Raw genomic sequence first — 101,087 nt, forward strand, 5'->3', positions numbered from 1 at the left:
TCACGATAACAATGTTGAAATAGTTGGAAAAAAACAGCAGAAACGGAGAAAAACAGTTTACAAGAATAAAGTCAAAAAATTAAGAGAAAAAAAGTAACAAATTGAAGTGAATAAACTAAATAATCAAATAATATGATGAGGAAAAATATCATTTTAGAAATGTCATTTTAGAAGCATAGAGTTATAAAAAAAACATATGCAAGTAAATTGTATTTTAAAAGTCATAATGTGATGACAAGCAAACAAAACGTAATAAAGTTGTCATTTTTGGAAAATGCGGAGGGTAATATTTTAGGAATAAAGTCCTAATATTCCAAAAAGAAAAGGTACTAAGATAATTTAAGAAGACAGTTGAAACATTTGGAAAATTAAAAAAAACAACAACACCAAAAATGGAAAAAAGAGCAAAGAGCGACGCTGATACTATTAATAGGCTTCTTCAACCATATCACAAAGCAGTTTTTTTCTTGAAATATATACAACTTCTTAGCATATCTTTACAAAATATCAAAGTGGCCTTTTTATCCATTCATTTTTCACTATGTGGCCATCGCTGGAAAAGGTTTGGACTAGTCAGTAGCTGCTGTTGTTGTTTCACGCTGATTAGTGATAATGAGGAAGTTAATGCAACGACACACGTTGACGTAAACGGAGAGATTTTTCATAGAATTCGTGCTTTTCTGTCTCAGATTTTATGCCGCCAAAAACGGTTGACAATGTACAGTATGTAATAATAACACGGTGGTAGCGGGTTCCATTGTATATAGTACCAGTCCACAGTTTGGACGCTTTGTGAGAAGGTGTCTCCATAATTGTGTCCGACAGTGTATGATGTGTTGAAGTTTGTGTGGGATTTTCGTAGGGCTAGTCAGGATTTTCATAGTTGAATCTGGTTATTAGATTTTCCACAACTTGTCGAGCCTTGTTTTTTGTAACAATAGAACTTTATTCTTGTAATCGTACCGGTATGCCTTTTTTCATAATTGTGTGAATGCCCTCAGGGCATTATTCTTGGAATTTGACAGCAGGGGAATGGGAGGGCTCAAAACAATACACAATATTGTCCAGTTATATTTCATGATGGTGTCCCACAGGGCTCTATCCTGCAACCATTATGTATTATATGTTCTTCATGCGCTTCAATTGACCACAGGATGCGAACTAGTCTGTTAAGACTTAATTGCCAGTCACATAAACGCACTAATTGTGGAGATGAAAGATAAGATCTGTCTGTCTGGCACCTGTCCACAACTATTAAGGGATTATTATTTTGACTGATAATTGCATAGTGTCATAAACAGTAGCGTCTTCTTCAAGAGTCCACACGGAACAGTCAGCTTTAAATGCTACAGAGCAGAATTAGGACTTGAATAAAGCTGAAATATCTGGAGAATCAAGTCACAAAATTTCAAGAAGAATATTGTATTATTAGGAGAATAAAGTTGGAATAATTCTTTCAACTTTCTTTCCTGTGGTATTTCAACTTTGATCGTAACTAGGGGTGTCACGAGACACCCAATTTACTCAATGCACGAGATTGAGATTGAGTCCACGAGAACGAGACGAGACTTCAACATTAATTTGAAGAAAAGCACAATGAAGAAATATGACTGGACAAACAGACTTTTTTATTTAACGGAGTCACAAAACAATGCAGGTGCCCTTAGAAATGTTTATTGTCCCACAAATTGACGCTCAAAGCTATTGTCAGCACTTTTTGAGACCAAATAAACCACAGTTATGATAATATACTGTATAATAATAAGAATAAACAATAATAGTATTAATAATACAACTCACTGTCTACTTGTCTTTGTCTACTTACGGGAGGGCTGTCCAGCTGTCCTTTGATATTTAATAATTTTAAAAACATTATATGCAAAAAACAACACGTACATGTACATACATTATACACAGATATACAATTAAAGATAAATCTTTGTGTTTTTATTAGTATCAACATTCTAGCTTTTTCTAACTACATTATGCCTTTTTGCTCTATTTTTCCTCTTTTGCTATGTTTTTGTTTATTTTATTTCTGTAACGAGCCACGCTCCGAATATGGCCCCTGCGCCATACTTTGCACACCCATGCGTGTCTTGCCAGGAAGGGGTGGTGCAGCGAGCCAACGGAGGATTGTGTCCAAACTCTTGGCTCTGTTGGTCAGGAGCTGGGTTGCATTGTGGAGGGATTTTTACAGCTTTCAGATGTGCATTGCACGGCGTTACAGAGATGGAGCTCACTCCCCCTCGTCTGCTTGGCGGATTTATTTAATTGCCGAATAAATGCATGATGCAAGAAGCACTCATGTGCAGCCCTACTCGCTAAATATAGCGACAGCGTTGCTACATTGCCAACACGGATCTCTTCTATGTATGAGGTGTGTTACGAAACAAAACCAGTGATCGCTAGTACCTGAAAGTTGGTGCTGAGCCAAAGACATCTACGTGGGCTACCCTGTTCTCGTGATACAGCTTTTCTCCAAATGAGAAATCTCATCAAGTTTTAATCTCGCAAGATCTCGTGTGAAGAGACCCCTAATCGTAACAATGCAACATTTTATTGTAAGATCACGAATTTATTCTGGCACAGTTTTCAGCACAATTCCTGTAAAATACAACTTTTTTTTTTTTTAACAAGACCATTTTTTTTCTTGTAATATTTCCACAAAATTCTCTCACCTGTCATCTTTTTGCTTGTAATTTTGCTATTTTATGGTCTTGTCATTGCGGGCCTAATACTCCTTTGGAGAATAAAAAATTCATGTCCACATGATCACCCGTACTCATCATGAAAGAAAACTCTTAAATCTCTTGAGTGTTTTCCCAAATTGAGCTGAATGACGCACGCATTGAACAGTCAAAGGCTGGACAAGGACACGGGTCCATGTTGAGGACCTTCTGGTCAAACTGTATGCAGGCGTTTCATCATCGTGTGCTGAGAGCACACTGTGTGACATGAGGTGAATTTGTTAAATAAATCTGTGTACCAGATAACCACGTGATGACCAGTCGAGTCAGTTATATAATGATCAAAGTGACAGCATTCACTGCACTGGTGAAGCACTTATTTTCAGGATGATTTATTTTTTTCATAGCAAATCTTACTCTGCAACAAAAACTTATCACCTGGCAATGATAAGACTTCCAGAATGGTGGTTTGTCATCTTTTTTTTTATTACATGACAACTTTTATCTACAGCTGATTGGAAATGTTGCTGCCAAAATGTAACAACCACAGTCATTAAAAGCGACTGAACGGTGTTGATAAACGCATGCGGATATAATATAACTTGCTGATATGATAAGATGCCTGCTGATGATAGCAGATGAGAAACTGCAACTGCACACGTGATCAATGTGCCATCCTTTTTAGAAATACACAGAAAGGTATCACTACAACCATTGGTTTCCACTTAAATATTCAGTGTACAACGCCTTCTGTTTCGCATTCAATTATGGCGTCCTTCAGGGGTCAATCTCGGGTCCATTAGTTGTTGTATGTTGACAAAGCCATGTCAACACTAAATGGCATTTATTTTTGTGACTTTTTGGTATCTTTAATTATAATGCAGTGGAAAAGCCAAAATTTCAAGTAGAACTAAAATTTCCTGGAAAAATTTCAACAAATAAGTAGGGGTGTCTTAAAATAGTCGACTAGTTGATTCAATTCGGAGGAATCTGATCAATCCTGCCATCTTGTGATCAAGATTGTACCGTTCTGACTACATGCTGATGAGCACACATTTTTCCAAAGAATGTCTTTGTGTTATAAATAGCCTATTTTGATTCATAAACAGCCTAACTTGTGTTAATAAAGAATTGGAAATGACGTGTGTGTTTAACAGAAGACCCATACTTACCACGCATGAATAAAGTGGGAAAGTGGCTTCAAGTGGCACAGAGGAGCTGAAGTGAGCGCAGACCTATTGGCTCATAATGGCTACTAAAAATCATCCAAAGTGTGGAAGTATTTTGAAAAGGTTAAAAAATGACTCCAGAAAGTGAAATGCAACCTTTTGTATCCCCGCAGTGAATTTTAAATGCAAGAAATGAGGCTGCTAAGTGAGAGTTTTGGCTCGTTGTTTTTCAAGCCATGTTGTTCCTATTCTACGTGCATGTTTCTGATGTGTGTTTCAGCAACTGTGTTGCGGTTTTGTTCATCTTGCTTTCTGTGTCACTTACGCAACATTTCCAGTCGTAGATAAAAGTTGTCATAAATTAAAAGGTACTATTGTTGCACACCTTCCGTGCTCATTTGTTTATATGAGTGTTTTAACCTGTTTCTTTGAGATGGAAGAAGTTGCAAATGAGATCTGTTTATTTGTCGGGATCGTTATTAGCTCTCTTTAAAAAAAAAAATTATATAAGAAACTCCTTAGTCAAAGACAGCTCTACAAATGTGTTTTGCTTTTTCTTTGAATTTTTTTTCCGTAAAGGATGGCGTAATGGCAGAGAGGAAATGCGTGATAACAACAGGGAGGTAAATTGAACCTAATAAAAAGGGTCTGGCTGCTCAGTACAATGTGAGCAATACACTTCATTAATAAATATCGATTACATACCGACAAAACAACCACAAAGCGCAAGATGGATGTGATCTCAGGTGTCCTCACAGAATTAGTGTCACTTGATTTTAGTTTTAGTATCCAGTCTTAACTTCTCTTTACACTTTTATTGTAATTGTGGCTGTCCAAATGAGAGATTAGCATAAGAAACCAAGCTGACTCACCGATTTGTTCCATAATTATGTTAAAAGTTCACTTTCCAGTGTACATTCATTCTGTTCTTTTATTAGCAGCCATATTGTACTGAGCAGCCTGGACAGAGATGCTTTCAGGCGTTGCAGTAACTTCCAATTCCAATTCTGTGCTCAATAGCTCTGGTATTTATTTTTTTTAGTTTTACTGTGTCTTTTAGCCTTGGAAAAAAAAAACAACAACAAACAAATGTACCATGCAGAGTTTGACAATAATAATACCTGTTCATGGCTCAGATATTTTTAAATAGGCGTACCAGAACGTACAACTCCTTTTGTTTTGTTTCAGTACGCCATTTTTGGCTTTCTCAGTGTTTTGAGGCCATAATGCGACTATCAGTGTGAGTCCCAGCAGCAGAGATCATAAACCAGGTGTACCGTTTTCTTATAAAGACTAAAAGTGCCAAGTAGAAAGCGTTTGGCACTGTTCTCGCTCATGATAACGTTCAGCCCGTCGTCTGACACTCAGACAAGGGTCTGCTGGTAATTGTACTGGTCTCCGTACATTGATAGCGAAACAGTCATTCGCGGAGACGTGACATTATGTTGCGCTGTCACACCACATTGGGATGAAATGCTCACTTTGCCTTTTTACTTCGTATACTTACACCTTTTAGTCATTAAATTCAAGATTTAAACAACAGTATGTGGAAATTTTTAACTATCTGCCAGGACAGGACTCTACTTATATTGAGTTAGCATCGGCGCGTGTACAAAGTTGGCCTCTACGCATTAAAATGATCAATGTTTATTTCAGGACATCATTTTAAAACACATACAGTATATACTAGGGGTGTTCCCATCGATTGGCCACCGATCAGTATCGGCAAATCCCGCTTGTAAACGCCGATCAGATCCGCCCTGATTGCAGCAGCCAGCCTATAGCGACCCCTCCCCGCCCACTTTCCCTTTACAAAACAAGCATGTCTGCCGTGTGGGACTTCCTGTCGTCGTGAGAGTGATGCAAGTCCGTGGTCACCAACCTTTTGGAGCCCAAGATCTCTGGTCTCGGCCGTGAACCTGCGCAAGGGGGTCATCAAGCTGCTCTTGCATCCAAAGTCTCCTTAAAGAAGGCGTCTGACCCTCTAAGTTTCACCAATGATTTTGAGAAAGTAAGCGAAATATGTTTTTGTCTAAATTCATGATTCCACTTTCTTATAATATACCCCAGGAGTCACCTATATGGTGCCCGCGGGCACCAAGGAGCCCTCCCACGACGACATGAGGCGCCTGCAAGCCTGCTTCCCATTCAGGTTTTCAGTTAATAATGTGAGAACACTAGAAAGAAAAGAAATGCATTCTGAAATACAAAATGTGAGTTGTGCATACCAGCATTTTGTTAATGTTCTGGTAAAACAAACATATTCACTTTGTGTTTTCTTTAAAAATTTACACTTAAACGTCATCGGTAGCGGTATCGGACGATTTCACCCATGGGTGATCGGTAACGGTAGTGGCAGAATAAAAACCTGATCGGAGCATCCCTAGTATATACTAAATGTTCTTCAGCTTGCGACCAAGGTTTTATGGGCATGCCCATCATACTTCACCACTATAGGGGGCGCCCATGAGCAAAGGCCATACATACATTTAAGGCAATACATGTTGCATTAGAAAATTATTAAAAAAAAACAACAACAAAAAAAAAAAACAGTAATTGCTTTGAAATCCTTCCGACAAATAGCGCTACACTATCCGCTCAAAAGTGTTGGGACACCTGTCCATTACAGGCTAAGGTAGCGAAAACAGTCTTTTCCAAACAAGTGTCTTGGTAAGCAAAAATTACAAAAATAGATTTGAGTTCTTCGATAATGTGATCAAAACATTTAGCTCGGACAACCATGATTCTCAAGGAATGAAGAAGAGCTACAAAAGGGTCTTCTGTCTCATAAATATTCCCCGTCCGAGCACCCTTGCAGCGCTGCCAGAGACCTGATCTCCTCCAGAATGTCCCTACCAGCACTTGCCTTCCCCTCCAAACCCTCTGACTCAGACCGTGGTATGACCACCATCCTACGTGAACCTGCCGACTGTGCCTTGTTGCTTACAATGTCTCTCATGATGTCGCCTGCACTCCATCGGCCATGGGAGGCGCTGCTATGGGACGCGTTACTACGATGGGAACCGCTGTGGCTGCTGTTCAGGCGACTTCCTGGAGTTTTCTGGCTAGCAAAGCTGCGTTCGGAACCAGAGTCGAGGCTGGTTTCGGGTTTAGTGAACCGATCTGGCTCCTGTTCTCCCACGGCAGTAAACTGCACCTGCGCTCCAGCAGTCCGTTGGAAAGGCACGTCAAGCGGCCCATCTCGATGCACGGACTCTCTGACTGAGGATGCAGATTTAGGAGTGGTGATGTCTGCCTTGGTGGTCTAAACAGTGGAGGGAAGTACATTCAGACAAATTGTTTTGCAAATAAATGTTTTATGCTGGCTAAATGCAGCTGCAGTCAATCATGATCACCAACGAGAAGTTAATAGGCATTCTAAAACCTTTAGCGCCACTGTATAGCCTATACATACTGCTTACCAGGGACTGGTGTGACTCAATTGATTAGCTTCCACTGAAACTTTAATGTACACGTGGACTAAACCGAAAGGAAAACCGTACTTTTTTGGAATTTTTCCCATCATCCACAATCCTTATGTAAGACATGAACACACGTCTCTCTTTTCTGTGAATTCTAAAGCTATAAAAACAGAAAAAAGAGGGAGGTAATTAATGCACGTAATGGGACACACCTATTCCGCCTACAAAGCTCACTACTAAAATACCTTTTGTACCCCAAAAAACCTCAAACAATGTTTTAAGGTTTTATATACAGTACATGCTGTGATCATGTAGTAACAGGCACATTCATGAAAGCATGTCATACTTACAGTATTTTGCCGTATTTTCGTATTTTAAGCCATTACCGGAATTTCCTGCCTGGTCACACTGATTGATAGACACAAACACCTACACTTAGCTTTAACTAATTCAAAAACAAAAACAAGCAGCAGCTGCAGCGGCTCCAATTCAGTAGTGGTCTAAGGCATTGTGAGCACGGCGCTGACGCACTGCGAGCGAGTGTGCTGTGCAGCCAGTCTGACACCCTCAACTTCAACTCAGACAGGCGAGAGCTACAGATTCTTTGAAATAAACAAGTTACAAGTGCTGACAGCTGCTAGCAAGCCAAGCTAACTGCGGTTCACAGCAGTTGCCTAGCAACAATGCCAAACAGAAAGCAAAATGACACTAGTCCTGGAGAAACGGGGCTGACGGATAAAGTGGATTTGATATTGGAGGACGTCTTGAAGAATGTAAATCTGGGTTCAACATCATGTTTACTTCTAGATGACAAACATTCAAATTTATTTCAAGCCTCGAGGGAGGGAGATGGCAGCGCTACAGTCCAAATGTGTAGCACAAATAAGGCTAGACCTGAGAGCCCTGCTATCACAGATTGGAAATGTACAATCGCTGAACAACAGCCTCAAGAAGAGCTTCTTGGAGCTTCCTGATGAAGTAATAAACTCTAAGGAGGAAAATAGAGCACTGTGCAAGGATACCAAGGCTCAATGAGATGATATCAAGGTACCACAAGATGATAACGCTGCCATGCGCGCTGCTTTTGAGGAGGTTAAAAACCCCACGGAGGAAAATAGAGCACTACGCGATGATATGAAGGTGATACAATATGATATAAAAGTACTACTTGACAATAATGCTGCCTTGTGCACCACTCCTCAGTGCTTGTTGTCAAAGATAAACGATTTGGATAAATATTAAAGATCACATCACCATGACAACACGGAAAATGGAGGATACGACCCACAAAGAAAGAACCATGAAGTTGGAAGGATTACATTCAATAACAGTTGACACTTGACATCACGACCACGTTGCAAAGGCCTGCTCAACAAGAAGTACTGGTATAAGGAACCCATGTATCTACAGTTCGTTCAATGGCATTCACAATACAACACGAAAGACGGAAGGACAGGAAGACCAGGAATTGGAAACCTTTAGCTATCCAGACCACATTGACAACGATTGGACTGGAGAATAGTATCGATAGAATGGTATCGATCTGGACGACAACAACAAGGGAACATTTATTTGTTCTTGTTTACAAACAACTGCTTTTATTGTATGCACGAATAATGTAAATAGTGAATTAGTGCATGTTGAAGACAGGAAGTGAACAAATGTATTAGCAATTTATGCAAAATGGAGAGGGGGTAGGATTAAATACGCTATGTGCTTCTTCCTACTCCTTATCAGACGTGTGGAATTTTGAATTGTAACATGAAGCATTTTAATGTAAACGGTATGCATGTCGGAAACTAAACCATAACCTGTTTTTATATCTTTAGAACGCACAGAAAAGAACGAGACGTGAGTTCATGTCTCAAATATGGATTCCAAAAAAAGTGCAGTTTTCCAGGTAGGTGTATGTTTTAATAAAACAACCCAAAACAATGGAAATGCTTACCAAAACAGAACGATGCCCACTGGATACTGCTCTATCTGGGTGAGTCACGGGTCCCAGCGTGGATGAGAGCTGTGGCCTCCCCAACGGCGGGAAATCTGATGTGTCAATATCAGCCATTGCCGCTAGCTGACCAAAGCTAAGACAAAACAGAGCTAGTATAAGGAAAAGGCAAAGTCACTTGCATATACTATTAACGAAAAGAACAAGGAATGAGCATAAAAATCAATTCACAGGAATGAATCGATTGAGTCAAATTAATTGATAATGAATCGTGTTTGAAGCAATTGCAGCAAAATGGTGCACAACTTGGTTGCAACCAACAGAGGCTCTGTTGATTCAGTCTCTTGCATATCAGTGGTATGGGTACCGCTTGCGGTCCACCGGCTCCATCTTGTGGTACTCAGGAATACCATTCATTAGAAACAATTCTACTAATACAAACATATTCAACAAAGAGTCGCTGAAATTGAATTCAGATTCCTTTGCTGAAATATTACACCGTCAAACCTTGGTTTTCATACGCCCCAGTTTTCATATGAATCAGTTTTTGTTTAAACATTTTGCCTTGGTTTTCATACACTGTCTCAGGTTTCACACAATATTGCACGTAGAAAACTAGTCTGTGTGACCTGTACTATATCGTTCCGCGCGACTGTCCAAACAAAGCACCCTATACATTGCTGACTCACTGTCCGTGCATTTTTTATTGAGCGTAACTGCTAAATAAGCCACCATGGGGCCAAAGAAAGTTGCGAGTGCCATCAATTTAATGAGAAACATTATTGAACTCGCCAGGATATAGCTATTCTCTCGAAAATGTATTTTTCGTTCATATTTTTGCATGTCTTGAACTGATTCATTGGAGTCATGTCATTTCCTATGGAAACAATGTCCTCGGTTTTCGTACAATTCATGAGCAAAACAGAAGTTCCACTGTATATGTTTAACTTACCACATACAGTTGTCCCTCGCCTCAGTGCGGTTCAAATTTCACGGCGTCACTATATTGCGTTTAAAAAAAAAAAAGAAGCAATAAATCATGCTATTTCGTGGTTGAATACAATCTATTAGTTAATAAAATATGCATATTTAAGCAAATATTACGCATTTTTTTGCCTAAATTAAGCATTTTCATGCAAACAAATGGCTAAATGAACTAAAATACAAATATAAGGCATTAAGAAAATGCATTCAAATTGTGACTGTAGTACACTACACTGGTCACTAGGTGTCAGTAATATTACTTAAATGTTTGGTGAGTCAAACACCAGACTTTATGACCTGTACAACAGGCTGTTATTGCTGGTTTGAATGATCTCACAACAGGCACAATAATAACAATAATAAGTGCCCAAAGTCATCTGGGATAGGCCCCAACATACCCCCGCGACCCTAGTGAGGACAAGCGGCATAGAAAATGAATGAATAACCGCAATTATAATATTAATCATAATAACACGGCTACTGTGTGGCCGTAAACCAACCTAAAACTCAACTCTGAATCCTCGACATTGCTTACGGTCATCCACACATCCAGAATACATTTACGCCGATATACATGAGCGCTGCTTTTATTTTGTCTTAAATGGCATATTTCCTCTTGATTACATCTACTATATTGGGTAAAACGAGTGTAAAGGCGACTAAATGGGTGTTATTTCATGTCTAGAGAGCTGTAACTATGTAAAAAAAAAAAAAAAAAAACCTATACAGAAGTTCGTAAACAGAATTTCTGTGCTCCACCTCCAAAAATATTCAATTTATAGAGAAGCAATCCTACTTCGCAAAAATGCACTTATCATGGTCGAGTCTGGAACCAATTAACTGAGATAAACGAGGGATGACAGTACATCACAAGCCTCATCAGCGAGTATAAGCCACATATTTTAACCTACACTCATGGCAAGCGGCGACAGCACAAATGGTGGCACATGCAAAGCAAAATAGTTTTGAAGCGGTACTTGATGTGAAAGGTTTGATCACCATTTGTGTCGTAGCTTGCTGTCTAAAGGATGCATGGCATCAACTATGGGAAGATGAGCTTAGGGAACACTAGGCAATGAAAAAAATAATAAAACCTGTCATAATGATTTCAAATGAATTGATCAACAGTCCAAAAGGGCAAAAGGAAGACCAAGCAGGATGCGCGTGAGAGAATTCTTCCTTCAAAGTTTGAAAACAGATACAAAAAAAACAAATACACAGTTAGTACAGAAACAGGTCTGTCTGTTAAGTCTAATTCAGTTACAAAAAACAAACGGCTAAAGTTAAGCACCAGTGAAGAGTAACTTCTTGTAAAACAAGAGTGTTTGCTTCACAAGATGTCAATGTTGCTGAAGTATGAGTTATGATATATTCCAACATAATTCAAACAAACATGAGTAGATAAGGAGGGATTTACGAAAACCTAAAAAAAGCCCAATTAATCCGTTATTTGGTTGCAATTAAAAATTTTTTAAAAAAGTAAAATATTGTACTGTCAAAATGAATGTCATTTATGCAGGATGCCCTGCACAGGAAACAAGCAGCCTTTATATTTGCCTTTGCCACTGCCATGTACTGTAATTCAGTGGGGATCACAGGACTATACACTGTGTCACCAGAAAAAAAAATGAAAGGAGGGTTGGTTATTATCATTGTGTCAAAACAAAATTCAAGCAACTAAAATGTACCTCTATAGAAAATTGAGCACAAACTAAGAATATTTATCAAGTTCAGATAAGGCCTGCTTTCATGAATTGCAGCATCAGAACGAAAGAAATCTCATGAGTGTAGTTCTACTTTCCTTATGTCTATATCAGCTGTGGCAGTAAAACAAAGGGCCCGACATACCTAGCAGCATGACCGCATCACTGCCCAGAATGTGAAGTTTATGCAAGAAGGGAAATGAATGCGTAGCTTAGCCCACCCAGAAGAGCTTGCACTGGTTTCATTTTGAGACAAGTGATGGCTGCTGGGAATGAAGTGCAGTTATTTTAAATCATGTGACCTGTGCGCTTATGATGCAGGTGGATTTGCCACTGGTCCTTGTCTGTATCATTGTTTTCTTAAGACCAGTTAAACACATTTACAAAAACATGCTTCTACATCAGGGGTGGGCAAACCTTTTGACTGGCGGGCCGCAGTGAGTTAGTAAAGTTGGCCGGGGGGGGGCAGACTATATACGGTACTTGATACACGCACACTACGGTAGTTTAAGCATATAATTCTAACAGTCCACCTGGAATTGTTGGTTTTATTTTATCTGTAAAAGTGTCATACAATCTGTTATATGTGCTTGTGTCCCTTTTTTCCAGGAGCACTTTAAACATCAGACCACATCAAATAATGAAATTGAACTTTCCAGGTTTTTTATTTTACTGAATAAGACACCTGGAATGTAATGAATAAAGGATGTGTGATATACAATATGAACTATTGACTATTAAAGAGTATGTGAACGTCCCTCTTTTTTTACTTCCCAGACAGTGCAGTGGGTAGGTTCAAGTCGTGTGTCACACCTTTGTTGACTTGTGCTTGTTTGGCACCATGGGTGAGGTATTTGTATGGATGATTGCATGTGAAAATCTACTTAAACTAACATCAAGAGGTTGTCTCAGACTGACTTGAGTCTGACTACTTGCAAGTCATGTTGCCAGCTTGTATGTTAAAAGTTTAAATGCAACTGGCGGGCCGGATGTGGCCACACTCGATCTATTCATCCATCCACACATCTGAACAGATCAGATGGCATCATCGAATGACCAGGGTCAAAGGCCTGTGGGAGAAACAAACATGGCCAAAAGAGTCCAAAGCAGTGCAACAAAGCAAAAAGAGTTATGCTGCATATGTTTGTGCTGCATCCTTGGGGTCACAAGTTTCACAGCAAGTAGCTGACAAGAGCTTAACTAAATCTGTGGGAAGTGAAATTATGTTGTTGGTTTTTTTAATGCTACCCACCCGGCATCCTTAACGAGATCCAGGAAAGCGTGGAACTTGGTGAAGGAACGCTCGATGCTCTCAAGTACGTCTTCGTTTTCAAGAGTGCTGCGATCTGAGCCCGTGGCTGAGAGCGCCTCTGTCAGGGAGCGGTTGTTGTCGCGAAGACGAGCGTTCTCCAGCTCAAACTGAATGAGAATATGTCATGACAGTTAGTGCCTCGTTTAATTTTGTTAAAGGGCTAAAAAAAAAAAAAAAATTTATGCTTAAAGACAAAGCTTTGTGTATCAACACTTACGTTACATTAAGCATGTTGCCTTATTTTTCCCGTTTCTGCTATTCAAAAAAAGAAAATATATATATATATATATATATATATATATATATATATATATATCTACAGTGTGCCACAAGCTAATAAAAAACATGCCATGGACCGCAAATGGATCCTTTGCCACACTTTGGACAACCTTGCTTTTTTGGTTTTCGTCAGGGTTGACAGTGGCAAGGGCCCCAATTAAAAAAAAAAAAAAAAAGTAAAAAAAAATAGATTTGTAAATAACTGTCGAATTTGATGTAAATGCATATCAATTTTGGAAATATGGGCTATAAATTTAAGCAAAAAATAATATCCAGTTAGAAATCCAAAACTTTTTGCATGTTTATGCTGTTTGTTGTGAGCAGTGACTCGTCCCACTTTGTTGGACGGTCCTTGAACGCACCACTGCGCATGTGCTAACTTTGCCCCACTCTGCACAGATAGACTACTATAGTTTATTTTTACCGCTTTCTTTCATTTCATATTTGGTCTCAAATGCTGATACTATGGGGGAATGCATAAAGGTAAAGTTTGATGACATTAGTGAGAGCTAATGTGCATATTTGTTCTGTGCACTTCAAGTTAAGTCATGCTAGCACACTGCCTGGTACCACACACACACATCAAACAGTGACATTATAATCTTCTCTCTAAAAAACAAACTCCAGGCTCATACTGGTGGATGGTGGGTCTGTATTCATTTTGGTCCTGTCTTAGTTTTACACAATACATAAATACGGTCAATTAGATTGCTATAATGTACGATACCCCCACCGCCACGCCCCGGTTCGCCGGAGATTTGTTGGGAACACGAGCTGGTGTGTGGGTCCGAAAAGGTTGGGGACCACTGGACATGACATCAACTCTGTGAGTAACCACAACTCTCGTCGACTATTTAGGTTGTGAACGATGGTAATTAAAGAGAGAAGGGGAGTGTTTTTTTATGTAAATATTGAACTAAAATCATTCTGAGGTCCCTCTGAACCAGTCGTACACACAGAGTAGCGAAGTAGAAGTCAAAATTATTAAATGGAATATTTTCATAGTTACAGGATAGAAAACCTGTTTACAACTTTCTAAATACGGGTATTAACATTATTAGAGCCCATTATTAACACCCCAATAGTCACTTTAACACTCCTATTATCCTTTGTTTATACCACTTTGCGCAGACTACGGATGTGTCGCATGTGTCGAGTTCAAAGAGTGAAACTGCTGTTTCGCCTGTCTGTGAGGCGCCAAAGTGTGTTTAGGGAAGCGAGTCAGGCTGTTGTCATCGGGGTGCACCGTCTCGGCAATAAGAACAAATCTTTTAAATCACAATTCTTCCATTGAATCCTGTGTGACGTGGAGACTGAAATAAAAGAAAGATTTTCGCCGTGTGAGACCATTTGGATATTATATCGGCAAATAAGCCATTTAATTTGATTTTCCTATTTCATCCCTTTCCTCTGAAACAGTTCATCTCCTCTTGAGCTGACAGAATTCATCTGCATGTCAGTGACTCTTAGTTGAAAATATTTGTTTTATTTTCTGCAGGTTAAATGTCCTAATTGTTTTACTGAATTGTCCTACTAAAGAAAACCACCTTATCAATACACATAGATACAGTACATAAACATTTTACTACTTCCTCAGCAGTAGTTGATGAAATGAATTTAATACTTTCATTCAATTTACAGTGTTGATTTACTTTTGGTTTTACTTTTACTTTACTTTCCACGTTATGACACACGTTCACGTTCACTATTTACTGACTGTATGTTTTAAAGATATAATATGGATTTTAAACTTCGATAAAGATATAAAATAATGCAATCATTTCAATATTATTGTATACAGTAGGTCCTTATCAATATGTCAGTTGAATCTCTCGCCTAAGGGTGAACTGGGACAAAAATCGTTTTCTGCATGTTATGTTTCAAACATGGTGTCCAGTGTAAGGATCGGATTTGCACATTCTGCCTTCTAGGGGAGGAATACGTACCACTATACTATTAGAGAACAGCAGCAGAAACGGACAGACATTCTCCTTCAGGATTTTTTGGAAGACAGCAGAATTCATGGCTCCATTTATTACAGCAAGTCTTCTAGATCCTGAAGCAGCAAAACAGCCCCAAACCACACTACCACCACCACATTTTACTGTTGGTATGATGTTCTTTTTCTGAAATATGTTACTTTTACACCAGATGTAATGGGACACACACCTTCCAAAAGGTTCAACTTTTGTCTCGTCGATGTTTTCTGGAAAAATTGAGACGAGTCTTAATGTTCTTTTTGTTCAGCAGTGGTTTTCGTCTTGGAACTCTGCCATACAGGCCGTTTTTGCCCAGTGTCTTTCTCATGGTGGAGTCATGAACACTGACCTTCACTGAAGCAAGTGGGGCCTGCAGTTCTTTGGATGTTGTTGTGGGGTCTTTTGTGACCTCTTGGATGAGCCGTCGCTGTGGTCTTGGGGTCATTTTGGTTGGCCGGCCACTCCTGGCAAGGTTCACTACGGTTTCATGTTCGACATTTTCTAAAGGTTTAGAAATGGCTTTATAAAAAAAATTTCCGGGGCGGTGGCGGGTGGTGCAACAGAGGGAGTGATCACTTTTTCACACAGGGCCATGTAGGTTTGGATTTTTTTTCTCCCTTCAAAATAAAAACTTTCATTTAAAAACTGCATAGTGTTCAGTTGTGTTGTCATTGACTAATATTTATCATTTGTTTGATGATCTGAAACATTTAAGAATGACAAACGTGCAAAAACAAATATAAATAAAAAATAAATCAGGAAGGGGGGTAAACACTTTTTCACACCACTGTATACAGTTATAGAATATGCATAATTTTATGCATCAGAAAAAAATGCAAGGAAGGTTGGTTATCACTGCGTCAGACAAAACAAAGCCAGGAAGGAATACAGTTCAGATAAGCCCTTTCAAGAGGGTTCAGTATCAAAACAAAACTGAAATCTGTAGCTTCTGTTTTTACTTTCGTTATGTATATAATAGCTACATCAACAGTAGGGTTGAGAGGATACACACAGGAAATAATGCTCTACAAGCACACCAATTACAGGACTTAGCGGCTTGGCAGGTTAGATTTTTTTCGGTGGTGCACATCATGCTAAGCGAGCGAGGTTGCAGTGGGAGTGGGAGTGAGTGTATGCTGTTGCCTCGACACAGGAGCATTATCCGGGCTTCATAGACTGAACTTCAAACTGAAGCCAGGGAAATGCAACACCTGGGGTGCAGCGAAGCATAGAGGCATGTTCAAGAGTCAAAATGCGTTCAGAGTACAAAAAATGTGTAAATGTTGACAGGTCTGCAAGAGCAACTATGTCCATATTAAATGGTATACTGTATTCCTAAATATATGACATGCAAAAATCATTACATTAATCTCCTGAAATAATGCTGAGAATAATTAGTTACCGTTACTCAGGATGTACTATGTATTGTTTTTCAAGACCAATACAAGTAACTTTTTATACCTGTTTTAATTTAGATGTAACTGAAGTTTGTGCACACCTGGGGGTAAAAACGGCTGGAACAGAATTGGATTTGACAAATTGCACCTGTAGATTTGTCCTTATCAAAGATCATGATATCACTCCTAGTAACAACACATAAAAAAAATAGCAATACACTCTGTGGCCCAGAGTGGTTTGTTGATTTGCTATTTATCGTGCACCTCTATTAGTTACGTAGTATGCTGAATCATTGTACCATTATCTAGGAAAAAAAAAAAAAGTAAAATACGGCATATGTAATTTTTTAAAAACAGTATACTGTAATTGTATTATCAAATATAATTATTTTAAGCTTCGGTACTGCAGTGTATTTCTCTCCCTAATCTAAACTAACTGATTATCAACGAGCAAGCATTTACAGTAAATAATAACATTACCTCCCTGAGACAAGATTCAGCTTTGAGTCTGGCCCTGCGCTCCTCTCCCAACCTCAAGCGACATTCCTGTAGCGCCATCTGCAGGACATGCACGACATAAAACATATTAGAAGAAAAAGTTTGTGTGTGGCACAGTCAGCCTCCCCTCAGAAAATATAGTACGGTTGGGGCCTCCTTTACAACCCGACAAAATGATTTTTGTAGGAACTGAAAATCAATCCATTCTGCATTTAAACAGAGGGGATGGAGAGGGGGGGAAGGTTTTTTTCTTTATTGTTCTCAAGCTGTTGCGCCTCTCCTGAAGTCTCACACTATGAAAACACCTGAAGTAAAGTAAAATTGAAGTTAGGGCTGACCTGCATACGTTCCAGTTGCCGTGCAAGGGTTCCACCCTGGAGGTTACGATGAGATGGCCTCTGGTCCCCCTGCACCTCTTCCTCATAGTCATCCTCCTCCTCCTCCTCTGAATTAGACTCAAACGTAACCCTCACGGTGGACCCAGTCTTATGGGATCAGGAGAATTCAAGTGGTTGTGGCCTTTTTTTGTTTTGTGGTCAAAATGACATAGAAATCTACTGAAAACTCCTTACTTGGCCTCGATGCTGCTGATTCTCGATGACAGTATCTCCAGGAGGAAAACCTCTGCAACATAAAAAGCAACAACTTGTGAGTTTTGGTAGATCAATTAGAGCAAACCACACTCCTTACCTCTGGCGTCCAGCACGTGCAGCGGAATGATGAGGTACATGTCTGCCGCTTGAGGTAGACTTTTGATGCTGAGCAATGATTGAGCCCATATCTCCAAAAAAGGTCCTTTTCTGAGGAGCTGCAACACAAACAGCAATATATACTGTAAAAAGACATCTTTCTAGGAGCAATGCTGTATTGGGACCAGTGAACAACTAAGATGTCACACAAAAGTACTGTGTTGACCCAAATATAAGACTGGTTCCTTGTAAAAACTCTATGAAAGATTAGTCGCCGCTTGCTCCATCATGGTTGTTTAATGTTTTTTTTTAAATTAAGTAATTAATAAATGACCACTGTTTTGTGATTGACTTTGGCCTATTATTAGTCCCAAAAAAATATTATGTATTATTGGCCGAAATTAAGCATTTTCAAGAATAGAAATGTTCTAAATGAACTAAAATACAAACACAGTTGAAGGCAATGCAAGATGTTGAAGAAGTGTACACACTGGCCACTAGGTGTCACATACAAACACACACCAGACTTCACCGCCAACAACTGGCTTATGCCGTAATTTCTGGTGTATAAGATCTTACTTTTTTCTTAAACTTTGAACCCTGCGGCTAATACAGCGGTGCGGCTAATTTATGGCCATGTTCTAATCTCGTGACATCTCCTTTACTTCAGAACTACTACTACTTGTTTAAATACCGTGCCGCTCGCCAGTCAGTGAGGAAACGGTAGTGCTTTCTTTGGCAGTAGCCAATCACGAGCCACAAGGGAACTCACGACAAGCTTGTCAAACCGTCGGAAATCGCAGGAGGTCATTACTCAATATAACAGTCTGACCCGTGGTGACATCTTACAAATGATTCTAAAATTATCATCTTGCTAAGATGACACAGACACTGAACATAAGCAAGTTTCAGGAAAATATCAGTTCCTGACTAAAAACAGGAGAAAACCAGCTTTTTGTGAAAAAAATACATTTCAAGCATAACTTCCACTTTGGCACAAATATCTAAACAACTATACCACAGTATATAAATAACACAAAAAAGGGTTGTTTTACATCAAAATAACAATTGATTTACAAATATAACACCATGAACTATTTACAATTTTCACAGTTGCAACTGAACTGTGTGTGTGTGCCTGCCTTAAAATTTCCCTAGAATGCGTAACCTTCTGCACAGTAAATTGGCATTAGTTACAAGTGTGGACCGTACTAATTTGCACCTGTTCTCTCCGTGGATGTTCGGGACAGCACTCGTCTCTTAGAAGCAGAAGCTTTCAGCGGCTCTTTGGTGACAGGCGTGATCCAGCAGTACTGCACACAAATATGCCATGTATGTATTTGGACATGTTATTTTGTAATCTTTGAATAATGTGTGACAAGCCAAAGTCACTCACCTGTCGTGCCTGTGCGTCAGCTTTCATTAGTACTTTCTCTATTACAGTTTTAATTAGGGCGTTGTCTGAAAAGGTGGGAGAAAAAAAAAACAATTGGAAGTGTTTGAAATGGTTCATCGCCATAGTGTAGTGCTTGCTCTTTCCAAATAGTAACTAAACTACATTTAAGTCAAAATACACAGTTTCACATGCATTCCCGTATAAAAGGGGATGAAAGACACAATAACAGTGCTATAGTGGCTATTGTAGCTTTGGGAGACGTTGCAATGTACAGTATATAAATAATGTAATGTATGCTTGTAGGGTATAGTTAGCACAAATGGGGCAATGGTGTGGCTGCTTCCTACCAACTAAGGGGTTATTACGGATGTCCAGTACACAAAGAGCAGCATTTGTTTTCAAGGCTTCCAGCAGATGGCAAGCTCCTCGATTGGAAATGCCGCATTTCTGCAGGTCCACAGCTGTTCATCACACCCCAAAAGAGAAAGACGTTGAGGGAAAACACAACTGACCTTTCTTTGCCATCATCACACTTCCGCTTCCTAACCTTTGAGCCAGAGGTCTTCAGCCAGTTCACGTGCAAGACGAGCAGCACCCTGGTCCCCAATTAGCGTGTTACAGTTCAGGGTGAGACGACGGAGACCTCCCATCCCCTCAAATTTTGGCTTCTGATACCTCAAGGACTGCTCCCAAGCTGAGCCATGTCTCTGCATTCCCTGATGCTGGAAGCAAGAAAATACAACTGGGTTTATTTATGTTGCCATGTACAGTTGCATGCTTGCCAGGGATACGAATTCAACAATATGCTATGCTGTGCTATGTTCTGTTATGTGCAGGTCTACACCACTGAAAACTACATCGCCAATAATAAACTCTTACATTAAGACATAAATGAAACTTATAGATTTTGTGACTCTCTGTATGTAAAACTCTTAAGAAACAAGCGAACAAGTCATTGTGACATTGCAAGCAAAAGTCAAAATATCACAAGATCTAACATTTGAGGAATAAAGCCATAATATTGCAACAAAAACTTGTAATTTTAGGAGAATAATAAAATAGGTTAGTGTGCCGTGACATTATTCTCATGTAAAATATATGCCTTGGCACAATAAATGTTGGGAAACAGAGCATTAAAGAATGCAGGTGTACCTAATGAAGTGTCTCATGAGTGTGTGTGTAAATGTTACATGCCACTAGATGGTGACAAAGTATTATTATACTAGAGTACAGCACAGCATTATTAGATTAAAAAGAGCACACCAATCACCTGGATGATGTTGGCCAAATGCTCAGCTCCTCTCCATGTGATATTGCATGCTGTAAAATCAATTTCTCTGATTCTTGTACAGTATTTCACACTTTGGCAAATGACTGGAAGATATAAACAAACACTGTATTATGTTACTGAAACAAAGTTTTAGGTACATTTAGATAACTTACCCTCCAAGCCCTCATCAGCGATTGGACAGTTTGCCAGAGAAATGGCTTCCAGGGAAGAACTTTTTGCCAAGCCCTGAAGTGGAACGTCCCTTTTTTTGTGTCAAACTAACTGTAGCAGTCGTATGCAATTAAATATATAATTCAAGGTGAATTTCTTTACCTTTGTCAAGTTGATAAGGTCTCTCTCCCTCAATGGAAGTCCATTAAGTGTTAAAGTCTTCAGACAGTGGGAGACGGACAGACACTCTTTCAAAGCCTTAGACAACCTGAATGTCATGTCCCTAGAGCGAATCGATGGGATCTTCTTCCTGAACACTGGCTTGTAGTACCTTCTGTCTGTGTGACATGATATGACTGATATTTAGATGCAAAGCCGTGCAAAGGTGGTAAACTGGTCATCGGTTCTTTCAATCTTACCTACATCCCCACAGCCATGACTTGTCTGGTACGTGCTACTTATTGCAATGTGGTGAAGGTGCTTATTGATGGAGATGGCATCAAGGATAGGTGCCCAATCTGCTAGTTTGACCCTGTCTCCATTAAACTCCAGTATGCCTTTGTCCAGGTGCATTTTGACTGCAGTGAGGGGGACAGATTCCTGTCGGGCGCAGACAAAAGTGTAGTATTCCTTGAAGTCATGGGCACCCTGCTTCCTGATCTGGACACTCTCCTGGACCATTGCTGAATGAGGAAGAGCGTTCATAAAAACAGAGCTGTATACATGTAGAACACTTACACAAACACAAGTGATTGCTCCTGGCCAGTTCCATACATTAACCACCACCTTTTTAAAAAAACAAAAAAAAAACTCAATTGAAAGACACAATCAAACCCTATGGCAAGCTTGTTCAAATTAATTAAAAAGAAAATAAATGTAATGACTTTGACTTTCCCAGAATTGTAAATGCTATTTTAAATGCAGAAGCAGAAATGACATACCACAGTGTATATTAACATATATATATTTTTGAAATAGGACAGTTTAATAATTTTAATCTGACACTGTAGAAAAATACATGAAAATTAATGTGGCTGCCATCGATTCATCTCTGGACCTAATAAGGCTGATAATGATAATAATAATAATAATAATAATAGTAAGGACAATCACATTTGATATGTATATTTCCGGTTTAAGTAGTCTCTAAGACTGTGTGGTTCAAAGTGAACAAATATTAATATTTAATTATTACAAATACTAATATATATAATGCATTTATATAAAATATTGACATATATAATATTTACTTACAGCAGTTTTTCGGTAGCTGGCGTTTGTGGTCGTTCGGGTCAAATCGTGTTTGAGTGAATTTTTAAAAGATAAGCACTTATTATTATTATTATTATTATATAGTTGCGAGTATATTTTCATAAATATTTCCCACACTTTACCATACTTCTCAAAGTGCCAATCTACTAGTTGCAAATGTACGCAAAATGTGTCAGTTCAGCCTGGCACGTTAGCCTCCTAGCAACCGTCGTTACAAATGCAGCGTAGTTAGCAAAGTTCTGCCAACAATGAACAGCAATGTCTCATCGCTACATGCGATAAATTGATGATGGTGATATTTGACAAGACTAAATCATGTTTGACATACCTGACGCCTCTGCGAAGATTTTTATCGCCGTGGAAAAGATGTTTGGGTATCCTTAAATCAGTTTCAAAAAGGTTTGGTTATTGTGCACTTCAAGAGTGACGCCAAGGCAAGCTTTCTTCTTCGTATCAGTGAAGTGCATGCACTTTAGCGCCCTCTATCGTACAGGCGTTTTACTACGCGGTTTTATGTTGGGAAATGCTCTCTTTTGTTTTTTCTCCAACTATAGTCATGCAGAACGTGATATGTACATATGCAGTAGTATGTACAAAATTTAAAAAATACAACGTTATAGCCCAGTGTACGTCAATTGATACACACAGGAGATCGCATTATATTCTAAAATATCTTTGTGGCAGAAATTATACTTTGACTTAAGCAACTGCGATCAAAAGTACAGTACGAGGTAAACCCCAAAATGACAAGTACTGTACATAAGTAAACAAAAAAATAGTGTCGTCAACATGGAACAGATGTCCTTTTTTACCGTGTTTGAAGGCACCAAGACAACACCCTATATTGCGGTCTTCGTGCGGGCTTTGTCGAATCCCATTGGTCCTTCTAAGTGTCAATCAAAAAATACTTGCTTCCAGTAATCCCAACCCACGCCTGTGTTATCCATTGGGAATGGGTTTGCTCACTTCAGACAGAACGACTCTATAACGTGTCACGTCATTAGAAATCACCCGTCCAGTCGTTTTTACTCTCTGGACTACGTGTTACACCAGGAAAAACGACATCATAAAGGATTTGTGTCTGAAGGTAATTTGAATGTCACTGATGAGCTCTTATTAACCGTTAAACGATCGTGTAGGGTGTCAGCATGTGTGGTGGCTAACTGTGTGTGTGTTTTTTTTAACATTAATGGCCTTTCTGTGTTTGCTGAATTAACATCTTGGTTTTATATTACATTCAATACATTTTGATGATGTGCATCCACAAATGATACGACCCAAACGCCATCACATTGAATGTGGGATGTCACGACGACATCTTTGCGGCTGCTGCTGCTCCTGGTCGCTTGCTAATGCTAATTCCAATGCTAATGCTAATGAAGAGAAGCGTTGTTGCTGTCGTGATACAATGCGGACTACCTGTTTATGACTTGTTGTGGAGAAGAACAACCTATTTTAACATATGTACTGACAGATAATCACACATATATTAAAAACACACCTGCCTTTATTTCATTATTATACATTTTTCCATATATGGTGATGTAAATACATAATCGTGGTTATTATTAATATTACTTGTAACATCAGTGTTTTATAAAACTTGTTTAATGTTATTGATGTTTTCATCCACCCCATTTTGCGCAGTTTTATATTTTATTAAATTACTAATTGAGTCTGTCGTGTTTATGCAACCTGGAGCCGACAGTGGCCGACAGGGGCAAACGCCCAGCAACGATTAAACGCTCCAAACAGCAATGCGCCCAAACCACAAACATACAAACACCATTAAAAAAATGCAACCGAAAAATGCTACAGTCACATAAACGCTGCAAGATCAAAAACAAATGCAGGACTTATTTTCCGGAAAATGTGAAAGTGTGTTGAGCTACACTGCTACATAAACGTAGGAATAAACAAAGATAGAGCCTTCTGCTGAAAAAGACACCTCCTTTTAAATAAATGTGTAGTACTTTACATAAGACACACATTATTTGCATATTTCCTTTTGTGTTCACATGGAAACAAGAAGGGAAATAAAGTTACTGTAATTTGCAGACTATAGAGTGCACCGGTATATTAGCCGCACCCACTAAATTTAAAGGAAAAAGAAATGTTTACATATATAGGCCGCACTTGTCTGTAAGCCGCAGGTGTCCACGTCGTAACATGGGATGTTTAGTCCACAGAAAGATATTACAGGGAAATATTTTTTTTTTTAACTTTTGATTAAATAAATGATTTTTTCCATACAGTGCGCGTAGTAATACGGCGACTTAAACAGCAGCCTACCAGAAAAGTCATTCATCGTCCTCATCCTCCTCCTGTGAACTAAAACCACTAAAGTCTTCCTCTTCTTCACAGTTGAACAGCCTCATAATTTCTTCGTCACACGCTTTGTCGGTCTGTTTCCCTTTCGTTGTCACTCTTGGCATCTTTCGTCTTGAGTTGTCCTCTTCGTCACGCAGTAGTCCAGCTTTTCAAAACCCGTTGGTGATAGTGTAGCGTCTGAGGTGTAGGCCATCTAAAGCCTCTTGTGAGCACAGCATATCACAACAACAGTCGCCTTTATATTACGATGTCATTCATGCGCCCCACTTTCCAGGCGCGACCAGTCAATCTGCGCTAAAGCAAAGTGACGGTTGGTGGTCGGAGCAGTCCAAACAGAAGCTGTAGTAATTCTACACTTGATCCAACTTACATAAGATTTGTCAGATGAAAACAAGATCGCTGCATAAGACTTCAAAACGTGATATTAGCATCCACTTCACTACTTCCTGAAGCAGTAGTCTGAGTATCATGAGAACTGTAGTTTTAGCCATAAATCAGCCACATCACTATACACGTTGCCGGGTTCAAAGCGTGTGACAAAAGTAGCGGCTCTTACACCAGAAATTACAGTAATTCATTTTAGGGCTGCAGCTAACGATTACTTGTATTATCTTAGTCGATTAATCTGAAGCTTGTTCTTTTGGTTAATCGAGTAATCGGTTAGGCCCTTGACGGACCAATTCAATATGAACCAAACACAAACAGTGGTTTGGTCCACAACAAAAATGTCTAACTGTTCCCACAAAGTCAAAGCTGATGTGTGTGAATATCTTGTTTTGCCTAAAATACAAAGATAATAGGTCTGCTTTTACAGATGCCTAAAGAAATTAAAACAAATTGAGAAGCGGAAATAAAAGGATATTTATATTTAGATTAATTGCATACCAAAATAGTTGTCGCTTAATTGGTTGTCGCAATTTTAATTGTTGCAGTTGTAATTTATTTGTGTAGGCTGGATGTTTAATGCAACAGTCTCTCCTGTAATTATTCTAGCAGTATGACTTTAGGTCCTTTCGCTCTTATATATGTTTGCACTGAATCAGCCACCAGTAGGTTAACTTATACTGCGCTCTACAGTGTCTCAGTAATGGAAACTTCAAATTTAATGACCATTGCACACTGGAGCTCCCGTTACACCAGCCAGTGTTTCATGACGTCGCACTAGTGTACCAGTATACTACGGACTAGTATACTTCTGAAGGGTGAGAAGGGTGTTTGTTGCTTAAGTCATTAGGACATGAATCTTTTACTCGCTTCCTGTTGCCTCTGTTTCTACGGTTAATGCATAAAGGACGACAGAGCATGGGAAGGAAGGAAGGATTGTTTTGAGTCCAATAGCTTCTCACTCTGGACTGAATGTCCTTTCTCTAGTGAGGTCAGAGTACTGGCATTTTTTACACACACACTCATCTGTTGACGCCTTTTTTTTTTCTGCCTAAAGCATCCGGTTGCCCTCTAGTTCCTATTCAAAGGTCAGGATCAGGATTGTGGCTCATGTTTCAGAATGTCAACATGTATTCACACAAGTAAATATTTTGGACTCCATTGTGTCCCAATTTTTTTATGCTAATGTCGAATCCCTACGAATGTTGTAGAATTCGCAGTTCAGTCATTATTTTTCTGAACATGTTGTACCAAACTCTGGAGTTTGAGCCACCATCACGCGTACCTCAGGTCTCAGTTTAGTCAGTGTTTTTTTTTGTTTTCTTTGGTGAGACATATTCCAAAATAAGGAGCAGCCTCAATAAGGGCTATTCAAGGTGCTGCCTGCCTTGGTTAGGTACGACATGGGGTGCGCTAACCCTTGAAAACTGTATATTCTCAAAACCTTAACTTCGATTTGTGAGAAATATAGGGATTTATTTGTTCGGTCTGTTGTTCTAACCCACTATTGTTAACATCGGATAGCCAGTGGCGGTGTTCTTATATTTTTTGGTTGAAAAAGTGTAGCTTGGAGCTGACGAGGGACAGCACCTTTTGGTAATGGTAATGGTTTAATTTGTCTTGAACATGCACACAAATGACAGTGGAGCTCATCACATAACACAATTCACAATTCTGCACGTCCAAGAAGGCATAGGAAGAAGCAAAGCTTATTTAATCTTACCCCCCCATCAGTTTCACATCAGTTGCAATACATTTGTTCAATGTACAACCGACTTTAGCATGGTAAGAAATTGATAATAGCTGATGAAATATTTGACAGAGACTCAGTTTGATGGTCAGCGAGTACAGACAATGTACCCACCGAAAATGAAGTTTGTAGTCAGTGCAAGACTGTTTAGACATAGCATTGTACTGTACGTACACAGTGGTTCAGGTGTCTTCTTCCTTGTGCTTTATAAACATCAACTGCTTATATTGTCTCTTCAAATCGCTCATTTTAGTGCACATGTGACGCTGCAGGTTTTCTCTCCAACCAGTTTCTCCAGCAGGTGATTTAATTGATGAGCTCCTTCCCTCAAACAGAAGGTGTTGATCATTAAAATCACCTGCCTTAGTGACTGGCTGGAAAGAAAACCTGCAGCGTCTTGGCCCTCCATGGCACAAGTTTGACACCCCTGTTTTAGTGCATTGTTTGAGTTCCTGACTTAATCCCTTCCACAACTTAATTCCACACACATAAATGCTGAAGGTTTTTAGTGTAGGCCGTGCATATAAGTGTTTTAGGTTTAATTTGTCCCTAGGGTCATATTTGTCCTCTTTTATTAAGATTTTTTTTTACGTTTTTGGGTAACAGTAGTTTGCTTTATGCATCATTTGAGCTGTTTGATAGTTTACCAGATCAGCAAATTTTAATAAGTGTGTGTGTGTGTGTGTGTGTGTGTGTGTATAGTGTAGGAGTCCGTGTACCTCACTTGGAGAATCAATGAAGTAGCTTATTTTGGGTTGTCTTAGATTTTAGTACCTTTTACTTAAGATGAGTGAGGAAAAAATATCTTGTCAGTCAAAAGTAAATATTTTTGACCTCCATTTCAGGTATTTAATATTGTTTTTGTAGTGTAGAAGCTGGGTTGTTATGACTATTTTTTTCTCCTATTTTAGAAGAGGAGACTGGATAAACACGGCCTTGACAGAAATTGGTGTTTTGAGAAATGATTGCATCACGGTACGGTCAGTCCTGCACTTTAAACATTTCAACAGACTTTTTCCGCGGCCGTGAATGTTCAAAGGCAATACTGCAAAGTCTGGGATGGTGAGGCGAGGAAGAAAAAAACTCTTGTCTAAAATGGTAATGCTGCTGGCATACAGATGAAGCTCAGACTTGGTTTTTAAGTGCCGACCACGTTCTTGTTGTTTGTCTCGTCTGTGGTTGCATTTATCGCTTCTGCCCTGCAGACCAGTATTGATTTGCGTGCCGAGTATTTGGAGCTATCAGTTTCTCGGTTGCATTTCCCAGAATCTGCTCATTGTCCAGCTTCCAATCACCGGACTTCTAAGTTGTAGGGTGTGCTGGAGGCTGGAGGGTGTCTTCTGCTTCAGGAGCGTTTAATGTGGACACTCACCTTTCGTGCAGCGAGCACATCTTGGTGCTGACATGCATGTGGAACATCCAGTCCAGACAGCTGTATTTATGTAGAGCTATGGCTTTGAATTTCATCTAGAGGTGCTGCTTTTTTCCTAAGCCAAACACACTGGGAGTCTTTTCAAAGTGAATACATCATAATGTTAAGTCTACAAACGGTAAAAAAATAAAATAAAAATAAAAAAAACTACCAGGTGTGTGTTGCAATAATGAATCAGCTAGTACCTACAAGTTATTTTGTCAGGGGACTTTTGTAGTACGGTACTTGTCCAAGCTTGTCCAATTGGAAACAGCAGCACCTGTGTGACAGTTTGACGCAGCAAATCCGAGAATTAGCTCCACAAACATACAAGTTCATCGAGTTCAAGCCTTAATTTACTGTCAGCATAGTTGCCGGTGCTTCTTGTCATCCATGTTTATTTTAGGGTCAACTGGATGTTTTATGGTTATGCTTCCTTTTCCAGTGTGGGTATTTTGTTTTAATGCGCCCTTTTTTTAAGCTGCAGTTTTCTTCAACTTGTTCAACGTTTGTTCATCTTGCTTTATAGCAGTGGATCTCAACTGGGGCCGCACGGTTAACATGTTGGCCACACAGTCAGGAGATCGGGAAGATCTGGGTTCGAATCTCTGTGTGGAGTTTGCATGTTCTCCCCATGCTGGTTTTCCCCGGGTACTCCGGTTTCCTCCCACATTCCAAAAAGGTTAATTGGAGACTCTAAATTGACCATAGTTATGAATGTACTGTATGGTATGATGATCTATACGACCAGTCCAGGGTTTACTCCGCCCCTCGCCTGAAGTCAGCTGGGATAGGCTCCAGTATACCCGTGAGTGAGGATAAGGTGGATCTCAACTGGTGGGTCGCGGATCCATTCTGAGTGGCTCGCAGACAGCAGGTCAAAAATTACATTAAAATATGTAACATACAACTGATGTCTGACTTATTTTGTTTTGAAGTAAATTTCAGCAATATTGCTACGTGTTCATTGCACAGTTATATATACAATATCTGATTTTGTGGTCTTTTTGATATTTAATTTTCATTTATGCATTGTTTGTATGCATGCAGTTATCAAGTTTCCTCATTTCATTGGTTAAAACCTTTTTCTAAAATGCACTTTGGATGTAATTATGTATATTCATGTTTCAGCAGATGAGGTGATTTTAAGAAAAATATTTCTGCTTGATTTGACTTAAATAAAAGTATAAAACATATAAATAAAATTAGGGATGCGCTGATCGATCGGCCACCTATGAATATCGGGCGATTTTTGTAAAAAACGTGATCAGAATGATAAAAACCTTTCAAAGCCGATCACAAAAAACGGCATGCGGCAGCAAACCCTACATGTGTGCTGTGTCACGTAAGGTTGCCAACACCCGTTTTGACCCGACATACACAAGAATCAAAACTCGTCCGGTTTCAGTTTGCCAGCTTCGCCGATCGATGCCAGAGAAAATGTACAGTTAATCCATGTGATCCGTATCGGACGATCTCACTCATGGACGATCGGCATCAACAGCATAAAACCCTGATCGGCGCATCCCTAAATAAAATAATTAAATAAATGAAGGAATAAATAAATATAGAAATGACATAAATAAGAGTGTAAAAATCAAAGAAGTTAATACAAAAATGTCTTAAAAGTATAAAAACTAAATAAAAATGACAAAAGTGTAAAAAATAATACAAATAAATAAAAATGACGTAAATAAAAGTGGGTTGCGACTTAATGTCCCAGGTTGAGACCATTTGAGAACCCCTGCTGTACAGTAAATGGAGTCAAATGGAAAGGTGCATTGTGGCCTTTTTTGAAACTACGGATTGTCTAGCACTGCAATATAAATGCGTGTTTTTATTTTTTATTTGGGTTCTTCGAAGCATGCTCAATGTGTGGGAAGCACCTGGTGGTAGTTTCTCAAGCGTCCCGCTTGTTTCAAACAAAAACTAGAAGCAGACTCCACTGGCTAAAATGCCCTCCTAGCTACACTTCAGCTTGTATTTGTGTTTTCCATGCTCTCACAGGGTGGTCTGCCATCAGCATGGTGCTGCTGTAGTGGAGAGGAACGCCACCACCAGTCACTCACCATGCTTCAGTTACACGCCAGCTGCAGGCCTGTCTGGCTCATCTGTGGTCTCCTTGGCCTTTCAGTGGTACACACTCATGCCCAAAATGGTAGGAGTATCTATAGCACTTTCCATACTCTTTTTAATACACGCTATGCACAGTGCGTTATAGGATAAATGAATGATGGAAATGATGGAGAATTCATTAATGTCTCTCATTAATGCTTGTTTCTCCTCAGTCCTGACTGTACCTCAGCAAGTGAGCTTGTCACCTAACATGAAAATGCAGCAAATAGCCATATCCTGGCTGGGAGGTGGAGCCACAATGTTTGATGTCATGATCCTCAGGACAGAACTTAATCAAACTGTCTTCTATGTAAGTGATAATTGTTACCTACATACAAAATTATTTTTCTTTGGGACATCCTTTCATCCTTTTTTATATTTTTTAGCCCTTTATGATTTGTATGACATACAATTCTCAGATTGTATTCCAGAATTTCAGAGTTACGAAATGTTCTTATTAGAAACATTGAAATGCCGTATTGACCCAAATATGAGACGGTATTTCTACCTTCAAAAAAGTTTTAAAAAAAAAAGAGAGAGAGAGAGAGAGAGAGATTTGTGTCTAGAGATTTATATTTGCAAAACAAGAGCTTTTCTTCCTGTCACTTACACACACCGTGACCTGGCGAGATGTAATCTCCACACAGAAACTCGCTGGGAAAAGCGTCTTAAAGGTTTTTAGCAACAACAAAGGAGTAATTAGGATGCTAAATTTTAAGATGTTACTTCGCTGATATTGAAAACATGCTTTAAAAATGTTAATGTTGTCTTTGCATGTCATTACAAATGCTAGAATATTGGAGAATGGGCTAGAAATTATGTGAAAATATTTATTTTTAATTGCTTTTACAAAAATAGCCATCCGACTTAACATTTTAAAGTCAGGCGAAGAAAATAAAGTCAAACGTGCCGACTGCCAAACTACATGTCTAAAATTTCTTTGGCTATAATGTATATTCCTTTTGCAGTTTTTCCAGCAGAATGCTCTTTTTTAATACTATATTACCTATGTTTTGGGGCAAGAAGAACTTCTACACTATCAATAATATCACATAAAAGATAGAAACAGAGAGCAAGAGTATTGAAGAAATTAATAAAGGTAATGTCCTTGAAATGCCTTTTTTTAAAAGGTGCAATTTAGAGGGATCAATGAATTGCAAAGAACAGCAGGCTCATCAGGCTCATCTCCTGTGTTTTAGGACACACTTCCTGTGACTGTAAATCAGGCAACAGGTCGGTACGAGTGGAATTGGACCTCCACAGAACCTCTACAATGTACCTCATTGTCCATCCGAATCCGCTCAAGAGAGGGGCAGGCGATGAGCGAATGGAGTGAGACGCAGATCCACCAAGGTCAAACTGCTGCTTTAATGTTATGTCTCCTCTGTGCTTGAATAAACAAAACATCTCTATTTATATGTCTCTTCCCTTAAATCATCCTCTTCCTCCTATTGTTTCTCTTTTTAGGAAATGATCTGCCCACCAATGTGAAGTTCCAGCTGTACCCTCAGGACAGAGTTGTGACTGCAGGGGGCAGCACCACCTTCTGTTGCATTGTGGCGGAGGGGCGGCTTTTTGGTTCCATACGTTACGGCAACACGATAATGAATGCCACGCGGCTCAGTAGGCGGAGTTATGGCTTCACAGCGGACGACCAGGTGCCAACTAACAGAACAGGGACCAATGTCATTTGCCAGGACAGCCTCGACAAGACCAAGCTGTCTGGAACCGTGGTCTTTGTTGGATGTAAGATAACAGTTCAGACTTGTTAATTTGTTATGGGAGCCTTTCTCAATTTAAACATTTATTAAAAATGTACTAAAATGTTACTTTTTACCAGCAAGATGCTTGAAGACGAGATCATAGGGCAATACTAGACAATACAAATGAGACTTGGATATACTTTAGAGTAGTCAATGTACAACTTGTAGAGAAGTATATATTTACTAACCACCGAAAATGTCCAAATTATGTGCCAAGTGTCAATATTAAGTGTGAGCACCATTGTTATCTAACAGCGCGTTAAACCTCCTGGGTGTGGAATTCACCAGAGCTGTACATGTCACCGGAATCCTCTTTCACTCCTCCATAATGACATCACTGGTGGATGTTAGACTACCTTGCGCTCCTCCACCATCTACTTGAAAATGCACAATAGGTGCTAAATTGGGTTGGGGTATGGAGAAATACCTAGGAGGTGTGTTTGAGCTTGTTACCACTTTGGAAAGCTGCCATGTGGCTCATTTTCCCAGGAAAGGGATCACGCTCTGTTTCACAATGTCACAATACATGCTAGAATTTGGTGTTTTCCCCCTCAATCAACCGCAAGTGCAGGCAGCACTCATACAGCCCCAGATCAAGATGCTGCCACAACCAAGCACCAGGCAAGACACAATGATCTTGCTACTTGTGTTGCCAGCTATTGAGACAATAAGGGCTGTGTGTTGACTCATTTTTAGTGGATAATAAACACAACTCTAAACAACACTCCATAGTCAGGGCTCTAGACTAACTTTTTTTTCTAGGAGCACAGTAGCCCCTAACTTAAAATTTTAGGAGTTCAAGTAGAAACCTTAGGGGCGCACACCGAAACCGACTTGCAAAGTAAATATTCACATTTCCTCTCATTTTCAATCTATTACTGACAAATACTCAAACAATAAATGACAACTGTCTTCTCTATCCGCCCTGTTTCTTTCCTTAGCTTCTGTAGGGCCCCAGGTGTGGCATCATATACATCAGAACTCCAGTAACACCCTTCTTCTTTGGTGTTGCCTTCTTTCCTCCTCCTTAGGAGTTACTGTGGGTTGGCAAACTAGCTCATTTGCGCGTTTACTCAGCTACTGGTCAACTACTGGGCTGAACTGCGGAGCACAAGTTTGTCAACAACAAAAATCTTCAATAATAATGAAATAAAATCGGGAAATTAACTGGTTGGGTTGCCGACTTCTGGAAAAATAACTAAGGGACACCTTATTACACCCCTGTTTTTTTTGGGGTGGGGGTTGCCTTCTATTGTGTGAAACAAATGTACTATTTGACAAAACCTGAATTTAATTTGATACCTGTTTTAGAGTAATACAAATGCATGGGAAGTTCATGATTTAATAATATATTTTTAATTTAAAATAATGCAATTAACAGAATAAAATAACAATTTAATATCTTTCTTATAAAAATCTGTCCTGCTTAACAGTATAAATTGAGCGTCCAGGTTTATGAGCACTATGAAAACTACTTTGACAAAAAGAAAGGAGAGGTGAGCTACAGTATTTGTGTTTTATGTGACTGCTTTATGTACAAAGTACTCCACTCCACTCAAACAGTGTGCTCATTGTATTTATGCTATTTTGTGCTCATTTGTCATTAGACACAGGCATCATGTCTGAACTGAGCAGTTATAATAAATACTAAGAGTTGAAGCAAATATTCTAAGGCAGGGGTGTCAAACTCGTGCCATGGAGGGCCGAGACGCTGCAGGTTTTCTTACCAGCCAGTTACTAAAGCAGGTGATTTTAATGATCGGCACCTTCAATTTGAGGGAAGGAGCTCATCAATTAAATCACCTGCTGGAGAAACTGGTTGGAGATAAAACCTTTAGTGTCTCGGCCCTCCATGGCACGAGTTTGCCACCCCTGTTCTATGGTGAGGTACTCATCTGATCAGACGGTGAGCTACTGGTAGTTCACAAGCTACCTGTTACCTGTTCTCGTGATAGCGTCACTATTTTAAAGCTGGACACACTACATGTTTATGTTGAACAACCTAGACACACAACTAGTGTATTGAAGACAAGACATAATTATTATAATAGTGACGAGAGCAAGGTTTTCAATTGACACTTTAATAAGTTAGCATATGCCCCATGAACGTGACAGCCATCGTAGTTTCCCTGTGCAGCAAAAACAAACTCACAACGAACTGCATTTCTTGTTTGTTTTAAACAAAATGTCGCTGTGGTTAAAAAAAAAAAAAAAAAAAAAGTTGCATTTGCACCAGATATTAGGCGGATGGCTGTAGCTAGCTAGCTGCCACCAGAGAGACAGTGGAGCCAGGCAAAATGTGTAAACAAAGATGGTGGAACAGTCAAACTTTGATACGAGTCAAACGTGAGCGATCACACGCTGGCATTGATAGGCTTAGACTGTGACAAACTGTCAATTGGCTCCACATTTCACAGGCTATTTTTAATTCTCACTGTAATAAGGGACGTCCTTTGTCAACACGATACAGAATGCGTACTTTTATCTGGTCACACATGCGCGAGTAGATAAAAAATTCACTCAATGTCTCACAATGTCGCATTGTCTCATATTTTAGTCGCAGTTTGGAGCAGTGGCGGAGCCAGAAATTTTTCATTGGGGTGGCCAAGGTGAGACCATTACTCACATAGGGGTGGCAATAAGTTGACACCTGAAATTGTGTACATGGCCAGTGGGGTGGCCGGAGAGTGACAAGGGGTGGTCACGGCCACCACTGGCCACCCCGTAGCTCCGCCACTGCTTTTAGAGCAATTAATAGCCGCGCAGTGTGCCGAGGATATGTTTTCAATGCATAGTTTCTGGATTCTGCTCCCGATCATGGCGGCCAAACCCCCGCAGTGCATAATACGGGAGTGGATGCCGATCGGCACTCCTGTTTTAACACTAGACTCCTTGGTTTACATTCCCACTCATGCTGCTACAGAGAGCTTCCAATATTAACAGGTGTATGTACTGAATCACGCTTCAGAATTCAAAGTCAACATACTGAGAACTTGACCGGAACCGACCAAAGTAATCATGGTAATGGTTGAAGTTTATTTGAACATGCATACAAGTTACAACGGAATACATCACATACTTCATAATCATGGAAAACTTACCTACCACTTGCAGTTCATGCAAGACGAGGTTTTATTAGCAGCTCCTCCACACGGAATGTTGTGTGCTGCAGTGAAATGCATCCAAGCAGAAATGGCGGTTAAGCCAAACTAATGTTCTGCACCACAGCGCCGCGTTTGTTAAAATTGTCCCCCAGCCCTGGGGGTGGCCGGAGAGTGACTAAGGGTGGTCATGACCGTAGCTCTGCCACTGGTTTGGAGTCCTGATAGTATTGCCCCTTGAGAAGAAATGTGAGGGATTTTCTCACTATTGTGACATACTGTAGATTAATATCTAACATATACAATTGTCCTGGTTGCAAATTAGTTTGTCGGTTGTTTCAGCGCATATCTATGTCATTTATTTAATTTATAGTCATTTCTTTCCACTATTCCTTCCCCAGATCCTCCTCTGCTCAGTGATTTTTTGTGTGAGACTCATGATTTGACGTCCGCCGTGTGCCAGTGGAAGGAAGTGCGAGACACCCGATTGTACAGAAAGCGGGGAACAATCTTCTCACTAAACAACAGGTACTTCAATGCAGTCGTGCACACCAACGTCATATCTGTTCATTTAGAGGGAGAAGAGCCAGCCAGCTCTTGTCTAATATGAGGACTTTTTACTTGAAGGAAATGTGCGGAGGCCACCGTGCAAGAATGGTTCAGGATGTGTAGTGTGGCACAATGGGAGGGTAACTGGACGCTGGAAGCTGTGAATCCTTTGGGCGTCTATCGCATGTCGGACTCTGCTGAAATCTGGCACAGAGGTTGGCTGCTCAGCTCACCTTTTCATGCTCAAGGAACACATGTATAAGACTGCTTTAAATATTTATTTTCTTTTGTTTTCGTCGTAGTGCGGCCAGTCGCACCTACAAAGCTGATGGCTGTTATCAGTGCATGGAATGCTAGTGTGCTGTGGAAGTGGGAATATGAAAGCTATACTTCCCTGGCTCTCGTCTGCCAGGTAGAGCTCAGTTCTCAAAGCAATAAAACAAAGGTGAGTTACTTTCTCCTTTTATGTTCACCATCTGTTATCTGTGTTTCTCTTCATGTTCATCAAGTTTAACATGTTATAGTCATTAAAAATGTTTTTTTGGGGGGGGGTGGTTGTGTCCAGCGCACCTTCACAGGCGTTGGTCTGAGCACGGTGCTTCTTCTGGACCTGTATCCTGATGAGGATTACAGTGTTAAAGTACGCTGTGGTGCCCAGAAGAATTTCTGGAAGTGGGGAAACTGGAGTCAAGCCATTTCTTTCAAAACAAATATTGATGGTAAGGATGCCTTATGAGGTGCCTGTCCCTTTTCACATGCCGTCTTGCATCTGCACTATTTTGTAGTCGTTTAAATCACATGTGCACAGCAAGATGCCAGCTGGTTTGGGACATGTTTTCAAAACCTATTTAAATCCCCAGAAACTTAGGTACATTTTTTTCTCATTAAAATATAACTTCACTTACCACTGTATGCATTCCCTGGGTAGATTATATTGCAACAATTTTTGACAAGTTTTGACTTTTTTTTTTTTTTTTTTTTTTTTTTTTTTTTTTTTGCATCATAGTTCCAGATGCTCCAAATGTGTGGATACATATCAACAATGACAACACTGGACAGATTCTTTGGATGGTATGTTTGAAATGTTTATTATTATTTGTTTGAATAACATGCAATTCAGCTATGTTTCAGCACACGTTAGATTTTCTGATACATTTTCCCAAATCATATGACTTGTAAATAATATATGCTTATGAATAATGTTAAATAATAATAATAATAATAATACACATATATCCACTATAAGTAAATTTGATTCAGCATTCACATAAATATGGAATAATTTTTCATACGATATAATAATGTACTGGAAATATGAAATTGGAATTTATCCATGTTGTATTCTATTTTTGTTCACGGAACATATTTTGTTTCTTTTTCCATGTAATTGTACAGCATGTACTGTCGGTCACACATGCTTTGAAAAACCCCAATTTATACCCCATGAAACTGGAAATTAACTTAAAACTCTCTTCTTCTTGGCCACTTTCAGCCTCTGACAGCAAGAGAAAGCCACGGTCAGATCACATCTTACGAGGTGACGCTTTGGAGCCCTGAGCAGAACCTGCAGCACACAGAAACCCTTTCTCCCGACACTTTCGAGCTCCCGATCAACCTCACCCAAATAGCTGCCTTCAGCAATGGCAACGAGGTCATGGCAACTGTCCTCGCCAAGAACGCCGCAGGGGCGTCTCCACCTATAAGTGTCATTTTTCCTCTACATGTCGCAGGTACAGTATGTGGTAATCTCTGTCCTATGTTGTGACCACTGATTGTATTGGTCTCATACCATTTCCATATTTTTTTTTCAGATAAGAGTAATATTACTGTGTCGAGGGTCGTTTATATGGACAGAGGTTTCCCTCTGGTCTGGCAGGATGATGCCAACTCCAGCTGTGGTTATGTAGTAGAGTGGCATGACGCCCTCTGCCAGCAGGACTGCCCTGTGGAGTGGCTCAAGCTGGCCATGGGAAAAACAAACGTCTCCATTGAGTCAGGTACTTAGCGTCCAGTGTTTCCCTTAGGACAGCACTTTATTTGTGGCAGTGGTGGCTTTAAGTAATCGTTGAATTTGCATAATTGGCCATGATGCATTTGCATATAGTCAGTCAAAAACATGAAAAGCAAAACAAATATGTTTCCAACTACTAATGAACTTTCTTCTGTTGCTTCTTTTTGTTGTTCATTTATCATCACAAATAAAACTCAGCCGTTTGTGAGTGCTTTTAGATGGGGTAGGGGCCCTTCAGCTGTTTGTTCACAAGAGCGAGTCATGCTTTCATGTCAGTCTCCAAAAGACTCACTTTTTTTCCCCCCCAAAAAAAGGTATCCAGAAGGGGCTGATGACTCGCTAAATGTAGCAATAAAGTCACTATGTTGGTGGGAAGACAAATATAGTATTTAATATTTTTGCTACTGATGCTGTTGTATTTCAATAAAAATCAAAGCTAATGTCTCGTTTTCAGCCAACTTCCAGCCGGGTGTGAGGTACAACATCTCCCTGTTTACATGCACATTAGAGCTGCTGCAGCGTTGGCAGGGCTACATGCAAGAGCTGGGTAAGTGTAACAGGTTGACACAGAGACATTTATCATGAACTTGCTTTGACTTTCAAAATACTCCCTTCCATACCCCAGCTCCATCCAGGTCTGTCCCTCAGCTACAAATTAGTCAACAGGACTCTGACGTTATCTTAACATGGGGAGCCATCCCGGAGGTCAGCAGGCGAGGCGACATCCTGGGCTACAATGTTTACATGAGCAATGACTCCCACCTTGTGAAACTAGGTCAATATTGCCCTCTGCTTACAGTCAAAATTAGAGTGCTGGAAAAATGTGTGTGTGATGTTCACATTTTCTTACCCATGCTGTCCATCCGTGCGCAGCCAATCTGTTGGGACAAGGAAGCAGGGAGTACATAGTTAAGGCTCTCTCGGAGGGTTCCTATAAATTCACGATCAAAGCCTACACCTCAGCAGGCGAGGACACGGGTGCCACCATCTCCATCACAGTGGAGCCCCTCGGTATGTGCATTGTTAAATATGATTGCGTAGTTATTCATCCTTATGTCTGTACTGATGTCATATATTTTCTCTTCCATCAAGCTGATTGGCTCATCCTGGAAATGCTGGCCTCTCTGGGATGTACAGCTTTATTGCTCGCCATTGTCACCTTCCTTTGCTATAAGAAACGTAAATGGTTAGTGATCATTTCATTGTTTATAGTTACTTATTTGATGACATGCTCTACAATGATATTATATACATGTGATATTTTCCTGTACATTTTGTTCTCTTCAGGGTAAAGACTGCATTCTATCCGGACATCCCTCAGCCTAAACTGAACGATGACTGGACCAGAACACGGGTATGTGTCCGTTTGATATGTCTGACTGCCACATTAGGTACATCAGTACAATCTAAATACATAGAATATAGTACAGTTTCGATTTTTACTAGTGTGGCTGTAGTTTGAAGTGGCGTAAAACTGCACTGCATCATACTGACAATGTCTAACATTTTACCCCCCCTTCTATTGCTAAATAGGGTATGCAGCACAGCTAAATAAAATAATTAGCAAATCAAAGCCCATCCTTTCTTTTTTAAGGCAGAAATACAACTCTTGTGATCTCATTACATTTTGCAGGAGACATATTATGGTAAACTGACTTTTTATGCACATATTTAGCTCTCTGGAGTGCCTGCCCAATGTACAAGTATGAAATTACACCTTCAAGTAATTTTTAGGTTTGCTGCATATTGTCAGAAAACAAGGTTTTGGTCCTGTTATGACATGACAATAGGGCTAATTTACCAAAATGGGCTGTTTAGAGGGGGTTTCAAGCGTGTAATTGTTGATCCTTGGGGTATCTGGACCGTAGCACAGACATGTTAACACATCTCTGATGTCTTATGTTTGACTGTTGCTCATTTAAGTGTTTGCTCACTGTCCATGACCTGACAGGGACCACTGGATGTGACGCTATCCCCCCACAATATGGTCCATGTTGTGGAAAAGCCACAATTTGACTCAATAAAAGAGGTGCTGGTGGGCATTCCCGAAGAGGACGAGGAGGAAGAGGAGCAGATAATACGAGACGAGCCGGTCGACACAGATGAGCCCACCTCATTACACTACTACAACCAAATGATCGATGAGCGTCCCATAAGGCCACGCTTCCCGGACTCCTCTGATTCTTCTGGGTCTTCACTGGACTCGGGACACACTGATGTGACTTATACAGGGATCCAAACTTCAGCGTCATCTTTGGTCTTCCAGACGAGTCAACAGGGCCCCTCCGAGGGCCACCAGGCCAACATGGCTATAAGCGGAGGTGGCTACCGCCCTCAGACGCGATCTACAGCACCTAGCGACGATGCACTTCTGCCGCAATCTTCCCAAGAGCCCCAAGCTGCCTGTTCTGGAGGCTACAAACCCCAGACCTCCTGGCATTTGGACTCGCCTGAGGACTCTGGTGAACGGGACGGCCTGGCACCCCACTTAGGGTCACCCACCTCTGTGGCTTCCACCCAGTTCCTCCTCCCCGACAGCGAGTCCGAGGAGCACCGCGAGGAGAAACGTCAGCACTCATCATCCGCGGCAAGCTGGTTCACCAACCTACTGGCTTCCACAAAACCATGATATCCTGTCATTAGAAGCTGCCCAGCCAACGGGTAGACTTAACACTTATACATTCTTTTCCAGTGACATGCAGCAAACAAGCCTCATAGGCCAAAACCTAATTCCCCATTGGATGTAGCAGTCTGCACATTGACCACAGGTGAAAAATATGAACACATACTTCATTTCCTCATATAGTGGCACTCAACCACAGAGCGTACCAGGCATCTTTTAAGGGTAAGACATTGTTACACATTTTTCCCACAAAAATAATGATACTTCATCAAAATAACACGTATTAGAATATAATATACACAACATAATGTAATATTTATAATATACACCATTATTATACTAGTATATTGTATTTAGGCTTTCTTATAGTTGTTCTGAACACTTGTTGCTATTTAAACTTCACTGTATACTTCAGCTTTACAGATGCCATATCTGCTGTGCAGGCAGTGAGTGTTATAATGGTATCAGGCACAGTGTAGGTAATTACTGCAACTTAGTGATACTTTTTTTGGATGGTAGAAAAGGACATGCCTGTTTGGGTTAAGGTGTTAATTTGGCTTGGCGATTAACTGTAGCACAGCATCTATTAGAGCAGAGGCCACTATTTGGGGAAATTTGGTACATTTATTGGCTTTCTTCATGTCTCCGGGGGCATTTAGCACAGGCGTAAAGTGGTGTTTCAGTGATGCAGCTTTTAGTTTGTGTTTAATTTTGTGTTACTCATTGTGATGTGAATTTAAATACACTACAAAATGAAACTGAAAGTAGGACCGTTTCAAACCAAACATTTCCAGAGAAGAAACCCTACAAAGGAAGTGTTTTTTTATGTTTAACACGAGTGTAGGGTGTCTGTTACGTTGTCTTTGATTGGCCCTCTCATAAGATTTTGTCAGCTTGATGAGCTATTGTGATCCAGTTGAAACATGCACTTTGTAAGGAGTCATTATTTTACATACAGTCAAGACGTGATTTATTTTATGCTCTGGAATTGTCTGGATGATGATGACACTGATGATATAAGCTAGAACATGAATCCATGTACTGAACAAATGCTATCATGTTAATTTCAAATGTTTACATTTTTTTCTGTCCTCTTTAAATCTGTACTTTTTGTGTAAATATTTCACAGGCCAGTCTTTTTTTTTTTTTTTTTTTTTTTTCTTGTCACATGTACGTATAATGTTACCTGCTCATCCATGCAAGTATTGAAAGGAACCTTTTGGGAGTTTATGGTGGCATTTAAGTGTAATGCTTCCAGTCACCTTTCGCACACTGTCCAGCTCCTGAGTGTTGTGCATTATGGGGAAAAGACTGGCTCACAGAGAACAGAACAGCAATGTGTGGAAGATATAGTCCCTACTCTACCAATAATGGAATGTTTTTCTTTGGATAAAACATTTGCTTTTTTTGGCATTTCCATATTGCCCCTCATAATACGGCTGAACCAATACCTTTCCAGTCCTCGTGGCAACTTGTCACTTCAGACCTCTGTTTCTCAGTGCCTCCAGCCGACAAGCTTTAAGTACAACTACTGTGACTACATTAACGTGGATGGAACTGGATGATTTTGCTGGTCGACTTCTCAGACGGTCCTTTTTTGACTACTGAGAAAAATGTAATACCCTTCTCCTTTAAGTGATGCTGTTCTTGTTTTACAAGAAATATTCATTGACCGGATTTAATGTGGATTGTCAAGTTACTGTCCAAGCCAATATGAGATCATATGAAATAGAGCAGGGGTTTTCAAAGTGTGACCACCGCCGTGGTGGTGGTGCAGCACCTTGAGAAGAATCAGGAAAAATATATTTTTCCAACCTGCTAAGCTAAATTCAGTTATGGTTAAAGGCAAAATTAAATGATGTTTAGTTCCTACATTGAGCGAGTAAACAGAGTCTGGGTTGAGAAGAAAAGACCACAAAATATGCTCCAGAAAATCAGTTTTTCATCAAGTGCGGCAGGCTCCAACTGTATTATTTTCTCTAAAGGGAAGGCCACACTTTGAAAACCGCTGAAATAGAGGATGTAGTTTTAAGAATTTAAACATGGCTGGACATTGTTTTCCCTTTTTAAAGTCATGCTGAGTGTGTTGCTAGCTTTTATGATGGTTTGTGTCAACAGTCTCTCTATGGTTTATACTAAACTTTGCTGACACAGGAAACTATATTGTTTAACCAATACTTACTGGTGACAAGCCAGCTTCCCGAAGAATGTATCCAAATGTTTGATTATAGCAGATATTGTGATCCTGTCTTCCAATAGTGGTTTAATCAGCCCGCTATCACAGCATTGTGACATTCATGTGTCAATGTATGCTTGCTGCCTTACACCAACCCACACTCACCGATTTGTAAAAGCATGCTGCAAAATCCTTATCCTTATGCCTTTTGACTTTCTGAAGCTTTAAAACTAACACTAACTAATGCTGTGCATGACTATATGACAAAACATGAACTTATAAATGTTTTAAATGCTTATGATGTTGCAGTGAGCATTCATTCTTGTATGATGGTCATCATTCCTGAAGAGGATGAGTAGGAGACAGGAAATGGGTGTTTCTTCTGAACCAATGCTTAATGTTAACGCTAACGACAAACTGAAATGTTACTGATGTAAACAATAAAAACTAATTTGTCTGGCCACTTGTTAGTCTCTCTTGTTTTTGATCTTTTATTGTCAGAAAATGACATATTACATATCTGTAAGTGAAACGTTTCTTTTTTTATCAAATGTAATACACTTTCTTTACAGTTTGATTAATAGAGGATAGCTGCACCAAAGTGTTACTAAAAATAATATATATAGTCCCTCTTGACCTTTTATAAGTTGCAAATGTGAACAGATTCTGTGTCAGTTCCTAATGTTGGTCCACCAATGCTCAATACGAATGTACAAATGGAAACTGATCCAGGAACAGGTGACCACGCCTCCTCCTACAGGGGCCCTCATCAACCACATTGGTAAACCCGTTGCTACGTTGCCATGGCGACGACAACATCAAGCCTTTCCTCCACCTGTTTCGTTCTGAATTGTTTCATTTGCTTATCCGGTGTTGTTTTTCAGTCAAAAGCTTAGTTAGTCATGACAATTGCAACAATTAAAAAGTGCTCAACAGCTCTGTTTTTTCTACCTAGATGGACCACGTCGTGACGAATCTGCAAATCCGTAGCTCAAACTAATGGCTTAACTGGAATGGGAACTTCCCCGGGAAACCAGTTTCCATGGAGCCACGCCGAGATACGTTTGTTTACATCCCATCGACCACTCTTGGTGACGTTGATGTCCTGACAGATGTGTCCAATTTGCTTCAAGTGTGACGTTCGAAAAGTAGCGGTAATGGTACAGGTGTTAGATTAAAGGCAACAAAAAGAAGCAAATATGTCGGATATATTGTGCAAGTGGCTAAACGAGGAGCTTCGGCTGTCAAAAGTTGTCGGTATGTGTGACTGAAATGTTTATCCTAGCTGATTTATCCCAACGCTAATTATTCCGTGACGCAGCAGTTTTGCAAAGCTAACTCCTGTATGGCTGTATATTAGACGCTATTAAATATAATAATCAAGCATTCATTTGCAAAATTGGGTCTTTATCATAAGAGGTAACATTATTTATCCAGACAATTTGTTGTGGGAATGCTGAGAGGCATACACTCGTGTCACAAAAATCTTTTTCATATCATTCTTCTAATTCTTATTTATTTATAGAACACATATACTCAATAAATAAAGACATTTTATTCACAGCTGCCGGTGGAACACACAAAAGCACTATTTAAGATTTTCGAAATACATAAACATGAATGAACAAAGCATAAACCACAAATTATTGTTATTATTAATGCATGGGTCACATGTTACAACATGTGTGGAGTTTGCATGTTCTCCCCAGACCTGCTTGGTCTATCTCCCACATCCCCAAAACATGCATTGTAGGTAATTTGAGAGTATGTGTGTGAATGTGAGCGTGAAAAGTTGTTTGTCTATATGTGCCCCAGTCCAGAGTGTACCCCACCTCTTGCCCCCAAAGTCAGCTAGGCTCCAACCCAACCATGAACCTAACCTAATGTGAACCTAATGACGACAAGTGGTTTAGAAAATGGACTGATGTATGTAGTACTATTATACTGTATAATGTGTCGTATGTTTGTCATTGTATGTGTGTCCTTTCAGATCCAAATACCTTTGCTAAGGATTTCTCAAGTGGTTACCTCATCGGTGAAGTTCTACAAAAATATGGGATGCTTAATGATGTCAGCGTGTTCACAAAGACAGAGTAAGTTGGTACTTCTTCTGTCACATTATGAATTGCTTTATCTTCTAATCATTCTGAATATGCATGCACAGCACCTCCATGTCCAAACTGAACAATTTCACTCATCTGGAGCCAACTCTCCATCTGCTCGGCATCTCCTTCGACCTGACCACAGCTCAAGGGCTGATGCAGGAGAAGGTGGGCGTTGCCACTCATCTGCTCTATCAGCTCTACGTCTCACTGGAAAAGAAGAGGAAGTCTGAGATGAGCAAGGCAACCATGGAAATTATGCAGCCTGTGGCCATCACTACCCTGCAGAAAAAAGATCACCAAGTCTTCTCAGATGTAAGTGTGGACAAGATACTGAGCCAGTTTAGCATAGAATGGTTATCTAGGTGTAAGGAGACCTCAGGTTGTAATTATACCCCAAAAAAGAGACCCAAAAGTACAGTACAACACTCACATTTTAGCAAACATTTTATTACATATTCTCAAGGGGGAATGCTATATAAATGGAACTTAGATGTACTTTAGAGCAGTCAGTATACAGTTTGTACAGCAGTACATATTTGGTATTGTTATCATGCTGGAACGCGGGTATGTGTCACGATTTTCCCAAGTGGGGGTGATGCTCAGCTTCAATGTCACAGTACATGTTGGAATTCACGTTTCCCGAAATGAACCACAGATCCCCCAAGTGCTGGTAGCACTCAGGCAGCCCACGACCGTGACACTACCACCACTGTACTTGACTGTAGGCAAAACTCAGTTATCTTACACCTCACTTGTGTTGCCAGCTACGATACGTAGACCATGGCTTTGTGTTGACTCATTAAATCTATACTGCGGTAGGTGTACATTGACTACTCTAAGTATGTCCAAGTTTACTTTGTAGCATACCGTCCTTCAGAAGATGTGCTGGAATAAAAATGCTGAATGTGATGTGTGTACTGACTTGGGTGAGATTCTGTACATATGTGGTTCTTTCATGCAGCGATTCTCACACGTTTCGGGAAAACATGATGCAGAGGTGCTGCAGTTGCAGAAAATGACTCAACACTACACTGACAAGAAACGCTATCAGATGGACGACAAGTCAGCCCATGCAAAGAGTCAACACAGAGTCCAGGATGAGAAGAGAGGCATTCACATGAGGAAGGTACCAAAAGAAGCATACATACGGGACCGAACATGCCCGTGTGGCCATTTTTTTGTGCATCATCATCAACAACAATGTCAGTATAAATAGAGCAAAGCTAAATAAACAAATATTTCTGACATTGTGACATTTGTCTCTCTACCTCACCACTTAACAGTATTTGTTTTACAATGAAATCAAAATCATACATTGTTGGCAAATGATTCTGTATATGTCCCAGTTTAATCGTCCAAAGTACAGTGACATCATCACGATTCAAAACCAGGCCACTGATGTCCAGGTGCCCAAGCCGCCTCCCTACTCTTCACTGGTCAACCTGAGGAGACAGAAGAGGCATCAACGCAAAGAGCAACAAGCACAGGTTACGATCAAGCGCTTAACTCGTCAGACTGTAGGACCAAGTTGCGCTGCAAATATACTAGAGACTTGATTCAAGCTCAGTGAACTGATAAAGGATGAGACTTAAAGGGACTGTATGCAGCTGGCTCAAGATTCTATTTAAAAAGATAAATCTACAGTCATCCCTCACTCCATCGCAGTCTTTCAAAAATTCATTAATAAATGATTGCTGTTTCGTGGTTGACTGTGGCCCATTATTAGTCCAAAAAATACATATTTAAATGTTACATATTCTTGGCCTGAATTAAATATTTTAAAGCATAAAAATGTTCTAAATGAAGTAAAATGCAAATACAGTTTCAGGCAATACAAGACGTTGACGAACTGTAGTCTACACTGACCACTGGGTGTCACTAGTAACACGCACCCGACTTGATTGCCAACAAAAGGCTTGAATTGTTTTATAATGAGTTATCTCACAACAGGCACAATAATAACATAATCATAATAGTCAACATCATCATCATTATATCACAGGCTACTGTTGTGGCCGCACTCAACTCGAAATCCCAGACATATCTTCCTGTCCACACGTCCGGAAGACATTTATTGAAACACACACCTGCATGAGTCTTATTTATATCTTAAATGGGTTATTTTCTCTGATTATATCTACTATAATGGGTGATATGTATGTAAAGATGACTTGAGGTGTGTTATTTCATGTCTAGAGGGCTCTAATAATGGTAATTGTATTTCGAAAGTCAGGTTTTCTGTGCTCTAACTACGAAAATAATAAAATAATAAAATCCTACTTTGCTGAAATTCACTTATCGCAGTCGGGTCAGGACCCAATTAACCGCGAGGGACTGTACTGTACAGTATATGAGAGCACCAACACCGGCTAGCATATATTACCAATAGTGGTTTAAAAGAACAGCTTGTACAAAAATATTTTATGATTATGAATGAAACGTCATAAAAATTGGTGTAAATTGTGAGATGAGATGATTGGTCACTCTGCGCTGGCTGCTATTCACGTACATTTCCGTAGCACGTCCACCGTCCAGAGAGGCTATCAACAACTTTCAGTCATGTTGCTGTTACGCTAGGCTATACATTCAATGATAGCTAATGTTAGTAGCCAAACTGCTGTTATTAGCTGACACCAATAACTAGTGTGCATGCTGTGTTGTGTTGGGTGTGGCTTACACACTCATAACAGGAAGTGTGTAAGATATAATGCCTGCAGTACATTCAGAAGGTGGCGCCATCTCGGCAGCTGGGGAATTTGCTGCATGCAGTCCCTTTAAACTCTATAAACTATAAGGCTTGAGAGGATATTTAGACTGCAAAGATTTTAGACTAGATTTTGTATCTGACTCAGATTTTAGACTAAATTTGGGCTCCAACAAAAAAAAAAAACAAAGACTCAAGAATAAGCTTATACTTGTCCTGCAAACACTTGAGAACAGACTTAGTCTTGGGCTCCGATAATTAAGACTACCTTAGGCTTAAGAGGAGATTTGTAATTTTAATGCACTAGACTTGAGACTAGATTTTGTCTCTGGCTCAAAGACAAAATTGGATTTGACCTCCAAGACTTTAGACTTGACTTGACTAGACTTGATGTCAGAGCAGACTTTGACTTTCTCTGCAAATAAATAAGACTAGACTTAGTCTTGAGCTGATGGTATACTTGTCTCCGGCTTAAAGGCTTTACACTAAACTTGGACTCAATCTTAAATACCGGTATTTGAGATTGAGACAAGACTATACTTGTGCTCCAGCAAAAAGGACAGAAAAGAGGACTGACTTGAGACCATACTTGCTCTCCAGTTCAAACAGTTGAGCCTAAACTTTGACTTGACCTCCATCACCGTAGACTAGTCTTGGTCTGTAACTTAAAAACTGTGAAGTACACCATACACAAATACGTGACCCTCCAGTGCAAACACTTTTTTCAAGATTTTAAATGTGACTTGGTCTCAGGCTTAAAATATTGAGACTCGTGCCCAGCTACTGGGTGGGTAGGCATGTACCACAAAGACCTCTCATGGTCTCTGGCTCAAAAATTGAGGTTTGATTTGCACTTGCTCTATGAAAACTTGATATTAGACTTGGCCTTAAGATTAAAGACACAAATCTGTAAATAATATGAAATAAAACAAAGGTGTGTCTCTGTCCCTGCAGATAGTCGAGACTGAAATTGCTCAGTTTGAGACAAACAGGAAGAAGCTGGCCACTTCAGGCTTTGCTTCTTCTTCAGGGTGAGCTATTTAGCAGTTCGTGGACATTTTAAAAAATATTTATAGTGCAGGTTGAGATTTGCTCTCACACATGAACACAAATATTTGAACCTTCTTACCCTTGCTAGTGGTTTAGACGCTTCGCTGGCGAGCAGCACTCAAGGCTGTGGTAAAGGTGGAAATGAACTGATGCTCCAGTCCAGCAGTAAGTACATTCAGGACATCCGCCAGAGGTTGCAGGAGAATGAAGCAGCTTCTGAGCAGAGAGAGAAGAGACGAAACAGATGCCTGATAGAGCAGCTCAAGGCCCACGAAGCTCAAGAGGTAGGCTGTGTGAGCGCCAGGGCACAAGTGTCGAACTCAAGGCTCTGTAATAAAGCATATACATGAATTTCACACCATGCATTTATGGACTACTGGTACATACAGTAACTAGTTGTCCCCTGCAGGAGAGAAGGCGAGAAGAGCAACTGGTGAGATATCTGACAGGCCAGACTCTGCAAGAGAAGCGTTTGGCAGTGCAGCTCCTCCAGATGCGCAAGCAGAAGGATGCGTTCCGGCAGAACCGCCTGCTCAAAGAGCAGCAGTTCCAGCAACAGAGGGAGAAGGAATTCCGGGAAGCTCTGGAAAGGGAGGCGGTGAGTGGTGACAGGTCTGGCCATCTAACGGCCTTTTCTGACCTGCCTTATGCACTTTTGTCCTTCAGGCCCTGACCAGACAGGCTCAGCTGGACTGTGCAGAAGAGATTCGGCTAGAGCTTGAATTCTGCAAGAAGATGGCTGAGGAGTGTGCACAGAACAGATCCAAGAAGCATTTTGAGAAGTGCAAAGAGATTTTGGAGCAGATTGTGGACTTGGCTACCAAAGTTGGAGAATATCGTCTGCTCACCGCAAAGTACGTTAATTGCTTGCATCATAAATGCTCTCAGTTTAGTCGGGGCCTTAATTTACCAAAACTGTAGAAGGGGATTAGGTGATAAATGGAGAGAGGTTTTTATATTCAAAATGTGAAAAGTCATTATACTAGTACAGTGTTCCCTCGTTTAACGCGGGCTTAGATTCCAAAAAATACCAGTGTTAAGTGAAATCCGTGTAGTAGAGGTTGATTTTTTATTTGTTTTTTTGTTCATTATATATTTTTCATTGATTATGTACAGTATGTTTTTATGTTTATAATGCATAGTTTTTTGTTTACAGGATATGTTTTTTTGTTCATTATATGTTTTTTTCATTTACAGTATATGTTGTTTCGTTTACAGGATTTGTTTTTTTGTTCATTATACCTGTATATCTTTTAAGGCTGTAAAACCCCTCACCACACACTTTATACACTTTTCTCAGACATGAGAAAATGTATATGGAAAAATATATATATGATTTAGAGTGCATAAAACATTGGACAAGAAAGCGTAGTTCTGTTTGACCACATGTTCATTTGTTATCAAGTATGATGCACAACACAACAGGAGCCGAAGGTTTTAAAGCGCATGCAAAGGTAGATAAAGCTACTAGATGCTGACTACTCATGATGCTACAAATGCAGCTACTGTCCTCTTGTGGAGTTAATAAAAACAACATCAGGAGGTTGCCTACAGCCACAACTGTTAATACCGATGTTGACCCGACACTAATTAGAGACCCTAATGGTTATTAGGGTTATAATGGTTCTAAAGACCACGCACCCTGTGACTATGAGAGACATTGTGGTTCATTAAATAGTGGCGTTAATTGGAACATTTATGGTATGTAGCACCTCTCAATGTTTCATTTATATGGAGCTTTTCCAGAGACCCAAGGACGCTTTATATTGTTAAGACCAAGCTGTGTATTTTCCAGTTTAATTCCAGCGAAGCTGATGCTTGAATGGAAGGAATTGCTGTTAAATGGGTTGCCTCTATATGAGCAGCCACGGCCCACATCACCAGACCCCGTCGAGCTTCAGAAACAGGAGATACTCAACAACCAGGACTATGATGAATACACTGTAAGTTACAGATATGTATGCATCAGAGGTAATTGAACTGTGAATGAACAGTATATTGACTTTTGACTATATGTGTTAGAACATGGTAGGAGAGTGGACGTGGCCAGAGGAAGCCGGGGAGACATGCTCACTGCCGGGCCCCAACATGATTCTCAGACATGTGCTCTTTATTCTGAGGAGCATGGCCTTGCCACCGCGCCCATCATCGTGTCCTGGAAATAGGATAAAGGCGTGTGTCTTGGGCAAGTTTTGCTCTGGCAAGACCACATGCCTGAAGAAGATTGCTGAAGGTACATAACAGATCCTCGCTCATGCTAATGGTTTTTCTAAGTGAGCCTGTTGTTTTCTTGTTATAGAGCTGAACATATGTGTCCTGTCTGTGGACACACTAGTAAAACAGGCATTAACTGCTCATAAGAACGGAGAGGTAAGGTAAACTAATGCTCGAGGATAAAATCTCAACTATAACCCGATTAAAACACATTTACAGGTCACAGAAAATAAGGAAGACATAGAGAATAAAGTATTCTCCAGAGTGTTTAAATATGGTGGGTTTTCTGAATATAGTCATAATGTTGTAATGTATGCTTTGTGTCATTGGTATGCATGTCATTTCTTTTCAGGTCAAGAGGAAATATTGGACACACACGTAAGAGAAGTAGTTGTTAAACATCAAGTTTTCCTTTAGTTGCCAATCTGCACATTTCTCCTCACTCCCAGTGCTCCCTGTCTCTGTATCCCAGTTGTCAGCCCGTGCATTACTAGGAAGAGTTGCTGCAACAGAGCTGAGCAAAGGCAGTGTCATACCTGATGAACTATTGGTGGACATTTTGGTGGAGGCTATAAGGTACTACTGCTTGATATACTGTAAATCATGGAGCATAAACTGATACAATCTATACATCTTTTCTATTGTTGCCAGGCTTACTCCACCTGAGTCAGGCTGGATCCTGGATGGGTTTCCAGTCAACGTCGACCAGGCCTACCTGTTAGAGACAGCTCTTGCTTCTCTGGATACAGAGAACGAATTTATGGGCAGAAAGATAGACCTCCTCCTTGATCCGAATCCGCCGACACCCCCACCCCCGCCTCCAGTGCTGGACTTGGCTGTGGTGCTGAATATTCCCGATCATAGTGTGGCGAAGCGGGCTATCCATCATGCTGGTACATTAAAATAATTATGCGGCTTTGTCTTTAAGTAAGTTCAATGACCATTTTAATTTGTAATGTTTAATGTAAATGGTACAGTCACTGTTTAGTCATTATATACACAAAACGTATCCAGACGTACTTCCTACTCAATTAATTATTCACACGTGCATTGACCTAAACCCTTGTTTCCCCCTTAATATTAATGCTTCATCTTAGCAAGACCTTTTTGAAATACATGCTTCCAACTATGTGCACCAGTGCACAAATTAAGGTTCTTAAAGGCATGCTTAGTTGAATAGTGTAATTGGATTTCATTGAGCATTTATTGTGAAGTCGAGTCCTGACTAGAAACCAGGAAATATGACCATATTAGTCCAGTACTCAGGTCTCTGCGCTGGCTTCCTGTCGATTAGAGAATAGACTTTCAAACAGTTCTGCTTGTGTACAAGTCTTTTCATGGTGTTGCGCCAAAGTACATCTCTGACTTGTTAGAGCCACATGAACCATCTCGGGCTCTGAGAAGCTCAGGGATAGGACTCCTGTGGGTGCCCAGAGTCAGGACTAAACACGGTGACGCTGCGTTTCAGTTTTATGCTGCCAAAATCTGGAACAGGCTTCTTGAAGATGTGCGACAATTGAAAGTATTTTATCTGCACTCTTCATTTAGATTTTTTTTGTTTGTTTGTTTTATAGAGTGATTTATAGAATTTAATGGAATGATTTTATGTTTTTATGGAATGTTTTTATGAAGTGATTTTACCCGTCTTTTCTGTAAAGCACTTTAAATAACCTTGTGTATAAATTGTGCTCTTTCAGTAAACTTGCCTTGCCTTGCCAACAGATAGACATGCTGACACGACTGCTGACAAAAAACTGTATGTGGCCCAGATTCCACACAGGTGATAGAATTTAATGCCATACTTTAATTGTGTTCTTTACTATTACTGTATAGGCTTGCATCACCCACCTTGACGTTTTTTTCTCAACTTTTAGGATTGCAACTTTTCAGGACAACTGGCCCAAACTTCAGGAATGGTTTGAGAGTGACGGGAGGAAAAGTATTTTGATGAAGGTAAATGCAGATGTACAGAAAGAAGAGCTTTACAGGAATATGAAGAAGCTCCTGCAGAAGACTATCATGCAAAAACTGGAAGGTAGATGCACTGATAACACTTACATTGCGTAGTCGTAGTGCCTTCTTGGAAACAAACCTGTTCTCTTATTTTTTTGCACCAGCTCCTGCAGTGCCATCTGTTGATGAAGTTGCATTGGAGAAGACAGTACCTGTAGAGACATCCCGTCCTATGACACCCGTGCAGATAGAACAAACACCGACCGTCACAAATGAAGCGGTCAAAATCGAAGAGTCAGAATCAAAACAAACAGAGGACAGAGGTAAATCCCACCGAGGTACTACTACCCTGCTAAAGCTTAGATACGACTATTTCATATTTAACTGACAAGTTGACTGACAAACACTTATCTGTTTGTTCATCTTCAATTTTGAACCTATGTTTTTTGTATAATGTGATTTTTTTTTTTGTAAGCCTTCATGAACGACAGATAATCAAATCAGCATGAATGTTATTGTGGAATGGAATGGAGCTCTCTGTCCATTCCACAGATCCAGAAGGTAAGGAGGTGTCTGCTGACGCATTACCCGATGAGGAGTTGCAAGAAGCCCCTCCTATTTCTTCCTCACCTGGCCCGGGTTCACCTGGCTGGGTCTATGTGGATGAGCCGGTATCCTTGGTAGGAAATGACTTTTGTTGTTTGTTGCTAGTGTTAGAATTTGAATTGTTCTTTCAGGAGAAAATTGTCATGTAACCTTGTTCTCTGGTCTTTAGGATAAATCTGAATATCTGTGTCAACAATGGGAGGCGGTATGTGATTCCTATGTGAGCAGTGTAAAGTCTGTCATGGAAGAGCTGCGCATGGAACGCACTATTATTGACCATCACTTATATGATGTCAGGTAAATTGCAATTTGCTGTTGAGGGCTTGTTTGCATATGACACGTTTATTCTATTCTATGTATATTTTGAAAATGTAGGTGGTAGGTGAAATGACAATTCCATAATTGTATTTGGTACAAGATATAGTCATGATAAAATCAATCTTGGATAATGTTTGGTCTTTTCTTGATAGATGACTTAATCCTGGATATTGGATTGAGATGAAAGGACAAAAAAACTGACAGGAATATCATGGATTTATCGATTGGCTCTGATAGAAACTGTAATTGCATCCTGTAAAGTCGTTTGCAGTGGAAGTCATTGTTAATGTGCTGTTTGCAATTTGCTGACACAATTTCTGCTGCACAGACAGTATTGACAAAGTACAGGAGCTTTGGAAAACCAATAACAATCGTTACCTTTTGTGTCCGCTGCAGTCACGCTTGTTAATTTGTGTTGGAGGGCCTTGAACACCTTCTGTTTTGTTTCTAACACTAGCTGCAAAGCAAGAAGCTAGGCTGTAGTGACGGGGCCAAATTACCCCATGTGAATAAAACTTGATTAAGTTAATCATGTACCGAAATATAAAAATCATGTGGTGTCCAAATCATCACGATTGTTATCACTGACTATTGCGGCAAAACTAAAAAATCCAAAATGCAGCTGCAGGCTAAGTCGTGAGGTCCACATTGAATGACTGCACACCGCACACTTGCACATAAAATCATTTAATTGCTCAACTTCACAAGCGTAGAGTAATCCTGCTCTTCATTTGTTGCAATTCTTAAGCTGTGTAATGATACATCCATAGTGCTGCAGATAACTCACAGACATGCTGGCAGCAACAGCGGCAGCGGTCAACAAAGTTTAAACAAGGTTTATTGCTGCATGGTCAGCCATCCCACAAAGTACTACTCAGCCAATCAAATCTGTGCATTCCAGGCACTAAAGATTGCTAATTTAAATAGAGTATTGAGACTAGAGATGTGCGATACCACTGATTTCATACTGAGTCAAATTCAGGCTGATATCTGCAATACCGACCCGATACCGACACTTTGTGCAAATACACCTAATGTGGCTGCAGCTAATTTTTTAAAGTAGTGTATTTCAAATCATATCACTTGCCAAACGGCAGTCTTATTGGGGGTGCTGGATAGCACACCTGCTAGTGACTGCGCAGTTCTACTTGGAGACTTCAATGCCCATGTGGGCAATGACAGTGGGACCTGAAGGGGGGTGATTGGGAGGAACGCTTTTCCTTCACATCAGGAGGAGCCAGTTGAGGTGGCTCGGGCATTTAGTCCGGAAGCCTCCCGTACGCCTCCCTGGTGAGGTGTTCCAGGCATGCCCAGCCAGTAAGAGGCCCCGGGGCATACCTAAAATACGCTGGAGGGATTGTCTCACAGCTGGCCTGGAAATGTCTTGTTGTTGTACCGGGCTGGAAGAGGTGGTTGGAGACCAGGAAGTCTGGGCTTCCCAACTGAGACTGCTGCTCCGGCGACCCAGACCAGATAAGCAGAATAATATGGAATGGATCGGAATGGAAGATGTCACAAAACCAATTTGTCTCATATGCTCGGAGTCCGTGGCACTCATAAAAAGTGGCAATGTAAAACACCACTACGAGCATTTTTGACCAAACATACCCGCTCAAGTCTGAACGCAGGTCACAGAAAATAAGCAGTCTCAGAGTCCAATATGAACAATCCACCCAAATCCCCACTCATTCACAGTCACCCAACAGCTGCTGATGAATGTTCCCTCAGACCATTCCAGCCCAGATTTATAATCCTGACAGGGCCGGTAAAGCATAACAGTCAGTTGTCACATGCAGACATTGATACCACTACAAAGCTACTTCGGTGTATAGTTAGTTAGTCATTGTCATGTTCCGGATCTTTGCCTGAGGAACTTTTCTTGAACTGGACCTATTTGAATTGAAGGGAATACCCCTGTATTAGAGTCATGGATAGACTCATTGGATTCTCGTCATTCATATTTTTTTTCCCTTAAACTATGACACCAGAGAGGAGTTCAGGCAGTACCTGGAGCGACCAGACCTAAAGCAGGAATTAGTCTCTCAGTGGCAGAAGGACTACAACAGCATCCCTGACGATCTGAGGCAAAACGAGGAGACCAAAGCAGAGCTAAATCATCGTCTTGATGTAAGACAAAAAAATCAATCATTTAAGTAGTGCAGGAGTGTGTAAACATAGATGTTTGGTGAGTAGGACCTGCGAGAGCATTTGTGGGACATTGTTGACACGCACAAGGAAGACGATGAGTCTCAACGGGCTGTGCTCATAGGAGAGAAGTGGTTGGAGGATCACACCATAGTCCTTGTCAACCATCATTTAAGACTCATACAGGTAACACTGGTATATACTGTAGGAAACCAGTTGGCTGTTATATTTAGACTGGTAAAAGATCCCATCACTGTTTTCCCAAAGCTTTATGTGAAATGGTTGTGTTGCACAGGTGGAAATGAGCCGTTTTCAGAACACACGAAATATCCTGAGAGACTACTATCTGAATGCGGGTCAACAGGATCACGTTGACTGCATCACCTTCCTGGAAAATTCGGATATGGGACCTGCAAGGGTATTTAGCTCAAATCCGATTTCCTACCATGCTCAATTCATTAGGAACATCTGTATAATTCAATGCAAGAGCTGGCTCAAAAATTACGTATGTACAGTATGTTGTATACTCAGTAGTTTTTCAGAAAGAAATAAACGTTGTTGTTTGTCTGACAAGGTTATACAAGTAAATCCAAACTTACAGATGGATGATAATGCAGCATTCTCATGCTTCTGTTTGCCCCAGGAATTACCTGAGATCCTGATCTCCAAACAAGACGAGGCCTTTGCAGTCATATCTAAAATGGTAATGTTGTGTGTTTGATATAGAATGTGCGAACATTTCTATGGGAGGCAATTTTACACACTTGTGTCTACTACATTTGACCAGGTGTCAACAGAACCTCTGCAGGTGGACCTGAGGGCAAGAGAGTTGGAATCAATCCAAGAGAAGGAGAGGGCCCAAGAAAAGGACAAGGAGAAGGACAAGGAAAAGGAGAAAGAAAAGGACAAGTCAAACAAAAAGAATAAAGGGAAGGAGTGAATGTTTCTGCATGTACACTTTTGCATGTATTCTACATTATGTTCTATAATATGCAGTATTCCACCTCTTGTCTCTTCAGGGTCCCCGTCTCCGCCTCCTGCACCCAGCCCCACACCGGCTGTTGAGACCCCCAATGTGGAGAAGACTCCCGGAGCCGTCAGACAAGTCAAAAACAAACTAATCAAAGAATACACAGCCGCACTCAAGCATGAAGGTACTGCATGACGCTGTCTGTGTCTTTCCATACCTACACACACATTGTCTGTGTGTGTTCTCCAGAGAATGCAGCAAAGGCTCGGATAAAGCTTGCGAAGGGCCACGGGCTGACATTGGTCAATTCTCTGCAAAGCAGAGCTGAACAGCTCTTTAATGACATGCAGGACTGGTTAGAGGCCCATTATGTTGCTCAAATGAAGAGGTCAGTGTCTGACAGTGTATAGTTTATGAACATGGCTAAGGTGACAATGAGTCACTGACATGTTTGACTCTTCAAAACACTTTTTTTGTCCATAATACAAATGAACATGTATCTTTTCCTATAGTATTGACCAACTAACAGAGGTGGTGCGCCACTACATAGAGACTGCTCTTCAGCTTGAGAATGAGTTGGTGCTGGTAAGTAGCATCATCATTTTATCTTTTTTTTTGGTTTGGTGTGAAGTTGGACATGTTTGCATACTGTATATACTATATGAACAAAAAACAAACAAAAGTGAAGTTTTACTTGTATTTGCCAGGTGTTATATGTGTATCATGCACACACGGTGACATCACAATCAATCAAAGGTGCTGCTATAATAATGGACGTCTACGTCATCCAGTCATGCATCAGCTGTCACCGAAAGGAAAGCTAATGATATGTGCAGGGAGGCGGGACTTAATCAGAAACTCGAGTCCCCGGTAGAGGAGTAATACATAGCGACTGAGTTAATGGAGTGGTGGGTTTCACCACAGTGTTTCACCACAATGGTAAAATGTATATTGAGATTGTCCAATTTGGGATTATTATTATTATTCAAATCGGTGTCACATCGGTTCATATCGCTGTATTTTCTTTTCTGCTGATAATGATATCGGTGTGCAAGTGATGACGTGCTCCACCGAGCAACACGTTGCTAGTGCAGTACGTTTGTAGTCTGGAATTATTTCCACGTTTTGCCTTTGGATTATAAATATGCAAGGAGGGAGTTAAGGTGTCTTTCTTCAACACTTCGAATCTAATTAGTTTTGTTCGTGGTACGTTCATGCGTGATGTGCAGAATGAGCCCAGTTTATAATTTCACTAATTGTATCAGTCCGCAGTTTCATACTGTGCACTTTACTTTGTGCTTATACGGATGTTTGTGCTACGTAGAAATTGGGAGCTTTCCAAATTGTATTGTTGCCAGCATTATTTAATTAGATTCTTATTTATTAACACTAGAGTGTCTTACTTGTTGATAGGAGAACTTTTTTAATTGACTGATTTTTTTAAAGACTTGTTGAGACATAATGTTTTTTTCTATAACTTACATTGCATATTGCAGTATTTGTCAACAGTATTTATTTGTGGAATGCACCCATTAGCATTACAGTAAAAGAAGTATCTGTATCATTTGCTATCTGTATCGGTAATGAAGTGCGGGACAGTATCAGTGAATGGAATATTGGTATGAAAGACAATATCGAGCATCGCTAACTAAAATTACTTGTAAGCGATATTACTTATAAGCGATAGTCATTGTTACTTTTGTCAAATCCACTGCCAATTCCAAAGTCAGGGCTGATTCATGAATGTATTTAATTGTGTGTTCCAATACCAGGAAGGTTTATTCTGTTGGTTTGCTGGTTGGTTTTATTTGTCGATAACATATTAGTTGCTACACATTTAGTGGATAATAATCTTGGCTTTTTATAACAATCTTGCTTTCTGCAGGAAAGTATTGATTTCTATTTCAACGGAGACTCACAACTGGTGCCGAGTCCACCGACACAACCGAGTCCACTCGCATCAGAGAAAGCAACACCATCCATGCTGACCATTGTTCAGCTGAAGTCACTCTACAACTCTTTTTGTAACGAGGCTCCATCAGGTAGACAATTGTTGACTTGTCTAGCTGCCTTTGTTTTATTAATCTAGTCATTATTTTCATTCTTTCTTCTATTTTATTTAGGCTTCATATCCAATTCTGAGTTCTTCCGTCTTATCAGTGACATGGTCCCTTTTAACACTCTACCCGAACCCTGGGTGAACATGACTGAAACACAGGTAGACACCCAGCAGCCACAATATTAGTGAGCTCTAATCTGTGGGTTGTATTCAAATGTAGCTAAAATTAGGCAACCTAAATATGACACGTGTCAACATGATACAGTGCATACTACAGCTAAAACCGAGCCGCATTTTGGATACAGCTTTTTTTTACATCTCATCAGATCAGGGTTCACCAACGTGGTGTCCGCGGGCACCAGGTAGCCCCCCACGACCACATGAGGTGCCCGCAAGCCTGCTCTTCATTCAGGTTTTCAGTTAATAATGAAAGAACAGTAGAAAGAAATGCATTCTGAAATGCAAAATGTGAGTTGTGGACACCAGCATTTTGTTCATGATCTGGTAAAACAAGCATATTCGCTTTGTTTGGGTTTAAAATAAGCTCTGAAAAGAAATCTTACAAAAATGAGTAGCTCTTGGCCATTTTCATTTTGTAAAAGTAGCTCTCACAATTGATATGCTACAAAAAGGGGATAGAATTAAATAAGCTCTGCTTCTTCCTACTCCTTTTCGGACATATGATTGTTCGAAATAAATTAAACCAAACCAAGGAAAAACATTGGTGACCCCTGCATTAGATTTTGCAGGTGTACCTAATGTAGTGGCTTGGTGGATGCTATGATATGGGAATTTAATTGAGATTGTAGACTTTAGTATCATTTATTATCATTACATCACATTTCCTCTCTCATTTGTAGCTGAACGAGATCATTTCTCTGCTCATGAACGAGTCTAAGCAGATAGACTGGCGCCAATTCCTGCTCAGTGCTGCTCTCCCATGGCCGTATCCCACCCTCACAGCCCTGCTGGGTGCTCGCCAGCTTTTCAAGGCAGCAGACGCTGATGGCACAGGGTATATAAGCGAGGAAGAATATCTGCAGGTTAGTCTCAGGTTTCCATCTTGCGTCTTTGCTTAAAAGTTGACACAAACTGAAGCGGTTGTCTCTTGTAACGCCAGACAGAGTTGTGGTTTCCCGGTGAAGACGCCTCTGAGCTTTCACATCATGATCGCCTTGGGAAACTACACAAGGTAATGCACCTGCACTGCCTGACAACTGTTGTCATGACGATAGTACCTTATTTTTTAAATAATTTTGTCTTCTTCCTACTTAGTTCTTCTTCCAGCTGTTTGCCGACCACTCAGACACCCCGCCTCGTCTGGACTACATGTCCATGCTCCTGTACTTCACCTCTGATCCAGATCCCAAGCAGGGCTTCATCAGAGCGCTGAGTGTAATGACAGGGCTTCATCTCAAGTACCCGCCATCCGGCCCTCTTGTCACGGTGAATTCATTGGCGTGCGGAGAAAAAGCAGGTACTCATCAATCAACTGTTCAACAGATGATTCAGTGAGAATGAATTGTTGTTTGCAGTCTGAGACCAGCCCCGAAGAGGCCATGGCGCTCAGCTCCTCAGAGTCCGAAAAAGAACACAAGGAGGACATGGAAGAGGAAAAAGAAGAAGAAGAAGAAGAAGAAGAAGACCACTTGGAGGAGCAGCAAATGTCCATCCCTACTCTCCTTTCTGTCTTGTGCCCTGAAATGAGCAGGATGAAAAGTGGCCTGCCGCTTCCTCCAAGCCAAGAGGTGAACAATGAGGTATGATGGAACCCTTTTGTTTATTTATCAATAAAAGTAAGCAAATTGTTCACAAGGCTGATTTCAATTGGAACAGGTCTTTTCTGCACAATGTCACATGAAATACAACTCGTCTTGTCATTCTCTGCTGCCCACTAGCATCTGGTGCAGATATTCGCAGATCTGGGCTACACGCCAGAGGATTGTGTCCCCTTTTCGGTCCTCTTGAAGCATTCTACATTTCAGAACCTGATAGAGAGCACGGACAATCACGTGTTTGTCGTAAGTCCTCATCATGACATATTTTCCTGTTTTTACGTCAATCAGTCACAGACACCTCACATCTTTTTGTTCAGCTCCATGTGCATCTCTGTTGGAAAAGCAGGGGTTTTCAAAGTGTGGCACAGTGAGCCTCCCCTCAGACAACATAATACGATTACGGCCGTCCGTACTCCCCCAAAAACTGATTTTCTGGAGGAGATTTTGTGGGGTATTTTCATTTCAGACTCACTGTTCACTCCCTCAACTAAAAATGTATCCATTTCCCCTTTATACATAGCGGACATTAGCCTAGCAGGTTTGAAAAATATCCATCCATCCATTTTCTTTTGAAAAATGTTTTTCTTCATTTTTCCCAAGCTGCTCCTCCTCCCCTACCGCCCGGCATGTTGAAAGCAGACCACAAATTGTGATTAGGGATTAACATGACATTCAAATGATTATGACGTTGTTGTTTTAAGGTCAATTTTATTGTTACTTCATGAAGTACAATGACTTTGGACAAACCACCTCGATTTTTATTTTCCAGATTATTCTTAATTCTTCAGTGAAAAACACTGAAAAACAAATCTTGGTGTATGTAAGAGGTATACTGCATATATGTTTGCTGTTCTTATTGTTCTATATCTACACTATACAGTGCCATTCTAGTTTATACTCTATTATAGTCTGTCAAATGTGTTCTGCTCTCTTTCAGAACATCCATAATGTGCTCCAGGCCCATCAGCCATGAGGGACTCAACAGTCTCCTAATTGATGACACATAGATCTATTGTGCTTTTTTTCAAAATATATATGATTTTGCTTGTATTGGCTGAGCGTGCACTGTTTCCACATGTCGACCTGCAGTAAAATGGCGATGCAACGCCAACCTGACCGTGAAAACATCAGCCATGATGGGGCTGACCCATTCTGACTCGTGTTCTTTTTCCTGAAACCCTCCAGCAGTTTTTCTGATTCACTTGTTTTTCTAATGACCTCTTTGCCACAGAGGAGCATCGGTTTGCGTCCACAATGAGTGCATTGTCCAGGATAACCTACATGTCAAGCCTCACTTGCTAGCGGCGACCTTCCGGAGCACCCGCTACCCTATTGTAGCTCATTTAGCCGGCATGTGCTGTTCTACCTACTGCTGCGTCCCTTCCAATAAATACAATAATCAGCAAGACAAATATTCAGTTAATTATATTATTTCGAGCAAATATTAGCCACCAAATGGCATTGCTTTGGAAATGACACAGTTGGGGGGAATGACACAATATTGCTGTGATTTTGCCTTTAATGAACATTCCTATTTGCTCTGTTTTATTGAAGAAGTGCTTTGGGGGACCCTGAGCCCCCCCTTCACTGCCGCCCCTCCTCCTGGTCCCTCCCTTTTATTAACACTGCAGGTCCAATGCTGGTCAACGTGACTTTTGGAGAAAAGTGGAGACGCTCATGTGCCATGTGGACAGAACCGTGCGCACAGGCCGGCGAGCCGCTTCCTGAATGACAAGGACAGATCAGCGCCTTAAGGTCGGAACTTTTCCATTATTTACATTACTCCCGAGCACGGCCAGTTAACCTCATACATTGTAGATGCCTTCTCCCATCAGCTTGGCGGTCACAAAAATATTTTTTTCTGCAGAACTATTTTTTTTACTTTGCCTTTTTGGTGCCTGCCTCCCACTGTTATCTGCGGTAGTATCCAATCAAAGCATTTCAGTGAATTTTAAAAAGCCAGAACTACAGCAACTGTTTTGCACAGGAACGCTTTCGTTGCAGTTTATTTTTGAACTGGAAGACTATTTACGGGACCTTGGCTGCAGATCAGCGTGGCACCAACATCATGGGGCTTGTGGTTTGGATGTGCTCGCTGCTGGCTCTGCCACTGCTCCAGTCTGCCAAGATCCTGACTGTCTGCCTAATTGGTGAGTAGCGGAGCAGTCCCGGTGCTTTTTTTCCTCTTTATAACTGTCTCTCAGAAGAATAGAAGAAAAATGTATGGCACAGCAACTGAATTCAGTTGTGCGGCGCTTTTGACAACATCAATTGATAAAACTGCAATTTCAAATCCAAGTTACATCACAAAAACTGCCTACGCGAGGATAGTAACGCTCATTTTTGATGGACAGTGTTAAATTATGTTTGTTGTTGAGAGTAGCTACCTGGCTGTAGTGCAGGCGTTCCAAAAGAGCCCCCAGCATTTGCTGACAATGTTGTCTTTCCAACAGGAGGAAGCCACTACTTGCTCTTTGACGAGATCTCTCACAACTTCCATTTACATGGCCACGAGGTCCGCATGCTCTTGCAACTGGGCAACCCTGTAGTCACAGGTACACACCCTTAAAACCATTAAGAGTTCCTTTAAATATCCTTACACATTTGTGACTAATGACAAAAAATGTCAACTTCCCAAAAACTGCTGAAATGTTTTTTTCTCGTTTAAACAAGTCAATCTTTAAAACTACCTCTGCCTGAAATATGCATATGAAATAATAATAATTGTAACTAGATGATGGCAATGTCTGAAGTCATGAAGGGCAAAACAGAAACGAGCATGAAAGGCGTGAGTGTCGAAATGCAGAAGGAATATAAGAGTACAGGTATTTCGGACACGGGGGGGAAAAAAACTAGAGCAAGCAATTGCAAAGCATTATTGAATAGCATGGTAGCGCTAAGTGTCTGCATATGTCAATACTTATGAAAATGAGAAAAAATGCTAACATGATTGCACTTAGTGTTTATATAAGTTTTTACTAATAAGAACGGCTAAATGTTACTGTGGTAATGCTTGTATGTTAGCAATGCTAACATTAGCATGCAAAACCTAGCATGATAGCGGCGAATGTCTGTCAATGTTAACACTAATGAAAATGGCCAAAAATGCTACTTTGCTAATGTTAGCATGCTAGCAATGCTAACATGCTAACTGCTAGCATGCTAACACATAGCATGATTGATAGTGTAATATACCATGAACGCTAAATGTCTTGATTGTGCATTTTGACCTGGGAATGGTTTAAATCGGTTTCACAATTGTTACGTTTTTAGAGAAAAGTGGGAATTTTGCGTAAAACAAAAAATGTTGTCATCTGAAAAATACGTAACCAGAATGTGTTGAACAGTTTGACGTTGGAATGGCTTGAATGAATTGAGAAATCTGGACATTGAAAGAAGTCTTAGAAAAAGAGGAAGTAGTGTTACAAAAAAGGGTGAATTTTGCAAAAAATAAAAAAAATTAGAATGTGAAAAATGATCAGTTTGAAAGTGGAATGGTTTCATGGTGGAATGGTTGGAATCGGTTGAGAATTGTGTGAATGGTGGACGTTAGAAAAATGGCCCATTCATTTTCAATGAGAAAATTGTTGTGGAATTTTTGGAAAATCTGGGAATTTTTTGAAATATCTGAATAGCAAACTATTCCCTAATGAGGTGAACGATTTGATGCTAGATTGGTTTGAATTGTAGGGGGAGTTAGAGGACAAAAAAACGGCAGAATATGGACGATCAAAGCACCTGATTAGAATTTTATAAGCATTCACACAATAAAAAACTACTAGGGGTCTCACAAGATTTTGTGTCAAAAAACAGAATTTCTCATTTCTCGTGCACTAGGCACAATAAATGAAAATGAACTTGATCATTTTGCCGGCCTTAATATATTACCATCCCTCCAAACAGGCAGGAAGAGAGTTCACTCTGTGCATTGGTTTCAGCACCTTGGCATGTGCAGAAGTGTGTAACGTAGTAGAAATTAAATTAGTAGATTGCAATATATTGTCTCTTTTTTTCACATAGTTTTTCATTGTCCTTTTCTTAAAAGTAATGTTAAAATCTTGTCTCATCTCAACCCAGTCTTGTTTATCATCTTCGCTCGGGAACTGAGTGTCTTGTGACACCCATAATAACTACAGCATTTTAGCTAAAAAAAACAAAAACTAAAATAACTTTCATAAAGTACATTCAAATGAGTATTCCTTAGTATCATTAGGCCCTAAAATGGGTCAATGATCGGTAGCATTGATTTACTTGCATCATTTTTTACTCGCGGCCCTAATGACAAAAAAGGGCATACACATACACAATAGCACGGCACCCTTGCAAGAAACAGTAAAAGATGTGAAATTTTACTGCATGCTTTGAATAGGAAAAAGTACGGCCATTGGGTGGACATCCACAAAAATGACAAATTGAAAGCCAGTCGTCCAAATTGAAATCTTAACATAAAGGATCATCTTAAAGTTTGTTATGATAAATGTGGGATAAAACAATTGGATTTTCAATTAATTTTTTTTTTTTTTGCAGCGTTGCTACAGTATTTTAGGTGACGATTAAGATGACAATTAATTTTTTGATAATATTACTATCCTAGAAGAGTTAAAGTCACATGCACTATTCTTTTTTTTAATCATCCTTCTAATATGAAATTATCTCTGGCTTCAGGTTTGTCCTATGCAGGTCGCAATGACAGCTACAAGACCAGCACTTGGTCCTTAGGAGAAGAATACATTCAACAATACAACGGCTGGTTCTTGGAGCAACAAGCGCAGTTTTTACTGGGACGGTACCGCACTGAGAACCTTATTCCATTCATATTATGGAGTGGTAGACATGACCCAACTCATGTCCTTGTCATCTTATTGTCCTCCCTCGTCTTTTTCTAACAGGGATAGCCTGAATGGCTTTTTGAACTTCATGGGGCACCTTTCCTATCAGTGTGATCACCTCTTGGGAGACAGTAAGCTAATGAGATTCCTGCAGCGGGAGCAATACGACATGGTGATCCTGGATGCCTTTAACCCCTGCTCCTTCATCATAGCACACAAACTCGGTACCAGCACTTCACAAAGCCTTTTGTTAGATCAGTGATTTTCTATTATTTCGTTCTGCTTTACCGCTTCCAGATCTCCCCTCCATCGCCTTTTATCCTGGCACTCTGAACGGTCCTCTGTCCATCACAATCCCCTCCTCCGTGTCCTCGGTGCCAGTTTGCAGCTCCCAGCTGTCCGACCACATGGACCTCTGGGGTCGCGCAAAGAATGTGTTCTACTCACTTGTGGGTGCAATAGGTAATACAGTGGAAAGGTCCATCTTCAATTTTGAAAAGGTTTCTCCCCTTCCACAGTCTTATCTATCGTAAAACCTTTTTCTAAAACTTTAATCCTTTAATCAGTTTATGCCCTAATCAGAACCGGAGTTTTATTCATTTTTATGCCATTTTTTTTTAAATAGAAGCATGTTTTAACAAGAAGAACACCAAATAATAAATTATTAAGTGCCGAGGTTTATTAAAATCTTGTGTATGTCCAAATAAATGACTTTCGTGCATTATTATTATTTTTTAACAGCACAGGTTTATAATTTAAAAAAAAATCACACTCAGGAAACTTTGAACGTGCTATAAAAATCATCAAAATGACTATTTTTTCTACATTTTAACCTCCGCCGTAATCACAAATATGAACATTTTATTAAAGAGTAGAAAAGGAAGAACTGGTCATTTTAATTTTTTAACATTAACGGCCACACAAGTGCAAAAAGAAGTAGGGCTGTCAAGTGATTAATGTTAATCAGATTAATCACAGTTTTCAAATTAATTAATCATGATTAATTGCCATTTGTAACTATGTCTGAAATATGCCAATTTTTGCTGTATTTTATTGAAAGAAAGGTTAAAAACAGGTCAGGATTATATATATTTGCATTTATTAACAGCTCCAAATAAACTGAAAATGTAAATTACGTAAACTAAAAGATGGCACATGTCTGAAGAATATCCACTTATAGTTTTTATTTGTCTTTCTGTTTATTTAGACCACACATACATGCATAATAAAGACGACGTTATGATGTTCAGCATGTCCCTGAATGCATCTCGCGGTCATCTAGTGACATTTGAGGAAGTGTCGTTCCGAGGCTGAACGGACTAGAGACGTGTTTGTGAGTTGGAGACTCATACCGCATGTGGTGTTGGCATGGCACTACTGTTAATGTGTTCAGGTCGGATAAAGTTATAAAAGAGCGTCGGACACTGACACTGTGCGACGGGGCGACTCGTGTCTCATGTCGTGTCGCTTGCCATGATGCACTAAAAAATTAAACTTAACTAATGAAATAAATTAGTTACCGGAGTTAACGTGCTATTTTTGACAGCCATAAAAATAAGTTAACCATTAATGTCAATGTTGGAACAATAAACCCCTTGATAGAACGTGATGGTGGAGTAAATGGTAAAACAAACCAAAGAACAAGCCAAATATGCAGTGTTAATCCTATGATGAAGCTTTCATGATGTAGGCTGAGGTCCCATGTCATTTGTTGAAGTCTATATCTCAAAACCAACTTGAGGCAAATCTTTTGGATTCGTTTTGGCATTTTACGAACTTTGGATTGTGCGAATGTGGAGGTTCCACTTCCAGTCACATCTGTTGTTGAATGATTCTGTGCTGTCCTACAAAAGTATACTGTTACAATTGGTTTTTATACACAACAGTAATGGTGCCTTCAAATGTTCCACTCCCCATGCAAAGGCCAGCAAATAGTCTGGTCCATGTTCAAGGACGTAGCTGACCGCCACCTTGACTCAGGCTCTCCCCCTGGTGGTCTGCACGAGTTCCACCAAAAAGCTGAGCTGTGGGCCTTCAACACTGACTTCTCCCTGGAGTTCCCCCAGCCTCTTCCGCCTTACACTGTGCTGGTGGGGGGTCTCCTCAATATGGTGGCCCAGCCTCTGGATCAGGTGCCTGCTCTTGATAAGCGCTCCTAATGTGTAACTTGATTATTTTAACAAGGTCTACCTTCTGTTGAAGGATCTTGACTTGTGGGTCTCCGGCTTTGGAGAGGCGGGTTTCATTGTTGTGACTCTGGGATCAATGGTCTCCTCCGTGTCTGTGGACCGACTTCTGGTGGAGCTGGTGGACGGCTTCTCCATGATCCCTCAGGGCGTCATCTGGCGGTATAAGCGCGTAGTCATAGCCAATCAGTCTAACGCTAATAGGCAACATACGTACATTCTTAAGCCTGGTTTGTTTGCAGGTACGACCATGAGTGTTGGCCACCCCACCTGAGCAAACCTTCCAATCTTCACCTTGTGGACTGGCTGCCGCTCAATGACTTACTAGGTTTTTATTCATGCATCGCAGTTTATCATATGTGTACATACTGTCTGGTGTACAGTACATGTAGTCACGCCACTGTCATTAGGACATTAGAGTAGAGTAGAACTACTTTGCATCATACTGAGAGTTTTTTCTACTACAATGCAGTGTATTGTAAATGAATACCTTTTAAATTACTTTTAGTTTGATTGTTTTGGACTCAGTTTATATTCACAAAATGGGTAAAAACCTAGTTAAAAATGATCTAGTACTGTAATATGCTTTTGAATAGCTCTGTAAGATGTAAAATAAATCAATACTGTATTTTAAACATGCTGTAAAAGACAGCAACACCAAACTACTCTGAGATGATTCTACCCACATTCTACCCAGATGTGTAAATACTTTTATCGTATAAAATTTCACCAAAAGATTCAAGTGCTTGTCAAGTTACCTGTCACTGTACGATGAAAAACATGTCTCCAAATTTGATATGCGGAAATCAACAAAAATGTATTTGGTTTTTGTATGGAAAAAAAAATGGCAGAATGTGGAGATGCATGCTTTTCATTGGACAGTTATGATACAGTATGTGGCTTTTGCAAAAGTAGTGCAAGTGTACCTAATGAAGTGGCCAGCGTGTGTGTGTGGGTGTGTGTGTGGGTGTGTGTGTGTGTGTGTGTGTGAATGACTGGGGCCAATTAAGACCACATATGTTTTGTTTCATGTCAGTAAAATGAGGTATAATATTAGTAAATAATTCACTAATGTTGTAACACTATTGATTTTAGAGTAGAACTGCATACTCGGTGACTAAATTATACTTAAATTTTTAGTACCTCTGACAGTGTCAATCAAAAACTGAGCATTATTATCTTTGTAAAGGCAGAACTTTTGATACAGACTACACCAATGTCGCTTCAAAGGCCGCTTTAGATTTGTTTTGTCCAATGAAACATTCCTGTGATGTAACTCTTCCCTCCCAGGACATAAAAACATGCGTCTCTTCATCACCCATGGAGGTCAGAACAGTCTTCTCCAGGCAGTGTACCATGCTGTTCCTGTGTTGGGCATCCCTCTGTTTGGAGATCAGTTTGACAACATAGTGAGGGCTCAAGCAAAGGGTTTGGGCCTCTCCATCAGCCCCACAGAGATCACTAGCAAGCTGCTTAGCTCCACCATTCAAGCAATCATACAGGACGCCAGGTGGGTGGACAGTCATGGATGATATGTGTGATGCATGTAGAGATGTCTCACTACTGTCCCTTTTTCTAGCTTCAAGTCTGCAGCCTTGTCCCTCAGCAGCATCCACAGATCACATCCCGTCCCCCCTGCACTCCGACTGGTGCAGTGGGTGGAGCACATCCTGCACAGCGGAGGTGGAGCTCACCTAAGGCCGTCCTCGCTGCAGCAGCCATGGTACCAGAGATACCTGCTGGACCTGCTTCTTCTTCTCTTCATCAGCCTTGCCGTGCCAGTCCTTCTCTGCTGGCTTTTCTGCAAGAGCAAGAAGACAAGCAAAGGTGACAGCAAGAAAATTCAATAGTAGCACGCTTAGGTTGATACCTCACTTCTATGCTTATTATGTGTGAAGATGTGGAAAGTCAGTGTTTAATAAATGAATAAGACACTCCTAAACATATTTCTTACAGTCATTGCACCCCACCTGACTGCACATCAATCACAGTAGTAGTAAACACACCAAGCACACATCAGTAATGACATACTGGACATTTAGTTTGAAGGAATGCTGTATATCACTTGTGAAACTTAGAGGATTAGACGCCTTCTTCAAGGAGACGTAGGGTGTGAGAGTACATTGGTGGAGCTTTAGCAGGACTTCCAGTTAAGTGAGAGAGCAGTCGGCGAACCCGGTGTCTTCCACCGCTGAGAAAGGCTGGTCATCTCATCCGATGAATTCAGTCATTTTTTGGGTTATTAGCTTAGCCTTCTGACTTTCACGGACATGCGGGCGGGTGCAGTACACATGGCTGCTTTAGCTGCCGTTTGACTGATGATCACGCCGTCGAAAACTCACCATACTTCAAATGCCGTATTAAATGACAGCTTTTCAACGTGCTACCCCCACAAGATAGTTTTCGTGGCATATGTTGGTAGTTAAGTTCCACACGGCAGACATATTTTTTTGTTTTGGCACACCTGCGCACTGTGATGGACAGTGGGAGGCGCACGATGCCCAAGACACTACACTGCATCCTGGAATGGATGCCTGCAATAGTGCTAGCCACAGGTGATCGGCGTTGAAGGGCATTTATCGGCATATGCCGATCACATGATTTTTCACAAAAATCAGCTGATTCTGAACGGTGGCCGATGGATCAGAGCATCCCTAGTTTTAAGTAACATTTTAATATTCCCAACTGTACAAGTGTAAAAAGTTATGCACTGTTAACACAGTATATACTAGATGTAAAGCAGGGGACACATAATGAAAAATGAAAGGATGCAAGGGCCACTTTGAAATTTTGTAAAGGAACACGTAGATATGCTAAGAAGTTAGATATATTTCAAGAAAAAACTGCATCTCAGCTTTGTGATATCGGTGAAAAAGCCTATTATTAGTATCAACTTTGCTCTTTTTTCACATTTTTGCTGGGTTTTTTTATTTAGCAAATATTTCAAAATTCTTCTTGTATTATTATAACTTTATTCATATAATATTTTGATTTTACTCCCATATTGTAACTTTTTCTCGAGCTAATTTATGAAAAATTCCGACTATATTGTGTTTTGTTTATCATATTATGACTAACGAAAAAAAAAATTGTAATTTTTTTAAATCTTTAATATTTCAACTCTGTGCTACTAAAATGGCATTATTTGTCCTCATATTATGTTATTCTTGTAAAATTATGATTTCTTTCATTAAATTACAACTTTATTCTCATTATTTATTCTCATTTTTTTATTTTTTATTTTCTTCTCATAATTGGCTTTAGTCCCATAATATTTTGACTTTATTACATTACTATATACATTAAAGTATAATTTTTTTGCAACGTAATTTTCCAAAAAATTCCAACTTTATTTGTTGTTTTGTTTGTTTTTCATAATGTTACAACTGTAAAACAATGCCTTTCTTTTAATATTTCAACTTCTTGCTCCTAAAATGTTATTTTTCCTGATAATGTTACATTATAAAATTATGACTTTTTCTCATTACATTCTGACTTTTTTTCTTAATAGTTTGACTTTAATATTTGAATATAGAATATTTGACTAAAATCACTGCTGATATTTCCATTTTTGCCACAGGCCGCACTTTGGACACCCCTGATGTAACGTAATAGAAATACAAATAATCTGTTCTTGGTTCCAACTGTGGCCATCTCAAAACCTTGATCACCCCTTGTGCTTTTTTTGTAGGCCACATTGTCCCACACCTCCATGCTGCTTCATTAACAGCCCCCAGTCTGTGGCGCTGGTATGTGCACATATGAGCGTATTGTATGCGCTTTTATGGAAAAGGGGGGGGTGAGTCTTGTGGCCTACAGGTTCTTCGGTTGGTACCCACACCTCCAAGCTTCAACTGTGACCCCTACACCCTCCCGTTTGTCACCACAGTCTGCTTCCCACCCCTAAACAAGGCACAACAATGTTCACGGTCAGCGGTCAGAGCATTAAAAAGGTCTTGGAGCGGACCCCCACACCACCACCCCTCTGCTTTCTCTGCCCTTCTTCCCACCCCTTACATCTGTGTTGGGGGTTTTGGTTGTGGGAGGAAAAGATAAATTAGCCAGCAAAGAATGACCAATTAGAACGGCATGTTCTTTCCCCCCCCCCCCCCCCCCCCCACTCTATTCAGCTGTCCAATCCTTCATGCCATCTCTTCCTTTCATTTGTCTTTTTTGTGTCTGGCGGTTGCAGGTGCCAGTATGTCTTCCTCGGCTTCGCACGCAATCTAAGGGCAAAGCGGCCAAAGCGTAATAATATAACGCAAGTGGGGGGAGACAGGGGGGAAAAAGATGGAACGGCAATGAAGCAGAAGAGGAATGAAAGCAAACAAATTAGACGAGAGGAGGGGAAGAACCTGACAAGCAGTTGGGACAAAATGTGGAAAGAAAGAAAACAATACAACACACTAAATTCTGCATTTGCTTGTACATGGCCACGTGCTGCATACTGGATGTGATACATGCACTGCAACATAATAAAGTAGTGGAGTTGGTCCATGCATGTCAATAAATGATTTAAACATAATGTATTTTCCAATTAAAGCCGATAACAGAATACACATACTGTATAATATTACAATATTTACTAATTGATATGGCCCGAACCTGTCGAAATGCAATTCGGTTTTGAGGATTAATGTATCTGAAATGTTTGTATGGTCCTATGGTCGTAAGTGAGGTTTAAGTTCGAGAAAGAAAACTAAACATGAAGTATTAAAGACACAGCACATTAAATTAGTTACTGTACTGGGTTTCGAATCCTCGATTGTCGGCAGGATAAAGCGCCATCTAGTGGTTCAATTTAGCACTGCAATCAGCCATTCAGTTCTTTTGTTCAAATTGTATTTTTTCTCAGTGCCCAGTTATTTACAGTTTCCCCCCCGGGGGGCACTATATAATATACTACAAGCTATACTATTCATACATTTCTTCAAGGTTGGCAGGTCTGCTAGTGACTATAGTCCCAGCAACCTATACAGTGGTTTGTACAGATAATGACATAAATACAAGTTGTCAATAGTATGTGTAATTTGCAAGTTAAACCTTAATATTTCAGCAACGGAAGGGCATTTGTGCTAAAATACATTTCTATTTGTAAGTATTTTATATGTCTCTAATATAATTTCATTTTATTTTTTTTCTACATCTCTGGCGTTCTTGAGTACCACTAAAGGGAACCAGTTTGAAAATCAATACACAGTAGATACTCGCATATTGACGGATCCTTTTCTCTGCTGTAAATTGTACATATTTATGGTAACGTGGTTTGATTGGACTATGCAGTGGAAATAGAGTGCTGCAGCTATGAATCCAGCAGAGAGCTGCCTCAGAAGTGAATTCACTCGATATTTTCCAGCACAGAAGATGCTGTGACAAAAGGTGATGCTGATGTTTGTAAGTATAATACTGTATACTCTATGCCTGTAATTGCTTCTTAATTGAAGTGTTTAATAACAGAGGCACGAGGTTTCAAATGCGGGCATTTTGAGGAATTTTTACGCGTGCATCCATTACACGTTTTTCACCATTCGCGGGGGGTCTTGGACCGTAACCCACAGAGGGAATCTACTCTATTGAAAGAGATCAATTCAACCGACTGAAATCCAACCAATAAATGACATCAGACACGACGAGTTCAGTTCAAAATTTGAGGCCGACTCATATTTTTGCAGCAGTTTCTTAAAAACACCAAGGCACCTGACACAAAAAGATCCTTGCAGCATTTTTGCAGTAGTCTTTGGAGACACAGGGGCCTCACTGTTCTATAGAGTACCTTTGATCAGCGTTTTTTGCAGTAGGTCTTTAAAAACAGCAGAGTGTTCCTGTCATACAGAGGATCTTTTACGTGCATTTTTGCAGTAGTTGCTTAAAAACAGCAGTGTGTTCCTGTCATACAGAGGATCTTTCACGTGCATTTTTGCAGTGGGTCCTTAACACCAGCAGAGCGTTCCTGTCATTGAGGATCTTTCATGTGCACTTTTGCAGGAGGTCCTTAAAAACAGCAGAGCACTCCTGGATAGAAAAAATTATTAAACCACCCTTGTTTCTTCAATTTCTTGTTCATTTTAATGCCTGATACAACTAAAGGTACCTTTGTTTGGACAAATATAACAATGACAATGACAAAAACAGCACAGAAGAGTTACATTTTTTGGCAGTACAATGCTATAGCTATTCATGTAAGAACTTAGTGATTTTGGTTGTTATCCAGAAAACCATGGAGCTAGAGCTAGATATCAGCTAGATATCAGCTCTTAAATGAAACTCTTATGAGCTATATTTGTTATCTTCATTATATTTGTCCAAACAAGTACCTTTAGTTGTACCAGGCATTAAAATTGATCAATAAACTGAAGAAACAAGTGTGGTCTAATTATTTTTTCCATGACTGTATATTAAGATTTTCAGGAACTAACTATTTTAAGGTATGGCAGAGCCTTACATTGATTACATAAGAAAATTAAGAATACCAGGGAAAAGAGAAGTCTGACCCCTAAGCTTTCTTAAAATTTGACCCTCAGAGCAATTTAGTCGAATAGCCCTGACCAAAAGCAATGTTTTTCTGCATCTCTTAAACTAGTAAAACAGCACATCATTAGAAGGTATCAAAATAATAATGATTCGTTTTTATATATTACATTATAATTTCATAATCATTATTTTAATATTTGAAACTAATGTGCTCTTATTGTGAAGGTCTGCCGCTTATTTTGAAAGGACTTAGCTGTTTAAGGACAACGCTGATTGGTCACAGAAACGCTGAGGTGTGATTGGGCAGCATTTGGTAAAATGGGCGTCGCTAAACGTCAAGGTTTCGTTCTGTAGCTAGTGTATAAAAGACAATCAAGGTCCTCCCTTATATGACATATTGGCAATGGCGTCTGTAACACACTAATGACCAGAGTTATAACATGGCGACACGTTGACAGGTGAAACGGAGGAGCCCGAGGACAGAGCGGCGATGGCGGGCACCTTTGGCCTCAAAGGCTGCCAGCAAATTCGCGGTCCGCAGCTACGACATCTTCTGGAGGCCAAGGAGTTCTTCCTGTTCGACTGCGACGGGGTCATCTGGCACGGCGAGAAGGCTATCACGGGCGCGGCCAAGGTAGTCAAGTCGCTCATGAGACAGGGCAAAAATGTCGTGTTCGTCACCAACAACTCCACCAGGCCCAGGGAGAAATACGTCCACAAGTTCTACCGGCTGGGCTTCACCGACGTCGTGCTGGAGCAAATCTTCAGCTCGTCCTACTGCTCGGCCCTCTACCTGCGGGACGTGATCAAGCTCCGAGGCCGGGTCTTCGTCATCGGCTGCGACGGGCTTCGCGACGAGCTCCAGGAGGCGGGAATCCCCTGTGTGGAGGAGGCGGACGAACCAGACGCCACCATTTACAACTGCGCCCTGGCCCCGGACGTCAAGGCGGTACTGGTGGGCCACGACGACCAACTGACTTTCCTAAAACTGGCCAAGGCCTCATGCTACCTGAAGGACCCGGACTGCTTGTTCCTGGCCACCGACAACGACCCTTGGCACCCGCTGTCGAGCGGAAGGATACTCCCAGGTATGTTGGAGGTGCTTCGGTAACTCTGCCTCGTGCCTACATTAATATTTTATGGTCTAATTTGTCTACAATTAACTCCATATTATGTAATTGCCCACATTAGGACAATTGCTAATACGATATTATCCTCTAGGGGACTGTCATTCGCATACTCACGTACACTCGCTGGCCACTTAATGAGGTAGATCTGCATCATCCAATAAAACTGGTGCAATGCAGTTCTACACCAATACCAAGTACAACAATAAACATTGTGTTCACAATACAGTCAGAAGGCAGTGTAATGTTTGTTTATTGTTGTTCGTGGCACTTAAATAAGCCAACCACAAACAACCTTGTCGTTTGAATGAAATGTGTGTTGAATGGCTGGTTATGGGGCCCCCTTGCCAAAGGGACCCACCACTAATTAGATATGGTAATAATCCTAGATGACGATGGTCGCGCAGACCAACACTTAATACACTTTTCTCAGACAGGCTTTAACATTTTCTCACATTTCTCTCTCTTTTTTTTTTTTTTTTTTAACACGCTAAGTTCAAACCTTCTTTTGCATTTTAATGATCAACCTACGAGGTTAGACACTAAGTGACTCACGTGTATTTCACTCCTCTGACCATGCCTCTATGTCCTGGTGCCCCTCCGCTGAAGCACATTTGTATCCTTGTTAAAACATATTGCTGCTGTATCCTCGTCGTCCTCCTCCAACCGAAGGTTCATTTACAGTATTCCATAATGGCTCCCTACAGCCACGTAACGTCTACCTTCCTTCAGCATCTCCACAAGTCCAACTTTTTGTGCATTGGTTAGCATCTTCCTCTGCCTTTTGGGTGCAGAATGTTTTGTCAACATTGTGGGTTTTGCTGGGGAGAAAACGTGCAAACCTACAGAGATCAGAGCAGCACTGCAAGCAGTTTGCTAGTGAGCAGACAACAGGAAACATGGCAGTTCGGTGGAGATTGATTGACAGTGGTCTACAGCCAGTCAGGACGCAGAAGATAATGTGCGCGTTCTGCCTTAGCACATAAGGACACAGAACACAATGCGATGGTTCTCCCTTAACCAATCAGGACGCACAAGACAATGCCCGTCCACACACTGAAAGAAAAAAGCACTGAAATAGCACGACAAAAACCCCATGAAACAGCAAGTCCAGGAAAGGTGAACCGCGATGGAGCGAAGGAACACTGTAACTCAAGCAGAGCAGTAAAGAACTTTTATTCATGAAGAATTTTTATTCACAATCCCATTTTGGGAACCTTGGTTGTACAGCATTAAAGCTGCTGTATGTCACCCATTCAAGATTACATTTTTAAACACCATCATCAGCGGCTAGCATATGTTAGCATTAGTGATTTAACAGAACCAATGGAACAAAAATGTCTATTTTTCCAAAATTACCCGTAAAACTGTATAAAAAAAAAAAAAAATTGGCCTATACAGTCAATATTTAGTTGCTAAACATAGCCAAATTGTTTTCATTAGCTGACAACAAACAACTAGTGCGCGTGTTACAGTAGGGCATAGCTTACGTACTCAAAGTAGGAAGAGGGTGGGTGCAGTACGTTCGAAAGCTACTGATGTTTAGGCAGCAACATAAAGCAGCTTTAATAATTTATGGGAGAATGTCATAACCGAGAAATGACATACCATGAGGACTGCCAGGGCAAGGAAGCCCTTAACTTAATCCACATGCATCACTATAAGCAGAACCATGTTTTTTTCCCCCCAACCAATGAAGGATAATTACAGCAATGAAACAGTGACTATGAAATGTAATGACACAAAAGTATGCTGTTGTGCTCGTATTTACTTTTAATAAGTCTAGTTTGACATAATTGTAAAAAATCGTATTTTTATTAATTTTTATTTTTATAAAATGTACATGGGGAAAAAAAATCTGGTGTTTCAATTGTTGAATTTCAGAATATTTGCGTGAGTGCTCTATAAAGCTTTGATGTTCCACAAGGGTTTTTATACTTGTCTGACCTTATCATTGGAATCTGATTGTTGTATGGTACATATTCCGGTATCAATTTGGCGATATCTGGTGGGAAACAGGATCTCATCCCCGACCCGGAGATGGCACTCCACCCTTTTCCGGCGAGAACCATGGACTCTGACTTGGAGGTCGTGGATGAGATCCTGCCCCAAGTGGAGGAGTGTAGCTATCTCGAGGTCTTGTTCAAGAGTGAGGGAAGGATGGAACGTGAGATCGACAGGCGGATTGGTGCGGCGTCTGCAGTGATGCAGACTCTGCATCGGTTTGTTGTGGTGAAGAGAAAGCTGAGCCGAAGGCCAAAGCTCTCAATTTACCGGTCGATCTACGTTCCTACCCTCACCTATGGTCATGAGCTTTGGGTAGTGACCAAAAGGACAAGATCGCGGTACAAGCAGATGTAATGAGTTTTCTCCATAGGGTGGCTGGGCTCTCCCTTAGAGATAAGGAGAAGCACTATCATCCGGGAGAGACTCGGAGTAGAACCACTACTCCTCTGCATTGAGAGGAGCCAGATGAGGTGGCTTGGACATCTTGTCTGGATGCCTCCCGGACTCCTCCCTGGGGAGGTGTTCAGGGCAAGTCTGACCGGTAGAAGGCCTCGGGGGAAGACCCAGTACACGTTGGAGAGACTGTCTCCCAACTGGCTTGGGAACGCCTCAGGATCCGCCGGGAGGAGCTGAACGAAGTGGCCGGGGAGAGGGAAGTCTGGGCCTCCCTGCTTAGGCTGCTGCCCCCGCGATCCGATCTCAGATGAGCGGTAGAATGGGATACATTGTGTTGTCTTTGTAATGGCAGAATGGTTGCAGCTCCTAATGTTGTGGTCCTGTAACCTTCAGCATTTGAATAAACATCACAACTACATTTATTGGGTCTCCACAAGAACCAAGTATAGTTTTTTGCAAACCAGTGACTCAGCTGACCGACCCACTTGGCGAACCGATATTTGGTGGAAATTTTCAGTTTCATCCAAGCTGGTGTTTCTCTTTCCACCCCTCTTTCGTCAGGTTCCGGCTCACTCATGGCAGCCCTGGAGGTGGCCTCTGGTCGCAAGGCCACCGTGATCGGCAAACCCAGCCGCTTCATGTTCGAGTGCATCTCCAGCCAATTCCGGGGGGTGGACCCGGCCCAGTGCCTAATGGTGGGCGACCGCCTGGAAACTGACATGCTGTTCGGTTCCAACTGCGGCTTGGACACCATGCTTACCCTCACCGGGGTGTCACAGATGGAGGAGGCCCACCAGTACAGGAATAGTGAGGTGTCGTCCAATCACAGCCTGGTACCGGACTATGTGGTGGACACCATTGCTGACTTCTTGCCTGCTTTTGAGGAACTGGATGAAGAAAGCAATTGATGGCTTCTATTAGATTGCAAGTGCGGCACAATGCCATTCAGTCAGCTTTCAGTAATTCCAAGCATACCTCAGTGTTTTAAGTGTTGTGCCCAATTGTGATTGAACTGTTCAAGTGTTAAATGTTATTGCACTTTCTTGTTCATGAGCTTTTGCGTGTTTGATACTGTCTTTGGATGAGGTATTTTGTAAAAGTGTGAACTGAGCTATAAGGCAGATACGAACAGACTGATTCTTATAACACATTCTATAATGTGTATATATTACGAAAAAAACCCACCATTCGACAATCTGTCTGTCACACCTGCGCTATATGTGCCAATATTCAAAGTATTGTATTTCCTCATATAGTGGCCCGGAGAGTTTCTCACCTGCAGAGTTTCAGGCATCTGTGAGGAGTAAGGCTAAAGACCATGTTATACAATGTATACATTTATTTTCCAACAGTATTGGAAGGGTATTGTCCAAAATGTATCCTTGATGCTGGGATTTAGACTTTTTTTTTTTTTGGAAACCTTTCTGGTAGCATGCAGTTTTGTGTCAAAGGAGGTGTTTTAGCCAGATTGGAGTGTGGCTCCAAGAAGCCACTTTTCCAATGTAAAAGATGCCATATATCACAACAATGTAACATTTAGTGGGACTGGAGGACATAAACGGTAGCAACACTAGCATAGATAGCTATGTGAGCTACAGTGCTAACATTGCACCCACATTTTCACAGTATCATGCTACGTTAGCCTAATTACTGAAGAAAACACAATGGTCAAGCTCTCACATCTGTAACTGACTTGACTGCTCGTTGGCAGAGCTCCAGCCTTTATTTTAAGATGTGTAGTGAAGCCTGCTTCTTTACAAAGCTGTCCTTTTAGTGGTGGGCATATAGTATTTAAATGGACAACACACCCAGCAATTACTTGCATCAGTGTCTATTTGAGCAGAGGCTACTATCTGATGAAATACTGTTTTTATTCATATATGTAATGAGCAATTTGAGTTTTTTGTCAGAAAGGCTGTCACATTGATGGTGAAAGATCATAATCACCCGAGTGAATATCAGTGTTAGCATAGCGAGCATGTTGGCAACAATAAATAAGTGCATTTAATGCCATGTATGCTGTTTGTTTTGTGTACATCAGAAGACCACAACAAAATAAGAGTATTGCTTTAATGATCCAGCATTAAACAAACACCAGCTGACTCAGCATTGAGCGATGCTGTTCATGATAATTACAGGCCATGTTAGGAAAAATGCTTGTGTTTGCTTAAGTATCATAGGGAAAAGTCCAATTTTGCAACAGAACCTAAGCTAAAGCAGCAGTTTTGGGCTAGATAGCTTGTCAAGATGCAAAGTTAAGACAAGATAACGTCCACTGAATGCAATAGAAATGTCCTTTAAAACACATCTGATAACAATAAACATATGTACATTATAAGAGGATTTGTGTAATTTTATTTTACTTTGTGCCAAAAGACGATCTCCATAGATAAGGACTTTCGTTGCAGTCATTAAATTGTCATCAGTCTGGTCCACCACGCTGAAACAAGAAAACATGCATTATGAAAAAAAAAAATCACTGTTATATTATGTGCAACACCATTTTTACCTGAATGTAGTCCATCTCTTCCACTGCCATGGGTCTCCGGCGGTACCTTGCAGGAAGTACTTGTATGGAGGCCAAGGTGTCAGGTATTCCGGCAATGGGGGTCAATGGTACGTGACTTCTGGGTATTTGAGGTGGTGATGGTGAAGTGGGAGTGGTGTGTTGCTGGAAGTCGACTGCTAGTGTTTTTAATGCTTGTTGGGCTGGAGTAGCACGAAAATGAAAGAGGGGAGTCAATTAAAGATAAACTTGACTCACTGGATACTTCACTAGGTAGCCCTGCACAGTATTCATATGTAATACAAGTCAGTCAAAGAAGGCCGTATTTTAGGATACAGCTCTTGTAGTTGATCTCATTAGATTGTGCAGGTGTGTATAGCCGTCTGACTGGTGAGAATAACTAAGAAAAGAAGATCATCAACACATCCAACTCACCGTTTGGTTTAGGGATTCCTTGCCTTTTTGGAAACTTAATCATAGGCGCATGAGGCCGCACAGCCTGAGAGAAAAAAAACAAAAACATAATATAGTCATCCATTTTCTACAAATGAAAAACAGGACACAGGTAAACAACCATTCACCAGAGGGGTGTACAGTACTGTGAAGTGAGTTTAGTGCATTAGCGAGGTCTGAGTCCAAAGCCAGGCTGCGCGTATTACGAAGGTGGCTCTCTAATAAAGCAGCTACAGGTATATCACCACAGTAACTTAGGCTAAAGTCATAACCTGCTTTGGACCAGGTTACGTCCAGACTTTAAGCTATAGACTTTCGTCTATAAAAACCGGCACTATGACAAGGTTGGCTTTTTCAAGATTGCACTGATCCACTACCATTCTGTGATGAAATTCTCACAAAGACATTTTCAACCGAGGGAATACGCTACATTTGCTCACTTTTTGAGCGGAGCGTCAGCCCGTTAGTCTTCTTATATTACAATATTTGCTGGAGGAATGAGCACTCTGAGGCATTAATCAACTGAAACAAATCATTTCTTTATTCTAACAAAAAGAAAAAAGCTCATCACAAAAACATGTAAACACTGCCATCTAGTGGTCACCACAAGGTACCGCAAGTGAACTATATCACAACATATGAAAACAATATAGACAAGAGGGACAGCAAATGTGAGTATTTACTCTGCAAGTCGATTTCGGTGTGCGCCCCTAAATGTTCTGCTTGCGCTCCTAACCTTTTAAGTTAGGGGCCACTATGCTCCTCGTAATTGTTTTTCTTCATGATGTTTCACCTCTCATCCACATCCTGCTCCTGTTGCTCAACTCCTCAGCTACAACATGTACTGAAAACCTTTAGACACTTTTTGTTCAAATAATTTTTGAATTTGTGGATAAAAATGTATTGCTTCTGAGCAGGAAGAGGGCGGGATATAATGCTTGCAACACTTTAGAGAGCGCCCTCTTGACAGCCACGTAATTGTTGCAAATAGGCCATTGAAAATATAAAATATTTAAAAATGTTTAGGTGAAAAATGTCATTGAGTGGTGATAGTGGTTCCCTCAGCCAAACCAGTTGATAACCACTGATTTAGAAGATCTAGCCTTTTTTGCAGTATTCTTTAAAAACAGCAGAGCACTTTTGTCGTATAGAGGATCTTTGACTAGCCTTTCTTTCCAGTTTTTGTCTTCCGGTGGATCCCTAATAACAGCGATGCAGTTCTGTTACATAGCAGATCTTTGAATAGAGTTTTTAGTGTTGATTCCACAAAACAGCAAAGCACTCTTGTTCTCTAGATGATCTTTTGTAGTACGTCCTTAAAGCACTCCTGTCATATAGAGGAATTTTGACGAGTGGAACTTTGTTGTACGTCCCTAAAAACTGCAAAGCACTCCTGTCAGCGGATCTTTGACGAGTGTAATTGTTTCTTGGTCTTAATTTGTGACTTTAGTTACAACTAAGTTATGGCAGATAGCAATTGGATTTGTATAATTGTGATGTATTTAAGTTATTTACATGTATTATTGTTTTAATGGTTACATAAAATGCAATACATTTCAACAAATAGAGGCCTCCATTCTCCATCCGTTGAGTAAGTACACTATTAATATACTGTATAGTTCACAAGACTGAGGAGTGCTAAGCTAGTAGCTTCCCGACTGAGCACGTCCAATAGTAGTCAGCAGCATTAACAAGACACCAAAATGTAAGTTTAAACGTATACAACTCAAATGATTAAAAAGGCTGTACTGTTATTGTATTAACGTAGACTGTTGTTGCGTTTAAACAAGGACACTTTAGCAAGGGCACGACCGCAAGAGGCCCCGTCACGTCAAATCCATTTTAACGTAAACATAAACAGCGACATTTTCATGGATTATGAATTAATGTAAAGCAAAGACATATATATGCGTATTGAGTAAGTATGTTGTCAAGAGAAGACGTTACCTGAATAACTCTAGCGGTGGGAGCTGCCATTTTGGAGCTGACTTTGCCCCCCATGCCGACCGCTGGACTTTTACGTCCGGGTTAAATCCTCTGATTAGAACGATACCGCAAGATGGCGCTGCAAGACGCGGCAATGGCCTATAAAGGTTGACGTTGCCTAAATAGATGAACGACATTAGTAGGGGAAGGGAGTACAATAATACGACGTTATTTTAAGTAAATATACATTTCGCATTTTGTTAACTGATACTGTCCTGCTGGGTCAAATACTCATCACATGATACCTTGTTAATTTTGTCAAATGAAATACTTCAATCCGCTACGAAACCAAACATTTGTAAGTCCCCTTGTGCTCCAAGAGGATTCATTATACGTAAAAATGTTAAATGCCACCCATGACGTCTGTCAAAATGAATTTTGTATTTTTACTGCATTTTTGTTTTCCAAATCCTCACGTGAAACATATATTTTACACATCACACATTCAATATGCGAACAATGATGGATTAATATATGGTCAGTATTTCGTATTTAATATTTGACTAGATAGTTATTTAAAAGCACTGTATTTTGCGGAGTTTTCTAAACGCTGTTGTATTAGAGAACCTCTTTCCTCTAACAGGGTCTTTGTAGGTCAATGATGGAGCACACTGCCATCCACTGGGCTGGAATATGCATACTGTAACTAGTCTCAAAAACCTTGTGTTGTCAGTTGTTTGTTGTCCATTATTATTTCTTATATGTAATTATGCATTACAGTATATCAGGGGGGCCGCACAGTGGTCTAGTGGTTAGCATGTTGGCCAATACAGGAACAGGCTTTTCTCCGGGCACTCCGGCTTCCTCCCACATTCCCAAAAACATGCAGGTGAGGTTAATTGGCGACTCTAAATTGCCCATAGGTATGACTGTGAGTGTGAATGGTTGTTTGTCTATATGTGCCCTGCGATTGGCTGGCGACCAGTCCAGGGTGTACCCCGCCTGTCGCCCGAAGTCAGCTGGGATAGGCTCCAGCATGCCCTGGGCTCCAGCATGCCCCCGCGACCCTAATGAGGATGAAGTGGTATCGAAAATGGATGGATGGATGGAGTATATCAGGGCAATTTAGGTAAATGATGGATGATATGCTCCTTAGCATTTTTTAGAATGCTAAGGAGCATGAGGAACAAACCAAATGCCTAATGTAGTCCTCAATAAGACAAGAACTGAAGCAATATTTTGATAGTAGTCAAAGATCATCTATAATATAGAAGATCTTATATCATCTCAGATCATTAGAGTTTATACAACATAAACTCTTTTCTGTATTTAAAGACCTACTGCAAAAACAGTGGTCAAAGGTCATCTTTATGGCAAGAGTGTTGACAGTCATCTGCTAAAGTCACTCCCAGCATTTGAACTGGACTCGCAGGACCGCCAAAAATGCTCCACAAGCTGTGAGTTGAGTAGCCCTGCATTATATAATGATATAATATTGTCTGAATGTTATTGTCAATCATTTCATGGTTCTTTCCAACATACAATTGCATTGCACAGCAACAGTCAAGACAAATTCACATTTCCTTAGGTCTCATTTTATTTTACAAACTGGTCCTGTGTTATTGAAAATAAAGGGTCCCGATCTTCTATAGGGACCGGCTCCAAACCTGAGTGCCAGTGTGGCTTCATACAGCAGCTTACAATCAACACATGCAACAATGCCATTTTTGAGTGAGGGTCAGGGCCCCTGAGAGGTCAACAGGGCGGAGACGTTTGCACAGTTTAGTGCATGTGTGGTAGTCCACGGCTGTTTACAAGAATCTGTCAGGTCTGAGGTAAAGGTGGGGCGATTAGTTGACTCAATGGCTCTTTGAGCGCTCAAACAGCTCCTTGAGTTGCTGCTGAGAGGTGGCTTCTTTCTGCTGCATGAGCGCAGAGTGGCCTTTGGTGATACCCCAGCCATCTGGGGAGGACATGGAGGGACACTGTGGACGACCAGAAGCTGGCTTCAGGTTCTCCCAGTAGTCACGGCGGGCTCTAAATCATACAAACAAACAGCAATTAGTGTCTTCTTAATAAAAGATACTTACAGTGTAGGATAAAAAGAGGCCTCTCACCTTGCTCTGACCCAGGGTTTTGTGTGCATCTCCAGACCAGCGCCCCACATGCCATGTTTCTGCGAACCAGGGGGCAACATTCCCCTCTCCACTGCCAGTTCCTCTGCCACAGCCCTGATGTGGTATGGCTCAAATCCGCAGCAGCCGCCAATGAAGCGGATGCCAGCATTGTAGGCCTCCCTGGCGTACTGGTGCATGTCCCAGCGGGTCAGGATCCTGGGCTCCAGACCTAGCAGTGCATTTCTAGTTAGCTGCTTCTGGCATATTTTTTTTTGGTTTTTTCCTTTGTTTTTATTATTACCGAAGGGGAATTCCGGCAGGTCGATGAATCCCTGGCAGTTGCAGTCTGGGGTGTGGAAGGCCAGGGGCTGCACCATGTAGTGAGCCTTCAGACCGGCCTTATCCACGGCCTCCTTCATCATCTTGACAGCCTTCACACAGGTCAGAGGGTCAAAGTGGCAGTTGACACCCACGATCTGGGCACCTACGCAAGCAGACAGCAGCGGTGTGAACTTAAAGGGAAGGCAACACGTACGACATTTGCAGGCCATCAAAAAAATCTCTGGAGAACCTTTTGACTGAGCGATTAGCCTCAGACAGCAGCCTGCTAACCAACAAACAATGCAAAACACAAATATAACACTTCACAAATTGTTCACTTTTGTTTTGAGGAATTTTGTTTCTGCTGTTTGAGTCACGATCAAACCAGCCCGTCTGCCCCAGAGTAAAAAAAATAGTACAGTGTTGTCCTAAATGGTCCTCTGTGAACCAGAAGAAACCTGCTAAAGAACATACAAATACTTCGCCCTGCAATTTCATCACTTTAGCCAAATGAATTTGCTTTGTTTTTGTCGTGGAAGTCAGAATGCATATGGTATGGCCCAGATTTCTTGCGTCAGCCTCCATAAAAATAAAGTGACACTTGCGGGTTAACTTGTTGTCAACCTTAACAGAGGTCTTTGTATTATTGTGTTCCCTTCTAGAGTCATGTTTGTGTGTAAGTGTGTAAAGTGTAAGTTAATGCACCAACCAGCTTTGACCAGCCTGACAGCGCACTCTCCAGCCGAGACACCGTGCATGTCGCCCTCTGGTCCGATGCACAAAGAAGCAGCCACAGGCTTTCCTGTACCCTTCAGCACCTCCACGGCCCACACAGCCTCCTCAACGTGCTCAAAGTACTGCAGGAGGGAAAACACGAGACATGAGAATGAAACAAAAACACACAAAGGCACACATTAAGATTCACACGTACCTCAGCAATCAGAAAGTCCACGTTCTTCTTGATGAACACGTCCAGTTGCCTTTTGAAGATGGCCTTCACTTCGGTCTCACTCTTGCAGCTCAGGTAGGATGGCGTCTGAGACACGCCTCCTGCCACCAAAGCGTCGCCCTCGTTGGCAACCTCGCGGGCCAGATCGCAGGCGGCCTCGTTTATTTGGGTGCCCTGAAGGGTTGGAGAACATACAGGTGACGGCTCTGCACAGTGCTTGTGCGGTGACATGGAATCGGTTTTGTTTTCATGCCCACCGTCAGCTTCAGGCTCTGGCCCCTGTTCTCCAGCTTGTCGTCACTGGCGTAGAAGGTAAAGGTCTGCATGACATTGGCCCCTGCCCTCAGAAACTCTCTGTGCAGCTGGCGCACTGAAAGAGCAAACAAGATTGCGTTATAGAAGACAGACAAAACAGCAAAAAAAAGGACATGATATATTCACTTCATTAGGTACATAATCTAATGCGATTTAATACAACAGCTGTAACATGCACCTCACCTGCTTCAGGGTGCTCAGCGGCGGCCTCGGGGGTCCAGGGACCCGCCTTCACGTAGCCTCTCTTCTCCAGAGCAAAGACGAAGCCACCATCGCCAATCACAACCTCGCCAGCGTTGAGACGCTCCAAGATTCCCTGAGAGAAAAGAACTTAGTTATTGGAGAAGAAAAAACAAACCACAAGACCTACTTTTACATTTAAAAATAACCCAGCCAGGTTTAGTGGCGGTCAAAGTTGAGCCACTGAGGTCAAAGTTTTTTATTGCAGGTTTTTTCTTTTGAATGCAAATGTGATACTTGGAATGAATACTAATACATTCCTATGCACCGGACCCTGACGCAGCATGGCTGGATATTATTCAGAAGACATCATTTTCTATCAAGTCCCATGGTTGACAAAAAAGCAACACTTTTGACACTTCTGGATCTTTCCCTCTGCAAAATACTCTCGCTCAACAACACAAATGACATTTCATGGTCAATTAGTAGCATTTTCGTCAGCCTTGTGATAGCATTAATAGCAAACCTAATTTAATATTCAACACCCATAGAACCACGGGTATTATAGGATGAGAAAAGGCATTGTTCTCAATATTTAATTTGATATTCACATTGGCTGCATTTCATGTGCTATAAGAAATATTTATGTGTGAATTCCAAACACTCTACATAGTATGTCTTTCAAATGTCCCACTGCTTACCTTCTTTACCGGTGCCATATTCCCAGAGCTGCGTGGACCCCTGACTGCTCAGACTTTGGCAGGTTGAAACAGACAGTCAAATTGGCCAAAGCACCTCTTTAAATCCACCCCAAGCATGGGAGGGGTCTAAACCAGAGACACTCTGATTGGCAAAGCCGAGTTACACAACAAGTTGCACCCCCTTCACCTTTAGAGATGAATGACTGCGTTGTTAAGTGTGCGTTACTAGTTTAGTCCGGGATTTATTCCTTTTGTTTGTTTGTTTGTTTGTCTGTGTATGTATCCCAGTTTAAGCGTGAGTGATTACTCTTACATATGCTGACCAGACACATTGATAACAACAACAGTGAGTTTTGAGTGATCATTTCCCACTTGATTAGTGTGTGCACTCAATAGATAACAGTCTGAATAGTCTTGTAGAACCTTAAACTAGATGGTGAATTATTAAGCATTGTGTCTGTTTTCACCATTTTGTCATGATAGTGCAGCCGCTGTCTTCAAAAGTTCAGCAGTTACACAAAAAGCTGTACCCCAAATTGGATTTAAACAAAAATCTAAATCTTTTCAAGAACATTTGAGTTACAATTGGCAAAAACATAGAACCTTCCCAGGAGTGGCCGGCCAACCAAAATTACCCCATGAGAAATGACGACCCCTCCAAGAGGTCACAAAAGACCCCACAACAACATCCAAAGAACTGCAGGCCCCACTTGCCTCAGTTAAGGTCAGTGTTTATGACTCCACCATAAACACACTGGACAAAAACAACTTGCATGGCCGAGTTCCAAGACGAAAACCACTGCTGAACAAAAAGAACATTAAGGCTTGCCTCAATTTTGCTACAAAACATCTTTGTGATCCCCAAGACCTTTGGAAAAATACTGTGTGAAAATGTGATTTTCCCCCTAAACCTAATGACTGGTTGGGTCGCCCTTAGCAGCAACAACTGCAGTCAAGCATTTGCGAAAACTTGCAATGAGTCTCTTACAGCGCTGTGGAGGAATTTTGGTCCACTCATCTTTGCAGAATTGTTGCAATTCAGTCACAGTGGTGGGTTTTCAAGCATGAATCACATTTTTAAGGTCATGCCACAGCATCTCAATAGGATTCAGGTCAGGACTTTGACTAGACCACTCCAAAGTCTTCATTTTGTTTTTCTTCAACCAATTAGAGGTGGACTTGCTGGTGTGTTTTGGATCATTGACCTACTGCAGAACCTGAGTTCATTTCAGCTTGAGGTCACGAACAGATGGCCGGACATTCTCCTTCAGGATGGTCAACTCCGGTTTCCTCCCACATTCCAAAAACATGCATGTTAGGTTAATTGGCGACTCTAAATTGTCCATAGGTATGAATGTGAGTGTGAATGGTTGTTTGTCTATATGTGCCCTGCCATTGGCTGGCGACCAGTCCAGGGTGTACCCCGCCTCTCGGCCAAAGTCGGCTGGGATAGGCTCCAGCATACCCCCGCAACCCTAATTAGGATAAGCGGCATAGAAAATATATGGATGGATGTTGCAATCTACTTATTTAATTTTTACTACGTGACGCTCTTCTGCTAGAGGCCCTGCATTCACCCATTGAGACAAGGAGACTGTATCATTAATGCAGTTCTTCTATGGAACAAACGCACCAAGGTGCTGAAACCAATGAGTGAATCCTCTTACTTCCTGTTTGGAGGCAAGAGACAAGGAAAACAGACACGTACTGTATGCACATGGCAGTATATTGAGGGCGACAAAATCATCAAGTTCATTTTCATTCATTGTGTGATTAATGAATGAATTGATTATTGTCCCAGGCCTACTGCCCACGAGACATTTTTTTCTGAACGAGAAATCTAGTCAGGTTTTAATCTCGCAAGATTTTGTGACACCCCTACTTGATGGGCACTTTTGCATGCTTTGGCAGACAACACGAGAGTTAAAACATGCACGTATCGTGTTTATAAGTGTTTTTATGGCAGAAAAAAAAATGCAGCGCTGGTTCAAAGGTGCAAAGATAAAGGACGCACTTACCCTAGAGCCCTGTGTGACCGCTTTGCAACACAGCACGTTACTCAATGACACTGGAAGATGTCAACAATAGGCACTTAGTGAGCACTTCATTAGGTACACCTGCACTATCTATTTATAGTGAGATCCAATGCAAGAGCGGCATCAATATGTAGTCATTTAACAATAAGTCTGTTATTGTGTTGCAGGTTGCTGCTACGTGTGAGGTTCAGAATATTAGGAACACCCCACATTATGATGTAGTTGCAGTGCGGCCATACACCACTTCAAACAACAATAATAAACATGTTAAATGAATTCAAACTGAGCATTTTTAATGTTGTGGCCACTGAGTGTTCACAATAAACTGTACCTAATCCTCACGGGCGCCATGTCTTCCTCCATGTGCAGCAACGGCAAACTGTTTCGGCAGAACTGTTCAAGGTTAATTAATGTAAGGTTAATTCTTTTCCATTTTTTATACTCTCTGGGATGAATAATGGGAGTTTTTTTCCTTCCCCTGTCCTGCCCAGCCTTTAAGGCAGGTAGAATTGTTGATCTAAATGCCTAAACTAAATAATGGCAGGTTTTTGACTACATGCCAATTGTCACAATCTGTGCATGAAGTTGCAGCCCCACCAAGGGATCTGTCAGTTAAATGGTTACTGCGGCAACAATCCAGATTTTAATTATTTACTCCAATTACTGTCTTTTTCCTCCTTCACAATTAACAAATTCACAAGAGTCATTGTTTTGGAGGTTTGAGCAGGTCGTACAGTAGAACCTCTATGTCCAAAACAGCTTTCCATGGAAAATAATGGAAATAGAAATAATCTGTTCCAGGGTCAGTGTTGCAATAACACAACATTTAACAAATCAATCAAAAGCTGACATTCTTAACTATTATACAAATGTAATAAGACGTTAACAATAAACAACAAAATACATGAAAGCCCACAATTTTTACTTTATGCTTCACTGATAATGTTTTTCATCAAGCCTTGTGATTTCGTACTTTGTTTGGCAGTCCTTGAACGCACCGCAATTGTGCTGACTGGTTACACCATGGCTGCGATTCCATCTGTTCGAAGATCATCTCACCTTATTAATCATTGGTCGTGAGCGCATTTTGAACATTTTATACTTTGAAGGCGTTTAATAAGTGTTTGAGGCATATTTAGGACTTAAACCTGGATTGTGTCGTGAGTGAACAATGGCAATTGAAGAGAGAAGGAGAGACTTTCTGGAGATTAATCGAGTCAAATAATTACAACAGTCACTCTTATTGCAAATGTTCATCCGAAATCGGAAGAAAATGTCAACGTCAAGCTAGCAGCAGGGTTTGGAGAGGGGTGAGCGAGCCGTGTGTCAAAAAGATACACTTTTATGGCCATTTTTACTTGCGGTTTTTCACCATTTGCTGGTGGTCTCGGAATGTAACCCCAGCAAAAAGCAATCTAATGTACACCACTCTAGTCCGAGCTTGTCACTGACCTAAAAAGCGGGTCAACAATGGACTAGCAACTTGCATCATTCTGCACTATTTAACACGCCGGCTGTCGATCATTACATTTATTAGTTATCTAGTAACTGCTCTTATTTGTACACACACACACACACACACACACACACACACACACACACACACACACACACACACACACACAGCAGAGTGCTGCTGTGTTCTGTTAGCTCTGGGTTGATCCAGTTTGAGGGAGATTAGAGGTCCAACCCCTGCCCCACTAGACAACACACACACACACACATACACACACATACAGACATTTTATCAAAAGAGTCAAAGTGCACAAAAACGCCTCAGTTCACCAGAGGATTTCATCAGTGGTTACACTGTTTAAATGTAAACATGTGCATTGTTACTGTAAAATTCTAGTTGTGTTAAAATTTAAGTAAGCAGGCTTCAAACTCTAAAAACTACTGTACTCTCTACATATCACACAGGCCACCAATTCATTTGTGCTGGAACTGGAATAATTCATGTGGAAGAAATTATTTGAGCTTTTTAGCAGAAATCGCAATGTGGACCAGCAGAATTTCTTGTGTCATTTTTTTTTTCCCGCTCATGTGACATGTTTGCATGGCCACTTGTTGCCGGGCAAAGTTCATAGGGCTCCATCGTAACTGCCCCGAAAAGACATGACCCTCAAAATACAACACTTTTATTTCATTTCCCTCTCTTTAATATGAAATAAATATTACAAATATTGACAAAAAGCGCATGATTTTAGGTACATTAGACTAGACAGATGAAATGTATACATTTATATGGAAACATGCAGAAAACATTTAGCGTTTATATTTACTGCCGGACACTTTTGCTTCTCATTTGCACATGATATTGTGTTTATATTGTGCACTTTTAGTTCCTGTTTGTTGTGTGTGCAAGTAAACAGGCTATAGTTTGTGACCTTTAGTATCCGTGCAATTAACAAACACATCACATATATAGTAGTATGTGAATTGCAATACGTTTTGTTCTCTCTGGTTGTGGTGGTTCATCCCATGTCTCCTAGCAAAGAAGGCTCCTGTGGTTGTCAAGTGTGTTGTCCCGTAGCAGCTGGGTGTGACAGCACGTGTCCCTCATGTGCGCGTAAAGCGGCGTCTCGGCATGTTTGTATGTGGCAAGTATGTGTAACTTTAGAGGCCACTATGATGTTTCAAGGGTCACAGCGGCGTAGAGATGGGCCTCACGAGGTGAAGCGCCGCTCTGTTGCTAGAGGAACTTCACATTTGGCTCCAATGTTCTGCAGCAGCTCGTATTAAATCACATGAACTGACCCCATGTTTCACGTAATACAAGACAATCAGCATTTTTTCCCCCTCCTTGGGCTCATAAACTTCACTGAGAGTTTTTACAAGCAAACTTTGGTGAAAGTACAACACTTTTATGTACATATAACCTATGTCTATCCTCTGCTCTTTTGCTCAACTAGCTATTCTATATAGGCTGGGATGTACAAAAGGTTGATTAAGGTCACACTGAATTGATAAAATGGCAAAAAAAATAGCGTTTTTGTCAAACTTATAATCAAGTGTAACTTGCGAACATCCTCAACGGTAATGTTCAACTTTTATTACAAATTGTTCTCATATTATTACAGTTATATTCTTGCAACAACGTTACGACATTGCTCTCATAAAACTATGACTTTATTGTCATAAAATCTCAGTTTTATTCTGCATATATTATGACTTTGTCATCTGATTTGTTTTCATAATATTATTATATTATTCTTGTCTAATTTTGTTATTATTATTGTCTTAAACGGATCACTTAAATCTCACAAAATGTGCACTTTATTCTTGTAACACTGTATTACAACATTAGTCTCGTAAAATTAGGACTCTGTTTACATAAATTTATATATTTTTAAAACCTCCATCAAAAAATGTGTGACTATTTAAATAATTGTATTATACTTTATTATATCGGTATGTAACTTTATTCATGTACAGTTATTTTTCCCCTATCATTATGACTTAAAATTGTCATTAAATTATTACCTTTTTCTAATAATATTTCTTTTTTCTCATAAAATTACACATTTTCGTTCTCGTACGTGTGACTTTATTCTGACAAAATTGGAGACTTTATTTACATAATCGGTACGGTAATGCTTTGATTTGATTTTGAACACGCACACAGGTTACATTGGAATACATCACATGATACAATTCCCAGTTCCACATGTCGCTTTCCGTTTCACATCAGTTGGTCATACACTTGTTCCCTCCCTTTATTCATCACGTACCATGTACCAGTTTTGAAGTAGAAACCAAACTGAAATATGATAAGAAAATGATAAGGCAGTATCACAATGTGTTACAATAGGAGTTCAGATTTATAGTGTGATATATTGATAACTTATGTAACATTGACAATAAATCATAGTAAATATATAATAATTAGTGATGTTAAGTGTTAAAAACCTTTGATAGTGTATGTTAGTGTAGTGTGAGTGGATGTTCTCCTAGCTTCACATATTGCTTCCTGTTTGCTAAGTAGCTTTCCACCCAGTTAAAAAACAGCCCTCCGTACCATTCTCGTTTGTTGTGATTGGTGTTGTGGTTCATTGTATCGATAAATACTGCAGCGGCGCACTCTCTGCCGTCTACAGAGTTGGTAACTTTACCCATGGAAAATACATTTTAGACTTTAACTTCATTCTCATCAGTCTGTGACTTTAATCTCATTAAAATGTTGACTTTATTCTTGTAAGATTCACATTTTTTTCTTGTAAAATGGTGACTTTGTTCAAATTACACATTTTTATTACAACTTCAATCTCAAAGTGACATACTAGATATAGATAATTGCACGACATTATACTGTAATATATATATCTTTATATTAACTTTATTTGTGTAAAATACTTTTTAAATTAACTATGGTGGTGATTCTGACATTATTCTTTTTAAATTATCACCTTATTATTATAATATTATGACTTTTTTTGCATAAAATGAAGAGGTGTTTGTAGTATTATTCCGACAGTTTTCTTTTTTTAACGATAATCTGTCACTGTGACTTTATCATAACAACGCTTTGACTTTATTATCATAAATAAATAGGCTATTGTCATTATATTTCAACTTTCAGAAAAATGTCATTATTCTCATAATATTGTGACTTTATTACCGCCAAATTCCCACTTCATTTACATAATTAGGACTTTATCCTCATAATTCTATGACAATACTGTATTTATTTTGAACGTTTCCACTTTGTGGCGTCAGTCATGCCCTGACCAGTATTGAGTGACATTGTTTTGTCTTGTATGCGGTGTCGTTGTCACTGACTGTCGCTGCAAGTGACACAGGCGGGGAAGCTACAAAGAGTGACGGACGGGTGGAAACAAAGAAAGAAACAGACAGCACAAGGAAAATGTCACATTTGCAGCCGGAAGAGCGGAGGTGTGCAGAAAAGAGTTTGATCTTACGTGGAAACCGACAAGCTGATAATGGTTAACTTTTTACTCTTGGCTGATAAAGGTCAGGCTTCTTGCAGGTCATCATTCTCTCTTTCACGGCAAAACAACTAAACAAAAACAAAACAACTAGACTTCTAACTAAAAAAAACGCGACATCTTTCTCTGCAACCGCAAACTTCCTCTCTGTGTGTATCTAAGCCAGGTGTTAATAGTTTTTATATGTGACGTGTTCCTTCATTCTGTGTGTGACACTTTTTACCCCCCACGCCCTCGTCTGGGCCAATCACAGCTCATGTTGCACAACAAGCTAACTGCCCATACTTTGTGGTTTGTTGGACACCCGACACTAAACAGGGAAAATAACACGGATCAAACCAAATATCGATTTTATGGATACCAGCGTTGTATCCGTGTCGGATTGATACGAGCATGTGGAGCGTGACGGTTGTGTTGTTGAAATACATTGTATTTATATATTGTTTTATACTATCAGAGCCAACCCCGATTCTCCCCCAAAGTCATCTGGGATAGGCTCCAGCGTACCCGCAACCCTAGTGAGGACAAGCGGTATAGAAAATGGATGGATGGATAGTTATTTTGCACATTTGGCTATATTTCACTCCAAAAAAGAACAAAAAGGAAATAATTGTATTATGCTGTCATCGTATGCCGTAGGCACGGTGGCCTAGTGGTTAGCATGTTGGCCACGCAGTCAGGAGCTCTGGAAGATCTGTGTTTGTAGTAGTTTGGACATCTCTGTGTGGGGTTTGCATGTTCTCCCCCGTGCGTGGGTTTTCTCCGGGTACTTCAGCTTCCTCCCACATTCCAAAAATATGCATGTTAGGTTAATTCAGTGCTTCTCAAATAGTGGGGCAGGTCCCCCTGGGGGTGGCGTGAGGGGCAGGGAGGACTTTCAATATTAGAGCAGACCTGCCCCTATGTATGAATTTGTTGGACTCAGCATGAATACACTTGTATGCTTCACTGCTCTCCATTTTGTTGCATTTCACTGCTTTCAGTTTCAAGTTGAGTCAGTTTCTCAATAGTATTTCAACTCGGGGGGAGGGGGGGGTTAAAACATTTCTGGCATGACAGAAAATAATTGAGAATAACTGGGTTAATTGGAGGGACTAAATTACCCCGCCTGTCGCCCAAAGTGAGCTGGGATAGGCTCCGGCATACCCCCGCAAACCTAGTGAGTTCAAACGGCATAGAAAATGAATGAATGTTGATATTATTACATTACTTATACTGTTGTATTAAATATTGTTAAATTGTGTCTTTGTCCTGTATTTCATTCTATTACAAATCATAACAACTTAATGGCAAAAATCACAATATCGTCCTGAAAACCTTTACCCTAAAAAACATCAGTATCACTATTATTATTATTAGTGCATTACTTTTCACACTGCAAGGAGGCTGGCTATTGAGCTAGCAAAGCCGAGCCGACATGCTATGTCTGAGATCGAGTGAAAAAAAGTGTCTTCTTTCCGAAAGCTGTAGTCTCCTTTGTCCTCTTTCCCCACTCCGTTTGAAACACTTTAAGTTGAGAGTAAGTCAATTGGAGAGGCTAACTATTTAGCGCACTAGCTTGCCGTCTGTTATGTCCCCGCAGTGATCCCGTAGCGTGAGCAATGTGATGTAAACAAAGAATAATGAAGTGTAAAAGTGACTATTGGGGTGTTATTTCATGTCTACAGGGCTCTAATTATGTTAAAACTCACATTTAGAAAGTAATAAACAGGTTTTGTATGCTCTAACTACGAAAATAATCCATTTATTACCACTGACTAGTATATCGCGAAATTCATTTTACTCGCCCGGGTCTGGAGCCAATTAACAGCAATAAACGAGGGATTACTGTAGCTGTATCACCGTATTTAGTTGGTATTGGATTGATACCAGAATTTGTGGCGTAGCCCACCTGTAACGAGAGACAAAGAACAGCCTCTATGGACAAATAACCTCCCTTGTCAACCTTTGTAATATTTTATCTTATCGCACTTGGGTTCCATAAAGCAATAAAAACGGTGCTTGGGGAAAAGTATGACGTCTAACACAGCAGGTGCTTTAAAGTAAAAAAAGGCCGCCGAGGTAGTACAATTTGGAATTAGGGTATTTGTGAAGTCTCGCAAAACTGCATGACGTCAAAGCCACATGTCACCACAGCTTGTGAGTCTTCCATGTTGAGACGTTGTTGTCACGTCACCACAGAAGGATTATACCACTGTTGACAAAGTGTAACGATAACCATAAAACACAACGGATTGTTTTTGTGTTTTTTTTTCAACAGAAGTTAGCTTCTTTTTACAGCTGACAGCATCAGAGGGTGACGACTTCCTTTTTATGCTTGTAGGACAGATGAGAATGTTTGAATGTGACTTAAAAATATTCTTAGTACAGTCAATACATGGTTTGTGATAGCCGTAGTTTGACCTTGGAACAGATTATTTTTATTTCCATGATATTTTGAAATCAGACTAAATTCAACCTTAGTGTTTCCACTGTGCATGTACGTTTATTGTTGAGCCACACGAGGGCGCTGGCGGTAAATGCTGCATCTTCTTTATTAGTAAAATTATGTGGCTTTATTCTTGTAAAATCACACCCCTTGTCATTGAATATTACGATTTTATTCATTTAAATCGCTGCTTTAATTTCATAATATTAAACATAATATCATTTTATTTTATTTTTTATAAACATTATTATTTATTATGACTTTTATCTTGGAATTGCAACGTTATTCTTGCTATTGTCCGACTTAAAAAAAACATAAAAATTCAAATATCAACATGTTATTGTAGAAAAATTACTACTTTATTTTCATTATACTAGGACTTTAGCCTAGAGTCTTCTTATTTATTTATTTATTTATTTTCTTGTAATATTTCAGTCTTACTGTCTTTTATTCTCAGAAAATCACAACTTCATTTTCATGACAGTATATCTTATTTCAAGTAATATTATTCCTTTTTGCTTTGTTCTGCTAATTCTGCTAATTCTGTATATATATATTCTTGCGCTGTTACAACATTTATGTTATAATTCCAAGGCTTTCTTCTTATAAAATCAGATCTACAATCAAAAACATGGAATACTGGCAGATGTAAACTATACTTTAGACTTTAAAGTGCACTTTATCATGGTACTATATGGGAAAGTGTTTTTTATAGGTTCTTTTATGAATTTGAATGTATTGTATCATGCATTTTTGCCAACATATTGCTTTATCGCTGAGGTTTTCTTCATCAATTGTGTCATTTTTGTTCTTCTGGGATAAGACAATGAACTTTTGCACTCACTAAAGTGATGTAGTGGCTCACAAGACTGTCAGCTTTACTTCCACCTTAAAGATGTAGAATAATATTTTTGTAACAGATGACAAAATATCCCTGAGCGTGCCTTTTTATCACACTGCAATCATGCTGGCTTCTTGCTGCAGTTTGTTCTTGTGTCCTAGCAACCATTCTCATCCCAGCACAAGTCACGGAGTCAGCTGTACACCCGTGTTGCTTATCTTGGCAGTGGTTGACGCAGGCTATGATTTCAAATCTTTATTCAGTGTGACTTGAATGAGTCACGCTTCTTACACTCGTGCATTACTGCATACAGTATGTTGACTTTAGTCGGAAGAAGCTTGTCACATAAATAGCAGCCCTGTAAGCAAATCATCCAAATATTTGTGAGGCTCTGGTGTAAAATGACCATATAAGACCATCTCTTCTGTGTTTGCAAGAAATAGGGAATCAAAAGTAGGCCACAACATGAGGTACACCTCCATCTCATGTGATTCTGCTACACGGGTTTGTTTTAATGGATGGAATGAATTGTTTCTTATGAATCATTGTTATTAAAAGTGATGTTTAATATTGTATTTAATAATAGTGGAAATAAAAAATATATAACATAAGAATATACCATTATTTTACGCTAATAACAATTTTTTTTTCTAACTAATTAAATTAAATATTTAGATAAATTTCTCTTACTAATTTGCAATTAGTTACTATTTGATTTACTTTTAATAAAATTATATTTTGTACTTTTAATGTATTTTTCTACTGTAATAATTTAATTAAATAATTTAATTTAATTATGCTTACAGATTTACAGTTCATTACTGTATAATTTGTTTTAACTTATAATGAATTGTTTTATTTCATTTAATTGACTACTTTTATACTATTCATATTTTTATACACTTATATTTTTAAAAAGCCACTCGGATTCAGATTCCTCAAGTGCAACTTTGAAATTTTAAATTGTAACTAACGATCAATCTATCTTGCGGTGTGTTTTATTATTTAACAACACATGAGAAATTCTAAATATTTAAAATGGATTTTGGGATTTGGGGGATTTTTTGGTAGACAGCAGAATTCATGGTTCCATTTATCACAGCAGGTCTTCTAGGTCCTGAAGCAGCAAAGCAGCCTGAGACCATCACACTACCACCACCATATTTTACTGTTTGTATAATGATCTTTTTTTAAAATGTGGAGTTACTTTTGTGCCAGATGGAATGGGACAGACAACAGAGTATTTTCCCAAAGGTCATGGGGATCATCAAGATGTTTTCTGGCAAAATTGAAAATTGTTGTTCTTTTTGCTCATTGGTGGTTTTCGTCTTGGAACTCTGCCATGCAGGCCGTTTTTGCCCAGTGTCTTTCTTATGGTGGAGTCATGAACACTCACCTTAACTGAGGCAAGTGAGGCCTGCAGTTCTTTGGATGTTGTTGTGAGGTCTTTTGTGGCCTCTTCTGTGAGTCGTCGCTGTGCTCATGAGGTAATTTTGGTTGGCCGGCCACTCCTGGGAAGGTTCACCACTGTTCCATGTTTTTGCAATTTATGGATAATGGCTCTCACTGTTGTTTGCTGGAGTCCCAAAGCTTTATAAATGGCTTCATAACCTTTGCCAGACTGATAGATCTCAATTAATCTCAGTTTACTTATGTTTTAATGGGAGGGCGATCACATTTTAACACAGGGCCATGTAGGTTTGGATTTTTTTTTCTCCCTTATTAAAAAAGTGTCATTTAAAAACTGCATTTTGTATTCAGTTGTGTTGTCATTTACTAATATTTAAATTTGTTTGATGATCTGAAACATTTAAGTGTGACAAAAAAATAACAAATAATGTTAAATTAATACTTCAAAAGGGAGCATTATTATCTTTGTAAAGGCAGACTTTTTCCTGTACTGGATGTCATTAGATTATGCAAATGGTCAAAATGGATACACCTGTCTCTACACTTTTGAATAGTACTGTATGTTCTTATGTGTGTCCCTGTGTGACCACATTCCCAGCATCCAACATCTCCGATTCTAATGGCATTTTTTTGCACAGTTCCTAAAGCAATCCTGACATAATTGGTGTTTGAAACTGAAGCTCCAGCACAGACATGCATGTATTTACGTCGCTGTAAGAACCCTGCACCACAAGTGCTATCATGTGTGTGGAACTTCCTCTTTGCCTTCTAACCTCACTAATGTCCCCATACATACACCCCCCCTTCACACACACAAGCAAAACCTCCCACAGTGTTCTCACCAAGTCTGCATACATGAACGTGAGCAGTGAGGAAAGAGGAAGCCCTAAAATAATGACCAAATGACCACAGAGGGGGTGGTGTCAGGCAGGGCGTTACTTATCCAACCCAATCCCAAACCCAAAAAGGAAAGTGAGAGTCGGCTTGGGAAGATACGTTCTGTTTTTTTTGTGTGTTTTTTTTTTTGCATGTGGCTTGTGGTGATGAAGTGGAACATACAAATGCACAAGCTAAAGTTAGGGTTTTGTGCCTTATATTTGTAAAAATGGAATACATGAACATTTACATTCTCCGTGTGATGGCATAGCATGGAATGTGCAAAATGCTTATCATTAATGTGTCTTTTCTCTATTTCAAGCCCCCAAAATAGAGCAAAGCACCCACAGAATAATTGTTCAGCCACACTCTCAATGCAAAGATCAAGCAAAATTACACAGTCATATATCACAGATGTAGGAAAAGCCGAACAACTGTACTTTTCAGAAGCGTAAACAACCTAACTATATACGTTTGCATGCTTTACACATTTAATTGTGTATTATTTTACTGTCTAGGTAGCAAAAAATGTAGTGGATTCCAAAACATCTTAAGAATAAATATTGTAATTATTAGTAAATAGCAAAATTATATTTTTTATAAATATTTTTAAAATATAAAATAATAAAATAAGTAATAAAATAAAATAAATAATATAAATAATATTTTTTAGCCTTTAAAAATGTAACATAGCGTAATGATAATCTTTGTGGGTAGGGCATTTTAATCATAGAATAATTAAAAAGAAATTAAAAAAGACAAGACAAGGCAAGGCATGTTTATTTATAGAGCACCATTCGTACAAAAGGTAATTCAAAGTGCTTTACAGAAAAGAACTTCATAAAATCATTCCATAAAAACATAAAATCATTCTAAAATCATTACATAAAATTCCATAAATCATTCCATATGACAAACAAAAAAAATAATAAAAAAATGAAGAGTGCAGATAAAATAGCTTGGATTTGAGCAATGCCAATTTGAGGATTGTCGCACATCTTCTGGAAGACTGTTCCAGATTTTGGCAGCAGAAAACTGAAACGCAGCCTCACCGTGTTTAGTTTTGACTCTGGGCACCCGCAGGAGGCCACTCCCTGAGCTTCTCAGAGCTCGAGATGATTCATGTGGCTCTAACGTTTCAGAGATGTACTTTGGCTCAAGACCATGAAAAGACTTGTACACAAGCAGAGCTGTTTTAAAGTCTATTCTCTGATGGACAGGAAGCCATTGCACAGACCTGAGAATTGGACTAATATGGTCATATTTCCTGGTTCTAGTCAGGACTCGAGCAGCAGTTCAGCAGCTGTTTGATGCAGTGACAAAGTCAAGCTGGAGGACCATGTTCACCTGCCGTCAGTGACAAGTAGAGTGTCGTCTGCATAGTTGTGATAGGGCACATTGTAGCTGCGTATTAGCTGGCCACAAGGCAACATGTACAGGTTGAACAATAGCGGCCCCAGGATTGACCCCTGGGAAACCCCACAGGTCACAGCCATTTGGTTTGAGACACAGTTACAAACAAAGTACTTCCTGTCCTCCAGATAGGACTCATACTATTACATTAAAAATGCCAAAAAGTCATTAGTCATTAGATAAATAAAAAGCTCCTGAAATCTACAAATGAAATGAGTAGATTTGTCACGTGCTATACCATTAGTACATATTTATATATTAATACTGTATGTATGTATATACAGTAAGTATTTAAGATGATATTTCAGAATGTAATTAATTAATGCACCATTTACAATTACATTAGTTTACATTTTAA

At 40.2% G+C, this 101,087-nt stretch overlaps 7 protein-coding genes across 10 annotated transcripts; 4 read left to right on the top strand and 3 right to left on the bottom strand.

Annotated features, from left to right (window-relative positions):
* Positions 1–205: 205 nt before the first annotated feature.
* Positions 206–22,733, bottom strand: cep78 (centrosomal protein 78). Its single transcript, XM_054773375.1, has 16 exons — positions 22,508–22,733; positions 21,327–21,590; positions 21,070–21,245; positions 20,910–20,982; positions 20,737–20,840; positions 20,014–20,188; positions 19,814–19,927; positions 19,467–19,531; positions 19,293–19,383; positions 18,072–18,189; positions 17,954–18,005; positions 17,720–17,866; positions 17,364–17,441; positions 13,169–13,335; positions 9,230–9,365; positions 206–7,124 (listed from the first exon to the last, which is right to left on the bottom strand). Exons 2-16 carry the CDS (start codon positions 21,586–21,588, stop codon positions 6,645–6,647), a joined length of 2,238 nt encoding a protein of 745 aa, XP_054629350.1. The 5' UTR covers positions 21,589–21,590; positions 22,508–22,733; the 3' UTR covers positions 206–6,644.
* Positions 22,734–23,124: 391 nt separating this feature from the next.
* On the top strand, positions 23,125–42,849 carry lifra (LIF receptor subunit alpha a). The gene is made up of 18 exons (XM_054774324.1): positions 23,125–23,266; positions 30,063–30,213; positions 30,344–30,480; positions 31,370–31,523; positions 31,638–31,916; positions 35,436–35,562; positions 35,662–35,798; positions 35,886–36,028; positions 36,149–36,302; positions 36,590–36,654; positions 37,076–37,313; positions 37,395–37,580; positions 38,049–38,141; positions 38,220–38,369; positions 38,468–38,605; positions 38,687–38,780; positions 38,882–38,948; positions 39,546–42,849. Exons 2-18 carry the CDS (start codon positions 30,126–30,128, stop codon positions 40,221–40,223), a joined length of 2,928 nt encoding a protein of 975 aa, XP_054630299.1. The 5' UTR covers positions 23,125–23,266; positions 30,063–30,125; the 3' UTR covers positions 40,224–42,849.
* Positions 42,850–43,205: 356 nt separating this feature from the next.
* spef2 (sperm flagellar 2) lies at positions 43,206–61,996 on the top strand. 4 transcript variants are annotated; one of them, XM_054774519.1, is made up of 37 exons: positions 43,206–43,650; positions 44,384–44,486; positions 44,558–44,810; positions 45,460–45,624; positions 45,845–45,985; positions 48,157–48,233; positions 48,341–48,536; positions 48,662–48,850; positions 48,919–49,106; positions 50,048–50,195; positions 50,275–50,485; positions 50,552–50,622; positions 50,686–50,743; positions 50,819–50,844; positions 50,939–51,042; positions 51,118–51,359; positions 52,189–52,246; positions 52,341–52,501; positions 52,584–52,742; positions 52,972–53,099; positions 53,195–53,322; positions 55,332–55,470; positions 55,537–55,674; positions 55,784–55,906; positions 56,132–56,191; positions 56,276–56,415; positions 56,506–56,642; positions 56,708–56,846; positions 56,971–57,043; positions 58,344–58,500; positions 58,582–58,676; positions 59,378–59,560; positions 59,638–59,709; positions 59,793–59,963; positions 60,053–60,277; positions 60,416–60,538; positions 61,927–61,996. In XM_054774519.1, the coding sequence occupies exons 1-37, from the start codon at positions 43,593–43,595 to the stop codon at positions 61,945–61,947; spliced, it is 4,860 nt and encodes a 1,619-aa protein (XP_054630494.1). In that variant the 5' UTR covers positions 43,206–43,592; the 3' UTR covers positions 61,948–61,996. The 4 variants fall into 4 exon arrangements, with proteins under 4 accessions (XP_054630494.1, XP_054630493.1, XP_054630495.1 ...); XM_054774518.1 differs by lacking the exon at positions 61,927–61,996 and adding an exon at positions 61,233–61,379; XM_054774520.1 differs by lacking the exons at positions 60,416–60,538; positions 61,927–61,996 and having other exon boundaries at positions 59,793–59,994; positions 60,053–60,160.
* Positions 61,327–71,253, top strand: LOC129180250 (UDP-glucuronosyltransferase 3A1-like). The gene is made up of 11 exons (XM_054774522.1): positions 61,327–62,445; positions 62,749–62,850; positions 64,961–65,081; positions 65,185–65,348; positions 65,422–65,586; positions 67,048–67,256; positions 67,327–67,472; positions 67,553–67,638; positions 68,601–68,820; positions 68,890–69,137; positions 71,002–71,253. The coding sequence occupies exons 1-11, from the start codon at positions 62,364–62,366 to the stop codon at positions 71,073–71,075; spliced, it is 1,617 nt and encodes a 538-aa protein (XP_054630497.1). The 5' UTR covers positions 61,327–62,363; the 3' UTR covers positions 71,076–71,253.
* A 2,824-nt stretch (positions 71,254–74,077) lies between these two features.
* Positions 74,078–79,324, top strand: pdxp (pyridoxal (pyridoxine, vitamin B6) phosphatase). Its single transcript, XM_054774277.1, has 2 exons — positions 74,078–74,869; positions 77,873–79,324. The coding sequence occupies exons 1-2, from the start codon at positions 74,272–74,274 to the stop codon at positions 78,217–78,219; spliced, it is 945 nt and encodes a 314-aa protein (XP_054630252.1). The 5' UTR covers positions 74,078–74,271; the 3' UTR covers positions 78,220–79,324.
* A 43-nt stretch (positions 79,325–79,367) lies between these two features.
* On the bottom strand, positions 79,368–82,322 carry mrps36 (mitochondrial ribosomal protein S36). Its single transcript, XM_054774278.1, has 4 exons — positions 82,218–82,322; positions 80,253–80,316; positions 79,821–80,020; positions 79,368–79,751 (listed from the first exon to the last, which is right to left on the bottom strand). Exons 1-4 carry the CDS (start codon positions 82,269–82,271, stop codon positions 79,734–79,736), a joined length of 336 nt encoding a protein of 111 aa, XP_054630253.1. The 5' UTR covers positions 82,272–82,322; the 3' UTR covers positions 79,368–79,733.
* A 1,453-nt stretch (positions 82,323–83,775) lies between these two features.
* LOC129180139 (betaine--homocysteine S-methyltransferase 1-like) lies at positions 83,776–86,894 on the bottom strand. The gene is made up of 8 exons (XM_054774275.1): positions 86,780–86,894; positions 86,082–86,214; positions 85,841–85,953; positions 85,566–85,757; positions 85,344–85,491; positions 84,615–84,797; positions 84,314–84,542; positions 83,776–84,233 (listed from the first exon to the last, which is right to left on the bottom strand). Exons 1-8 carry the CDS (start codon positions 86,795–86,797, stop codon positions 84,056–84,058), a joined length of 1,194 nt encoding a protein of 397 aa, XP_054630250.1. The 5' UTR covers positions 86,798–86,894; the 3' UTR covers positions 83,776–84,055.
* Positions 86,895–101,087: the final 14,193 nt, after the last annotated feature.

Source organism: Dunckerocampus dactyliophorus, chromosome 4, assembly GCF_027744805.1.
Source record: "Dunckerocampus dactyliophorus isolate RoL2022-P2 chromosome 4, RoL_Ddac_1.1, whole genome shotgun sequence".
Classification (NCBI taxonomy): domain Eukaryota; kingdom Metazoa; phylum Chordata; class Actinopteri; order Syngnathiformes; family Syngnathidae; genus Dunckerocampus; species Dunckerocampus dactyliophorus.

What these genes read in the sequence shown, in the direction of transcription:
- LOC129180139 (XM_054774275.1), bottom strand. An exon ending in CCTGCCGGAATTCCCCTTCG is followed by an intron (nt 84,543 to 84,614) that starts GTAATAATAAAA and finishes ATGCACTGCTAG; the next exon opens with GTCTGGAGCCCAGGATCCTG. An exon ending in AAACCCTGGGTCAGAGCAAG is followed by an intron (nt 84,234 to 84,313) that starts GTGAGAGGCCTC and finishes TGTATGATTTAG; the next exon opens with AGCCCGCCGTGACTACTGGG.
- spef2 (XM_054774518.1), top strand. Translation starts at nt 43,593, where the DNA reads ATGTCGGATATATTGTGCAAGTGGCTAAACGAGGAGCTTCGGCTGTCA. An exon ending in AGCGTGTTCACAAAGACAGA is followed by an intron (nt 44,487 to 44,557) that starts GTAAGTTGGTAC and finishes ATGCATGCACAG; the next exon opens with CACCTCCATGTCCAAACTGA. An exon ending in GGCTTTGCTTCTTCTTCAGG is followed by an intron (nt 48,234 to 48,340) that starts GTGAGCTATTTA and finishes TACCCTTGCTAG; the next exon opens with TGGTTTAGACGCTTCGCTGG.
- mrps36 (XM_054774278.1), bottom strand. Translation starts at nt 82,271, where the DNA reads ATGGGGGGCAAAGTCAGCTCCAAAATGGCAGCTCCCACCGCTAGAGTT. An exon ending in CCACCGCTAGAGTTATTCAG is followed by an intron (nt 80,317 to 82,217) that starts GTAACGTCTTCT and finishes TTTTTCTCTCAG; the next exon opens with GCTGTGCGGCCTCATGCGCC. An exon ending in AGGAATCCCTAAACCAAACG is followed by an intron (nt 80,021 to 80,252) that starts GTGAGTTGGATG and finishes GTGCTACTCCAG; the next exon opens with CCCAACAAGCATTAAAAACA.
- LOC129180250 (XM_054774522.1), top strand. Translation starts at nt 62,364, where the DNA reads ATGGGGCTTGTGGTTTGGATGTGCTCGCTGCTGGCTCTGCCACTGCTC. An exon ending in CTCACTTGTGGGTGCAATAG is followed by an intron (nt 65,587 to 67,047) that starts GTAATACAGTGG and finishes CCCCATGCAAAG; the next exon opens with GCCAGCAAATAGTCTGGTCC. An exon ending in GCCGCTCAATGACTTACTAG is followed by an intron (nt 67,639 to 68,600) that starts GTTTTTATTCAT and finishes CTTCCCTCCCAG; the next exon opens with GACATAAAAACATGCGTCTC.
- lifra (XM_054774324.1), top strand. Translation starts at nt 30,126, where the DNA reads ATGCTTCAGTTACACGCCAGCTGCAGGCCTGTCTGGCTCATCTGTGGT. An exon ending in GGGCTACATGCAAGAGCTGG is followed by an intron (nt 38,142 to 38,219) that starts GTAAGTGTAACA and finishes TCCATACCCCAG; the next exon opens with CTCCATCCAGGTCTGTCCCT. An exon ending in CTCCCACCTTGTGAAACTAG is followed by an intron (nt 38,370 to 38,467) that starts GTCAATATTGCC and finishes ATCCGTGCGCAG; the next exon opens with CCAATCTGTTGGGACAAGGA.
- pdxp (XM_054774277.1), top strand. Translation starts at nt 74,272, where the DNA reads ATGGCGGGCACCTTTGGCCTCAAAGGCTGCCAGCAAATTCGCGGTCCG. An exon ending in GAGCGGAAGGATACTCCCAG is followed by an intron (nt 74,870 to 77,872) that starts GTATGTTGGAGG and finishes CTCTTTCGTCAG; the next exon opens with GTTCCGGCTCACTCATGGCA.
- cep78 (XM_054773375.1), bottom strand. Translation starts at nt 21,588, where the DNA reads ATGGTCCAGGAGAGTGTCCAGATCAGGAAGCAGGGTGCCCATGACTTC. An exon ending in ACCTTATCAACTTGACAAAG is followed by an intron (nt 20,983 to 21,069) that starts GTAAAGAAATTC and finishes GTTCCACTTCAG; the next exon opens with GGCTTGGCAAAAAGTTCTTC. An exon ending in TGAAGACCTCTGGCTCAAAG is followed by an intron (nt 19,928 to 20,013) that starts GTTAGGAAGCGG and finishes TGTGATGAACAG; the next exon opens with CTGTGGACCTGCAGAAATGC.